This window comes from Meriones unguiculatus, chromosome 7 (genome assembly GCF_030254825.1).
Source record: "Meriones unguiculatus strain TT.TT164.6M chromosome 7, Bangor_MerUng_6.1, whole genome shotgun sequence".
Classification (NCBI taxonomy): Eukaryota; Metazoa; Chordata; class Mammalia; order Rodentia; family Muridae; genus Meriones; species Meriones unguiculatus.
This window is the reverse complement of record NC_083355.1, coordinates 91,233,963-91,355,858: the sequence shown is the minus strand read 5'-3', so window position 1 is coordinate 91,355,858 and position 121,896 is coordinate 91,233,963. Positions and strand designations below refer to the sequence as shown.

Sequence of the window (121,896 nt, the reverse complement as noted above, 5' to 3'; positions counted from 1 at the left end):
TGGGACCAGAGAAATGGCTCAATTCTTAAGAACATTGTCTGCTCTTTCAGAGGACCCAGGTTCAATTCCCCACACCAACATGACAGCCCACAACTGTCTGTAACTCTAGTTCCAGGTGGTCTGACACCTTCACACCAATGCACATAAAATAAAATTAAATAAATATAGAAAAAGAGAGTTAAGCTCAACCATATAGAAGCAGGGTAGAAGACAGCCTTTGAGTATGTGAAAACCACCCTACAGTGCAAAACAAAGTGTGGGAAAAACATTTTAAATCTTCCTGAAATCAAATACTCTTCAGAAGAGGGGCCTGAGAACCTGTGTTGGCCTGGTTTAGCTTGTTATGCTGGTTATTAGAGAAGGAACACCGTGGGGACGGGTAGGATTTCCATAAAAAGTTTTCATTGGTTTCTATGTTTAAAATAGGTTATCCATAGAAGCCAGTCAACACACCTGTGTATCTTTGTCCCCGCAGCCCCCACAGGCGTGTGAGCAGCACTGCTTCATCGACGAAGCCCCGGGTCCACAGCTGGGAAGAATATGGCCACTTCCTGGGGCGCTGTCTTCTTCATGCTGATGGTAGCCCGAGTTGGCAGCACTGTCTTCCACAGAGAACGGCAGACTTGGTTCGAGGGTGTCTTCTTGTCTTCCATGTGCCCCATCAATGTCAGTGCCAGCACCTTTTATGGAATCATGTTTGATGCAGGCAGCACTGGAACTCGAATTCATGTCTACACCTTTGTGCAGAAAACAGCAGGTGAGCATGGCTGGGCCCTTCACAGTCTGCGTGAGTCTACACTTAGCATCTTCTCCCAGAGACAGATGTGCTGAGTGTACGGTGTGGGTTAGGGAACCTTCCAGCGTTTGGAGGTAGTTCTTCAGAGGTGTAATTGAACACATAGTTTATTTTAATGCGGAATTAAGAGAGACAGTATGGGACAGACTGGGGACATAGCTCAGCGGGTGGAGAATTTGCCTAACATTCATGAAGCCCTAGGTTTGATCCACAGGATCACGTGAACTGGACACAGAAACCCTCGGAAGGTGAGAGCAGGAGGGTCAGGAAGGAGTTCAAGGTCACCCTCTGCTACATAGGGTATTTGAGACCAGTGACAATACAACAACACTGTCTCAACAAGAAGAGAGACGGAGAAGTTTTGGCCCAGGTAGAGCTGTAATTTGTCCTTCGTCTTCTCCAAAGGTTAATACCCCAAAGGTCCAGAATATCAAGAATGTTGGCAGTGACTCGGAGAGAAGTGTCTGTACAAGTTTTCACTGCCATCCTTGGAAATGGTACTGGAGAGACCTTGAAGACAAACTTTTTCTGAATTATCTGAAGGAGCTAGGACAGGAGGACCACAATTCAAAACTGAGGTTATATAGGCAGTTCAAGGTTAGCCCGGTCTACATAGTGAAACCCTGTCTCAAAGTTTTATTAACAGTTTGAAAAAAAAAGGAGTTGAGGTAAAGGAGTGAGAGCTAGAGTCCCACCAGAGAGACAGAAAAGCAGCTCTCTAGGGTTGCAGAAGAACTTGTATTCTCCCTTCCTAACTCTTCTGCAGAGCATTTCTCAGAGGTGTGATGGTGTGCAATAGCTTTGCAGGGAGACTCATTAGTCTATTAAACCATAGAGCAATGCCTAGAGATTAGCATCTGAAGCACCTAAAGTCTGGTAATTCTCTCTCTCTCTCTTTCTTTCCTTCTTTCCTTTTTTTCTTCCATGAACAAAAATAGGAGAGCTCCCCTTTCTAGAAGGTGAAATTTTTGACTCTGTGAAGCCAGGACTTTCTGCTTTTGTAGATCAGCCCAAACAGGTGAGTTTTATGAGTTAATGGGGTTTGTTTCCATTTCATGTATGTTAGGGAGCAAACGCAGAGTGAGTGCTCTGTGGTTGAGCTGTGTCTAAGAACCCTTTTTATGTTCGTTTGAGACAGCATCTCACTAAGTTGGCATGGTCTTGAACTCACTCAGTGGCATAGGAAGGCCTTAAAATTGTGATCCTAATGTCTCAGCTTCTTGAATAGCTGTGATTAGGCCTACAAAACTAGGCCTGGCTTAACTTGATGTTTAGGGTCTCAGTGTCTTGATAAGTACGCAATACCCCTGTCATTAAACATCTCATGCTGTTCAGTAATAATACTGATGTCATCTGAGATCATTTTTCCTTCCTTAGTGAGTCTCCTGAGTAATCATAACTGTATACCCCAGACTTACAAGGAGTAGGTAGAAGGCTAGAAGTAGATTTTTGGGAGCTGGATAGATGTCTCACTGAGTCGGAGGACTTGCTGTACACATGTGAGGAGCTGAGCTCAGAACTCAGCACCCACATCAAAAACTGGAGATGGCATTGCTTGAGTGCTTGCAGCCACAGCACCTTGGGAAGCTGAGCCGGGAAAATTGCTGGGGCTTGCTCATATGTGGTGGCTCATACCTGGAATCCCCGCACTTAGGAGGCTGGGGCAGGAAAATTACCAAGAGTCTGAGCCCATCTTTGGCTATATAACATGAAATGTTTTGCCTTTGTTTTGTTTTGACATCCTGGGCTACAAAGAAACCTTGTCTCAAACAAACAAAGGAAAAAACAAAACACTGTGAGCTTAAAGAACTGAGACGCACTTTCTAGTTCAACAGGTGAAATGGCGAAAGTGCTAGGGGCTGAAAGCAGCTACATTCGCAGGAGAGGATTTGACATCTAGAAAGGAGGATTGTATTGTGTTTACTAAAGGGTGTGGTCTCACCTGTCATCTCCACATGTGGGAGGCTGAAGCAGAACGATCAGTAGTTCAAGGTTAGCTCTAGCTACATGGTGATACTTTGTCTCAAAAGATTGGGGGCCGCTTGTTACAAGGACAAAGTTTTCACTTTAGAAAGCAGTAGGTTTAAATTCTTTTCATCTTATTTTCTGTGTATTGATGTTCTTCCCGTGTATCTGCCTGCACATCACATGCACACAGTGCCTGTGGTGAGCAGAAGAGGGTGTCAGGTACCTCCAGGACTAGAGTTGCAGACGGTAGTGAGTTGCCATGTGAATGCTGGGAACCAAATCTTACAAGAGCAGCCAGTGCTCTTAACCACTGAGCTATCTCTCCAGCTCCAAAATATTGGGCTTAAATCATAGTTTTAAACAGTCATAGGTTAATGATGTACTCTGTGCCCTGCTTGTCGGTACTAGTGATATAAAAAAAAAAAGAACCTATCACATTCCGATCTAGAGATTGCATAACAGCTATGACTTGCGTTTTTGTGATCACTGTGCACACAGCAGTTTAGTGGCAATATGAGACATACCTGCCAACCCCTACCCTAGAAAACCAAGCCCCAGGAAAGCCGAGTAACCTGCTTTAGGTCATGGCTAGCAAACAAGCAAGTTCCCTGACTGCAACTCTTGAGTTGTCTAACTTTCTGGCCTAAATCTAATTTACAGAAACATAAAATAACAATCATTCAGAATGACAGCTCTGTAACAGAGACGGTGAATTCCACTGTATGGGAATGCTGCTTCTCTAGGTTTCCTTCTGCAGAGAGGAGGGGTTGGAGCACTCTACCAGATTGCTTCTGTTGCTCTCTCCCACCCTCCCACCCAAGGAACAGACCCATGCTGCTAAATGGCCTGCCACTGGGTGACTGTGCTTTCTCTTTTGACAGGGTGCAGAGACTGTTCAAGGACTCTTAGAAGTGGCCAAAGACTCCATCCCTAGAAGTCACTGGAAAAGGACCCCGGTGGTTCTGAAAGCAACAGCCGGACTGCGTTTACTGCCAGAGCAGAAAGCCCAGGCTCTGCTCTCGGAGGTGATTTTTGAATCTGAATCTTGAATAATGCTGGGTTTTTCCTCTATGAAGCCTCATGGAGTGACCTCTGTTTTCAGTACCCCATCACTGCTCAGTTGCCCTGGCGACTGGGAGAGTAGCCACCTGCATTTTAAACTATCACTCTTGAATTGAAAGAGCTTTTCCTTAAAAAGCTGAAAGCACTTCTTCCATGATATTTTTATTGCATTTGTTTGTTTATTTATTTTGTATGTATTTGTGTGTATACACTCACATGTGCCATAGTACAGCATGCAGGTCAGAGGGCCACTTACAGTTCACTCACTCCTTCCACCGAGTGGATCCTAGGGCTTAAACTCGTGCACCAGGCTTAGCACCAAGTGCCCTTACCCTTAAGCCATCTCGTCTGCCCCCAAGGGCTGGGATTACAGGCGTGCCACCACACCCAGTGGATAGTCCTCATTTGAAAATTTTCAAGGCATATAATATAGAAATGGATCTAAACAAACTCTATTGAAAAAAATGTATGTACACTGAAGTACATCTATTTACAGGGCTGGAGAGACGGCTCTGTCAGTAAAGTTCTTGCCATACAATCTTGAGCACCTGAATTTGATCCCCAGTACATAGGTGGAAAATACCAGGCATGGGGGCACAAACTTGAAATTGCAGTGCTAGGGAGATGGAGACAGGCGGGTCCCTGGGGCCTGGTGGCCAAGCAACATAGCTTAATTAGTGAACCCCAAGTCCCAGTGAGAGGTCCTATTTCAGAAACGAAGGTGACAGATCTTGAGAAAGTAAACTCAAAGTTTCTTATGTTTCATACAAATGGAATTATACAGTTTATAGTCTCTGGTTTTCTAAGTTTTTTTTTTCTCTTGGCATAAAATGTTTGAAACATTTTTACAACAATTTTTCAAATGAAAAAATTAAGTGTGGTTTCCTTTTTCTTTTTTTTAATTTATTTATTTTATTATGTATACAATATTCTGCCTTGCATGTACACCTGAATGCCAGAAGAGGATACCAGATCTCATTATAGGTGGTTGTGAGCCACCATGTGGTTCCTGGGAATTGAACTCAGGACTTCTAGAAGACCAAACAGTACTCTGAACCTCTGAGCCATCTCTCCAGCCCCCTCTTTGTCTTTTTTTTCAAGACAGGGCTTCTCTGTGTAATAGCCCTAGCTGTCCTGGACTTAGTTTGTAGACCAGGCTGGCCTTGAACTCACAGAGGTCTGCCTGCCTCTGTCTCCCAAGTACTGGGATTAAATACATGTACCACCATGCCCAGCCTAGTATAGTTTTATTAACCTTAATATTTTATATTTTATTGTACATACTTATACAATAAATATATTATGAGACATAATAAACATTAAATTTCATGTTATAAAGAACATTTATAGGCAGAATCTCATTATAATAAAAAACCAATCAGGTCAAAGTGGGATTTGCCCTGTGGAAAGACATAAGCAAGGCGAAGCATGTAGAGAGTGCTGGGTGGGACCATTACTATCTTAAGTAGAGTAAAGATCTCTCTGAGGAAGATGTGTTCCTAACTATTGAGCTATCGCTCTAGCCAAATCTCTTTGATGTAATTAATTTGATCAGAGACCTGACAAGACATTTGGTAAGAAGACTCTTTCAGTCTAAAGAAACAGCAGACACAAAGCCTGAGGTCAGGAACAGCTTCCAGGATGTCCCATGGCTGGCTTGCTGAGAGGAAGCCATCAGGAGGCTGGGCAACAGAGACTTCGTCTTATCAGTATTCAAAGATAAACAGAAAGGCTTTGGCTTTTTTTTTTTTTTTTTTTTTTTTTTCTTTTTTTTTTCTTTTAAAGGTAGATGCCAGGATATTTTGACTAAGGAGGAATAATTTGTTGTCCATTTTAGAAACACTGTTGTGGAAACAGTACAAGCATGAGCGCCTCAGTTCCAGTTCCTAGCATCCACAGTGGGACAGGCATGGCAGTATGCACCTGTGGTCCCCGCACTGGGAAGACGGAGCAGGAAGGTCTCTAGGGCTTGCAGGCCAGCTGGTCTATCCAGTCACTGACTTCCAGTTCAACAAGAAACACAGTCTCATTTAATAAGGTGGAGAGTGACTGTGGAAGATGCCTGAGGTCGACCTTTGGCCTCCACACACATGTGCTCACACACAAATACATATCAATAAGTAAATACCATGCTGGGTGCTCTGTTGAAATAAGCTTGGGGCAGAAGATGGGAGGGGAGAAGGCTAGAACAGAATCTGCTTACTTCTGTTTGCTTGTCTATCTTCTGTAAGTTTGTCTGCCGCTCACCTGACTGGCCCTTTTTGTTGGCTAAAACAGGGTTCCTCGGTCACTCCTTGATATGTTTCTTCCCGTCAGACCTGAGAACAGCAAACTGAGTCCTTCTTATTTATATTTGTAGAGTCCCCACCTATAATAGTAATGTAAAAATAAGCTATAAGCCAGTGGGATGACTCAGCATTAGGGGTGCTTTGCCACCTTGCTTGATAGCCTGAGTTTTATCTGCAGGACCCACATGGTAGAAGGGTCCAACTGACACCTGGAAGTTGTTTCTAACCTCCAAATATGTTGTGGCATTCACAGGCCCACCATGAATACACACAAATCCATAACTGTAAAAACATTTAAGGCCATAATGCATGTCTCAGTGGCCTATATTTGTAGAGAATCAGAAGCATTTGTGTAAGGTCTTCATCCACACCTCCTAAAATAGGACTCCATAGACCAGGTCTGTGGTCTCCCTAGGTCTCTACAGGCCCCAGCCATGCACCAAAATCCAGCAGAGGTAGAGTGCCTCAGCTCCTTTACTGTGCAAGCTCATCGCTTATCTAAGGAATGGAATGGGAATTGGCCCTCCCAGTATTCACTGCATGTCCAGGGAGCTAACAACACATTTTTTATTTTAGTTAGTAGACACAAATATATGTTTTTCTCTAGGTCTAGTTGATAATAAATTTAGACGGGTTTCTTAAGGAATCCCTATGCTTGTGTTTTTGCAAGAAAATGACAGTTCCATGTCTAGAATTGTCCTGCAAGAAATGACAGTTCCTTCTCTGGTTTCACAGGGAAAAGGAATGAGTGTTGCTATTGTTTTATCTAGGGAAATGAACTAGAGCATTTCCTAAGACCTACAGAACATAGCAAAATGTGACCATTTGTTTAACTTCCTCACAGAATTTTTATATCTTTTCCCTAGGTAGAGGAGATCTTCAAGAAGTCACCTTTCCTGGTCCCAGATGACAGTGTTACCATCATGGATGGGTCCTATGAAGGTGGGGTAAATGATGACATAGATACTTTAGGAGAAAGGGAAGGAGTCAATGAAAGATCCAATTAAAGGAACTGGGAATAGCATAAAAGAAAGAGGAACTAAGTAAATAAGCAGGGAGGAATGGTTCAGGGAGACAATGTTATAGACATGAAATATAGAGAGAAATAGAACAGAGGGAGAAATTATCTAGAATATAATCTTTCTTTTTCTCTCGTTTAGGCATATTAGCCTGGGTTACTGTGAACTTTCTAACAGGTAAAAATAAATAAATCTTTAAGTTTTTTGTTTTGTTTTGTTGTTGTTTTTAGAGACAGGGTTTCCCTATGTAGCCTTGGCTGTCCTGGACTCACTTTGTTGCCCAGGCTGGCCTGGAACTCACAGAGATCTGCCTGCCTCTGCCTCCCTGAGTGCTGAGATTACAAGTGTGTATCATTGCACCTGTTTCCTTATTTTATAACCCTAACTGGCTTTTACAGGCAGACAAGGAGGATAAAAATCCACCTCTCTTCCTGTACTGTCCTTTCTTTAAAAGAAACGGCTGGGGTTAAAGAAATGCATCAGCACTTAAAACCACTTGTTCTTTCAGAAGAGCTCAGGTCAGTTCCCAGCACCCACACTGGGAATTACAACGGCCTATAATTCTAGCTCCAGTACTTTAGCCTTGGGGCAGCACACTCATGTGTACATACCCACACACATACACATACTTAAAATTGAACATAATATTCTTTTTAAAAAAGAAGAGGGCAGAGAGGACAAGATAAGTTTATAATTGCTTTCAAGGCATCAGAGGCCATCTGAGTTTGCATTAGCCTGAAGCCTTTGGGCTTAGGGAACAGTGAATCAACATAAAATACCTTTAGTGTACAATAAAAGTAAGGGAGGACCTACAGACAGTCTGGATGGCCTTTGTACTCATGCCTTGCTATCATTAACAGGTCAACTTCATGGCCATGGCCAGGAGACTGTGGGGACCCTTGATCTGGGTGGTGCCTCCACCCAAATCACATTTCTCCCCCAGTTTGAGGTGAGTCGTTTTTATGAAGGTCTTACTGGCAACGCACTTAGAAAGTGTCAAGGTGCTAAGACAGTGGCTTTGAGACATCAGCCCTACAGTGACTAGGTTAAGCAGTTGATTAATGACTGGAGAAAGTCCCTCTGGCTCCTCCAGTCTTGGGAGACTTGAAGTTTAATTTTCCCCATGTCTGATTTTGGGGAGGGTTGTGGAGGGCTGTGCTAAAATCTCCCTATAATTGCCGGTGCTGAATGGTCTTTTTGCTTTTTCTGGTCTACAGGAAACCCTGGAACAAACACCTAGGGGCTACCTCACTTCCTTTGCGATGTTTAACAGCACCTTTAAGCTCTATACACATAGGTGAGGAGGGGGCAGGGGAAATGACAGTTCACACTGTATTACTCTTCCTAACTTCTCAAAGCATTTTCACATTTGTTACTGTGTCTTATAAGCCTCGGAAAGTCTCTGCCAGTCCCCTGAGCCCTGTCTACTGAAACCCAAGCCATACACCAAAGCTGAGAAACTTAGAAGGTATCCCCATTTTTGGCCTCAAAAATCTGTGATATAAGAATCCATTTTTCTTCCTTTAGATGGGAGCCTGTGAAAAAGGCCCAGACATCAGCCAGAGTTCAGTACCAACTCTTTCGAGCTGGGCTGCAGGTGTTCAGAGACCAGTCTAAAGCTGATCAGAGATTTTCTGGGGATGGCTCTCAGGCTGGGACACCAGAATGACTCTGTTCCTTGGTACCACACCTGTGAGCAATTCTCGCTGCAGACCCTTGACCCAGACTATAGAAGTCTTCCTCTATTGGCCATGTGACTAACTACAGCGCACAGGCAGGCCAGAGCTTCCATCTTTCCAAAGGGAGTCAGAGAAATCATGACACATTCGAAAAAGGCAGCTGTGGACTGAAAACATCCAGGACAGTCTGAAATCAGTCAATCTGTATTTTGCAGTTACTTGGGATTTGGATTGAAAGCTGCAAGACTAGCAACTCTGGGAGCCCTGGAAACAGAAGGTTTGTCTGAGTACCAGTTCCTGGTGAGAGACAGCCAAAATGCAGCTCCCCTCTGCCTTTCCTTGGCGTTCATTCTGTGGAGCAAAGGGCTATGTTGACTTGGGAGGCGTGTGTTGCATAATAGACATGAAACCTGCTGGTGCTGGGGTATGTGTTCATCACCTTTAGAGTGAAGGTTACTTATACAAGGTAGGAACCTGCAGCTACAAGGCTGGAGCCTCCAGTATTTGGTGGGAACTTGCACAACCTTTGCAGGAAACAGTCTGTTCTGTTTGCCAAGTGGAATGACTGAGCAATTCCTTTTCTGTCTTCACAGTTGGGCACAGGCAGAACTGGCTGCAATCCCAGATTTGTAACTGAGGACAAATCATTGACCTTTCTGTGTCCTGTTCTTCACCTTAAACATGATTTTGTATCTAATGCACCACAGACAGTGCCTTGCTCACAGTAAGCTAGTACTAGGATGAAAAGCACATAACATTTCAATTTACCAAGTATCTTCAAGTGTGTTTCATTTAACATCTCAACTACCATTAAAAAAAGGAACTTACTTTACTATGTTTTTCTGTTTCTTTGGTATGTGACAACAGTTAAAAACCCTCTGGCAAATGTGCATGTGCATAAAAATTTGTCTCTGGCTTTAGAGAGTTCACCATTACCACAAAGCCTGTGAAGAAGCCATGTCACAGGATGCAGCCTTCACAAGATAAAGCCCAGCCCCCTTGATTCAGTTCAGTGTTTCTTGTGTATGTTCTACCCTCTGGCTCTCACAGACTTGCCTCGTGTTGTGCTTCTTTCAGGGACTGATGGACGTACTTTTCGAAGTGCCTGTTTACCAAGATGGTTGGAAGCAGAGTGGATCTTCGGGGGTGTGAAATACCAGTATGGTGGCAACCAAGGAGGTGAATGGTGTTTTCTCACTGGTTAAAATTACCTTCATAGTTCATGTTCTGGAAAACTCCTATAGGAAGGGTCCAGAGCCGGAGAGAGACTTGCCATTTTGAAAGCACTTATTCTAGAGGTCTTGGTATGTCCAAGGGACAGCGCACAAGGCAGTGGCTACTCTGCATCCTGTTGTGAGTTTTATGGTCATGCTAAAAATGTGTTGTAACCTGTCTAGTACAGCATGCAGCTCTCTGTTTCAGGTCCTGTGTATGTTTAACGATTTTAGTTACAGTAAACTCAAGAGTTGAGGTAAGAATCATTCAGTAGATATTATAAAAGGCACAGACATTAAAGTAGGGGAAATTTTGTTATTTCAGAGAAGGAAACCAGGAAGCTTTCTAAATAATTGCTCACAAACACCATGAAGCATAATGGCAGGCAGGAGCAGGTGGGCTGTGGCTGTGGCTTTATTTGGTGAACAAAAGTTAAGGAGAGGAGCTGCCACGGACAAACGATGAGGTTAAAGAAAGTTACAGATCTGTTTTTTTTAAATATATATTTATTATTTATATAATATTCTGCCTGCACACTAGATCTTACTATAGATGGTTATGAGCCACCATGTGGTTGCTGGGAATTGAACTCAGGACCTATGGAAGAACAGCAAGTGTTCTTAACCTCTGATCCATCTCTCCAGCCCACAGATCTGTTTTTAAGACTTCTGAGACTTGGCTGCCTTTTTTATTTTCATTTTGTCTAGTTTTATGTTTTTAAGATTTTAAAAATTTTATTTGCATATATGTATGTATTTTATGTGTTTTGCCTGCATGTTTGTATGTACACCATGTATGCATCTAGTACCCATGGAGGTCAGAAGTAGTCAGATCCCCTGGGACTAGAGGTACAGGCAGTTGTGAGCCTTCACATGGTTCCTGGGACCTGAACCCATATCCTTTATAAGAGCAGGAAGTGGGAATGAAGAGATGGCTCAGGGCCAAGAACACTTGCTACTCTTTCAGAGGACTCAGGTTCAATTCCCAGCACATGGTGGCTCACAACTCTCTGAAACAACAGTTCCAGGGGATTCTGGACTCTGAAGGCACCAGATACATATGTAGTGCACAGATATACATGCACCAAACACTCACACACATAAAATAATAACATTTTTAAACAAGCAGCCAGTGCTCTTCACTGGGGCATGTCTTCAGCCCCCAGGTTTTGTTTTGGTGTTGAGGAGACTCCAAGCCTTATCTGCATATGTGCACAGAAGGTACAGCTGTTTCTGCCGGTGCTACTTGTCTTCAGTTGCTCAGACTTGGTGGGCCAGAGTTACCTGGCTCTAGTCTTCCTGGGGTGCAGGTCTGGGCCTTTTACTTCTTGCTCTCATGGAACTTCTGAGGTTTTCTCTCTGAATGTAATGATGGAGAGGTCAGTCATGTGTTTGTGGACCACTCATATCTTGAATAGCTTAGACCCTGCTCCACCTGTCACTTTAACAGTTGGGTCAGCTCCACCTTCAAAGTGTCCCGCTGTTTCAGGAGCTCCTCCTTCTCCTCGTCCTCTTTCTTCTCATCCTCTTCACACTGTGAAGGGATCAAACTAAACCTCAACCATAGCTATGCTGCTCCCACTACTGCTGCTCAAAGGCCAAGATTCAGCTTCCTTGATTTTCTTGCTCTTCTCTCATTGACTCTAGTAGTTTGCCACATCATTATTCTCAAATGATATATACTTTTTCCCTGACAGGGGAGGTGGGCTTTGAGCCCTGCTATGCAGAAGTGCTGAGGGTAGTACAAGGAAAACTTCACCAGCCAGAAGAGGTTCGGGGAAGCTCCTTTTATGCTTTCTCCTACTATTATGATCGAGCTGCCGAAACACACTTGATTGGTGAGTTCACGTCTGGGGTCAGGCCATGGGGAAAGAGATGGGGCTATGCTGGGGAAAGTCAAGAGCATTGGAGGCTATGTGGGTCAGAGTGATTTACCAACTCTTTTCCCGTAGTGTTAACACTAGCCACTAAAACTGAAAGGTGAATATACTCATGGTCTTTGGAAGGTGGAAAATGACCTAACTATACATAAAGCCCGAAGTGGGTTTTTACTATGTATCCTTGGCTGGCAATGAACTCACTATGTAGCCCAGGTTGGCCCCAATTTTGTAGCCATCCTTCTGCCCTAGGCTTCTGAGTGCTAAGGTTATGCAAATGTGCCACCGTGTCTGACTTTGTAGATGAAGCCTCCTCCCCCCCTCCCCCCCATACTGGGATTAAATCCAGAACCTCTGCACATGCTAGGCGGGTGCTCTACCACCAGATTACATTTTAAGCCTCCTTTTCAGCTTTTCATTTTGAGACAGTTCTGACTTGCCCAAGATGACTTTGAGACTATGTCATATGTGTAGGGCCTGTACTTGTGATCCCTCTGCCTCAGCTTCCTGAGTAGCTGGGATCACAGGCCTGCGCTACTAGTCCCAGCTTGCTTGTATCTTTACTGAGTTGTAACCGAGTGAATCAGCGCTTCTGTGATTGTGACTAGACCCTGAGAGAAGCGTTAGAGGAGTGAGGATTTCTTCTGGATCGTTGTTGAAAAGGTTTCAGCCTATGGCCAGCAACTTCCTTGTTTCTGCCATGGTGAGGCAGAACATGATGGTGGAAGGGCTTGGAGGAGCAAAGCTGCTTACGTCATGGCAGCCAGGAAGCAGGGAGAGGCAGAGGGCAGGCTCCAGAACAAGATAGAGCCCTCAGCAGCACACTCCTGTTGACCCACTCCCCCACCTAAGCCCCAGGTGCAGAAGTTCCCACTGCCTCCTTGTTATACTATCAAGTTATGAACACATGTGAACTTACCTCACTGAGGTCTAGACACCTCACAGTGACTGCAGACTCCACTGTCTGGAGACCAAGCCTTCAACACATGAGCCCATAGGAGACATTTCCTATTCAAACCACAAGTTGATATACAGTAAATGCACATGTTTTCATGCAGTTTGCCAAACCTTGCCATGGATGTACCTGTGAGACCTCACCACACACAAGCTATTTTACCCCTTGCCCAATTCTTTTATGACTTTTCTTTTTTCTTTCTTTTCAGAAACTGTGTTTTTGTTTAGATGTGAGTGCACACATGACCTATCATGACCTGAGAGATGATTTGCTGCCCTGTTTACTGTATTTTTAAATTTATATGTATGCACCTGCATGAGTTTATAAGGACCATGTGTGTGTGGTGCAGAGGCCAGAGGGCATCAAATCCTCAGAGTTACAGGTGGTTAAGGGCCACCAGATGTGGATTCTTAAACCAAGCCTTAGTCCTCTGCAGGAGCAATAAGTGCACTTGACCACCAAGCCATCTCTTCAGCCCATTTACTACACTTTCTAATGGACCTACATTTTTATTTTGTTTAAATACATAATACAAAAAGGGTAACATGCATTAATTGTAAATGAATAAAATAAGCAGCATGGATTTGTGATATAGAGATGTCATGTTTCTGTATCAGTCTCTTATGTTGGAAATGCTGTATATTTCTAGTTTTTATTGCTGTATATCACTAGGATAAATGTCCTTGTTTCCTTGAAGCTTTTGATATTATCTATCATTCTGTTTCATTTTAGATTATGAAAAGGGGGGTGTTTTAAAAGTTGAAGATTTTGAAAGAAAAGCCAGGGAAGGTAAGTGTCTGGAAATTCTTGAAGTTGGGTATGAGATGTGGCTGTGAGTACAGAGCCTTTGGGGACTGGCTCCCTTGTGAGCCTTCCAGCTTGCTCTACGAGCCTTTAGATGCTGTCAAATAAGAATATGGGGATATGAGACACTTTAGGGAAATGGTTCAAACAAACAAACTTCCCATCTTTCCATATTTTTCTCATATTATTATTAGTGCAATACTATTGTTTGTGGGCTTTTTGTTGTTACTGTTGTTTTTGAGACAAGGTCTTATGTAGCCCAGGGCAGCTTCACGTTTGCAGTGTAGCTGAGGATAACCTTGAGTTCTGATGCACCTCTCAAGTGCTAGGATTACAGGCATGAGTCACCCTGACTGATTTATGTGATAGTAGGGATGGAATCCAGCCTCATGGACACTATACAGTCATTCTGACTCCTGAGCTCTGTCTACACTCAGCCTGGCACGATCTCTCCCTTTCTCTCTTTAAATTGAAATAGGGTTATCAGCGGTAGTAAGAAACTGAGCACCAGAATGCATGGGAAATGGCCACGTGGACATCCTTGAGAATAAATCTGAAATACAAATGATCTTTTACAGTGGCCACAAGAGAGGGTTAAATGATATTTCTATGTTCTCTGGGCCTTCACTGGGGACTTGGTACTAAGTGGCCGCACTGGTAAAGAAACTTAAAAAGCAGGGTGCTGCTAGAGTACAGCGCAGGTGCTGAGAGCTTGCCTAGGGTGTGCAAGGCCCAAGGCCTGTGCTGGCAGTGCCTTTCCCCTGCTCCCCCATCACTCATAACTGGCAAATATGCTTAGAGGCATGTAAATAGGAATAGATGGCTTCATACTGGAAATTACAGATTCTAAAGAAGCTGTGGCTTCCAGAAGCCCAGGTGCCAACTAACTGCAGAGATTTTGCTTACTCAAGCCCTATCTCTCTTTAGAGAACCCCATCCATCTTAGTTGCAAATGTGAATGTTGTCTGTCTCTCTTTCAGTGTGTGATAACTTGGAGAGCTTCTCCTCGGGCAGTCCTTTCCTATGCATGGATCTCAGTTACATCACAGCCTTATTAAAAGATGGCTTTGGCTTTGCAGACAGCACCCTCTTACAGGTAAGATGCGGAGTGCTGCAGTCTCACAGCTGCTTTGGTCGGCTCGGGAGACTTGTTTACTAATCAGAGCAGCTGTTCTTGTTTGGGCTACAGTCAAGGGCACCCTGCTAGGTCCCACAAGAACACAAAACACTCATATGCAGTACTATAACCTCTGAATATAGCACCAGGCATGGTGTCCCACCGGACACAGCCCAGAAGGACTTGGAGCCCAGTGAAGATGTTCAAGTCACATAGTTTATGAAGTCAGTTTAGAACTCAGTGAGAAGCACTGAGAAAGAGACGGGAGAAATAAGCATGCAGATACAGTGCAAGCAGGTTGGAAGAGCCATGCTTCCTGGATCCTAGGTGCCTCATCTAAAGCTGGCACTCCCTCACCTGCCACTGATCATGTGGCTGTGAGAGAGCGCAAGATAACAAGAACCTGGGGCCATCACACAGACCTAATTCAGAGAGGCCCCGAGGCAGGTACATCTGGCCAGTAACCTTGGCTTACCTCTTGTCCCATTGTGCACAATGGTTAGCACTGAGTTAGCATGGACTGCAGCAGTGTCTCAGGCATATGCAGTCTATGCTATATGGTCTAAGTCTGTTGGACAGTTGAATTTTCTAATAGACTGTATGCTGCTTGAGGGCAAGGATCACATTTTGACCATCACTGTAAATATAATTTGTAATCATTCAATAGTAGTATAGAAAGTAAAAAAATGAATGGTATGAAATTCATAAGATATATTTTAGACCACCTGGTGGGATGGCTCAGTGGTAAAAAGCACTTGCTGCTCTTGCAGAGGACCCAGGTTTGGTTCCCAACACACACATATTGGCTCACAACCATCTGTGACTCCAGTTCTAGGGGATCTGACACTGCCTTCTGATCTCCGTGGGCACTAGGCACACACACAGTACACATACATAGCTGTAGTCAAAATACACATAAAATATAAAAATATTTTTAATATTATGTTTCAGGGGGCTGGAGAGATGGTTCAGAGTTAATGCTTGTTGCTCTTCCAGAGGACAAGTGTTCAATTCCTAGCACTACCTCAGGTGGCTCCGCAAAGAACTCCGACACCTCTGGCCTGCACTGGCACCTGCACTCTTGGGCACATCCCACAGGCAGACACTTAGATACACACATAATTTTCAAAGATAGTAAAACTGAAAAAGCTTTTTTAAAAGATCTGTTTTTACAACCAATAGCTTATCATAGATGAAGCAGAGCGTACTTGTGCTGAAATCAGTGAGGAATAAGAAAAAGTCTAAAGAAAACAATCTGAACAGGCGCTGTGGCCCACGCCGTTAATCCCAGCACTCAGGAGGCAGAGGCAGGTGGATCTCTGTAAGTTTGAGGCCAGCCTGGTCTACAAAGTGAGTCCAGAACAGTCAAGGCTACACAGAGAAACCCTGTCTCAGAGAGAAAGAGAAGAAAACAACTGGATAAACACTAATCTAACACCCTTTTCAGTAACTGAGGAATCAGCTCTAAAGTTTTGTCCAAAGCAATGAAGGCACTGAGCTACCAAGACGATCTGGTGCAGAATGCCTCAGTTGATTGTTATTAGTGCTCAAGGGACAGTTGCTTACATAGAGTCTGAAAGCTGAGAATGTGCTTTTCCACCCTAAATACATTCCCAGCCCACGCCAATTCCACTCCTATCACACATCCATGATTTGCCTTATCAGAAATTGGTGATTCAGAAGATGAAGCAAGGGGTGCTGTGTTTTGTTATTGTTGTTGAGATTAAGGAACATTCACAAGCCCATCTGACAGACTCTGAAAATGCATGGCTAGACCACTTCTGAGCATGCTGGCTATAGGGGCACTGGGGCTTGGCTATAGCAGAGCTCTTCATAGGTGTTAGCTGTCCAACAGCCATGCTTGCTCATGTTCAGAACTGGATGGAAATGTGAAAACTCTTTTTCTCCTTCCGCAGCTCACAAAGAAAGTGAACAACATAGAGACGGGCTGGGCCCTGGGAGCCACCTTTCACCTACTGCAGTCTCTGGGCATCACCAGCTGAGGCCAAGTACTTGCTTTGAAGCCCGCATTCTCAACAGCTTCCTCACAGGAAGAAGAGGACTCAGGCGTCTTCTGAAAGACTCTGGAGAAAGCCTGCACTGAAACCCATTAGCTGGCCTTATAATGAGGGAGGGGGCTATAGACGAGTCTTGCCCTTGAGCCTAGTGATTTGGGCTTCAGTAATTTCGCACTTCTAATGTGAATGGCTCCCGAGCCACTTGGCAGGTGTGTGGCTGGCACCAGAGTGCATATCTTTTGAGATTTTTTTGTATGTCAGTGTCCTGTGAAGAAGAATCAAAAAAGTTTGGATCTCTACGTTAGTTAGACTAAAAGTTCAGAGACAGGTCCCTGGGAACCAAAGAAAAAAATCTCATTTCAACCCTTGCAGTGCCTCATTTTTTAAAATGTTTCTTTTTTGCTTACAAGCTAAATTAAGCTGACTCCTTGAAGTCCCATAACCTATCAATAGTGGTATTTTTTTTCTTCCTCCTACCCTTATTACATTCCCCACCCTAAAAAACAGGGGGGGAATCTCTGGTTTTTTTGTAACTCAGAGGGGGAGTGGAGATACTGCATAAGAATATTCGTGATCCTGTGGCGCAATGTAGAGCTTCGAGTTGTCCTAAGGATTATTATTTTCAGATAAGGGTCTTGTCGCTCAGGCTGGCCTGGAACTCACTGTGTAGCCCAGGTTGCCTTGAATTAACAATTTTCTTGCCTCAGCCTCCTGAATCTTGGGATTACAGCTGTGAGCTAGCAAGATCAAGAGAGTAGTTCTTAACTGTGCCGAGGTTTAGAGCTGTAAGAAAGGAGCCGCCGTCTCAAGGGGCAGCTGTCACAGAACATGGCTGCTGCTCACATGCCACCTTCACTCAGTTCACTCCAGTGCCAGCACTGCCTCCCACGACAGTGTTTACAGAATTAAACATGGCCGTAACCTTAGTATCTTTGTATGTCTGTGAAATACCTAGTTTTTGGTCTGTGGTTAGAAGCTAGTGTATGTGCTATTTGAGTCTAAAGATTGCCAATGCTTTCAGTTTGACCTTATGGGGGCTGGGGTATGGAGAGTGCCAGGACCTCTTGCTTGTTAGGCACAATGTGCTACCACAAAGCTTCTTTTATAGTAGTGCTTTCCTGTTTGGGCCCTTGCTGATTTTAGTTACTATTTTCTCAATTTATTACCCAGCTCAGGATTTCAGATCCCCTTTCCAATGATACCCAACATTTGATTTGATTGGCTATTTTGGTCCGTGCTGGTCCATGTCAGCACAAGGACTAGCATTTCTAGAGAACCATATTTTCTCTCTCAGGACATTCTCTGTGTTGAGGTTGAACACAGGTCGACATGCATGCTAGGCATGGGTGCTCTACTACATATTTAGCCCGTTGAAGACCATTATTGTAAACATTTTAAACTTCTGTCATCTTGTCCTGTCTTGTCTGATCATCATTGGCTGGCCTCCTTGCAAAGTTGTTCTGGGTGTGAAAGGTCTGTTGCTCAGCTCCTGGCATAGCACTTTACCTCTTCCTCTTCTCTTTCCAGGAAAGTTTTCTTCTCCCCTAACTTGTCAGTCAACCCCTTTTCCTTCCACTCTTCACAAAGGATGTGACTATGCCTGGCCCCATGGCAGTCCCTGGGAAACCTTATTTTTGAAGCCATTACATTGAGCCAATAAGTATTACCATCTACTGTGTGCAAAAAGCAGGCAAATGAGTATATCCTTACCTCCCCAGTGTTAGGGGGTTGTGTTGATTAAAGGTGGAATTTCTTCAGACCCTTCACACCGAGAGTGGCTTGAGACTGGGTCTCACTGTTGCTCAGGTAGCCTGGAGCTTCGTGGACTCAAGTGATCCTCTCACCTCAAACCACCGAGTAGCAGAGACTACAGACAGGCCCTGCTGAGCCCCGCCTAGGCCTCTGTTACTAAGCACACCTTCACCGCTTATATTCATTGTCCTCTTCAAAACTGGGCTCACACGCAGTAGCACAGACTTTCTGCACTGCAAACAGCTCCCTTCCGCTTAGGCTGTCACTGATGTTTATAGCTCCAGTAGCTGAGGTCTACTTTTTTCTTCAGTCATCTTAGTTCTGCCGTCTCCTACTCCAAATCCTTTCAGACTCTCTGAAGATAATTGAATTTTTATGGCTTTTTAAAAACAGGCAACATAGACTGTTTACTATGTCAAAAAAAAAAAAAAAGGTATTAGACCAGTTGTAATCCACTAAATGTTTTCACAGTTGAAAAACCCAAGCTGTTTTCCTAAGAGTAAGCTATGTTCATTAAAGGTTCCTATACAACAGGCATTGCTGCATAGGCCTATAATTGTAGCTACACTGGAGTTGAGGCAGGAGGATTACAATTTGTGGGCTTGCTACATAGCCACTCTGAGCAACTCAGTACAACACTCAAAGTTTTTAAGGGGAGAGGAGTTAGAAAATAGATTTCAACGGCAAAATGTATTTAGCATGTCACACCCTAGATTTTATTCCCAGCACTAAAAAGACAAAGAGCACAACTCGAGCTGAAGAGTGAGTCTACCACATCTGGCCTCTGATCCCTCAGACAGGGGCCGTGGCTATAAAGTGCATGTTGTCCCAGACCTTATGGTTGCCTTGGATAATGCCAGAACTCTTAAATAGATGTACTTTCAAGTCAGAAACTTATCTGCAGATACCATGTTAATATTCCTCAAGCCCTTTTTTTTTTTTTTTTTTTTTTTGAGACAGGGTTTCTTGGTGTAGTCTTGGCTGTTCTGGAACTCACTCTCAAACTCAAGAGATCCACCTGCCTCTGCCTCCCAAGTGCTGGAAGTAAAGGTGCGCACCATCACCATCTGGCAAAATGGGCCTTATTTTTTTCCCCCCTCTAAGGGGGTCTTTTGTGTTCTGATGTTGCTGGCAAGTTCCATCTCTTTGAAAACATTAATGTATGTTGAATACCAGGCATGTGTGTATGTTATCACTATTATATGAAGAACACCTTAGTCACAGATGTCCTTGCAAAGTGTGCCTTAAAGTCTCATCTTTTTAACTTTTTTTTTTTTTTCATACAATGGAGCCAGGAATCTTAACAGGGTTCCTCTTTTGCAAAAGGTGACCTTGCCCTGATTGTCTCTGGCCATCACTTTCCTCAGCAGCTGCCATCTTTTATTCTGGGGACATTTTCTAGGTTTACTGATATTCTTTGTACTAAGTTTTCCACATTGTTTAAAAAGCTGTCCTGTAGCAACAGCTGTCTCATCCCTTCAAAGCTATTCCAAAACAGTTTAGCTTTCTTCATCTTTTCAAAACAGATTTCTAGGCAAGACGTTCAGGAGCGCTCTTGTCTAACACGCCTAAAGGCCTCTTCGGGAGGCCTCTCCAGTGCTGTGCAGTACGCACTTCAAAACCCAAGTAATGAGCCACTCCTGCCACCACACATGGAGGACCTGTGCAGCTGACTGGCTCCCTTCAGACTGGTTCCTGAGACTTCTGCAGCTGTGTGCAATGAGATTATTTATTGTTTTATTACTGAACAGAGAACAACATCCCAGAGAGGAGCTGTAAACAAATGTGGTACTGTAATAGCAAGTAGAAAAGCACATTAATAAGATCTGGCTGTTACTTGTCTTCACTTCCCCCTTAAATACAGTGTACTGTAACAAAGCAATTTAATTGGCATGCCAGTGTTAGTCTTAAAACAACAATCTAACAAAATGTATCAGGTATTTCTTATAATTCTTACTCTGTCAAGATAATTATAAATTTATGACCAGCATTAAAGTATTCTATTTAAAAAGGATTGTTACCAAGTGAAATGAGGGCGAGAATATCTTTGTGATTTGTTTAGTAATAAAAAGCTCCTTTCAATAAAATAGTTTTGAGTTTTTCCTTAGCTGTCACTCACTGTTTTGGCTCCCCAGGCCTGTTAATCAGAAGAGGAAAAGAGATACAAGTTCTAGTGTAAATTTATTAAACCATAAGGTAAAGGCATGTGACATCACAGGACTAGATGTTCCCTGTCATCACCACGATCCCAGAAGAGGAGTGCTCATTTGCTGGCAAAGGCCATAATCTGTTTCTAGAGAAAAAGAAAGGAAGTGAGTGGTACTTGGTTACTGGAGGTCAGAGGATAGTGACTTTATACTTAAATATCCAAGATGACTATGGGAGAAACATGGCAGAGGTCCCATAGAGACTCCTCCCAGAAGTCCCTGCTTTATTTCAGCTGTAAGATCAGGGCTAACAAGAGGGCTCAGCACTTGCCACACAAGCCTGACAACCTGTGAATCACTGTGGAGGGAGAGATTAACTCTTGAAGGTTGTCTTCTGACCCGCACATGTTGGCTGTGGCATGTATACACATGAACACAGAAGCCTGAGGAGGCCAGAAGACGGTCTCAATACCTGTGGTGAGCCGTCCAGCATGGCCTGAGCTGTGGGAAAATAGCAGGCACTGCTCAGCCTCCTCTCCGGGACTGTTTTTCTCTTCGTTGTTGTTTTGTTTTAAAATTATTTATATCTGGTTTGCTTATGTGTATGTCTGTGCACAACACACATGCCTAGCATACTTAGGCCATAAGAGGGCATTGGATCCCCTAGGACTGGAGCGATGGATGGGTGCAAGCCACTATGTAGGTGCTGGGGATTGAACCAAGGTCCCTCTGGAAGAACAGCCAGTGTTTTTAACCACTGAGCCATCTCTCCAACCCAGCCCTGTATTCTTAAGCTCTTCCTGCATATTTCAAGTTACTGCTTAGATGTGGACACCCACAAATCCAGCAGGTTCTCTTAGTCATACTCATCGGGGAAGGCAGACTGGGTATGGTGGCTGTGGATGGCAGCACTTGCTTTTAATGCCAAGACATTTAGAACTTCTGCAGTCCTTCCTCAGGTAAGAAAAATCCCGGAGAGCCGTACATGAGCACTTACTTTGAGAGGAGATACCGCATTAGTTGCCTGCAGGCCCCATGTCCTGAGCAACACCAGCGGAGTGGCCCTGGTAGAATAGAGCCTTTTCAGTAAGTCAGTAGCAGCCAGAAGAGCAGTATTATGCCGCTGTCTGTCTGTTTCATAAACTGTGAGGTGGCTCATGGAGCCTGCAGTTAAAAAGCAAGAGGAAAGATTAAACCCTTACTCCCATGGTAAAGATCTCCTCCCCCCCCCTTCCCAGCAGGGTCTACTGCATCATGCTGCCCAGGGCCGTGTCAGGGTATCTGAAAGCTTACCTAAGTCCTTCCCATTGAAGGCTGCTGTGCTGAGATGACGAACCAAGCTGGAAATATCCCCGAAGCCCATGTTGACACCTTGTCCTGCAAGTGGGTGGACTCTGTGGGCTGCGTCACTAAGAATAAAGCAACATTCAGATGTGGCCTCCAGCAGCCCAGAAAGGAGTGGCCTATTCCATTATGTGCTTACCCAATGAGTGCCACACGAGGCCGGACGTACTCAGCAGCATGTCCCAGCCCCAGAGGAAAGAGGGCTCTGCTTTTAGCATCCACCTTGGCTACACTTGGGGGCAATTGACGAGCTGAGACCCTAGTGGGCTTCAGCAAGGAGACAGCATAGCGCAACATGGTGCTAGCCGAGTCGATGAAGTCTGTGTGGTTAGCATCACTCCACTGCATGCCATCGGCCCAAAAAAAAGTGAAATGTGATTAGTACCAGTAAACAATAACAAAGAATCCTTTTTTATAACCAGAGTTAAGGGTAATGCGATATAACATGCCTAAACTGATCTTGCTCATGAGTGACAACTCCACTGAAATAATGGGAAACTCCATTTCCCAGAATTCCCTGAAGGTTTTAGTTAGGAGCATGCCAAGTATTTCTGGGTTAGCCCTTGACTAAAAACTGAACTTTACCTTTCATTGGTCCCTAGCAATAACCATCAACTAGCTTAAGTGAAGCTCAGCCTGTGCTCTCCTTCTGCCTCTTTAAGTTTAGGTGAAGCACAGAATAACCTTCTAACTCTGTTTCACCAGAACACCTCGAAACCCTCTCTGTTCCCACGGCATCCTTTGCACACATCTGTTACTATACTTAGCTGTCCTTTGCTTTCTCTTGACTGTGTACTTCCTGAAGGCAGGGGCTCTCAGCAGTCTGTCCAGAGCCTGTTACACAGAGGGCGCTACTCCAAAGCTGCTGCACTGCATAGGAACATACACTAAGTGACCCACGTACCTTGGCAGGCCTTTCTATCAGCACAGCAGCCCACAGCTTCCATGGTTTTGCATTTCCCTGTGTGCTACCACAGATCTGCACTTGCTAAGGGGAAGCTGCACGCTTACTTTTTCCCTAGCATACCAGTAGCTGGACAAGGTGATACTCACAAAGGCAGAGTTGATGGCATCCACAAACTCTTCCTCATCCATGCTGACCAGCTCTGCTGCATGGTCATGTGATGTGGACCAAACCAAGGAACTCAAGGTATCTGACAGCTGTATCAAAAGAAGAGCATCAGTCCTGTGTGGTGGCGCATGTCTGCAATCACAGCATTTCGCAGAAGTGAATGTCAGGCCAGCCTAGGGTATTGTTCTAAAAAACAAGAGCAACAAAAACCTGCTCTTCTGAACTTGTGCATTTTCAAGCATAAAGGAAACTGCGATAAAGCAGCAATGTATGCCTGGAACATAGTCCCTTTAAACCAGGCTCAAAGAAAGTACTATTCTGAAGACTAAGGCCGGCTACCTTTGCGCTACCTGGCCAGGGGCTCTCTTACCGGGAGCAGGGCAATAGGCCCAGAGGGAAGAAATCTCTGCCAGGCTACATTGTTTTCTGTGGCCTAGAATTAAAGAAAAGTTCTTGTAAGAGGTACTGAGTGCTCAGAACAAGGTCCCAGGGTGGACAGCTCAAGAGCTTACCTCTGATAAATGGAGAGTGGCCACCACAGCAGACTGGTCATAGTTCCAGCTGACATTCTGGATCCCAGCAGCTTGCCTTACTCCTGAGTTGTGCCCATCAGCTCCAATCTGCATGGAAACAAGAGCCTGCTAAGTCTTATAACCACGTCATAAGTCAAGCTGCTCCAGAAATTGTTTTGTCCTTTTGTTTAGTCCCAACTATAAGTGCTGACCATGGTGGGAAACTATCAAGCCTGTCCCACTCACAGCCCCTACAGGGAAGTGCTACAAAATTGGACCCCAGCCTGAGCTAATGGGACTAAAGTAACTGAACCAAGAGGTGCCAGCAACAGCCATATTCAACCAGAGTCTTTTGATATACGAACTACAGAGAAAAGTTAGACACAGAACAGGCACTGGGGTTTAAAAGACAAAACAGAAACAGAGAAAAATGGGAAAATGAGAGCTGCAAGCAGATGAATGACACTGGGACTTCTGTGACAGAAAAAGAACAGTCCTGAGGTCCCAACACTCTTATACTGTCTTGCCTAGAAGTCTGGCTATCCTACCCTAAGCTGGCCCATGAGGCTGCTCCCAGTCCAGAAGGTGTACGAGCATCTTAGCTCCGGCTGCCTTGAATAGGGACTGGTCATTCTAGAAACAATAACGTAAAGTAAACCCACTGCTTCCATCTGAAACTACAGGCCCTAGAGTGTAAGATGAGGACATGCAAGACCCCTGACAAAGCAAGAATCTTCAACTACCAACAGTTTGGTCTGGAGGGTACTGCCATCACCTAGGGTAATATGGACCCAAGGGCTGGAGTCTGCCATGGAAAATGGAAGAGGCCAGGCATAGTCAACAGCTTTGCTCCTGTAGAGAACCCTCACGCGGTCTAGAGGAGTCAAAAGAAAAAGAAGCAAAACATCAGAAAGGTGGGTCAAAAAACTGACCCTAAAAGTAAGTAACCTAAAAGCAAGGTCTCTGGTTAGCCCTGTCCTGTCATTTACTGACAAGCAAGAAAAGCAAGACCCTAAAAGTAACTCAGATGACTAATGCTCTGGCCCAGGAGCTGCTGGTAAAGAACGAAAGCCAGGGAAGGACTTGATGTCAGAAAGTTAAAGAAAGGGAGCACAGCTGGGCACAGGAGAGCACACCTTTAATTCTAGCAGATACAGGCGCATCTCTATGAGTTTTTGAGGCCTGGTCTACTTACAGAGTTCTAGGCTAGCCAGGGCTACACAGTGAAACTCTATCTCAACAACACCCCAACACACATATTGGGAATTGAAGGAGAGCTCTTCTCCTAGTTTCATTCTGCATCTGAGCAAGGAGGAGGGACACCACAAGCTGAAATATGTTTTACACTTCAAAAGATTTTTTTATTCTTTTTGTTTTTTTGAGACAAGATTTCATTGTGTAGCCTCGGCTGTCCTGAAAACTCATTCTATAGACCAGGCTGGCCTCAAATTCACAAAGATTTGCCTGCATCTGCCTCCCGAGTGCTGGGATTAAAGGTGTACACTACCACAGCCCGGCCAAAGACCTCTTCTTACTCAAAATAAAAAAGACAAACGACATAATTTTTAAATGTTTAAACGGACATTTCTCTAAAGCAAATATACAATTAGACATTAAGCAAACTGGGTAAATAGAGTCAAAATGACAGTGGGCCATAGCAGGGTGGCTGTAATTTAAAAGAAAATAAGTAATGAAAAGGATGTGGAGAACTGAAATACTGAAACTAGGGGGAAGGTGAAACGATGCAACCTGTGGAAAACAATTTTGCAATTTCTGAGAGTGTTAACTACAGAAATACTATATGACTTCGATATTCCACTTCCAAGTGTCCAACCAGGACAAGTGAAAATGCATGTTGCTAGGCCAGCTGGAACAAGCTACTTGTGAGGTTGAGACTGGAGTTTAAAACTTAGGGCTTGCTTAGACTAGAGAGTGATTTGAAGTACAGGCTGGGCAATGTTGTGAAACCCCGTTCAAAGCAAAAGGTAAATAAGAGCTGGGAAAATGGCTGCGGGGCGGAGCTACTACCTAGCTGTCTCAAGACCCTGCATCAATCCTGAGTACCAGAAAAAACACAAAACAATAAACCATCCATCCACACAAAATCTAGACACAAAATACAACACTATTTACCAACTACCAAAAAGTGGCAACAACTCAAATTTTGTTAATTGTTGAATACATACAATTTGATATATCTATACAATGAGACATTATTCATCAACAAAATGGAGTGTACTAGTACATGCTGGAATGTGACTAAATCTCAAAACCATGCTGAGAGGAGTCTAACACATTAATACAATGGTATGATCCACACCCCTGAGCTGCTGAGAACAGACAACTCCAGAAAGATAAAAGGAATTGCTAGGGGTGGGAGGGGGCACATGCCTTTAGGCTCAATACTTGGGAGGCAGAGGCAGGCAGATCTCTGAGTTTGAGGCCAGGCTGGTCTACAGACAGAGTTTCAGAACAGCCAGGGCCACACAGAGAAACCTGTCTCCAAAAGGAAAAGAAGAAAGAGGAAGAAAAAAAGAAAAGAAAGATAAAGCCAAAGTTCAGGTAAGAGTAAGAAATGAGTAGGAATAAGTAGTGTGAGGTGTGCAGTTTCCTTCTGAGGTGATGGAACACTCTAAAGGATACTGTGGCAATAGTTGCACATGTAAATACAAGAATTTTATGATATGCAAGTTTTCTAAATAAACTGATAGAAAGAAAGGTAAGTCCTGAAAGGATTTCATCTCTCCTTTTCCTGGCTGGCTTCAGACTCACAGAGATTTGCTTGTCTCTGCCTCCCAAGTGCTGGCATTAAAGTTTGCCACCATGCCAGGCTATCAGAGGCTATTTAGCATCTATGGATGAGTCTTTTCCTCTGGCAAATACAAAGGCACTCACTTCCCAGAGGAAATGAGATGGTAGCTCACCTGCCACAGCCTCCAGCTGTTTAGTCAGGGCGTGCATGATAACGTCATTTTCCACTATATAGCCCATGTCATCTAAGTCATCCTTATCGAACATTATCAAGGCCTCTGAGCAGGAGTCCCACACCTGCAAACACAAAGGAAAATGCATCAACAGCACAGAAAATAAAAGACAGTTCCATCAGGAGGCTGGGTGTCGCTTTCCAGACTGAGAGGCAGCGAATTACAAACAGTCAGGATATAAAGTGACAAGACTCAGGGTGAGGCACAGCTGTGACCCCAACTCCTGGCAAGTGGGGTCACAGGTGTCAGGCAAGCTTCAGCTACATCCCTTATCTCAAAAGACCAAATTAATTAATTAAAAAGTAAGCTTTCTCAAGAAAGCCCCACCTCCACACTGCATTTAAATTTTGATTCATAAAAAGCCTAGAGAAAGTGGACTCTAACAAGCTAACAAGAGACAGATAAGACATCCCAACAACGTTAAGGGGAAGGAGGCACCTGCATCCGACGGAAGGCTTTGCACCGCATATTGCAGATGTGGTCCCATGCACCAAAACCTGCAAAAGACACACAGGAATCCCATGATCTGTGCTCCTGAGCCCCCTTTTGTCTCTCCATCCTGTTAAGAAGGTTGTTTTCACTGTTCTCCATCATGGAAGGTTAAAACTTTGTGAGCTGTTAAGGACAAAGCCCTTCCACTCTCAGATCCAGATTATATAACATGAAAAAAGACCCAAGGGCCAGATCACAGTAAAGCAGAGAAAATAAGAAAGGAAAACTAAACCAATACTCTTTTCCTTACTTGGCTATTAGCTGTAATGGTCAAAAGATTTTTTTTTTTTTCTTCTCAACTGTCCATGGCACTGAGTAGATTCATTCTTTGATTAAATATTTACTGGGTAGCTACCAAGTACCAGTTATAATTTTAGGTCCAGAGCAGACCAAACTTGTGCAACTGATATTTTAGCTGGAGAGACAGACAACGTGAACATGTGTATAATCTACTGTCAGGTAGTTGTTCTAGAAAGAAAAAGCTGTAGGAACTGAGGACGTAGCTCCATTATCAATCGAAATCCCTAGTACCACATAAAATTGTGAGTGGTGATGCCTCATAGACTCCAAGAAGTTGGGACATAGTAGCAGAGGGATCAGCATTTAAATTAAGTTCAAGGCCAGATCCTATCTTTTAAAAAAGAAAAGAAAAAAAAAAAAGCGAGAGAGCTATAAAGCTATATAAAATGACTGAGGAATTTAATTCTAGACAGAATGATTTCAGACAGGGCAGCCTGAGGGAGTACTACCTAGCACAAACATAAAAACAATTCCATCTACCCCCCCCAAGAGGGCTCTTAAAATGCAGACTCCCCAGCCCATTTGAGGACTGACTTGGAACTTGGAATAGAATGTTCACCATCAGGTCACAGAGATGCAGTAGACCAAATAACAAGGGCCTAATGCATAAATGAGGGTCCATGTGCCCCAAGGATGTCCTCCCTAGACCAGGACTTGCCACATGATCAAATTCAGCAGTCTTCACCTTCAACCAAAGCCATTATCAAGTCCACTTGCTCACTCCCCACTGTGAGCTTTCGCTCCCAACTTTGGTGACTGTCCTAGAGAACCCACTGGAAAGCTCAAGAAAGGAGGTAGGACCCAGGAGACAGGCTACTCACTACTGAGAAGGGTGGCAGAGCCAGGGGAAATGGAGCTGACTCTGTTGCTGTATGTGTCTGACAAGTTCCCCAGGACTTTCTTTGAACCCGCTTCCAGCAACAGGATTTTCTTGTCATGAAAGTGAATATCATGCCCTAAAAAAGAAAAAAAAAAAAAATTAACATTTGAAATCATTTTAGGGAAGCCAAGGATTTAATTACAGTACGGCCTCCATAACTAATAATGATGTGCTGTACACTTCTAAAAGCTACAAGAATTCTGAAAGTCTTCCTCATAAAAAAATAATAAATGGAGGCGGGCATGGCGGCCCTTACCTGTAATCCCAGCACTCAGGAGGCAGAGGTAGGCGAGTCACTGTTAGTTCAAGGCCAGCCTGGTTTCAAGTTCAGGACAGCCAAGGCTACAGAGAGAAACCCTATCTTGAAAAAAAAAAAAAAAATAGATGTTTAAGAAAAAAATGTTTAAGTAGATTTAAACTTACACAATGTATGTATTATCAAAATATTATAAAGTACATCATTAATCTGTAATTTTAGGTTTTTGGGTTTTTTAGGTTTTATTGTTTTGGTTTGGTTTTTGTTGTTGTTGTTTTGGTTTGGTTTTTCAAGAAAGGGTTTCACTGTGTTGCCCTGGCTGTCCTGGAACTCACTCTGTAGAAAAGGCTGGCCTCGAACTCAGAGAGATCCACCTGCCTCTGCCTCGCAAGTGACGTGATTAAGGTGTGCGCCACCATACCTGGCTTCAATATGTGTAGTTTTTATGTTTTAAGTCTTCAATTAGAAACAAGTATAAACCAGCTATGGGGGCTCAAACCTGGAAGCTAGGGCAGAAGGATTGCCATGGTTTCAGTCATGTCTCTAAAACAAACAAAACACAAAGGAAAAAAGAAGACAAGCTAGTCCCTCAGCCTTGGAAATTAAATTTCTAGGCTGGGGACATAGCTCAGTGGTGGTGTGCCTGCCTTTCAAGTGTGAGGTCCTAGTTCAATCCTCAGTACTGCAAAAATAACAATTCAAATTTCCTAGGAAGGAGACAAACACCACCCTAAGCAGTACCGGCATTCCACCATTTCATCCGAGACAGCCACTCCACACAACTGTAAGGCCTTTCCAGACAGGGTTCACTACATACCACACACGAAGATGCAAATACAGAAAAATTTATCGCCCAGTGAGTAGAATTCATTAGGAAGGATAAAAATACAATACAAAACAAAACTGTAACCATCTATTTCTTAGCCTTATGAGAATAACTGTCACTAAAACTGACAGTTCATTATCTGGGATGCATACTGCTCAACAGCACTAGCCTCACACGCGCAAGGCCTTGGGTTTCATCTCTCGGCTATGGCTGCATGGGAATGCACACACACAGGAGAAAACAAGGAGTGGGGGAAATCTGAACAGAAACATACAACAGTGGAGTATTTTAAAAAAGCAAAATTCACTGCAGTCTCAAGATAAAATAATTTATTTTTAAAAAATACACTACAAACCTGATCCTAAAACATCTGTAATGAAAAAATAAAAATGAAAAATGGAACTTGGAACCTTCACAGGGAGAAGGCCTGCAGCACAGTCTCCCAGTATCTGAGAAAGCTCCAGAGACTGCATAACAATTAGAGTGAAATTTGCTATTAGCAATAAAGTTAAAAAGAAATAGCATGGCATCACCAGAAAAACACAACACTAGGGGCTTTACTTTTCGATGTGTGTGTGTGGGAGCACTAGAGAGACACTTGCTATTTAGGAGCACATACTGCTCTTGCAGAGAGACTCCAGCACTCATACCCAGTGGCTCACAACTCTGCAACTTCAGCCAGGGCACCCATGCCCTTTTCTGACTTCCTTGGACACTGCACTCATGTGCACACAACATACACACACTTACAAAGAAAATTAAGCTAGCCATGGAGGTGCATGCTTTAAAAAAAAAAATACACACACTTTATTTAACAGTTGCATCCCATGGGCCAAGTGGTGGATATCCAGGACCCAGCAGCAAGTCAGCGCAACCTCCGAGCCTCTCTTTCTGGCTCCAACAGGGTGAGCACATCACCCTCCAGAACAAGGGTTTGATGTTTCAGATGACAGAGTGGCTGACATCATCCATAAGTTCCACACCTGCATGCACTGTCCCTGCGCACCAGCTCTGCCCAGCACTTTGCTTATCCTAACCAGCCTGATGGACTACACGTGACTTGTGTCCATACGGCGGCATTCTGGCAGAGAGGCGGTGGTGCATGCTTTTACTCCTAGCACTCTGGAGGCAGAGGTAGGCAGATCTCTGAGTTCAAGGCTGGCCTGATCTACATAGTTGGTTCCAGGCCAGCCACGGCTACAATGTAAGACCCTGTCGCAAAAATGAATAAATAGCAAAATCTTAAAGAAAAATAAAAACATATACCTTTACCCTCCTTTAAAAAATTGTTTGGAATCCAAATGAGAAAAGGCCTGATGCATTGGTGCAAACCTACACTCCTGGCTACCCAGGCAGGAGGATTATTTGACCCCAGGAGTAGGAAGACTTAAAATAAAACTAAAAGAATAGATTTAAGGATGGAGAAATTAGCCACAGCTGTAATTCCAGCACTTGGGGAGGCAGAAGCAGGTGGATCTCTGTGAGTTTGGTGCCAGCCTAGTCTACAAAACAAATCCAGGATAGCAAAGGCTACACAGAGAAACCCTGTCTCAAAACAAACGGGGCCTGGAGAGATGGCTCGGTGGTTAAGAGCATTGGCTGCTCTTCCAAAGGTCCCAGGTTCAATCTTCAGCACCCACAAGGCAGCTCACAACTGTAACTCCAGTTCCAGGGATCTGACACCTTCACACACACATACAAACAGGAAGAACACCAATGTACATAAAATATATAAAATGAAAATAAATCACTAAAAATGTGAACACTAACGTTTCAAAGAGGCCAGGAATGGTAGCACATAATGCCAACCCTTGGTAAATTTATTCAACACCATTGGTCATTAGGGAAATATAAACACAAACCACTACCAACTAAAAGGACAAACAAATAAACAGACAAAGAACCCAGAAATTCCACTGCTAATAACAGACTCAAGATAATCAACACTATGTCCGCACCAAACCTTGCACACAAAATGTTCCTGGTAGTATTATTTGTTATAGACCAAAAGGGAACACAACCGTTCATCAGTTGATAAATGAGCCAACTAGCCGGTCAATGGTGGTGCATGTCTTTAATCCCAGCGCTCAGGAGGCAGAGGCAGGCAGATCTCTGTGAGTTCGAGGCCAGCTAGGTCTACAGATCAAACTTCAGCACTGCCAAAGCTACACAGTGAAACCGTGTCTCAAAACAAACAGAAAACAAAAAGATAAACGACTCAACTAAATGTGGAACATACACACAATTGAATATTGCCTCGGCCTTCAAAGAGAATGCTGTTCTGATACATGCTGCAACGTGGATTAACCTTGAGAACACTAAGTACCTTCCCAGCTACATATAACTATCCATAAAAGGTAATCTACAGACAGAAAATAGGAGAGCCGCTGTCTACGGCTGAAAGGATGAGTTCCAAGACTTTCTGCTTTTTGGTTTTGGAGTAAGGAAAATGTACTAAAGCTTTTTTTTGTAGTGGCTGTACAGCTCTGCGAACGTACTAAAAATTCATTGGACTGTACGCCTTATGCGGGAGGACTTACAACTATGTGAACTGTATCCTCACGAAGCAGCTGTAGGGCCAGAAGTACTGGCGCAGGCCCTTAACGCTAGCACTCAGGAGAAAGAGGCAAGGGAGTGTTGAGGCCAAGCTGGTCTCCTAAAAAAAAAAAAAAAAAAAAAAAAAACAATACCGCAGAAACAAACAACACGGGCCGTTCCCAAGGGTCTGGTAAGTTCCCGAGGGATTGACTTGTAAGGCCCACAAGGCCGAAGCACCGTGTCCATTCCTGCAAGCCAGAGCGAGGGTAGTGAGCAAACCACCAGGTCAGGCACGCTTGGTCTTCGGGCAGCACCGCGACTCCCACTGGGAGGACTGTCCCTCCCCTGCCCGCTACCCCTCCACAGTCAAGATGCACCTACCCAAGGCGCAAGCCATGGCAGCGCCCACCAGGCCTCCTCCTGAGACCACCACATCGTACACAGTGTCCGTCGAGGAGCCCGCCCATCGCCGACAGGCAACTAGCGGGTCCCGTCCGGCCGCAAGCGGCACGGCACCGGACCACCGAACGCTCCGCAAGGAGGTCACAGCGCCAAAGCGAGCCGCCATAGTAAGTCAGGCCCGCGCAAGCGCCCTTGACTGTCCCCCGACCCGCCCTCAATAGTGCTTCCGGGGCAGAGTCCTCCAACCCCGGGCCGCCGCGGCCCTGTCAGAACCGGAAGTAAAGTGCGCGGAGAAAATGAGCCAATCGGAAAGCGCCTCCTGCCTCGTCGGCAGCCAATCCGAGCCTAACACTACAAAAGGGGAGTGGCCAGCAGTGCCTCGCCTCCCGCGTCTCTGTCGCCGTCGCTGTCACGTCTGCTTCTGCCTCTGGTTAGGAAGATGACTGTGGGGAGGTCTGCGGAAGCCCCCGAGTGCGGCGAGTGTAGCCGTGAGGTGAGCGGAGAAACGAGGAAGCAGGGTACCTCAGAAAGGAATCCCTGAGGGAGGAAACTGTTTGTAGTTGCCGTGGAGACAGAGCCAGGGGCGTGTCACCGAAGGGCGTGGAATGAAAATGGTCAGCGCTTAGGCATTGAGAGAGTCTGTCTTGGGGACGTGGACCATTTGTGTCTTACACCAGGCTCTCACATCGGGGAAATGCAGCAATAACAAACCATGAGTTAGCTTTGAAAATATTAAAGTGGTCTCCATCTACATATGATGACCCGGGAAAGGCAAATCTAGAGGGCGAGCCATTGCTTGGGGCTGAGGAGGGGAGAAACGGGGAGAGGCCTCTACAAGGCTTCAAGGTTTTTGTTGCTGTTTTAGAGGAAGGAAAGTGTACCAAAACTAATATAGTTGTGAACTCGCAGCGCTTCGAATATACTAAAACTCATTAAACTGTATGTGTGTATCCTCTCGACTCCATTTTCTAGTAGAGAAAACAGATAGATTAAGCAATTTTCCCCCAAAGCTATAAGGATGGAAAGTAGAGCAGCGGTTGCTGACCGGGCGGGAGGACAATGTGGGAAATAAATGACTACCAAAGCTATAGTGGTTTTGTAGGCAGCAGTGCTCAACCTGTTCATTGAAACCCCTTAGCGGTCGCCTAAGCCCATCCTGCACATCAAAACTTTGCATTACCATTTATAACAGTAGCATAATTACAGTTATGAAGTAGCAACGAAAATAACTATGGTTGGGGGTCCTGGCAGCCTGAGGAAGTATATTAAGGGGTAGCAGCATTAGGAAGGTTGAGAACCAGTGACTTAGGGGAATGATGAAAATGTTCTGAATTATACTGTGAGAGTATATTAGACTCTGACTATATTAGAAACCAGTGAATTATTCACTTTGAACAGTTGGGCTGTAACTCTGGATATTTGTGCTTCAATAAAGTTGTTTCTGTTTCGTTTTGTTTTTGTTTTGTTTTGTTTTGTTTTGTTTTTTTAAAGAAAGAGCCAGCATTATGGCTCAGACCTGTAATCCCAACAGCTAGATAGTAAAACAGAGGATCAAGAGTTCAAGGTCACCCTTTGACACTGTCACAACAGCAGGGGAGAAAAGGAGGGAAGGGGGAATTTTGCTCTGTAGCACATACTCTTCAGCAACAGAGCTAGGGTCACAGTACATACATACTTTAATTCAGAAGGGCTGCTCCAGTTGCAACTACTATTCTGCATCCCCCTCCTGGCCTGCACCTGCCACTCTAATGACATTTCAGACTACTGTCCTCCAGCCACACCAGCCCAATTTATCATTACAAGATTCAATTAAGAAAATAGATATCAGCCGAGTACAGTGACACACTCCAATAATCCCAGCACTCAGAAGGCAGAGGCAGGCAGATCTATGTGTGTTCGAGGCCAGCCTGGTCTACAAAGCGAGCCCAGGATAGCCAAGGCTAAACAGAAACCCTGTCTTGAAAAACCGAAATAAAATAAAATAAAATATAAAAATAAAAATCTGCCTAAAGACAGGAAACTAGACATTCCTGACATCAGTGGTTCAGTTCACCTTTCAATTTTACAGTGGTAGAAATGCAATATGCATTCAGTAGAAAAAAAATACCTTAAACTTATGTTTTCTATTTTTGTGTTCCTGGGGACCAAGCCCAGGACCACGTGCTTGCTAGGTAAGCATTCTATTATGGAACTAAATCCCAAGCCCCAGATTTCAGCCTTTCTCTGAATGGCAATAAAATACTGTGTTGGTGACACAATGAGAGTAACTTGCACCTTCTAGTGAGTCACACAATCAGGAGAGTGAACAATATTCTCTAAGTGCCCTCTGTTGGTAAGCTAGATGTTCATTAGATTAATGTATTAGTGCAATCTAACTTAAAATACTTTAACTTAGAACAGGTTTGTCTGGACATTACCTGTCAGGAGTGAAAGAGCATTTGCAGTCAGCCTAACAGACACAGCCACAGCCCAAAGCAAGAGCACCAAAACAAACAAAAAACAACAACAAAAAAACTGTTTTTCTTGGGTCCATAACACAGTTATGGAATTACTAGCACTCCTTTCTTCCAAGTGATCGTGCTTGCTTCTCACCGGTTACCTCCTCACTAAAAAATTGATCAGTTATCCACTCATCATGTTCCTCCACTCAGGGTCAGAACATGCTGATCCTAAAATCTGTCCCTGCACGTTTACTATGGTGCTCCATGATGTTGTGCAACAAACTAGTAGATTTAATCATGGTGCATTCCTGGTGACCTCTGATGCCTATTAGCAGAAAAGCCTTCTGACGGCATATTTCTGCTGTCCTATGTTTTCCACCTGCTCTCACTGGAATACAGGCTTCATGACATACTAGGCACCCAATCCACATTTTCTTGTGTGTATGAATGGATGAATGTAGTCTTGGCACCATTGCTTTACAGTGCTGGGATTAAGGCCAGCCTTTGATCCCCTTGAGCATGCTAGGCAAGAGCTCAACCACTGAGATTCACTGCTAGCCCTTTAAGTATTTAAAAGCTGGTTGGGAATTCCACTTTCTGTGTTGCTCATTCATTCCTGGGAGATTATCAGAAATTGGTTAGGATATGAGGAGAGTGTGTCAACAGGAAAGGAAGAGAAGGAAGATTGGTAACAATTATGTAAATTTCCAAGGGAACCTGGGAGCAGCAGGTAGCCAAGGTCATGGGCAAGATTCCTGGAGCACAGAGAACAGAATGTGGAGCTCCATTAGGTCCTCAGTGCTTTCTGTACTGAATGGAGAAGAGAACTGGTATTGCTCTTCTGCCACCCTTGCTGCGCACAGGCAGGCGTATACCTACTCCGTCTCCTGAAATGTAGTCTGAGGGAAGAACACATCTTATTTTCCGTTGCTCCACCTAGTCCCTGATAGACTGAGGTATTCGATGTGAAGTCAAAGCCGTGTTTTGACAACCTTTGCATTAGAGTTTTACTCACAACTGATCTCTGTTTCGTTTTAGATATTTTCCCCCAAGTCCTCCTCGTCAGACCGTGAGCCAGAAGATGAGCGGTCTGGAGAAGGGCTGGTTTTCCTTAGAGCTGGCCAACTCCATGAGTTCTTCAGCCTAGATGAGGAGACAGATTCTACTTCTGACACCACTGGAAACTTTTACAGGACCCTGCAGCCTCCAAAGCAGAAAGGCAGGTGGTCTCTGTTGCCATCTCTCTTTCAGTCTGATCTAGACAAGGATCAGGATGGCTATGAAGAGGAGGACGTCTTTGAGGATTTCTTCCCAGACAAGAAGAGAAGCGGGAAGCTGCAGGTCCAGGACCCGCCATCTCTTAGGTAAGACATTACAGTCAGTGACTGCCACACTCCAGCATTCCGGCTAGTTACACCACATCTCAAGGCCTTGCCTTTCCTCCTGTAAGACCACTTCTGCAAGTTGTCTCTTATCTAAGATCCAGCCCAGTTGGTTCTTGGATCCAACTGCACGTTGTGCTTTTTTAAAAGAATATTTTATGTCTCTGGGTGTTTCGCTTGCTTATCTGTGCACCAAGTTCATGCCTAGTGACCACGGAGAACAGAAGAACGTTGGATTCCGTGGAGCTGGAGTTACAGACAGTTCTGAACTGTGATGTGGGTGCTGTGACTCAAACCCAGATCCTCTGGGAGAGCAGCAAATGTTCTTGACTGCTGAGCCATTTCTTCAGCCCATATGTTTTGATTCTTACCTAGAGATCCCATATAACTCTGAGCAACACTTACCTAGTTCATGAAGCAGTGGAACTGACCAAAGGGAAGCCTTTCCCAAGCATCTTTTCCTCCAAGAATGACAAGGTTCATTGTCTGTGGCCAAGTCTGTCAATGTTTATATATTATATGCTTTTATCTTTTTTTTTTTTTTCCAAGATAGAGTTTCATGTAGTCCAGCCTAGCCTGAAACTCCTGAACTTCCCAGTTACACCTTTCAAGGCTTGGAAAACGGACATGTCATACCACACTGGCCTTTATTAAATTTACTATGTACTCTCTTCCCTATAACCTTCTAAGTGGATATTATTCTTGCCACTCTACATGGGAAATCCAAAAACCTCAAAGTTTGGATTTCATCCTTCTGACTCTGTGGCCTTGTGCTACCCCACTATACTGTATGCAGTTATCAGAACGCAAAGTGGCAATTTCTGCATGAATTCTTAGAAAATAGTTCCCTTTGAGCTGTTAAGATTGCCTGCGCCAAGAAGGGAAGCCCAGCTGGTAAGGTTAGGAACTTAGAGGCCCTCAGGGCTTTGGGATCTAGGCTAGGTTATCTCCTGGTCGGGGGTGGGCATGCCTTCTCACTGCTGGATGCACACACAGAGCTGCTTTCTCCCCCAGGCCTGGCTCCATGTGGCGCTGCAGCTCCTTGATCAGCCTTCCCTCTGACATTACCAAGGCTCGGGTCCGGCCAACCTCAGACTCTGGGCCTCCTTCCCAGCACAGAAGTGTTTGCTCCTGGGCATCCTCCATCACTATCCCTAAGCCCTTCCGCATGACACTGCGTGAAGCCCGGAAGAAGGCCCAATGGCTAGCCTCACCTGCCTCTTTTGAGCAGGAGAGGCTGCGGGCCCAGAGGCAGGGCCGGGAGGAGGCTGAGTGCCATCGACGGTTCCGGGCCCAGCCTGTGCCCGCACATGTCTACCTGCCCCTCTACCAGGAGATCATGGAGTGCAGAGAGGCGCGGAGGCGTATGGGTATCCAGAAGAGGAAGGAGTTTCTTCTCTCCTCCATGAAGCCCTTCAGCTTCCAGGAAAAGAAAGAGAAGCAAGAGGTAGTTGCTTCACAGAGAGAGTTGGCTGCCATGGCTCAGACCAACGTCCCCCCAAAGAAAGCCATTAGAAGGATCCCCAAGTCCATTCTGGAACCAGCCCTTGGCGAGAAACTCCAGGGTAAGGATACTCTTGGCACCTCTGGCTACCTCTCGCCTGGGGTCCCCAGAGGCACTACAGGGATTTAGGATCAAGATTCAGGCATTACACTGGTGTGGAGATTACGCATATTCTGTGCAGGCCAGACAGGTTGGTTCTGTCCTGCAGCGGTTCTCAACCTCCCTAATGCTGTGACCCTTTAATATAGTTCCTTCTGTTATGGTGACCCCCCCCAACCGTAAAATTGTTTTTGTTGCTACTTCATAACTATAATTTTGCTACTGTTATGAAGCATAATGTAAATATCTGATATGCAGGATATCTGATGTGTGATCCCCAAGGAGGTCGAGACCCACAGGTTGAGAACCACTGGTCTATAGGGAGGTCCTACAGCATCCCTTTCCCACCTGGCTCAACCTGGTGACCTTTCTCAGTAAGCGCACATGAAAGCTTCTGGACTAGCAGAGGTATGGAAGCAAAAGCCACGAGAAATAAAGGATCTCCATCAGCCAGTGCCATCTCCAGCCTGCTGCTTCTGGGAAGACCACTACCTCGTCCCTCATCTTGGAGAGAAGCTAGTTTGGGGGGGTGTATGATTGTGAACTTTGTTTGACATTGTTTACCACTGGCTTTAGCACACTCCTGTTAGTGTTTAAAGGAGGGAAAGCTTGGACCTGTGGTTGCCTGTGCCTGTAATCTAACCTACTCAGGAGGTCAAGGCAGGAGGGTTTAGATAAGTCAGAGACCAATCTGCGCTACATAGTGAGTCTGTCTCAAAAGGCCGTGGGTGTGCTCCAGACCTGCTGCCTCTCCTCTTCTCTCCCTGCCCTCTTCATAGAAGCGGAGCTCCTCAGGAAGATTCGAATCCAGATGAGGGCGGCGGACATGCTTCAGATGGCTTCATCTCCTATCAGCACCCAGAGGCCCCGGGCTTCCCGCACTGCTACCCGCACCCAGGAGGAAAAGCTCAGCTTTCTACAGACCGACTTCAGATTCCAGCCTCGGGTGAACGCTGTGGTCCCCGACTATGAGGGCCTTTACAAGGCTTTCCAGAAAAGAGCTGCTGAGAGAAGGGAGACCCAGGAGGCAACTCGCAACAAACCCTTCTTGCTAAGGACTGCCAACCTGTGTCACGCTCCACGGTCCTGTGATGCCGCCCCTGCAGGAGGAGGGAGGCTGAGAGTCCAGGCAAGTATCAGGGTCAGGCCAGAGGTACAGCAGGGGAAGCCCAGTTCTCAAAGGAAGGCACTTGTCTTGACACTTTCCCGTCTTAATTTTTATTTTCGAACATCTGTTCCATTGCACACAGATCTACATTCTATAAATTGAAACAAGAATATTCCCTTTCGCACCTCCCGAGAGGGGTTTTACAAATGTTAAGTCCAAGAAGGTCTGAGAGCCCAGTCTGTCTTAGCTTTGCTTTCTGTTGCTATGATAAAACACCTGGAGCAAAGCAGCTGGAGGGAGAGATGGCTTATTTTAGGGCACGTGCCCAGGCCGCAGTCTGTTATGGCTGGGAAGTGGCAGGAGCTCATAGTTACAGAGCAAAGAGCTAGTGAATGCACACTCGTGCTCTGCCCTTTTCTCCAGCCTTACAGTCTAGATGGAAAGCCACCTTGATATAATCAAGACAGCTCCAATGGACATGCCCCGAGGCCTGCCTGATCTGGACAGTTCCACACTGACGTTCTCTTCCCAAGTAATTCTAGAGTGTGTTAAATTGACAAAAGCAGTCACACAGTTCCAAGAAGTCTTCTCACTTGATTAAAAACGTTAAGCCTGATATGCGAGTGTGGGCCTTGTAACTAAAGAAGATCCTGTTCACCTTATCCCCAGGGGTAGGGGAAACAGTCGTATTGCTAGTCCTTCAGTGAAGCCGAATCTTAATGAAGATAGAAACTAATCACATATTGCCATCCATGCCCACCCTCCACCCTTGCAGAAGGCCCCTCAGCCAGGAGCCACACCCTTGCCACCGAGTCGGTCTCTGAATGGTCTTACTTCGTTTTCCACCAACACCCTCCCCGTGCACATCTCAGATGCGACCAGGAAGAGGCAGTCTACAGTCCGGTGAGTAAGGAGGCCACAGCAGGCTCCTGAGTGAGTGGTTCTGGTGCTGCTGGTCATCAGAAACACCTCCAGGGGGTGAAGAAATTCTCTGATGGGACAGGGGTATGCGCTATCGTCCAGTAAATCCCTTTAATCTGTACAAGACACTGCTAAGCTGGAGGTGCCCTGGAGAACTTTGTGTTATGTGCAGTCTGAAACGTGGCACTATCTCAGGGTGATTACCCTGTTTTATGAGCAGTGAAAGTACAGAGGATTATGACAGCATAGGGAAGCCTAGGGTAGTGGCCTCACATGTTTTGGAACAGGTTTCTAAGATAAAACATGAAGAGTAAGAATAAGGAGGAAGGGACTGGAGAGGTGACTCAGACGGAAAAGCCTTTGCCGTGGAAGCGTGACGACCTGAGTTCAAATCCCCAGCCCCCAAGGAAAATGTCAGTGTGCTGGCAAGTCTTGCAATTCCAGGTGAGCAGTGGATGGAAAGAGGCAAGTCCTCTAGCTTGTTAGACATCCAGTCTAGTCAATAAGGGGTTTCCAGATTCAGTGGGGCCAGCCAGATGGCTGAGTGGACAAATGTACTTGCTGACAAGCCTGCTGACCTCAGTTCAGTCTCAGAACCCACCTTGCAGATTGTGAGAACTGACAAATTATCCCTGACTTCCACATGCATACTGGGAGAACTGCCCCTTCAAAGGATAAAGAGGAATTAGTCACACAAAGGCTGGAGAGAAATTAGTTTCCAGAAAAAGAACGTGTTAAGCCTGCATATGAGACCATAAGTAGTACTGTTTGTGATTGTTGAGCCTGCTGGCCCTTGTGGTGTGCCCAATGACCTTTTCCTTCTAAAGAAAAACAAAAGGCTGTGTATGAAAGGGAAAGGTAGCCATGGAGAATACAAATTCAGGCTCAAGCATAGTAGTGGTAGCAGGACCCACCATAGACCAGACACAACGCCCATTGCCCAGATTCCAAGTTCTGAGGTTCATCATGGGGAATGTCAGAGTCTGCTGGGAAGAAGAATCCTATTTTCCTTTTCTACTCTTCTCTTTCCTTCCTCCCCCCTTCTTTTCTTTTCTCTCTCCCTTTGGTTCAGTACAGAGATAAAACTCAGGGCCTCGTGCTATCAATCACTCCAAGTCTGCGGATTTTTTGACAGTTCAGCTGGCCTGTGGTATGTTCTCATTTAGTCAGCAGGAAGTCCTCTGCCAGGACTCTGAAGTGAGCAGGAGTTGCCGTGATCTAGCATGAAGCGAGGCATGGGAGAGGACTGACACCTCAGTGCCGCTGTGAGGCTTGCAGGGTATAGAAGGACCCTGCCTGGCCCCTTCAGACCTTGTAAGAATATATTTAGGATGCAGAGATACTCTCTCCCTCATATTTCATAGCTAGTAACCCTAGGCCAAGCGCATGAGTGTCACAAGGCCCAGGAAAAGGTCGTACAAACAAGAGGCAGCCTACCTACAGAGAATATCATACCTACTTGCCAAAAACAGGGAGCTGGATGTTTTGGCAGAATAAGCTTTTGTGCCCTTCTTCCCGATCTGTTGAATGTATTTCTAAGAGCAGAGACTTCCTTATTTTGTCTTCTGGTGGAACCCACCACAGAACTCTAGAATAATTACGCAAATTGAGTGCTGTAGGTTGAACCCAAATGGTCTACGTTAAAGGAGGCCTGTTTCCAGGTCTTCATAGAAATGAAGATTTGTACTCTCAGAGAACTGTGAACCAGTCACAGCACAGCAGTCAAGAGCAAACTGGGGAATCTGCCATCCTGGTTCTAGTTTTGGCTTTTCCTTTGCATGCTGAGTAGCTGTGAAGAAGATGCTTTCTGACTGTCCTATGTGAGAAGGGGGCCTACTGTGTCTGCCTTATCAGGGACATGTGAGAATTACATAAGATGTAAAGGCCTTTGGTTCCCAGTAGGCAGCTTGGTAAATGGTAGCTATTGGTACTGCTCCAGACAAGGGAAACAAATCTACTATTGCTGGCCATGTGAGGCCATTTTACCCTGTCTGTTCTGCTCAACCAATGAATTTCTCTTGTGTGGGAAATCACAAGACCCATAGTACAGGAAAAGCATCATTTGACATTGCTTTCCACCCTAAAATAGTTGTTTGTTTGTTGAGATGGGGTTCCATGGAGGCCAGGCTGACATAAAACTCACTATGTAGCTCGGATGTCTTGAACATCTGTGCTGAGATTACAAGGTGTGTGCCACCATGCCTATCCCCAGAATCATTCTTTCTGAAAATGTAGCTATGGCAAGTTTATAGGAAATCTTATTCATTGAACCACCAACGAGAGGCTGGAGAGATGGCTCAGTAGTTAGGAGCCTGTACTGCAAAGGACTTGAATAAGGGTCGCAGTGTCCACACTTACTCAGTGGTTCACAACTGTCTGTAACTCCAGCCCCAGCAGACCTGATGCCTTCTTCTGGACCCTGGGGACCCCTGCACTCACACCTGAATATACCATCCACCTCCCACCATACACATAAACAAACACTGACATTCCAGAGATGTTCCTAAGACTGCTTATGCACCCAGGTCATCTGCTATTCTTGCTCTCTCCTTTAGAATGTCACTTGAGAAAAGAGACAAACAAGACAAGAGCATTCAGTGGCTGGAGATGCACAAGAAGAACTGTCAAGCCATGTCTAAATTAGTGGCCTTGCGGGCAAAAGCCATGGACCCCCATAAAAGCCTGAAAGAGGTGTTCAAAGTGAAGCTTAAAGAGAACCGGTCAGTATCCTCCATTTTCAGAGGGATGCCTGTTTTAGGTCCCAGACATCACTGGTTTTGAAATGGCAAAATGGAGTCATTAGGGTTATCTATGTCATCAGAGTAAACCACAGATTTTGTTGGGGCTGTAGGAATTTACAGTGTACATGGGAATGACTCTGCATAACTTGAATGAAGGGTTCTCTGATTGAAAAAGATTGGTTGCTTCCAGAAACCTTGTTAATTCCAGGAACAATGACCGTAAAAGAGCAAAGGAATACAAAAAAGAACTGGAGGAAATGAAGAAAAGAATACAAGCAAGGCCTTTTCTCTTTGAACAAGTTACCAAGGTAAAGACTGTTGTGAAAAGATTTTACTATGTGAGTATTAAACATTTTTTTAAGACTCAGACATTCTCTATTGAACTCCATGATGGCTAATCTTTTCAGTTTGATTGTACTGAATGACTGAAGTGAATACAATACACTTCTGGGTGTCTGTGAGGGGGTTTTCCAAAAGAATTAGCTAAGGAAACAAGACCCACTCTGAATTTGGACAGCATGACCTCATAGGCTGGGGGCCCAGGTGGACTAAAAGGCACAGACACACAGACATTCTCTTCGATTCCTGAAAGCCACCATGACATGCAAGGCCTCTGCCATATGCTACCACATCTATAATATTCAGCCTTGCCAGAAGTCCAAAGTGACAGGGCCAAGGGACAATGAACTTGAACTTCTGATATTTGAGAAGTCCAAGCTGACCTAACTGAATCCAGGCTGGACTTGACCCTACCATCCTTCTACTTTAATCTCCCCTGTGGTGGGATTGTACCATGCACCCCCCCCCCAACTTTTACATTGCTTATAATGATAACTTGCTTTATTAATGCCATTTTACCCAAACATAAGTCCTTAAAGGTCAGTGTGTTTAGAAGCATGCCACAAGGCTCTTTCCAAATTGCATGGCTTTTAGGCTAAAACAATCCTTTGAAAACATTCTCTGGACTTTAAGAGAAGGTAAATTCAATTGAGCTCTCCTTAAGGAAGCTCTGGGGCCTTTGAACACCCAGAAAGACCTTCCCCAGGCAGTTAAGTGCTGTGTCTGGCTTGCGGTTCCTTGTGGGCATAAGCTCCACCATAGAGCACGTGTGATAGCCTAGGTATTGGTGGGTCTCCTCCTCCTACAGTGCCCTTCCCCCCACTAGAGCATCTAGAATTGATGTAGGCTGAGCTCTTTAGGTTCATTTTGTAGAGTAAGCTTGCTTTTCTTTTCCTCACAGATCTTTCAACATTCTAGAACAGAATAGAAAGTAGCCTGTGGTTTTGTTCTTGGATATGTAAATCAAGATAGCCTTCTAGCTATATGCTGACCATCCTCCTCCTGCTAAGTATCTTTAATGTTAGTCTACCTGAAGGTTTGGATGCTTTTCAAAGGTATGGCTCACAAATTAAAGAGCTGACACCTCCTAGGAGTGTTAGAAGTATGGAATTGTAAACCCCATAAATAAATGGAGACCTAATAAATGAAAACCTGCATTTGAACAAGATCCCCATGGTACTCATTTTACAAACTATGGCTAAAAATATAAGGCTCTAAAATATGCCCACTTTGGTCTAGCACTAAAGATGGGGATGGTGGATGGGCAGTGTTATAAAGATTGATTACCCAGCTAAACTCAGAATCGTAAGTCATGAGACTGCCACAGTCAGCCAGCTTCCACTCCACAGGCGCTGGCCAGGAAAGAAGCAGAACAGCGGTTTCGGGACACCCTGAAGCAGGCTGGCGTGGAGGAAGAGTTTGTGAATACCAAGAGTCAAGAAACATAGGCTGTGCCCTGCAAGGAAAAAGGCAAAGTCAGGGATTCTCCTAGGTAAGAGGTGCTGGTGTCACCACAATGATGCCACTTGGAGGAAACTGCCAGAAGTTACTTATTTGGGATTATAGTCCTGTACTTGGATAACAACTCGCCACACAGCCCTGAGTGACGCTGATGAAACTGCTTGCCTGACACTCCTCCTCATCCTTATAGCTAACTCCCAGGCATCACCTCTTTCATAGCTGATGTATAAGGCAAAAAGAGAAAAGCAGAGTAAAGTTTTATTAAGTAATTCATTTTTCTCTTTAAAATTCCATTTCTACCAAATATGTTGAGAATATTCTTAAACCTTACACATCCTTTCAATTTAAAATATTTGTTTTTTCAGCGCCCATGAAGATACAAAACTCAGAATCCAAGATTCATGGCAGGATTTAGAAGACTCTAGAACAAACAGCTTGCTGACCCAGGAGGAGCTGGAAGAGTAACTGCTTGTTGAAGCAGTTTACTGTCATCATTGCATCAGATCAAGCTGCCAGGAGTTTAGAAGCCATTGTTAGGGAATGGGAGAACAGAACAGAAATGGCTTGTTGAGGGTGAAGGTGTATATTAAAGAATCTTGTTTTGTGCTTGACACTTAGAAGTAAATAGAAAATATAAAATAAGGCAGACCACATCTGTCAGAGTTGGTATCAGAGGAGCACTGTTGGTGTACTTCTTAACTCTATTTTATTTTTATGCTTCTTCCTCCCTTCTCCACCCCAATCCTTTCCAGCACTCCAAAACCCAGTTGGAGAGAAAGGAGGTTAACATGGGACAGGGGCTGAAGTAATCTATCTACTTCCTGTTGCGTAGGGTCGTCAGGTTTCTTGTGGAAGGTCCAATCTTCATTTCAGGATATCTCCAACTTCTCTTCATCCAATTGTATCAACAGCAACCAGGAACCGTAGGGGCAAAGCACCAGCAGCCTTCTTTCTCAGAAACCCCTTCTCTCTCCAAGCCCTAGCATTTATTCCTTTTCCAGAGTCCTCAGATTTAAACTATCTGCAGCTGGCAAAGGGCCCCTCTCAGAGCCCGCCCCAGGCAAATAGTTTGCTGCTGTGAACAATCTGAATCAGTACCATATCCTACACCTGGGATCAAAGCAAAACCAAGTTTACATCCATAACAGAGCAGAGGTAGGCAAATGGGTAGCAATAAGGAAACAGGACAGCCAGACCAACAATCTCATCAGCAGCCACTAACCTGGTGTCTTGGTAACCCTTAGGAACACTGTGTGTTTCTCAGTCCACATCTGCAACCTTAAGCACAGGCTTTAGCATTAGCATCTGATACACTGGGACAAGTGCATTTTTATTGTTTGTAGGATGTTTTTTCCACCCCTTGCCTCTACCTGCTGTCACTGCTGTAGAAAGAAAAGACTGGCAATTTTGTAAAGACAATTGCTAGGCACTTAGTCTCCATTCTAAAGGATAACTATGCATGCCAATAAAAAAAACTCACAACAGTAGTGCTTTTCTTTTTCTTGGGTTTTTGGAGACAGGGTTTCTCTGTGTAGCCTTGGTTGTGTCGGAACTCACTCTGCAGACCAGGCTGGCCTCCAACTTAGACATCCACTTGCGTCTGCCTCCCAAGTGCCAACATTAAAGGCCTGTGCCACCACGCCTGGCTCGGCAGTCCTTTTCTACGATTCCTTGAGAACACAACACGTGTCAGCACAAAACTCATTTTAAATAAAACTCTGACCTGTAAGATTTTGTACTAATAGGTGATCTTTGGGATGTTTTTCTTGTCAATAATTGTGTCATAGGCAGATGATAACGGGCTAATAGAAGCCCACTTCTCAGGTTTAACCATTTCTGGAAAAAAATCCAAACCTTTATTACTATCCTTTTCTTAGACTTAAGACATTGTATTTTAGTGATGGGTCTGATACTCTGATAACAGACATTTAGATTTACCAATTCTTTCATTTGCTTGCTTTTTACTTTTACAGGGTTTCTCCATGTAACCCTCGCTGTCCTGGAACTCTATGTAGACCAGGCTGGCCTGAAACTCAAGAGATCTGCCTGCCTCTGCCTCCTGATAGCTGGGATTACAGGCATGCACCACCACCTGGCCATACCCAACTATTATCCACATTTTTAGTGCTAAGATTAAAGGTGTGTGCCACCACCGACAGCTTAGGTTTGCCAGTTCTAAACAGAAACCATCAGTCTTGCGCTTTCTAAGGCTCCTCAGTTCAGTTTTACCTATATGGTATCCTAAAAGTAAATTAGCAGCCTATCTTTTAAAATTATGTGTATGTGTGTGTGTATGTCACGGGAGTATGTGCATAAACACAGGTACCCAGAGGGTACCCAGAAGAGATTGTATCCCTTGAAGCTGATGTTACAGGGTGCTGTGAGCTGAACGGGAACCCCCTGGAAGAGCAGCAAGTGCTCTTAACTAAGCTATCTCTAACCCAAAGAGTATGTTTTTCCTTTCTTTCTTTTTGTATGTAGCCTTGCCTGGTCTAGAACTCCCTATGTAAATCAGACTGGCATCAAATGTTTCCAGATATCTGTCCTCTGAATGCTGGAGTATCACCACACCTGACTCATCAGTGTCCTCTTTATTTTAAGCCAGTGTCTCACTGTGTAACCCTGGCTACCCTAGAACAAACTTCTAAGTGCTCTGCCTGCCTCTGCCTCTGAGTGCTGACATTAAAGGCATGAGCTACTATCCTATTCCCAACCCCCTTTCTCTTTCCTTTTCAGTACTCTATCCCAAAGAGAAAGACTGGATTATTTTTTTGACCTCTTCTCTAAGAACCCATCTGTCACCAAGCGGTGCATGCCTTTAATCCCAGCACTCAGGAGGCAGGGGTCAGCCTGGTCTAGCAGAGTTCCAGGACAGCCAAGGCTACACAGGGAAACCAAACAAAATAATAAAACAAAAACCCCGTATCTGTCTAAACCAGCAGTTCTCAACCAGAGAGTCACACATCAAATATTCTGCACATCAGATATTTATATTCTGATTTGTAACAGTAACAAACTTACAGCTATGAAGTAGCAATGAAAATAAGTTTATAGATAGGGTAAGTTTATAAATAGGGGTCAGCACAACAGGGAGAACTATTTTGAAGGGTCACAGCATTAGGAAGGTTGAGAACCACTGCTCTAAAACAAGAAACAAAGAGCTGATTGGATTGTTTTATTTATTTAAAAGGAAAACTGAAACTCTAGATCGTGTGGATTTTAACTTAAAAAAAAAAAACAAATAAACAAAAACCCCTTATAACATGCTATTTTAAGTCCCATAAACAAAACAAAAATGACCATGTACAGATGTACAGGATAAGTTGGTACCTCAGCCTGGGCCAAGGGGAGATTCAAGTAATTTAATTTTTACAGCCCAATGGCTGAGAGTCTTACTCAGGTTGCTAAAGGGAGAATGCAATGCCACAGTGTAATTGGCATCCCTCCCTTCTTCAAAGCAACAAGGCATCTTGAAAACTCAATGTCCTGGTGAAGTTCTGTGGTTGGAAGTAGGACATCATTCAACCATATGAAAAGACAGCTGGGTCTAAGATGAAAACTCTTCAAAGGAAAACCTCAACAGTCACAATGAAAATCTTCAGCCAACACATAATTAAACTTGCTTCTGGGAAAAGTCTACCCCAAAATGTTGCACTGAAAAGAGGCAGCTACAGGTGTCCAGCCTATAGTCACTGCCTCATTCTCTGTCTGGATCAGATGGAGATTGATGAGAAGCTCTCAGGCATCCCTCTTCTCTACCAGGGAAGATGAACAGGGGTGAAGCAAGGTTGTCCTTCAGATTCATTTCAGGTCTGGCAGAATATGAGCCTTTTGGATGTGTTCCCATCACGCACTCTGGGATCCTCCAGGATTTAGCACACTCAGGTTTGTCTTCCAGTTAAGTCTCCTTCGTTTAGTAACTATAGAATAAAAAACATACAGACTAGGTTATGGATCAATTACAAAAGCAAACCAGCTAACACTAAATGAAAAGGTTAAGAGAGGAGTCTGAGGAATGCACTGAGAAATTCAGCAAAGGATATCTGGTTAAAAGTCATGAGTAACTGATAAACAGAATTTATGTCTAATCGGGTTTTTGAGGGGGTTGGTTTCTGGTTTTATTTTTTGTTTTTTTTTTTTTTGGGGGGGGCTTTATTTTGTTTTTGAGACAGGGTTTCTCTGTGTAGCCTTAGCTGTCTTGGACTCTCTTCATAGTCCAGGCTGGCCTTGAATTTACAGAGATCCTGCTTTTCCTCCCGAGTGCTGGGATTAAAGGTGTGGGCCACCATGCCTGGCTCCCACATTAACTATAGCAATAAAATGACCTGAATCCATAGTCATAACAATTGTGTTCATACATACCAGCCAATGACAGAAGAATCAACACAGAGGGAAATCAGTAGTAGTAGAACCAAAAGTCAATGTCAATCCCAAGCACAGATAAGCAGGGAAAGGAGCTGTTTCTATTACAAGTCCTGAAGCAGGAACCCACTAATTAGAGCTCCAGGGTTTCCCTGGGCCCTTTCCTTCAGTGAAGGATGGGTCTGAAGGACTTCTAGAGTGCTGCAGCAAACACTGATATTCCACTCTATACTGTTGAAAGGTTTTGAATAGTAATTGATGAAATCCGTTTCCATCTTGTGTGTATGAATATATGAGATCCAGATGTTTTTGAGACAAGGGCTTTTGCTGGACTGAAACTCAGATTTTGTTGATGTTAGCTTGTTGATGTTAGCTGGCCAACGTGTATCACATATTACCCATCTCTACCTCCCTAGCCCAGGATTACAAGGCACGTACTGCCAAACCCAGAATTTTCTTACCACTCACAAATGCTGGGATTTGTGTCACCATGCCTGCATTTTTGACAAGGGTTCTGGGGAGCCAACTCAAGTCCTCATGCTTGTATGACAAGCACTTAAGCAAATGAGTTCTCTCTCCAGTCCCACTAGAAAGCAGGCAGAGCATGCCAGTAAGCAACATTCCTCCCGGGTCTCTGCTTCAGTTTCTGATTCTAGGTTCCTGCCCTGGTTTTCCTCCATGACGGACCTATAAGTTGTAATAAATCTTCCCTTCCCTAAGTTGCTTTTGGTCACAGCAACAGAGAAACAAACTAATGTGTTAACCAAATGCAATAATACATGGGCCTTGTTTCAATTCTGGGTCAACTTAGACAACCAAAAACATTTTTGAGGAGCCAAAAATACTAAATATTAGAGGATAACAAATTACTACTAAATTTGTCAGGTATAGCAATAGTTATTTCTTACATCCTTATCTTTTAAGAGGTTTACTCTAAAAAATTACACATAAGTCTATAGTGCCTTAAAATATTCTGGTACAAACAGTAAGAGAAAAGACATAAAAAAAAAACCAAAAACAAACAAACAAACAAACAAACAGTGTAACATTAAGTTACTGAGGGACTGGAAAAATGACTCAGCAGTTAAGAACACTTGCTGCTCTTGCAGAAAACCTGAATTTGGTTCCCAGCAACTACACAGTGGTTCACAGCCACCAATAACTCCAGTTCCAAGCGGCCTAAAGCCCTCTCTAGCCTTCTGGAGAACCAGGCATGCATGGGGTACACATACATATATGCAGTCAAAAACAGAGATGTAAAATAAAAATTGTTCAAGTTGCGTGAAAGGTACATGGGTTTTCATACTAATGCCCCCTCAACAGACTCTCTAAAAGCTATTTCCATAAGATGAATTTTAAAAACAGAAAAATGAACAAAAGCAAAAAATAGAGGGGGCAGTTGCATTAGTGAGACAGAAATGACTGGTTCCAAAACAAACTACAAAAGTAACTTGGAACCAATGATCCCAACAGTCGATTGTTCAATACAAAATAAAAAAGTCACAACAAATATATTTAACATAGAAGGTAGAGCCATTTGGATGATATAAATAACTTACTGAGGCATAATGATTATACTGAAAGGAAAGAGGCAAAGGGAGAGATTGTAAAACAAACAAAGCCAGCAGGGCACACACCTTTGATTCTGGCACTAGGGGGCAGAGGCAGGATTATCTCTGTGTCTTTTAGGCCAGCCTGAGTTCCAGGACAGCCAGGGCTACATAGAGAAACCTTATCTTGAAAAGCAAAACCAAAACAGAACAACAACAACAACAAAAACTGGAGGAATCTTTGCAGAAAGCTTATCCATATGCAATGAACTCATGAAAGTCATGTAGTCCCAAGACACAAGACCAAGGCCTGACTGTTTTTCCTTACGTTTTCTGGGTGAGAGCCAAGATCAGTTGGAAATAGGCAACAAGCAATTGAACACAGTCCTTTAGCTCTGATCGTTCTGCCTGTCAGCTCATGACTATAGCAGAATAAATGACACCTTTTCTTTTTCTGTTTTTTTGAACAGGGCAAGTTTCAGATAAAAATATTTGACCCTTTTTTTTTCCTTAGGTGTTTCTGTTGTTGTTTAAGACAGGGTCTCATTATGTAGCCTTGGCTGGCCTGGCACTCATCATGTAGACTAGGCTGGACTCAAACTCAGAGATCTGCCTGTCTCTGCCTTCCAAATGCTGGTATGAAAGGTGTATGCTATCACAACTGGCCCAATTTGACTTTTTTTGTAGGGAAAGGCTCACTTTGTAGTCCAGGCTATCCCAGAACTCACTCTGTAGTACTAAGCTGGCCTCCAACACAGAACTCTTCAGGTCTCAGTGGTGAGATTACAGGCTCGTATCAACATGCCTGGCTCAAAGAATTGTTTTTGTTTGTAGACTTTTGTGGTTTTTTTTTTCCAGCAGGGTTTTTCTGTGTAGCCTTGGCTGCCTTGGATTAGATTTGTAGACCAGGCTGGCCTTGAACTCACAGAAATCTACCTGCTTTTACATTCCTGAGTGCTGGGATTAAAGGCTTGCATAACCACGCTTTCATGGGAGTAGGCGTTGGGACAGGATTTCTCTGGGTATACTAGAACTGGCTCTGTAGATCAGGTTGGCCTCACAAAGATGTGCCTGCCTCTAGGATTAGAGGTATGGCCCACCACTTCCTAGCAAGAACCATTTTGTTTGTTTGTTTGTTTGAATGGATTATGAGCATGTAAATAATATATTCCACTCAACTGATATAACATAACCCTGACTGACCTTTTTGTTGTATGAAACCTAACCCCTCTTCTTTCCAAATATACTGTACACTTCTGCTTCTATGGATGTTCTTTTCTTATTTTCTTATTTATCCGTTTATGTATCACCTATTTATTTTTTGAAACAGGATCTAGCTCTGTAACCTAGGCTGGCCCTGAATGTGTAATCCCCTTATTTCAACTAGGAACACTGAGACTACAGGCTCAAACCAGGACACCAGCCTAATTTCTCCATTTTTAGGGTATCTTTTACCATCTATCTCATTAAAAAAAAAAAAAAAAAAAAAAAAAAAAAAAAAAAAAAAAAAAGGCCTGTTTGTACAGGAACATGTTTATGAATGTGGAGGCCTAAAGTTGATGTCAGATATCTTACTTGATCACTCTCTAATTTATTTATTGAGACAGTATCTCAATAAACCCAGAGCTTCGCAATTCTAGTTAGTCTAGTTAGCCAGATTGCTAACCAGCAAATGCTGGGACTGACAAGTGCCTGACACAACTACCCAGTATTTCCACTGGTGCTTGAGATCTAAATGATGACCTTCAGGTCTGCCTGGCAATAGCCTGGTCCACTGAGCCATCTCTCCATCTCCTCAAAACTTTTTATGTTTTCTTGTGTGTAGGTGTATATAATATATATGAATATTTGTTATGTGTGTGCACATGTATGTACAAACGTGGAGACCAGAAGTTAATGTTGGGTGTCTTTCTCTACCATTTTGTTTTGTTAGATATTTTTGAAACACTTTCTACACTATTTTGTGTGTATGGCATGAGAGTTATTTAGCTCTCTCTTCTCTAGGTCCCAGGAACCCCGCTCAGATTACCAGGCACAGTGGCAAGCAGCCTTACAAGCTCAGTTATCTTGCTGGCATTCCCCACATTGCTTGAGACAGGGTCTCTCACTGAACTTGGAGCTCAGAATTTCATCTCCTAGAACGGCTGGCCAGTGAGTTCTTGGGATCTACCTGTTTCTACCTCCCAAGCACAAGGGTTGCAAGTCTCTGTTACCCACCACGTCTCTCTCTACCACAGGTGCTGGGGCTCTGCTCTACAGTCCTCCAGTCTGCATCATAGTTCCCACCAACCATGTTGCTCCAGCTCCAGGGGATCTGATATCCTCTCTACTGGCCTTTCCCGAATACCTGCAGTCATGAGCATGTACACTTATACTCACATACAGTACACATAGTTAAAAATAAAAATGAACTTTAAACAATGATGTGTAAGAATGCTCAGAATCCTCAGTGTCAGATCAATCTCCCGACTTACAGGAGAATATTTAGACTCCTGTGACAATGGGCTAATGCTTAACTTAAAGGAAAACAAGTTACAGAAAAATGGGGCTGGCAAACTTTTAGACACACTGAACTAGATTCTCGGTTACATTTAAGTCGCCACAGAAACAAAGTGAGGGCAGGAAGCAGCTTTACCTCCTGCGGATTTACCGAAGTTAAGACGGAAACTTCGTAGGACTGCCTCCCTGACTGCATGGTCACCAAGTGGTGTGTCACATCAGGCACTGAAGACAGGGGACGTGAGGATCCTTCGGGAAGCACCTCTGTGAAACAACAGAATGACCTTCAGTGAACAGAGAACCCACGTGGACACCCACTGCTTCATCAAGCCAATCACTGAAGATGCTAAACTCTGTTCCCTGAAAAACTCAACCCATGTTCTTTAACATTTTTCACACAGTGTGTGAAAAATGGCAAACACAGCACAGGGAGGCAGGCCAGAGATCCAGAACCAGCCCTTGAGGTTGTCAATACTGATGTTCTGAATAATATGTACATGTTAAGAACCTGAGCTAATGCTGGCTTCAAAATTCATACTCAGTGTCCCTTTCTCCCTTGATTTGATCTTTAAGACCAGCAAAGTTCTCCATGCAACTTCTCTGTCTTCTCATGTGGTTTGCAGTAGTACTGCTCAGTTCATGTGGACCTGGATAGCACATTTTGGGCCTTGTAAGCTCCACACAGAAGTTGTAAAAATATGATCATTTTTACCTTAAACTGTGAAGGGCAGGAGTGACTAACACACAGGTTCTTACGCTCAGCAGACATTCATCAGTGGGCTTACCATGAAAATCTTTTGGAAATAGTTTTACAGATAAATCAGTTTGTCCTCAAGCAAATCAAAAGTTTTTCTACAGGCTTTGTCACTAGGTCTTCTCTTCCAGACTGTACTGTACCGTATAGTTGGTGTTCAATGTGATTTCATCTGTTTACTCAACCATGTTTCATACATTTGTGCCAGGTTTTAACTTCTTCACTAGACCTTACGGTCCCTCTTGCCTACTTTTGTCTTTCCCATGGTGCTAGGCACACAGTAGGCACTGAACACATGCATACTGACCTCACCTGGTAAGTTTTTCAGAGAAGAGGGCCTGGCCTGTGTAAGCTGGGTGAAATTTCTATACCAGAGGAGCAACTGTTTCCTAGAGAGCCCTTTCTTTTCTCCAGAAGATATGGCTTTTGAAGTATGGAGAAACTGCTTTGTATCTCCTCTGTAAAACCTGGTTATGCTCTGTTTAAATGTTTTAAAAGTTAAGCTCTTCCACAACTGCAACAGGAAAGACAGACACAATTGGGCTAGGATGCTAAGGATTACAAATAATTTTATCTTTAATTTTTCTTATTCTTGTGTTAACATCATATTTAATCATTAGGAAAAATATTCATTTATACACCCCAGATAGTAAATGTAAATACTATTCAATTACATCATCATACAAGAGATAATATTAAAATCTCCATTTCTCTACTCCTTAGCCCCTACTTACAACATGTTTCCCACCAAATAAAGGAGAATGAAAAGTCGTACCATCATCAACTCCAAGGATAGAACTGCTATTTGGTAGATTCAAGGACTCTCCACCAAGGCTGGACTGGGAATTCATAGACACCAAGTTTTTACTGGGAACCGAAGCTTCTTCGAGCAAACTGCTGCCCATTAGTGACTCGGCTGCAAAGAACAGGATACAGAGATACAGCAGTCAAGGCAGGGTCTGGTCCTCATCCCCCTACACAAGGAAGCTGGACACGTCTTTCAGAACTATAAGTTTTTGTCTTGGATATCACCTCCTCCTCCACTCACTTTTAGATAACAAGAATAAATCGAGAAGGGAAGAACCAGTCCTTAGGGTAACTCTATGTGCATGTGACCACCATTGAAGATTAGAGATGAAATGAGAATATTAAGGCATGAAAAAGAAAAAGCGGTTTTATCAATTTTGAAGTAGGGAAAAGGCTCTCAAAACTGTTAAATAAAAAATTAAATCTTTAGTTATAAAGAAATCTTTTATGTCCATGTCCCTTAAAAGCTGAACCACAGATCAGCACTAGTTTGACTTCCAACTCATTAGGGGAACATTTACTTACTTAATAGTTTTGTTTTCTGAGACAGGGTCTCATGTACTTGTTATGTAGCTGAGGCTGGCCTTGAACTGTTCACCTCCCCCCTCTACCTTTCATGGGCTAAGACTAAAGGCCTGTGCCAACACACCTGGCTTTTTTGTCTGTTTCCTAAGATGGGGTGGTGGGCTCTTACTGTGTTGCCTCTCACCTCAGCCTTGCAAGTGGTGTTTAAACCCAGAGTCTTTACATGTTAAGCAAGCAACCTAACCCTGAGCTGCATGCAAAGCCCTTAGTGAAATTATCAATACTAAGTGCTCCGGGATTTACAACTCCTCTCATTTATCAAGTTCCTTTATTGTGAGGGGAGGAATGTGAGCAACAAGAAAATATGTTTTGAAAGTTTGCAGATGACTGCATGTATAGCACTGTTACTATGAGTCCATCAAACAAAACTAAGTCTCTCTACCCAAAACCTAACCAGAAGATTTCCAAAAAGCCCAGGCAAGCCAATGACTTGGCTGCTGAACACAGATCCTCACTACAACCACCCTCCTCACCAGTTTGTTCCTGTTCTTGACTCCCAGGTGTTCCCAGCTGCAAATGATGCTTTCTCATATGCACATTTCTGCTCCCACTCTGAGAGAAGGTCTTCCCACAGACTTGGCACTGATGAGGTTTCTCTCCTGCAAAAGGGACTATGTTAAGAAACAGCAGCCCATACACAATGGAATACCATCAGCAACTAAAAACAAAGAAATCATGAAATTTGCAGGCAAATGGTGGGAACTAGAAAAGATTATCCTGAGTGAGATATCCCAGAAGCAGAGAGACACACATGGTATATACTCACTTATAAGTGGATATTGGACATATAATATAGGATAATCATACTAAAATCTGCACACCTAAGGAAGCTAATCAAGAAGGAGGACCCTGGGTAAGATGTTCAGTCCTCACTCTGAAAGGCAAACAAGACAGATGTTGGAAGAGGGAGAAAACAGGGGATAGGACAGGAGCCAATCACAGAGGACTTCTGAAAGACTATACCCAGTAGGATATCAAAACATATCCTGAGCCTCATAGCCAAACTTTGGGCAGTGTGCAGGGAATCTTATGAAAGAAAGGGGAGATAGAAAGACTTGGAGGGAATAGGAGCTTCACAAGAAGAGCAACAAAACCAAAAAATCTGGGTACAGGGGTCTTTTCTGAGACTGATACTCCAAACAAGGACCATGCATGGAGATAACTTAGAACCCCTTCACAGAAGTAGCCCATGGCAGCTCAGTGTCCAAGAGGTTCCCCAATAATAGGAACAGGGACCTCTCTGACATGAACTCAGGGTTGGCTCTTCGATCACTTCCACCTGAGGAGGGAGCAACCTTACCAGTCCACAGAGGAAGACAAAGAAGCCAGTCCTGATGAGACCTGATAAGCTAGGGCCAGATGGAAAGGGAGGAAGACCTTCCCTATCAGTGGACTGAGGGAGAGGCATTGGAGAAGAGGAGGGAGGGAGGATGGGATTGGGAGGAGGTGGGGGTAGGGGCTATAGCTGGGATACAAAGTGAATAAACTATAAATAAAAATAAAATTAAAAATTAAAAAAAAAAAAGCAAAAACAACAACAAAAAAACCCTGAAAAAAAAGGCAGCCCAGAAGACAGTACACAGTTCTGATGACTAAGAGAAAGCTACTCTTTGGACACAGCCTTCTGTACACGGGGAAGGCAAGAGGTTACCCCAGGAGAACTTAGCACATGCGCTGGCTCCCGGCACTTCTTTCTAGACCAAAGTCCTGCTGGCCTTGCAAAACAGCCTCTTCAATATGATATTATGGCATCTGCAGAAAATATTTACTTTTCCAATAGTGTTCTATCAACCAACAGAATTTATACCTATCTCAAGGATTCATTACAACCCTGGGTTCATAATATCCTACATCCTATTTCTTGTCAAGATTCAAGGTCTTCAACATTCACAAATGATTTTTAACATAAATGATCTGAACTATAATGTCTGTAAGTCCCAAACAGTCACTCACTTACCCAAACACCCACCCTCAGAACAAAGATTAAAACTAATTTGCACAGGCCAACATTCATGCTCACAGGGTAAGAAGCATAAAGGAATGAAATACAGAGTACTTCCCCAGTGAAAGAGCAGCTATTATTCAGTTCTGGCTAGTGTTGCCATGGGTAGATGGAAGCCTTGTTCTACCAGATTTTTTGTTTTTGTTTTTCTAGACAGGGCTTCTTTGTATAATAGCCTTGCCTGGATGTCCTGAACTCCCTTTGTAGACCAGGCTGGCCTCAAACTCACAGGGATCCACCTGCCTCTGTATCCCAAGTGCTGGGATTAAAGGCGTGTGTCACCATGCTCAGCAGATTTTTTTCCCCCCAAGACAGGGTACTCTGTGTAGCTTTAGCTGTCCTGGACTTTGTAGACCAGGCTGGTTGTTTTTTGGTTTTTTTTGTTTGTTTGTTTGGTTGGTTTGTTTTTGTTTTTTCTAAACAGAAGCCAGAACAGGAACTTAAAAATTTCCCAACTTGTAAATACTGGGAGGCAATTTACATCTGGTAAAAGCATTACACAGCAATTTTCATTTTCATTACTGATGAGAATGCAAAAAAAACCCATTACATCCATGGTGGGGAATCTGATGTTACCTAGAAGAACATTACAGATATTTCTGTCCTTCATCTAGGAGTCCCAACTCTCAAAATCTGCCTATAAGTAAAAACAGAAAAATAACCTACACATAGATTATTTATAGCAGGACAATTTAAAATGGCTAATGATTAGAAAAACCCAAATAACTGTTGCACAGAATGACAGAATAAAGTTATGCCTACATTCCTTAGGAAACTAGGGTCAGGAAGGTTAAAAAAATGTTGAAGGCCAACCTGAGCTAAAATAGTGAGTTCTAGGCCACTCTGAACTACAAACTAAAACCTCCATTTCTATTCTTTTATTTACAGACATTTTACTCTATAGGGCCAGCTATCCTGGAACTCAATGTATAGCTCAGGGTAGCTTTCAATTAATGGCAATCCTCCTATATTACCTTCTTTAGTGCTAGACAATAAACAATCTGGCCTCGCCAAAGCCTTATTTTAAAAAAGTCAGTAATAGTCAACGGGCACAGTGGTGCACATCTGTAATTCCAGTACCCAAGGAGGGAGAGTCAGCTGGATCTCTATAAGTTCAAGTCCAGCCCAGTCTACAAAGTAATCCCAGGACAGACAAGGTTACACAGAGAAACCTTGTCTCGAAAAACAAAAACAAAACAAAACAAACAAGCAAAAGAAAAAAAAAAAAAAGAAGAAAGGAAGCATTTTTTTTTAATTTGCTATTTACTTGTGTAAATATCAAATAGCTCCACTTCCTGGAGGAGAGTCCAACATACAGAAAAATTCTAGTTAATGTGAAACAACAGAGCTAAGAAATACTACCAATTAACTATCAGGGGCAAAAACATGGGGGAAAGGTTAAAAGAGAACTTAAAGGTTCATAGCACCTGAACCCACTGATCAAGCCTGACAACCAAACCTTGTGTGGGTCTGGATGGGCCATAAACAAAGCTCACAGTGTGTGTGGTGACTTTTAGAGCTTAGTGCTGTCTTTGGTATCACAGGAAAACAAGCAAGTGCTGGGGAACCACACAGTGTAGAGTTCATGCCGAGCATGTGTGAAGCCCCAGGGTCACTCTCCAGCTCTGGGGGAGAAAGGCAAGAGGAAGCTAACAAACTCAGAGGATGGCACTTCTACAAGACCCCAGTAACTCAGTTCTACAACAAATGTACCAAACAACAGTATAAAAAGATTTAAGTTCAAAAAAGACCCAACAGCCAAAAGCAGGCACTATTAGGCCCAAAGGGACCCCTTATTTAAAAAAACCAACTTCTGGGTTGAGGTTGTAGCTCTCCAATTAAATGCTTGCCTATTATGCAAGAGGCTCTGGGTTCAATTCCCAGCAACACAAAATACATAAAAGACATTTAAATAAATCAACTGAAACCATTTTGGTGATAACTGGATGGAACAGAACATGGACTGAATATAAGATAAAAGCAATAAGTTATTTTTAAATTTAATTAGCATAAGATAATGTCTATTTTTTCTATTCTTGTGTATATTTCACTGTATGTGACACAGTTTTACATAACAAGTACAACACAGCACTCTAGAGCCCAGTAATATACAAGTGGAGTCCACGGCTGCCCCACAGCGACCAGTTCCCACATCTACTTGGAAATTGTCATCATATAAAAACTGGGGCTGCAGAGAGATGGCTCAGAGGTCAAGAGCACTGGCTGCTCTTCCTAAAAGTCCTGAGTTCAATTCCCAGCAGCCACATGGTGGCTCACAACCATCTAGAATGAGATCTGATGCCCTCTTCTGCTGTGCAGGTGTACATGCAGGCAGAACATTGTATACATCATAAATAAATCTTAAAAAAAAAATGCTGGCCATCATATAAAAACTGCTTAGGAACTGGAGCAAAGCTAAATTGGTAGGACACTTGCCTAGCATATAAAAGCCCCCATTTGTAATCCCAACACCTGAGAGATGGCAGCAAGATGATCAGGGGTTCAAGATCATCCTGTGCTACATAAAACCTGTATCAACAAAACAAAAGACAAAATAGCTCCAATACCAAGATCTCAACTATGAAATTCCCAACCCTGACTGACCACACATCACATCTAACTCTCACTGATGGGCTTGCTGTCTTCAGCAAAGGTCTTCTTGCCTCCACCTCCTCAGTGCTCATTTCTCTTTGGGAAGATGGTAAAGTAGGGAAGGGAGACAAATAACACTTTAGATTTTTCTATTAAGCTTACAAAGTCTGGCTGCTGTAGAGTATTTTCAGAAAATTCAAAAGACATTTTTTCAGGGAAGACTGAGTTACCTGCATAGAATGAGCAAATTGACAGAATTTGTAGGGTATTTAAGAATACAAAGCAAAAAGCGGATCACTAGGTCTGTCTTCTACACTGCTGACTACCACGAAGTCCTAATGAGCAAAGGCAGTTTATGCTAGAATGGTACCTGAAGGAGGACTACCAATCCCTTCTCAGAAGGCAGGCATATCACAAGTCTTGATGCCACTGACATTAGCCTTTCCACTTTGCCCTGGATTTTTAAATCATCTCCCAGAAGAATGAAAATGTCAATACAGGATCCACATCATATATAACATATAAAGAGATCCAGGTATCTAAGGTCTCTGTTACTAAGTTCCTCATAAGCATGAAGAGAACAGTAGAACCTAAATGATGAGAAGACCTTTTGAATACAGTTATTAAGGGCCTTTACCTCAAAGTCTTGAGCTTTATTACCCGATTAACAGACAATGGACAGTGCTTCTTTTTACTATACTGCACACCGCCTCCTGCCTCCCAACTCTTGTCTCTTACTGTATTTGAAGTTTACGAATGGCACAGGTACCTGAGTGAACTACCAGATGTTTTCGGAGGCTTGAATACTCAGCAAAGGAACGGCCACATCCCTGGGCTTCACAGAGAAAAGGCTTCTCTCCTGGAGACAGAAAGACAAAAGCTTAGCCTTCTGAAAACTGACCACCTCATGTTTTCATCACTCATCATTTCAACGACTTACTCATTCTGGTTTCCTTAACGTATGCTATATAATTTCAACTGGCTACCCAGCAAATGTTGATGCTCCATATTTTGACATACAGCCCACTAGTGAGCCTTCCTATTTTTCATTCGCATTCCTTTCTTGAGATAAGCACCATTTACTATTTCATTTTTATTTGTTTGGTTGGTTTTTGGTTTTTAGAGCCAGGGTTTCTTTGTGTAGCACTGCCTGTCCTAGATCTAGCTCTGTAGACTAGGCTGCCCTCCAACTCAGAGATCCAGCAGCCTCTGTCTCCCAAGTGCTGGTATTAAAGGTGTGTGCCACCATCGCCAAGTCCATTTACTATTTCAAGAAAGCCGAAAAGAAAACTATTCCATCCCCAACACATTGAAAGGTTATGCCAATTTGGAGAGCATCGAGTCTATAACTACTGTGATTTGAGCATGGGTTTCACTTTCTAACTGCCTATAAAGTGTACTTCCTGTCATTTTAGCAAAGACTCAGAGAGTGGCATGGAAACAGGGGAGAGGTGTACATTCTGACTGGTGATCTGAGTTTAGTGATTAAGTTTTGCAAAAACACATATCTAACAACGGCTCCAAAAACACCCATAGGATCTCAGACTAAGAAGCAAGGAATCTTCATTTTGCTTCTTTCACTTCTTATTCTATTTCTCATGTTATGAGCTCTAACAAGAATGCAAGCACTTAAAGTTCAGGAGTTGTATCTTATCATCTCCTATTTAATGCTCTATACCATTTGTATGACTGAATAAATACAATTATGCAGTGTTCAGAGACTCTGGACAACAGGTGGACTCATCTCTTATCTCTAAGTATCACTAAGGTTATCTAGGACAACCTTACATTTCTTCCTATAATGCTTCTGGAGACGGACATCAATACTGTCTGTTCCTCACATACAAACTGAGATGGATAAATATTACTGATAAGGAATAAACAGAATGCACAAGACAATGAAATTAATAAAATATTTCTTCCGAGTCTATCAACAACACTGCACCTTCACTTCCATTCTCACTGTGCCTTTCCTAAGCATAGGCAAGCAGCAAGCAAGAGCAGAGCAAGGAGACTGCCCAGGGAACACAGAGCTGCACACCTGTGTGGATGCGACGGTGGTTCTTCAGGTTTCCAGCCGTGGTGAACTGCTTACCACACCCAGACTCATGGCACATAAAGGGTTTCTCCCCATTGTGTGTCCTCATGTGCACCTTCAGCCTCTGCAGCACATAAAAGCTTTTCCCACAACCTTCTGCAGGGCAGATGAAGGAGCGTTCATTTCTGTAAAGACAATCACAAGCAACAATACCTGAAAACACTTGGTGCTGGTGGTGACAAGTCAATATTTCTACTTACTCTGAAGGCAGACAATAAATTCCAAACTGGGATATATCAAAATAACCCAGTTTGTTACAATTATAAAAGCACAAGCCCAGCTGCAACAGCAATTTCACATTAAGGTAATGGCCGAGGCAAAGATGTCATTATTACAGTTGGATTTGTTTTGTTGTTCTTGCTTTGGTTCTTTGGGATGTTTTCGTTGTTTTGTTTTGTTTTTCCAGGACAATGTTTCTTTGTGTAGCCCTCTGTCCTAGAACCAGGCTGACCTCAAACTCAAGAGATCCACCTGCCTCTGCCTCCCAAATGCTGTAATTAAAGGCAAGGCCACCACCACCTGGTTATTTTTATTTACTTTCACATGCATGGGTGTTTTGCCTGCATTGTCTGTGCACTGCATGCACGCCTGATGCCTGCGGTGGCCAAAAAAGGGCATCAGATCCCTGAAACTGAAGTTACAGGTGGCTGTGAAACACTTTGTGGTTGCCGGGAATCAAACCTGGGTCCTCTGCAAGAACATCCAATGCTCTTAACAGCTAATCCATCTCTCTAGTCCTTACATATTATATTAAGTTCTCAGGTTATTTTGTAATGAGATGATAATTTTTGCTCTTTAAGATATTTAGGGGCTGGAGAGATGGCACAGTTGTTAAGAGTCTGCTCTTCTGAAGGACCTGGGTTCAATTCCCAGCACCCACATGGCAGCTCACAACCATCTGTAATACCATTTGCAAGGGATATGACACTCTCACACTAATGCACTTAAAATAAAACTAAACAAAATTAAAAAAAAAAAGATATTTAGGTGCCAAATGTCTTATTAAATATTTATCAGGAATAAGGTAATGAGAGGTAGAGGCAAGAGAATCAGGAATTCAAAGACATCCTTTTTTTATACAGAAAGTCTGAAGCTTTCCCAGGGTCATATGCCTCAAATAAAATAACAGGACAACACAATTCTTTCTATTAACATGCATGAGCCTTGAACCAGGTATGGTGATGCACACTTATCTTAGTTCATGGGAAGCTAAGGAAAGGATCCCGAGTTTGCCAGCTAGAGCAAACAATAAGAACTTGCCATTAAAAAACAAATAAACAACAACAAACAGGTGTTGGGGATATAGCTCAAGAAAAAGCATATTTTAAGCATGCTAAAAAGGCCTGGTTTAGATGCCAGAACAACACATACAAGAGCCTTCGAATTAGGTGTCATGCCTATAAACCCAACACTTGGAAGGCTGAAACAGAAAGATCATTTAAGCTTAAAGAATTTGAAGCAACTTGGCAGCACAAGATTCCATCCAAAACCAAATGAATAAAAACCAGATGTCTGGGGACTGGAGAGATGGCTCAGTGGTAAAGGGCACTGGCTGCTCTTCCAAAGGACCTGGTTCAAATGTCAGCACCCACATGGTAGTTCACAATTGTCTGTAATTCCAGTTCCAGGGGATCTGACACCCTCACATAGACATACATGGAGGCAGAATACCAACGTAAATAAAATAAAACAATTTTTTTAAGTTTAAAAAATAAGAGAGAGACAGATGGACCGACAATAAGAGATCTTGGCTTTCTGAGACATGGTCTCTCTCTATAGTCCAAGCCGATCTCAAATTTGCCAGCCTTCTAAAAGCTAAGATTACAGGTGTATATGTATATATATATATATATATATATATATATATATATATATATCATCACACCTGACTGAAAAAGACATTTCAGCCAGCACAACCGGAGTCCCTGCATTCCTGTAGTTTGTCTATTCGAGGACAAGTTTCTCTTTAGGATTTGCTCACCGGTGAGTCTTAAGGTGGTACTTGAAATGAGCTGGCCACACAAACGTCCGGTCACAGCCTTCAACTGTGCACTTGAGCTTCTTTTCCACTTGAGGAAGGGGCCCAGAATCTTTGGGTTGCCCATCACTAGAACCAAGGTGGACATTTTCTCCTGTAACAAATGACATATTTATAATTCAGAGAATAAACCTGCTCAGATACTCAGATTCAAACAAACTCCTACATTTCATTCCTAGTGATCATTAATCAGGTATCTGCTCACATTTACTTTGTATAGGCATGAGAATACTCTACAGCCCCATCCAGAGAACTAATCACAGTTATCATGTTCCCAAGACTAGGTTTTGACAAATATAGATATATCAAATAAGGCTCCCTTCCACATATTTCACAAAGAATTAAAACTACTCTATAGATACCAGGCATGATGGTACACACCTGTAATCTCAGCTTTGTTGGAGGAGTGGGAGAAGTAGCAGGATCAAAATTCAAGGTCATCCTTGACTGAGTAGTCTCAAAAAAGAACCCACTTTAAAACAAACACCCCACCCATTTTGTTACAGATAGGTTGGCTGGTAGAGAAGTGACACCCAGAGTGAAGGCTACAGAGGTAACTTGAAATTCTAGGTAATAAAACCTTGATTTTTAGGGAAAAAACATTACTCTGGCCGAGTGAGTTAATTGCAGATTTTTATCAAAGATGACCATTCAAAAGACTTCTATTTTTTGAACCAACCTGTTCATTTTCTACCATCTGAAGGATAAGAACAACCTTCTAATTTCCTATCCCACCCCTTTTTGGTTATCCAATGATTAAAAATGTAAAACCTCAGATGAATTTTAAGGTTTTAATCAAACTTTTATAAAAGAGAGAATATCTACAGGTATGTTGTTACATAAATCAAGGGAGGCAAGCAGAGTAAACCACGCCTCCATTAAATGTACATAAGATCGGTTAATGAAAAAATGTATGCAAGCTCCATACCAGCAGGCAGTGTTCCTTCTCTTTCACTGACTTCAGAATATTTCGGGACAACAAAGGAGAGCACTCCTAGTTTCTCCCTCTGCCATGAGCATGCTGAGTTTCTCTGTATTACATACAATTTAGAAATGGCATTTATGCCGGGCCTGGTGGTTCACGCCTTTAACCGCAGCACTCTGGGAGGCAAAGGCAGGCAGATCTTTGTAAGTTCGAGGGCAGCCTGGTCTATAAAGTAAGTCCAGGACAGCCAGGGCTATTACACAGAGGAAACCCTGTCTCAAAAAACAAAAAAACAAAGGGGCATAGGAAAAGAAGAGTGAGGGAAGGTGGGATTGGGAGAGAATGAGGGAGGAGGCTACAGCTAGGATACAAAGTGAATAAACTGTAATTAATCAAAATAAAATAAAATTTAAAAAAAGAATGTGATTTGTATTTCCAATTTTCACTCTGTAAAGGATATAATGTGCTATATTTTTCATAGTCCCTATAAACAGTTGCTCAAAGGCAGTTTCTGTCCCCCTAGCAATCTTTCTATCACTACATTCTCCTTTACAATTGATTTTATCAAGTTAACTGTTATGAAATAATTGTCTTAGGTCAGGACATAATTTCAGATGTTTCCTGCTGGCTAACATTAACATTTTCTTTCATAATATTGTTATCCATTTTTAAAAACATATTTAATCAACAAAGTTAAGTTTTAACCAGGACAAAAGTATATATAACATAAAAATTTCTCATTAATCTGAGATTCAACTAATCAGTTTCTAATGAAAGGTTGATGGTTGATAGAAGCACTGTGCTAATCTAGAGATTGACATCAGTAAACAACTGGAGCTTTGTAAATTCAATTTTGTACATAAATTAAGAATACAGAGAGCAACAGAACCAAAAAATTTGAACAAAGGGGTCTTTCCAGAGATTCATATTCCAACCAAGTACCATGCATGGAGATAACCTAGAACCCCTGCACAGATGTAGCCATGGCAGTTCAGTGTCCAAGTGGGTTCCATAGTAATGAGAACAGGGACTGCCTCTGACATGAACTGATTGGCCTGCTCTTTGATCACCTCCCCCTGAAGGGGGAGCAGCCTTACCAGGCCACAGAAGATGACAATGCAGCCACTCCTGATGAGATCTGATAGACTAGGATCAGAAGGAAGGAGAGGAAGACCTCCCCTATCAGCGGACTTGGGGAGGGGAATGCATGGAGACAGGGGAGGGAAGGTGGGATTAGAAGGGGAGGAGGGAGAGGTTTATGTGGGAATACAAAATGAATAAAATATAATTAATAAAAATTAAAATTAAAAAAAAAAAGAATACCAAGGGCCAGCAAAATGACTCAATGGGTAAAGGTTCTTGTTGCTAAGCTTTAAGAACTTCATTTAATCTCTAGGACTCACAAGGGAGAAGGAGATCCAACTTTCACAAAGTTGTCCTCTAATCCCTACAGGTATGTAAGCAGGCATACACATACAAAAAAAAAAAAGAAAAGAAAACAAAAATAATGTTGAGTTGGACAAAGTTGCATATGCATATAATAGCAGGGGCTGAGACAAGGAAATAGAGAATTTGAGGTGGCCTATGTCACAGAGAAAAAGAAAATGTTAAAAAAAAAAAAACAACAAAAAAACCCTCACCAACCAAAGAGAATACATGGACAGGACCTAGGTGGCCTACACATACGTAACCTATGGGAAGTTTGACCTTGTTGAGCGGGTGCTGTCTATGACATGCACTGTGTTACCTGCTTTTGGTCACTTCCCCCTATTGGGGCTGCCTTGCCTGGCCTCAGTGGATGAGGATGAGCTCAGTCATGATGCAACTTGATGTGCTGGGGTGGGTTGGTGGGGAGAGGGGCTCCCCTTTTCTGAGGAGAAGGGGAAAGGGGAGGGGGAAGAGGGTGGGAAGGAAGGGCCAGGGAGAAAGGAGGGAGGGGGCTATGATTGGGTTATAAAGTAAATATATAAATTAAAAAATCTCACTAGTATAATTTTAATAAAACAAATACATAATGGATAAACTAGGGATGTAGCTCAGATGAAAGGCCTGAATTTGATTCCCAAACTCACATCAACCATGCATGATAGCATACACTTCTAACTCCAGTACTCTTGAGGTAGAGGCAAGAGAATCAAAAGTTCAAGGCCATCCCTAGCTTAGCTACATAGTAAGTTTCATAGTAATCTGGGAAAGATAAGATAATGTAAAAAGGAAAGAAGGAAGGAAGGAAGTTAGGAAAGTAGGAAGGAAAGAGAGAAAAAGAAAGACAGCCAGGCAGGCATGCAGACAGACAAAGACATACATACATACTTATAAACAATAAAGCAAGGCTAAGAAATCAATAGAACCCATCCTCTTTAACATTAAAGATTACCAATACACGATCAAATATAGGGCTGATTTTTTCACACACATACACAAAGCAGACAGGATGGTATATGCCTGTAAGCCTAGCTACACAAGAGGTAAAACAGGAGGATAAGCCTGCACGGTGGCATGCACTGAGGACAGCCCGGTCTACAGAGCGAGTTCCAGGATAGCCAGGGCTACACAGAGAAACCCTGTCTTGAAAAACCAAAAGAGCCCACCACCACCACTACCACAAAAAACAAAACAAAAGGCAGGAAGATAACATTTCAGGCCAGCTTGGGAACTTAGTAAGACCTTGCCCCAGAACATGGTAAGAAAGGGCTGCAGATAGAACCGGCTGGGTTCGGTAGAACACCTGCCTAGCAGGCAGGAGATCTTACATGACCCAATACTGAGAGGAAATCAAGGAATAGCATGTGTGCTAAGACGCATTAAAGTACTGAAGCAGAGGCAGGCAGATCCCTGTGAATTCAAGGCTACCCTGATCTACATAGTGCATTCTAGGACAGCCAGAGCTACAGAGATCTTGCCTCAAAAAACAAAAACAAACAAACAAACAAAAAAAAACTGAGTAAAATCACCTCATTATATGGTAATTAACAAAACTGCCATGAATATCAACATAGCTTTAGCAGAATAAGTCAGACTCAGCATTAAGTTTATAATTCTATTTTTATTAACTGATAAAGCTACTTTAATTTCTTTGAGCTCTAAATATAAGACATTTATATAATTTTTATCTTTACATATTTAAGTACAATTACAATAAAAAACATTCAAGATAACCTCAGAATCTGTACTATTTTCCCATTTTTGGAGACATGGGCTATGTAGCCCATGCTGGCCTTGAAACTGCAATCCTCCTGCTTCAGCCTCATGGATGCTGTGACTAAGGCTTTGTGCCACCGTTACCAGGCCCCTAGTTGTTCTCTAAAAGACACTCTGAACATTTCTTAAAAGTTAGAAATTCAAAACATAAGTTTAGTTGATTTGGTAGACAAAGCCCAAGTTGTTTTATAAAATAGGACAATTCTATTTTTAGGTCACCATCGTAATCAACAAAATAATTTGTTACACACAATTCAAAGAACAGCTATTGCATTACCCAACGTCTGTATGAAAATGGCATAGGAGCCTCACCGCTGCTGCTGGTTTTTGCATTCTTTGCTAGTTGTGCACGGGTGGCAGCAATCAAACTGTCATGGGCCAGTTCCTGAACCCGGAGGAACCATGGGATACCACTGTCTGTGTTCTCCCCAGACAGAAAGTCATTCCCTGAGTCCTCTGTCTCATCCTGTACAAGCACGAAGTGCTCAGCTGAAGAGCCCAGACCTGGGAGAAAGAAGAGCAAGAAGATCAACCAACACCCTTTCATTAGTCCTGGCCCAGAGACTTTATGTCCTGAATCAATCATTCTAGATCTTTCCCTCTCCAAGTTTCTCTTCTCATAAATTATTAAGATATCATTTTCCCATTCAGCCCACAGTCTAATTGTTAACTCTGCCTCCTCTTGTTTCAGAGGCAAAATGCTCCTTCCAGGCAACCAGGCCACCTCCCACTTGAAAATTTCCAAACTCAGTCATTCTCTCTTGCATGTTTCAGTTAAGATCTCTCTCATTGAAGCTGGAAAGGTGGCTCAGCCCTTAAGAACTGGGATTAAAGGTGAACCCCCCCAGACCAACAAGGTTTTTTGTTTGTTTTAGCTCCTCACCTTTCTTCTTCTTTCTTTTTTCAGAGTTCAGAACTTTTAGTCTGCCCTATAAGGTCATTGAAGTAAAAATGTGATGAATATTTTTAGTTTTTCAAGACAAGGCTTCTTTGTGTAGCCTTGGTTGTCCTGGAGTCATTTTCTAGACCTGCCTGCCTCTGCCTCCTTGAGTGCTGGGGTTACAGGTGTGTACCACTGTGCTCAGCTCCAATGTTGTTTTTTAAAATGTATTATTATTATTGGTTTTGTGTGAAACAGGCCCTGACTATGTTGCCTAGGATAGTCTCGAACTTGTTGCTCTCCTGCTTCAGCATCATGGGCACTGGGTTTCCAGGTATATACTAAGTTTCAAAAATAACTCTACCTGCTAACTTGTATTTCCATTCAGTCACACTCACTTCTCTCCACACATCTACCTTCCAATAACTTATTTTTGCAAAGGCCACCAGATAGATATTTAATCACAGTAGTCCATCCTAGAATACTTGGAATCTTTTAGTATCTTTTTTTCTTAAAACATTTTCTTCCCTTGGTTTCCCAAGCACCATTCTCTTCCAGTTCTACTGGTGGTGCTGCTGCCCTCTTAAATGTCCTCTTTCCCAGGTTCCTAGGCTTACCCCTTTCACACCTATGCTTCAAACTTCCCTGGAATCAATGACTGTATGACCCATGCTTTACATTTCCTGGGTGTGATGAGCAGCCCAACTGCCTACTTTGTACCATATTTCTCCAGAACACTGGATCCCTCTTTTTAACTCTCTAAAGGATACTCTCTCCTTGATATGCCTCCAAAATCAAAACATCAACAGACATAATTGGAACTAAGAATCCTCTCCCAAGCCTCTTCTTGCTCTCACTCTCCTGGTCAAGGGCAGCACATTAATTTCCCAAACAAGAAATGTTCCTCTTGCAAGGTGTAGTGACACACTTCGCCCCTGCACTCAGCAGCAAGAGGCAGAGGGTCCCATATTCAAGGCAGTCAAGGCTACATGGAGAAACCACACTACACAAGGAGTTCACCCTTTGATATACAGCACCTAACACTCAACACTCCTTCCAGGAGTGGGCAGGGTCCTCATTTTGCAAACAAATTGTGCTGAGGAGAAGAACAGGAGTGATAAAAGCCAAAGTAAAGAGCAGACCTTTCTTACATTTGGCAAAATTAATAACCAACTATCTCACAAACTTAAACAAGAGGAAATGCAGAGTCATCATACAATCTTCCTGCTTCCTTTATATATTCAACTGGTCACAAGGTCACACAAGATTCTTTGCATCTTATGTACATTAAATATTTGTCCCACCTTTACCTTTTTCCCCTTAAAAAAATGAGTCGAGTTCAGAAAAGACTAAAACCTACCTGCTCTTGTTAGGTTAAGGAGAATAAAAGAAGTGCTGTCACTTGGCTGTAGGTCTTGCAACAAGCTAGGAGAGTCTGGAGTGGACAAAAACTCTGGGGACTTCTGCACAGTCTGAGCCCTTGTCTCTTCTCCGTCTGGGCCCACATTCACCTGAAGACTCCTCAAAACAGCTGAAGAAGGGACCTCCTTGGAGGAATTAGTATGATTTGCAGTATCATCTAGTGGAGGAAATAGCAAAGCTTTATGCAGTACTAACCTCCAGGGAGCTCACCTTTTCAATACATAGCACCTAAGAACAAAACTTAAATTCGTTTCTAGCACCCTTACAAGAACAGGCTGCAGTCTCATTTTTGTAAATACAAAACCTACCATAGAATCATCATAGGGGGAAAACAGCATGGGAAACCACTGACATTTTGTAGAATAATCAGTATTCGTCATTACAGTTTTTGGGTTTATTTTGAATGTACATAAATAATTTAAAGACTTGCTCTAAAGAAGTAGATTTCTGTGAGTTAGAAGCCAACCTGATCTACAGAGCAAATTCCAGAATAGCCAGGACTATATAGAGACCCAGTCTCAAAATTCCAAAAGAGAAGCTTGTTCTAAGGGTGGCTACATGGAGATTCTGAAACTCTGCCCCCACCCTGCCAAGACAAGAGTTTCTCTGTGTAGCCTTGGCCATAGTGGACTCACTTTGTAGACCAGGCTGGCCTCGAACTCACAAGAAATCCACTTGCCTCTGCCTCCCAGAGGGCTGGGATTATGTGTGTGGGCCACCACGACCAGCTCACCTTCTTTTTTTTTTTTTTTTTTTTTAATATATAGTCATTATAACAGAGTAAGGACTTTTTTGCTTCTATTTTAATTCCCTCTGCTATTCTTACTCAACAATTTAAAATTGAGACAAAAAAGTCAGGAGGTCAGAAAACTTAACTAAAAAAACCTAGCTATTTGTATAGCTTGAAGGAGAGATTTGGAGAATATGACTCACAATATGTTAGCAGAAACATAAGAACAGATGTGAAAGAGCTAGGATTACCAAGGGAAACTTTTAAAGGACTCATTTTATTCCATGTGTATGTATGTGCAAGCACATCTGTATGGGTGTTCATGTCTATTCATGAGGGAAGCCAAAATAGAGTATCAATCCATGAACATTGGCTCCTCCCTTTAATCCCAGCATTGAGGAGGCTGAAACAGATGAATCTCAGTTCAAGGTCAGCCTGGTCTACACAGCAAGTCCTCCTTTCAAACAAAACAGTGTGTCAGATCTTTACAGTTGTTTTTTAAATTTGCTACATTTACTTAGAGTGTGTGCCTGTGCATTCATGCTGCTCTGCATATGTGGAAGTTTGAGGGCAACTTCCAGAAGTCAGTTCTCTTTTTCACCATGTAAGTTCCAGGGATCAAACTAGGGTCACCAGGCTTCATGACAAGCTCCTTTTTGTTCTGTGGAGTCAAACTCCAGTCCTCATGACTGCATAGCAAGTGCTCTCAGCCAGTGAACCATCTCTCCAGCCCAAGACAGGAAAGTTTTATCGTTTTTATCGTTGGTTGAATATGTTTTTCTTGAATCTTAAAAAGACTCAGTCTTTACAGAACATATTAGAAGGTAGTAATCAGAATTTAAAACAAACAACTGTCATCAACAAGCTAACACTGACCTCCCCCTGATTAGAATTAACATTTCAAATAGTCCTCAAATAGGTTAGATTTAAAAGAAAGAAAGGAAGAAAAACAGAAAAAAGAAAAGAAAAAAAAAGAAGAGAAGAGAAGAGAAGAGAAGAGAAAAGAAAAGAAAAGAAAAGAAAAGAAAAGAAAAGAAAAGAAAAGGCCTTTAAAAATATTGTATAGGGCCAGTGGTAGCACACAGCCTTTAATTCCAGCAAAAGCAGAGGCAGGTAGATTACTATGAGTTCCAGGCCCATCCGGGCTACATAGCCAGGACCTCGTGTCAAAAACAAACAAACAAAAAACTATAAAATCATTTCCTCAACTACACTAGATTTTATACCATTACATCCATCGCTACAGCCTGGCTTCTTACCTTTCTCTACCAATACTAATGATCTCCTCCTTTCCATCTTTGTGTCCTTGGCCTCTTAGGGGCCTTTGACACAGATTTTTCTTGGGTCACATGACTCTTAGCTGTGCTGACATTCATTTCAATACTCTATTCTACTTTATTCTTCCCTCTTTTTCAGGTTCTCTTGCCTGATACTGTCAAAAGGGAGTCCCACAGTGCTGCAGTAGTCTTCCTGTCTCACATTCAGATAATCAATCCTATGGCTCACACTACTTAGACCCTCATGACTTCCATGGCTGCTTTTTTCCATGATTTCTAAATTTTAGTTCTATCAATCAAAATCAAATATCCATTCGACTCTTGCCACAGAGTAGGCTAACCTCTTAAGTCTTCTTTGTCCTCTCTGCAGTAAACATATTTTACCTGGTAACATTAGCCGACTGCATTCTGAGGCCTCTGTCACTGGAAGGAGGGATAAGCAAGTAATGTCTTTAGCTTCTGATTCTACTAGCCCTTGTCCCAGGGGGATGGAGGTATTCTGAACAAACTGAACCAGGAGCTGAGGAGGGGAAAAGAGGGAACACTGAGAAACAGGGTTGTTAGGAATGAATCTCAACTTTTAAATTTATCAACAAATGATAATATAATTACATCTTATTCCTGGTCTCAGTCATATACACAGAAAAACTAAATTAAGTACATTTATTAAGGTGTTTGTTCTACAGAACAGTTATTTATAAAATTAAGTTAATCTGTCATTTTCTATCAAAGAAAAACTTTAAAAGTGTACTTTGAAATGATGAGCTGGTTTTTTAAAAAAAAAAATCAACTGCACAGTACTGGTTACTTCTTACAAAGCATTTTCCTGGCTAGAGGTTCAATTAATCTTCCTATTAAATTCCCAAATGAACATGTATTTTTTTACAAATGAGGAATCAATCTGAAAACACTGACTTGCCTAAGATGACATAACTAGTTAGAGTTCCAGTCTTCAAAATTAAGTAGTGATTTCAAATTTGGTGACTTTTGTATTTAGTACTTTATATTATGGAACCCAAACTTATAAAAATTAAGGTACAAAAAGTGATTGAAATTGTAAAAGGATTAACTCTCCCAATAATGTTCAGAAAGAAAATAATTTTCAATTATATATAAAATTAACAATTTGTATAAATATATACACACATATATAGCATAATTACATAGTATAAAAATACTTTAGGAATATAAGATATTTTATTAATTTAAGCACTTTAAGTATTTCATTAACTACTTAAATAGTAAATGTAAAAAACTCACAAAAGATAGAAACAGAATAATGAAGTCTTTGAGAAAACATTAAGTAACATAAAAATCATAAACTGAGAGTTGTAGTAAAAATCATTTGGCTCACACAGTCAAAACTGTTTACTATTAAGCCACTACAGAAGTTGTTTCCTGACCAACGGACTAAGAATAAACAGCTGAAGAGGCTCACCTCTGGTTTGGACTCTAACTCATCTGATAACATTGATTCAGCTTCTGAAATCCTGTAGCTGTTCGGGGGACAGGTTCAAATCTAATTCAGAGTCTAAGACACCTTCCTTTCACAGTCATATCCCTTTAAGAAACATTATGCTTTTCCTTAGGATGCTGAACTAGGTTGGTAATCAATTTAACCTAAAATAAGGGTAAAAAGAGAAAGACACAGCATTAAGAGCAGCAGGAAAATGTAGCCAAATAAACAAAAGCATCCTTTTATATCTAAAAATCACAAGTAGATAAAGAATTCAGCCCATAACATTTGTTTAAACTAGAACAAACCAATAAATATCAAACCTTATAAAAGTATTGCTTTGGTAAACTATTTCTACTTACTTTAAAAAATTTATTTTTAGCCAGGCTGTGGAGGCACATGCCTTTGATGCCAGCATTTGGGAGGCAGAGGCAGGCAGATCTGTGTGTTTGAAACCAGCCTGGTCTACAGAGTGAGTTCAGGACAGCCAGGGCTACACAGAGAAACCCTGTCTTGAAAAAAATATATATATTTCATGCATGTGTAATGCCCTGTGTGTCCAAGTGTCCACAGAGTTCAACAGAAGGTATCAGACTCTCCTGGAGCCCCAAGGAGTCCCAGGTGGTTGTAAGCTGCCCTGTGTGGATGCTGGGAACCAAATTCTGGTTCTCTGCAAGAACAGCAAGTTCTCTTAAGCACTACTTCTAATGAAGCTCTGACTGGCTTGAAATTCACACATAGACAGCTGGCCTCCTGTGCTCTCCTACCCTTCCCTCCTGAGTGCTGGCAGGGAGTGCAGGTATCATCACACCTGCCTATGAAAAGGCCTTAAATATGGAAAAGCTACATTTCCAAAGATGTTCATCAAAAATATAAGACAAGGGCTGGAGAGATGAGCACTATCTGCTCTTCCAAAGGTCCCAAGTTCAATTCCCAGCAACTATATGGTGGCTCATAACCATCTATACTGGGATTTGATGCCCTCTTCTGGCATGCAGGTGTACATGCTGATAGAGCACTCACCTACATTAAATAAATAAATCTTTAAAAAAATATATAAGACAAAAAACTGGAAGCAACATACAATTGCTTTTTAGAAAACTTGAGCACATACACACATACACACAATATAGGGCACAGCTATATGGCATTGTCACTTCAAAATACAATTATGTGCGGGGATGTAGTTCAGTGGCAGAACATTTGCATAGCATGTACAAGTACCTGGGTTTGATTCACAACACCACAAATATGCACACACACACATGATTATTAACACCATACAACAACAAAGAAAACTGATTACAAATCTATTTCCCATTTTAACATTAATTATAACATGCATTAAAAAAGAAGAAATTCACTCAGATAGTAACAAGAGCTATACTGTGTAATAGGACAGCATGACTTTCTTTTCTTGGTTCTAAAAGGTAATTATGCTGTTTTGATAATTTAAAAATAAGCCTAGCAGGGGCATGGTGGTACACACCTATGATCTCAGCCTGGGCTCTAACAGCAAATTCAAGGCCTGTCTGGGCTACTCTATCTGTGATATTCTATCTCAGAAAGCCAAAAACTAATACTAATCAAGTCTAGAGGTGTTAACTCAATGGTAAAGCATGTGACAGGGCTCTGAGTGCAAGCATGTCTCTAAAAGATTGAGTCCAGCCTGGTCTATATAGTGAGTACCAGACCAGCCAAGGTCTCAAAAATGAAGTTTCACTGAGACAGTTTACCTAACACAAAATTTGCCCATTTTACTAAAAATGTATTGTGCATGGTTTACACCACATGTATGCAGTACCCATGGAGGCAGAGGGCAATAGACCCTCTGAAACTGGAGTTACAGATGGTTGTAAATCACCATGTGAGGTGCTGACAACTAAACCAGCTCCTTTACAAGAGCAGCGAGCCATCTCTCCAGATCCCAAACTCACACATTTTGAAAAGCACAGTTAAACTGACTTTAAGTGTATTCATAGTTCCAGATTCACAGGCACTAGTGGTTTTGTTTGTTTGACTGTTTTGGGGGGAGGGGTAGCTGAAGGCAAACAGACAGGCTCTTGCATAGCTCAGGCTGACCTACAATTCTACATGTATCTGGGACTGGCCTTAAACTTCGGCTCTCTCCTGCTTACACCTACCAGTACTGAGATTAAGGTATTTACCACCATGCGTGGCTAATTTTACATTTTCCCAAAAGACCCCCTGAAATCACTACCCACTTCTAATGTAGTCATTACTGTGCATTTAAAGGACTTCCATAAAAGCTTCCCTGTGAGCACATAAAAAGCACTAAATAAATATTCAGCTAAAGGGTAATATAACAAATGATATCCAATTCCCAACCCCTTTTACTCCTGACTTCTCAATTCCAAACCTTCATTATTATTTGCTGAGTAATTTTGCATACCTATCCATCAGCATTTCAAACCAAACCATGTCAAACCCAGATTATCATCTCCCCTGCCAAACCTGTTCTTCTTGAGTTATCCCTTTTGTTGCTCAATCCTCTTCCCACTCGCCTGCAAAGGCTACCAAGCAGTGCCTCTCATGCTATACACTTAAATAATCCCAGCCATTACTAACTTCCTCAAATTTATTCCTCCTATGATGTTGTTTAGATTTCTCAGTATCTTTCAACACTTTTTTTTTTCAGTCAACTACACTATTAACACAGGCTCTAACTGGGCTTTAAGTTACCTTCCCTATCTTTCTTGTACCCAAACACTGATTATTTTTCCAAATACAAAAATGTTTGTCACTTCTTGAACACAAAGTTTGGTCTCAGAATAATGGTCAAATCCCTGAGAATAAATCTCTTCACTGTCATACTCAATGCCACCATTACCCGCCCCCCCCCAAAAAAAAAACCCTAGAAATTGTAGAAAATACCCAAAATTCGACACCTACTCGGATGCAAAGCTTAGACTCCAAAACTTCTGATGTTTGTTTGTCCTGTATTATGCCATACTCTACTATAACAGGACGTAATTTCTCAATGCCAAACACCCAGAGTTGCCCGTCTTTACTTCAAAATGCTTTACTCTCTTCGCATGTGTTACACTGACCCTGTGTCAAAGACTAATGTAAAAGTATGACCTCTTAATCCCAAACCAGTAATATTTAAATCCCAAATGGTATCCAAGTACATCTCTGAGCCTCATGCGCAAGTGGGATAAAGTTTAATAAACTAATTGGATCCTCTTCTCGAGAAACCAGAGGACAAGTTCAATGCACAAAGCACATCCTGGCTGCAAACACTCGCTGCCCACACACGGGCCTGAAGTGACAGGCAAAGGACACATCACAGGTCCCGGCCCTGGTCCGCAGACGGCTCCATTCCCGACCAAGGAATGAGTGGACGCAGGAAAGGAACCGGCAGCTCTGGGTGAAACGCTAGCAGGGCACCGCTGCCAACCCTTCCCGCCAGCACAAAGGCCTCAGTCAAAGGCCCGGAGGTCCGCCGGCAGGCCCAGCTGCGGGTGTAGTCCGGAGCCTCCGCCCCAGGGACTCGCTAACTCCGGCTTTCTGGGGGACAGTCTGGCTTCCAAGCACCCTCCCGCAAAAAACAAGCAAAGAAGACGCAACAGCGCGGCCCCAAAACCTGAAAGGGGAAGTGCCGAAGGCGCCGGGCTTCGGACTGGTCGCTCCCGGCCCGCTAGACGCCAGACGCCGGGGGAGTCCAGGGGGGCGGCTTCCTTGTGCCCTTCGGGGGCGAACTCGACTCTAGATCCCCCAACTCCGCAGTGGCTTCCTTTCTGTCCGGGACCACCAAGCCGAGCGGGTGTGGCCGGCCACGGCCCGAAGCTCACCTTTCAGTCCAGGGCAGCTGGCTGTCCGTCAGTCAGTCCCGAATTCCGTCCACACACGGCGTCTTCCGGCCCCAGCCGGAAGCAGCTCCAGAGCGGGACAGGAAGTTTGGCCACCCCACACGAGCATCCCCGCTCGCTTTCTTCTCCGCCCAGAGGGTGTCACTCAGGTCGAGGTGTCGACCCTCCGGCAGCGGCTGGGACGGGTCCCCCGCTCCTCCACCCGCAGGGGTCCGGAATGAGGACCCACAGCGCCCCGCCCCCGCCTCTCTGCCCTGCAGGTATGTCGGGGCCGCGAAGTCTGAAACCAGGTCAGTTCGTTCTAGCCGTGACGTAACCGCCTTCCCGCTGATGTGGATGTGTGCGGTGGCAGTGGCCGAGGTGGATGGGGAGGAGGGGGTTAGCGTTCTCCGGAGCAGAGGGCTTAAGACAGCTAACAACGCTCCCGAAACACCAAAACCTCCATAAAGAGGACCCGAAGTCTTCATGGCCCAAGGAGGAGCCCAGAAATCAAGCCTTCCATCGCCCATAGGACTGGGTGTGAATTTAGGCACGTGCGCTGCTTTGGAAACATTTAAGAATTCCTGAGATCTTGGATAGCCTAACTGAAGGCTCAGATACCCGAGTTCCAAGCTGAATAATAGTTCTTGCTGTAACTTTGAGTTTGGCTGACTGCATAAAATGTGAAGACCTGGCTGGCGTGGTGGCACACGCCTGTAACCTAGCACTTACAGCACTTGGGAGTTCCAGGCGAGCTAGGGCTACATAGTGAGACCCTGTCAAAAAAACAGAAACCCATGGTGTGGTTTGGTGATTAAAGATAATGTCCGTGAGAATTAATGTTCTCTCAAGGCGCTTATTTTCAAGTTTTAGAGATAAGCCAGGAGTCTAACTGAGCTAGGGAGTAGTAGTTTGGGTACAAGACGTTCTGGGAGAAAACCTTTCCTCGATACTTGATGCTGGGCACCGAGAAGCGTGGCTGCAATGCCACTTGAGGATTGCCGTGACAAGGACAACTGGTTACACAGTATCTGGAAAAAACCTTGGATGGCAAGGAAATGTTTACTGAAAGTTAAAATCCTCAAGTTTAAGAATTAAAAAACAAAGTTAAATTTGGCAATTACTACTATATGAAGAAATGAAGAACCTTCCAGACAGACAAAGTGGTCCAGAGAAAGTATATAAAAGAAGGTTAGCCCACTGCAAAACTGGATTGAGTGATTACTAATACAATTTTAATACACTTGTTGTAAGTTTTGCCTATAAAGTACATTGGCTATATACATTGGCCATAAGTCAGTCAGAAAACAGCTCCAGTTTGGCTATTCTAAAGGTTGAGTTACAACTAATAAAACAAATGCAATACATCAATACATCTGGAATATTTGTGTCTATAACCACCGGCTATTTACTCAGTCCTATCATTTTCTGAAGCTTGCTCACTTGGGGCTCGATGGGGATTGGGTGTGATTGCTGATTAGCCCCTAGAATACCGATTAGTGTTCTGGCTTGACCACTCCCCCTACCCACTTCAATCACTGAAATTCTGAATGATGTTTATATCTACTTGCCCTCCAAAGTAGAGGCCCAGCATAGTGGTACAGGGCCTTTAACTTAAGCACTCTGTAGGCAGACAGGCAAGTGGATCTTTTGAGTTCCAAGACAGCCTGGATTACATAGCAAGCTACATAACAGACTCTGTCTCAAAAAAAGAAAAAAAAAATTCCTAAAGTAAACACAAGCTTTTATCAATATATAATAAGTTCTTAGGCTTGCAACACAGCCACAAAAAGATCATCTTCTGGATATCAATCTGGTCTTTTGAGCTTCCCATCAATTCGACTGAACTCATTTCTCTTCTCATACCACTCCCAACTCAAAACCTGTGCCCTTCTACCCCAAAACTGTTCCACAATCTATAAATTCTCCCACTGCTGCCCCCAACCCTGTATACTTATACATTAGAAGCCTCTCATTGGGCAGGCTGGAGAGATGACTCAGAACTTTAGAGTACCTGCTGCTCTACCAGAGGATCTGCATTAAAGAACCCAGCACCCACATGGTGGTTCAAAACTCTCCACTTCCAAGGGATCCAATGTCCTCTTCCAGCCCCAGCAGGAAGCAGGCATGAACATGGTGTACAGACAGACATGCAGGTACTTAAAATAAAGATTTTTAAAGCCATTAAAAATCTGGAAAGGCCACCTCAATTCTAATAAGTTTAAGAATAATGTTAAAAAAAATTTCCCAGTTCAACAGATGTTTACTGCCTCTCAGCTAGGATTAGCAGTATGTTTACTCAGTTTTTAAACTAATTTAAAGATATATTATGTATGATCCATTAACAGCTGTGTTAACTCTCCAGGGATTTTTAAATATTTGATACAAATATATGTAATATTAGTTTTTACAAACAAATTAGCTAGGTAGTGAGTGACACCTGCCTGGAATCCCAGCAGTCTCAGCAGTGGGGAACCTGAGGAGTCAGCACAGCCTGAGCTACATTAACACAACCATATCCAATATAGTTATTACTAGTATTATTGTAAGAAAAATAAATCAGGCATAGTGGTACATGCCTATGATCCCAGCACTTAGGAGGTGAGGCCACAAGGATCACCAATTTGAGGCCAGTGTGTACTATTGAGATCCTGTGTCAAAAATAAAAAGGAAAGAAAAACAAATGATACTAACTTTAATTTATTGTGGCAGTGGTTCTCAAGCTTCCTACTGCTGTGACCCTTTAATACAGTTCCTCATGTTTCGGTGACTACAACCATAAAATTATCTTGTTACTTCATAACTGTAATTTTGTTAGTTATGAATAATAGTCATGTAAATATCCAAAATACAACCCCCCCCAAGGGGCCATGACCCACAGGTTGAGAACCATTGTATTATGGTAAGCAGTCATGTTAGATGTATAGAGAATATGATATTGAAGATAAAGATTATGTAATTAAGAAACTATTATCACATTTAAACCAATGATTGTCTATATCGTAAGATTACTTTTTAAATGTGTCTTAATAGTCTTCGTGTAAAGTAGGAAATGTAGGGTTTCTCTGATGAAGATGCATCGACTACAGAGAAGAATCTTCTGAAATGCAGACGATCTGCTTCCCTATGTTGCCTCCGGTCATCATGGACTGGAATGCAACTGAAAAAAAAAAAAAAAACAGGTTGGTTATCTGAAAAGAGAAATGTTACTATATGTTTGTTAGATCTTTTAATCTGAATAATTTCAGTGATTTTTCTTTTTAAATTTATTTTTTGCTGGGTGGTGATGGTATACACCTTTAATCTTTTAGAGGTCTAGGTTCAGTTCCTAGCACCTACGTGACAGTTCACAACCAGTTCCAGGTCATCCAGAGCCCTCTTCAGGTCCTGTCAGACATATATGCGTACATGCATACATGCAGGCAAAACGCTCTTTGTGTGTCTTGTCTATGTGTATGTATGTACACCACATGCATGCCTGCTGCTCATGGAGTTCAGAAGAGAGTGTTGGATTCCCTAGAGCTGGTGCTAGGAATAGGAATGGCTGTGAGCCACCATGTGGGTGTTGGGAACGGAACCCATGTCCTCTGCAAGAAAAACAAGCACTCTCAACCACTAAGCCAACTCTCCAGCTCCAGATAAAAATTAATTACCCCCCAAGACAGTATTTCTCTGTGTAGCCCTGGCTGCCCTGGAACTTGCTGTGAAGACTAGGCTGGCCTTGAACTCACAGAGATCCTCCTGCCTCTGCCTTTGGAGTGTGCTGGGATTAAAGGTGTGTGTGTGCCACCAGTATTCAGCTTCTGTGTGTGTGTTTAATATTACACACAGAAGGAGACTCATAGTGTATACATGTAATCCCAGCACTCTGGAGCCAAGGCTAGAGGATTATGTTGTTTAAGGCCAGTCTGGGCTATACAGCAAGACTCTAAAACAACCAAAAAGAATTGGGCAGGAGAGAGAGCACATTGCCTCCCTCAGATATGCATTATTTTAGAAACCTGGGGAGACATTCCATCTAAACACTGAGCTTGTAAATTGGGGATCTGCCCCTGCTTGGCCTCAAGAAAAAGTTAATGCATTCTAGAATGTGAGGAAAAGAAGAAGAAAAGGGAAAGAGATCTTATTTCAAACAGGTACAAGTAGGATACAACAGAATCCAAATACCATTCTGAATCACTGCTGTTGGGCTGGGGACATAGCCCGGCTGGGAAAGCACCTGCCTCCCCAGCATATGAGAGGCTCTGGGTTAAACCCCAGCACCACAAATAGGAAGACTGTGGCTTTTGCTTGAAGTTGTTGGGACAGGAATATCAGATTTCAGAATAATCCTAAGCCTCGACTCATGAATCCCAGTCTCAAAAAGACTGAAAGACAACAACCCTACTGCTATTTAAGCTGGAAATACCTAGTTGGTATCTATATAGAGGGACAAAATCTGAAGAATAAAGGCAAGTAAATATGGGGCAAAAATATCAGCAAAAACAATTTTAAATAATTCAAAATTTTAGAAGCTTACGTTTTATTTATTTATGATGAAATACAAATGCTGGTTTGGAAATATACTTTTTTTAAAAAAGAAAAAAAATCAGTTTGTCTTAAGCCTTTTCACTTGAAATTAATAAAAGAATATATTAGGCAAAAAAAAAAAAAAAAGGATTTTAGAAATCTGATTTAATCTGATGTCTGAGAAACATTTAATCTAAAAAGTTACCTAAGGCCTATAAAGTTTTCATACTACTTATATTTTTATAAGCTGTCTGAGAAACCAAAGATATATATGTAATATCTGAAATATGAAAACTGCCTCTTGATATAATTTGCATATGGAATATCATGCTGTAAGTGCTCGATCCTCAGCTAGTGGTACTATTTTAGAAGGTTCTGGAAACTTTAGTAAGTGGGACTTCGCTGGAGAAAGACTGTCACTAGAGCTGGGTCCTCCCTGCTTCTGTTTTCTGTCCACCATGATGTGAACACTGCCTTCATGTGCTCCACTATCATGGTGATCTGCCCTACCCAAGTGCATGGGGCCAAGTGACCCATGTGAACTGAACCCTCTAAAATCATGAGCGAAATAATTCCTCCCTAGAATTGTTTCACTTACTTTGTCACAATGATGAAAAAGTAACGAGTACACATTAAATATCACTAGAGTAAACTCTCATGGTGTTGGATTGCAATATTTAAGAAACCTACATATATAGGACAGTTCATAGGGAGGAGATTATTTTTCATTATTTTCATTTTAATTTATTTTTGAGACAGAATCTCACAGAGCTGAGAATGGCTGCGTTGATTATGCTGCCTAGACCACCTGAATTTGGGATTACATAGTAGTGGTTACTACTATGCGTGATTTGTATGGGCTCCATTTATGGTAGACAAGCACTCTATACCAACTAGCCTACATCCTCAGTTCCAACAATAAATTATTAACAAGAAGATGGGTGTGGTGGCAAATGCCTGTAATTCCAGCACTTGGGAGGTGAGAGCCGAGAAAAAGGAATTTAAGGTCAGCCTCAGCTACCTATCAAATTGAAAGCCAACCAGGGCTACACAAGATCTAGTCTCAGAAAAGCTCTGCTCCACCTTTCCCTTCCCCCTCCAAGAAAAGAGAAAAGTAAAATAAAGGAGAGAAGACAGAGCTCAGTCTTAGAGGCCTTGCCTAATGTACATAATGTCCCAAGTTCCATTCTCCTTCACTGTATAAAACAAATGCAGTCTTTCAGTTAACACTGACCCTCAGTGCCTCCAAGAGGGGCAGGGTAGTGGCTAGGGTTTAGCACATTGGTGAAGTGTGTGCTGAACATGAAAGAGGCCACCGGTTCGTTCTCTAGAATAAAAGAAAGTAACACCTGAAAGGTAACATTAAAAGAAAAATCATGAAATAAATCTGCATTCATCTTACCTCCCATGTTTTCCAGTCCATTTATCACAGTCTCCTTGATCTGTAAATCAAAACAGCTAGATTTAGGATTAATGGTTTTCATAAAAGGAAGCAATATAATTTAGAATAGAAAAGATTCTTTATTTCAGATAGGTCACCCAGAAAAGTTTGTTGATTGATTTTTTTTCCAATAAAATCCTATATTTATTGTCTAATTAAAGAAAAAAAACTTTATTTTTTTTTTAATTTATTTGTTTTATAGTTAAGTGCACACATTTTGTAGCATGAATGTGGAGGTCAGAGGACAACTTGCAGATGTTGGTTCTTTTTTTTTCTTTTTCTTTTTGTGACAGGTTTCTCTTTATAGACCAGTCTGGTCTCAAAGGCAGAAAGTAGACTGCCTCTGCCTCCTGAGTGCTGGGTTTAAAGACATGAACCCTGGTCCTCTCTGCAAGAGAAGTCAGTGCCTTTAATCGCTGGGCCATCTCTTCAGCCCCAATTTGTTAAATTAATAAACATCATTTTAGATTTCAGAAGAAATACCTATTGATTTTGTAAATAATTCATGAAAGTAAAGCTTAATAACTGTTTAAAAGATTTTATTTTTATTTTATGTGTATGAGTGTTTTACATGCATGCATGTATGTATGTAAGTACATGTGTGAACCACTTGTGCCTGGTGCCCTGGGAGCACCAGAAAAGATTAATGAATCCCCTGGAACTGGAGTTATAAACAGCTGGTAACAGCCATGTGGGAACTAGGAACCAAACCCAGGTCCTCTACAAAAGCAGCAAGTGCTCTTAAGCACTGAGCAGCTTCTGCAGTCCTGAAATTAATAAAATATTGCATAAAAGTTAAAAAGGGGGGGGGGTTCAATCAGGAGATTATAGTCATCTGGGAGGAAATTTACTCAGAGATTAACTTTTTTGTTTGGTGTAGTTTGGTTTTCAAGACACGGTTTCTCTATATAACAATCTTGTCTGTCCTGGAACTCCAGAACTCTAGGCTGGCTTCAAACTCACAGAGATAGGCCTGCCTGCTTCTGCTGGGATTAGGGGTATGCGTCACCACGCCTGGCTTGAGATTAAATTTTTAAACCGTGGGGGAGGGGGTGCATGTCCGTGTGTATGTGCATATGAGTGCAGCTGCTTGGGGTTCCACAAAGGGTCACAGTCCCCGGAACTGTAGTTACAGTCACTTGTGGGCAGCCTGACATAAGTGCTCGAAAACAAACTTGGGTGCTCCGCAAAAGCAGTATGTGCTCCTAACCACTGAGCCATCTTTCTTGCCCATCTTCTGTATGAATTTTTCATAATGAAACAGATGTTGGCCATAGTAAAGTCGAATAAAGCAAAAGAATGCCAAGTGGCAGGAAAAATACGTTTATAGTTAATAAATTGTAGAAGTTTGGGCTGGGGATTTGCCTCAGTTGGTATAGTACTTGGCTAGCCCTGCATTCAAGCCCCAGAACCACAGAAACTGGGCACGGTAGCACATGCCTATAATCCCCACACTAGTGAGCTAGAGTTCAAGGTCATTTCCAGCTACATGTCAAGTTTCATGCCAGTCTGGGCTACATGAGACCTTGTTTCAAAAGCAAAAAGAAGTGTTACCTTTAGCTTTCCTTCTTTAAACCACTGACTCAGCTGAAGAATTCCAGGCTCAAATTTATCTTTGTAATTTAATACCATAAACCTCTCTCTGAAAGTAGAGAATAAAAGAATAACAATTAGAGAATATTTCAAGATTGAGAACCCAAAATCAAATCTTTCAAAATGGCAATACCTGTGTTAGTCTTTAAATTTGCATATAACTATACTAGTCTGGTTGGTTAATGTTGTAGGTGTAGTTAAGGGTAAGCACACTAAACTCTTGACTGTTTATGTCTGCTTATCTACAACCTATTTGTCAACAGCACTGTGAATTTTCCTTTGTGGATAACACTCTTTTCCCATCCTCACATGATTTCATCCAGTCAAAACCAGAAATATTAGTTTTCTGGGAACCAGTTCACCAAAATTTTAATATTGGGGGGCCTCCCTAAGTATATACTTTTCAGTTTTATTTAATAAGAAAAAATATAAATGAATACACTTCACATCTATAAAAATTTTAACTCCCCATCAAAGCCCCTGTAAAACTGGCAGTAAGGGCAGAGGTACAGAACACACCTTTTGATGTTTCTTTCCTTCAGGATTGCTTCCACAGCAGGGGGCAGTGGAGGAGGATAAGGCACATCTTTATTGTACTGAGAAATCTGGCCACACAGAATGATGTGGCTGTTCTGATTCATCTGTATAGAGAAACACTGATGATTACATCCTTAGACTCCTTTCCTATTGATGAATGTATGACCACATCAGTGAAAGCCTACATAACAACCACACTTAAACCTTTATTACCAACTAGTTGTATTTATTTTGAAGATTTACCTATTTAAAAGCGTTTTAACTTTTCTTATTTGTGTGTGTACCTGCGTGAATTTTATGTTCATACATACAAGTGCCTGTGGAGGCCAGACGAAGGCCTTGGATCCCCCTAGAATTGGAGTAATAGATTCCGAGCTGCCTGATGTGCATGTCAAGAACCAAACCCAGTCCTCGACAAGAGCAGTAAGTACTCTTAACTGCTAAGCCATCTCTCCAGCCCCTACAAGTTGCTGTTTTGGTTTTTTGGAGACAGGGTTTCTCTGTGTAGCCTTGGCTGTCCTGGAACTCATTCTGTAGACCAAGCTTGTCTTGAACTCACAGAGATCCGCCTGCCTCTGCCTCCCAAGTGCTAGGATTAAAAGCAAAAGTGTGCACAACCATACCCGGTTTATTTTGTTACTTTTAATTATGTGTATATGTGAGTCTGTGTAGGAATTGTACCATGGTCCCAAACTCCATGATATAAGTACCATTCGGGCTGTAAAACTCAGCACTTTGACAGAATCACCTGTCAACACTAAAACAAAGGCCTAATCCATCAAAGTCCATAGTTCTGGGAAAGTCTCTAAATGTACTACCCTTGCTTTTTGGCTTCTACAGTTCCGCTTCTAACTAACTGTTCTTGTTAACTGAAGTATGTCAACCTAGGATATTGTTTTTGTGCTTAAAAGCTCATCCCAAGAAAGACTCAGTATGGACTGTAGTCACTGGCCAGCTAATAAAGACTTTCTATTGGCTTAAACCCCAGTCCCAGTAGTCTTCTCTGGAGGATACTCCGTAACAGATACAAGTAAGTGCAGGTGCCTGAGGAGGCCCGAGGTGTCAGCTCTCCCTGGAGCTTGAGTTACAGGTAGTTTGAGCTGCCTCACATAGATGCTGGGAATCAAACTTAGGACCTCTACAAGAGGAGCACACATTCTGAACCATCTCTCTAGCCCAGTAATGTATTTCTTTAGATTTAAATAATTTAATCTCAACTGCAAGTAATTTTACATATAGTAAAGATCTATTTATGCTTATTATCAACTATTGATATTTTACTACATTATCAATAAAAATACATAACACCTATAATCTGAAAACCATTTCCTTACCAACTCAAGATACACGGTGATTGATTGATAGTGAGTTACAGGTCAGCCTCACCATTTCAAAAGTGCAGTTCTTAATTTTTCATGAAAGTAAATTGAAGGTGAAAATATTACATTGCTAGGCAGGAACTGAAATTCAGAATACAAGTGTGCACTCAAATGAAAGAATAAGATCTTTTGTAGAATTTAAATACATTAGTGATCATGCTATTTGTCAAAATGGACTCTGATTTTATAGCTCCCCTCAGGATCAAGCAAAAATATACAATATAGTACAGTATACAGTATACATAGTATAGATTTGTAACAGAAATAAGTCAGCAAACAACCTGACTTATCACTGTATCGCTGATGTCGCCTCCGACATTGTCAAAGTAAACATCCACTCCAGCTGGGCAGGATTCTTGCAGCTGTTCTGCCACACTCCCTTTTTTATAATTAACTGCGGCATCAAACCCCAGTTCTGAAGTCAAAAAGAGGCATTTCTCCTGGGTTCCACAAATTCCCACCACTCTGGAACAGCCAAGCAGTCGGCCAATCTAGGGAGGAAGTTTTTACAAATTAAATGATTTTATATTCACACAAACGTTAAAATGTCAAAGTACACAAGATACTGAAAGTAGAAGAGAGTATTTGTCCTGGCTAACTTTTATGTCAACCTGACACAAGCTGGCATCATCTGAGAGAAGGGATTTTTTTTTTTTTTTTTTTTTTTTTTTTGACACAGGATTCCTCTGTAGCTTTCACTGTCCTGGAACTCAATTTGTAGATGAGGCTAGCCTCAAACTCACAGAGATCTGCCTGCCTCTACCTTCCCAAGTCCTGGGATTACAGGCATGTGCCACCACTGCCCAGCTAAGAGAAGGGAACCTGAATTGAGAAAAAGGCCTCCATAAAATCTAAGTATAGGCAGGCGTGTAAGGGCATTTTCTTGATTAGTGATTGAAGTGGGAGGGCCCAGCCCCAAGCCCATAGTTCGTGGTGCCACCCCTGAGCTGGTGGTCCTGGGTTCTGTGAAAGAGCCAGTAAATAGCACTCTTCCATGGCCTCTGCGTCAGTTCCTGTCTCTCAGTTCGGATCCAGTTTGAGTTCCTGCCCTGACTTCTCTCAATGAGAGACTGATACTGGAACTGTAAGTAGAAGAGACTTTACTTCTATCAAAATAATTTCATCACAATATTAACCTTAAGGCAATATTGATCACAATTTAGGTTTGATTATAGTGCTTTTAACTAAAAACTAAAAAAAAAGAAAAGAAACTTTTTGGTTTTTAGAAACAGGATTTCTCTGTGTGGCCCAGGCTAGCCTCAAACTCAGAGATCCACTACCTTGCCTGCCTGCCTGCCTCTGCCTCCCAAGTGCTGGGATTAAAAGTATGCATCACCACTGCCAGGCTTAACAAAGCTTTACGGTACATGCCTTTGATCCCAGCACTTGAGAAGCAGAGACAGGCGGATCTCTGAGCTCAAAGCCAGCTCTGGTCTGCAGTGTGAGTTTCAGGACAGCCAGGACTACACAAAGAAACCCTATCTCAAAAAAACAAGACAAAACAAAAATGAGGACTGTTTCTGACATTAACTCAATGGCTGGCTCTTTGACATCCCTCCCCTCCCCGAGGGAGAAGCAGCCTTGCTAGGCCACAGAAGAGGACAGTGCAGCCAGTCCTGAAGAGACCTGATAAACTAGGGTCAGATAGAAGGTGAGGAGGACCTCCCCTATCAATGGACTTAGAGGGGCAGGGAGGAGATGATGGGGGATGGGTGAGATTGGGAGGGAATGAGGGAAGGGGCTACAGCTGGGATACAAAGTAAATAAACTGTAATTAATATAAAAACAAAAATTTGGGGGCTGGAGAGTTGGCTCAGCAGTTAAGAGCACTGTCTGCTCTTCCAAAGGTCATGAGTTCAATTCCCAGCAACCACATGGTGGCTCACAACCATCTGTAATGTGAACTGATTCCCTCTTCTGGCAGATGTAAATGCAGACTGAACACTCATATACATGAAATAAATAAATCTTTAAAAAAAAAATAAAAATAAAAATAAAAACAAAAATTTAATTAAAAAAACAAAAATGAGAGCTACAATACAGTATTATGTTTCCCATACTATAAAAGCTACTGTATCTTTTATGTTATGTTCTGTTGCTATGATAAAACACCAGAACCAAAAGCAGCTTAAGGAAAAGAGAGAGTATTTGAGCTTATAGTCCCAGAGGGATAAGAGTCCTTCATGACATGGAAACATGGCAGCAGGAGGGATGAGCCCATCCTGTCAGGGAGGCATGGCAGCAAGCAGCTGGCAAGGTGGCAGCAGGAAATAGATTTTCAGCCACAAGAAGAAAGAAGAAAAAAGCAAACTGGAAGTAGGATGAGGCTATGACATCTCCAAGTCTGCCCCCAGTGGTACACTTCCTCTAGCAATGCTACACCACCTCCCCAGACAGCATCACCAACTGGACCAACTGGGCAACAAGTGTTCAATAACAGGTTATTTCTCATTCAAACCACCACAGCTACTCTGATGGCTCATCCTGACTGTCAACTTGACAGGATCTAGAACTACCACTGAAGCAAATCTGGGCATATCTGTGACTTAGCTACAGTAGGTTAACTAAAAAGGGGAAATCCACCACAAATGTGGGTGGTGCCATTGCAGAGTCTGCGGTCCCACTCTGAACCAACAACAGAAAGCAAGGTGAGTACAAGCATCCATTGCTTTCCATTTCTTAAGTATTGATGCAATTTGATGAGCTGCCTTGAGCTCCTACTATCATGACTTCCCTGCCACAATAGACCACATCCTGGAACTTTGTACCAAATAAAAACCTCCTTCCTTGGGTTGCCTTTGTCAGGCACTTTATCACAGCAGAGATAACTAATATAGCAAAGGTAACTACTTATAAAACATTGAACTTTTTACAGGTTTTTCAAAACATTTATTATATAACCTAAATTCAATAAATGCTTTTTCCTCTATTGTACCTCAACACATGAAAGGTGGAAGTAGGAGGAATAGGAATTCAAGGCCTGCCTAAACTAGATAGTAAGTTTGAGGCCAGCCAGGGAGACAAGCGACTCTGTCTCAAAATATAAATAACCTCAAGGAAGAAGAATTCTACTAAGATTTTTTTAAAAGTGAGTGTGATTTTGTATTGTTTTTGGTGCTGGTAACTGAACCTCTTATATGCTTAGCAAGAGCTCTAACCACTGAACTACAATTCAAGACGCCTGTGGTGGTTTGAATGTAATTGGCCCCCATAGGCCTACAGGGAGTGACACTATTAGGAGGTGTGCCCTTGCTGGAGGAAGTGTATCACTGTTGGAGTGGGCTTTGAGGTTTTATATGCTCAAACTATACCCATGATAGCTCACAGTCTCCTTCTGCATCTTCCTGTGATCAGTTTGTAGAACTTCTCCAGCACCATGCCTGCCTGCAGCTGCCATGTTTCCTGCCATAACAATAATGAACTAGCCAGCCCCAATTAAATGTTTTCCTTTATGAGTGTTGCCATGGTCCCATGGCCCTGATGTATCTTCACAGCAGTAAAATCCTAGACAACTCCTTTTTGTCTTTTTTTGTTTTGTTTTCAAGACAGGGTTTCTGTATGTAGCTTTGTCTGTTCTGGACTCCCTTTGTAGACCAGGCTGGCCTCAAACTCACAAGAGATCTGCCTTCGTCTGCCTCCCTGAGTGCTGGAATTTCAGACATGTGCCTGCCACCAAACCGGGCTCCTCCTTTGTCGCTTTTATAAAGATGTATTTGTGTGTTTTGGCTGCATGTATGTGTATTCTATGTATGTCTGGTGCCTGAGAAGCCAGAAGGCAGCACTGGGTCCCCTGAACTGGAGGTACAGAGGGTTCTAACCACTCTGTGGTACGAGAACTGAACCTAGGTTCTCTCAAAAACAGCAAGTAGTCTTAACCACTACTTAAGCCACCGCCAACCCCTGCTTGTTTGTCTTTTAATTCAAGGGATTACAGACAGATTATGATTTTCATTTTACCTATCTGGATGACAGAACTACTCTAACACGTGCCACATCCATTTTAGTTAACAAGAGAACGAGATACCTGTATTTTTATATTATTAACAGAAGCTAAATACATAATAACATCATTTCTGCCAACAATGTGAAATAATGACATCATAAAATTTTAAAAATTGAGAGGGCTGGATAGATGGCTCAGTGGTTAGGAGCACTTACTGCTCTCACTGGGTTCAGTCCCAAACACCAGCATCAGGGGGCTCACAACCACTTGTAACTCCAGTTCCAAGAGATCTGACACACATACAGCAGACATTCACACATGCACATCAAACAATAGCAAATTTTGTTTTAAGCAAAATAATTTTTATCTTTCATATATGTGTGTCCTATAGTCAGCCACACTCCCATTTCTTACCCCTCTCCCATTCCCTCTGCAATTCCTTCTTTATCTTAACATACCCCACTCCTACTTTTTTTATAGATTTATTTATTATGTATACAGTATTCTGTCTGCATGTACACCTGTATGCCAGAAGAGGGCACCAGATCTCTTTATAGATGGTTGTAAGCCACCATGTGGTTGCTGGGAATTGAACTCAGGACCTCTGGAGGAGCAGCCAGTGCTCTTAACCTCTAAGCCATCTCTCCAGCCTCCCACTCCTACTTTCATGTCTTTAAAAAAAAAAAAAAACAATTAAGTTTAGTGTTGCCTGCATGTACATGGGTGTGAGGTTATTTGCTGGATCATGAGCAACTTACAAATTGCTAAACCCTAGAATTAATTACTTTTTGTGACAAAGTTTTATGAGTCCAGGCTGGTCTTGAACTCACTAAGTAGCAGAGCATAACCTTGAACTTCTGATCTTCCTGCCTCTCCACATGTGTGCATCACCACACCCAATTTATGTGGTACTAGGTATCAAACCCAGAACTTCACGCATGTGAGGCAAACACTGTACCAACTGAGCTATGTCACCAGCCCTCAATTTTTATTTTAAATTATATGCATGTATTCTGTGATCTACTTATGCCTTATATTTTAGAAAGTCAAGTAACTTTTGGAAACTTTACCTGCCCAGCCAAAGATCCGCAGGCACCTGCTGCTCCACTGACAACCATTGTCTGATTAGAGCCAGCAGATATGTGACCTTTTTCCTGTACTCCAATCAAGGAAGTCAAACCAGGCATACCTATAGCTCCAAGAAAATAGGAAAGATGTCCATCCACAAGTTGTGGGTCTACCTAAAATAAAAGATGTACATGTTAAACAATACCAAAATTACAGTTTTATGCCATGAAACTAGAAGGTTACAGACTGAATAGTGTTTCCCACCCAACTTCACATGTTAAATGTCTATATCCCTTAAGTATTCTGGATCAAGACCTTTAAGGTGATATTTGAGGGTAAATGAGGTCATAAAGTTGGGAACCCAATCCAGTACATGCACACCATTAGAAGAAGGAACAGATATAACACTCCTCACTGCCTGGAAAGAGCATTTGATGACACAGTAAGAAGGCATTTTCCTGCAAGCTAAGAGAGAGCTTATCAGACACTGAATATTCTAGAACCTCAATCTTGGGTTTTCAACCTTTAGAAAAGGAAGTGAGTCTGTGTGGTGTTTTTAGTAGTCCACAACAGGGGCTGGAGAGATGGCTCAGTGGTTAAGAGCACTGTCTGCTCTTCCAAATGGACCTGGGTTCAATTCCTAGCACCTACATGACAGCTCACAACTGTCTTTAATTCTAACAGATCTGACACCTTCACACTAACATGCATAAAACAAAATTAAATAAACTATTTAAAAAAAAGAATTTTGGGGGCTGGAGATGCTTCAGCAGTTAAGAGCAGTGTCTGCTCTTCCAAAGGTCCTGAGTTCAATTCCCAGCAGCCACACGGTGGCTCACAACCATCTATAGTAAGATCTGATGCCCTCTGATGCCCTGAGGCACACATGCAGGCAGACTACTGTATAAATAATAAATAAATCTTTAGTAGTCCACAGTAAACCATTTTTTGATCTCGTTTAAATTCTACCATAATTGTAAACAGTAGAAGCAAGTGAGTGCGAAGGGGATGGCTCAGTCAGTAAAGCACTTGCCTTGCAGTCATGAGTTCTGTGACTTCCAGAACGCTTATAAAAATGCCAGGCATACTATTGCACTCCCAGTGGGAGAGAAGAGAAATGATTCCCCGGGCTCACTGGCCATCTAACCTGGCTCACTCTCAGGCACTGTGAGAGGAGGAGGACAGCACTCCTGAAGACGAGAGGAGGTAGAAGCGCACCCCAGGTTGTCCTCCAGCCTCCTGTGCACACACACCCAGGAGCACCCAAATCATCACAGTACATACACATGAAAAGAAAGACTCGCTTCACAAAACAAAACAACTTTAACAATTCCTACAATAAATTTTTTTAGTGAATTCCCGATGTATGTATCAGTAGAAGGAAAAAATGCTTAATAGGAAAACATAAGGCAAGGTCATAGTTTTTAAATCCCTAATCAAATCCCAATTCCAAAATAAACATTTTGTGAAAGTAACTTTTATTTACCTTTCTTTTTTTAATGTCTTGAAGGCTTACTGCTAACTAAGGCCTAGTCCAGGAAGCTTCTAGCCTCCATATAATTTAATTTAGGCCTAGAATACTTTTAGCCTCTGAGATTTACTTCTGAACAAGCTTACCCTCTCTAGCTCTTTTTGAACTCTGGCTAGCTTGTTCAACTCAGCTGTTCTGGCTCAAACTCCTCTTCAAGCTGACTGATTCAAACTGGCTTCTGTCAGCTTCTGACTAAATTGTTCTGCTGGTCTCAAACTAACTCAAGCAATCAGTTCTAATCTTCCAGCTCCTTCTCATTCTCTGGTTCATTTTGTCTTCACCTGTGTCTAACTTGTTCTCTGTTCAACCTGTCTCTGTAAAACTGTCCCTATAAAACCGCCTCTAAATTCCACAGACTGAACTGCCACAAAGTCAGCTCCACAGCACTGCCTCTCAGCTCACTGAGGCAGCACACTGACTGACTGAACAGAATTGACTAGAACTCAGAGATCTGCATGTCTCAGTCTCCTGAGTGTTTGGAATTAAAGGCATGTACCACCATGGTGGACCTAAGCTTTTCTTTTCCTGAAACTTGCTCTATACCAGGCTGGCCTTGAACGCAAGAGATCTACTTGCCTCTGTCTCCTGGAATTAAATGTGGATCTGTATTCCAGCTGGATCATACAGACCTAGAAGGTTTTTGGATCTAATCTCTTGCCAGAACACCAATGTTCTGAATTAAAATTCCTCTACAACACTTATCTAAATTTCCAACTCATTTGAACAGAGACACTACACAGGTAAATAAGCTGCTCCCAGAAGCCATAGATTATGAAATTAAATTCCCAGGCCAGGGTTGGGCTACTTCCCTTCAAGTTGTTGGTAACAAAGGCCCCAGAATAATAAAGGCAATTGCCATGGATGTTGGTTGTCCACCAGAACTAGATAGTGAGATCCTAACTGCCTGCTCGGGTGGCCAGCCATAGACAAATCTAGCTGTAACTTAGCTAGAGGCTCCCTCTACTGGCTAGTCGTAACAGTGTTGGAAGGTGCTATGCAAACTGCTGGGCTAAGAAATGGCATCAGTATTCTTACCCGGTTGTGGACACTGTATGCAACAGTATCAATCTGCTAGGCAAAATGTGCAGTAAGTAGCAAGTGTGTCACAGACAACCAACTACTTTCTGTGTGGATGTGAGAACCAGTTCTCGAAGAAGAAATTCACATCTGGAACTATAAACCTGGTCAGAAGCCTGTGGCCAGGGAGATCACAGCCCTAATGGAGAAGCTACTGAATTTGCTTTGCTAAGTGGACAAGATGTGCCTGTCAGATTGCCTTCAAAGTAATGTTTTTGCCCACAGACTAATGTTGCTGTCAGTTTTGGTCAGTTTCTTTTTGCAGTAAGTAGTAGTAACTGCATAGACTCATAGCTGAGCAAAGTGCCAAGAATAAGTGGCTGTTGAAAGCCAAGCCACAACTGAGACCTCAGCATCACCCACTCTAATGAAAGAACAGGAAAGGAGAGGGAACAGAAAGAATGGGAGAGCCATATGAAGGGATAACATTGTGGAGTCGTGTCTTCAAGGCATGGCATGGCCATTACAGTCCAACTCAGACCAGCCATGATTATCTGCCTAAAACCTGCACAAGGTTGAGAACATCATCTCCTGGGAGGTAGGGCCTCACAAGAACCATTTCCTGAGAATTTGTACACAGTCACATGTATTTTTAGGCACACATATATAATGTAAAGCCTAAAACAGAGGGCTGGGGATGAGGCTCAGTTGGTAGAATGCTTGCCTAGCATGTATATTATATAAAGCCCTGGCGCCAAGCCCCAATATCACATTTAAAAAAAGAGATATATGCTTATATACATATGTAATTCTAGCACACAGGAAATTGAGGCAGGAAGACCAGAAGTTCAAGGTCATCCTCTGCTATACAGTGAGTTCAAGGCCAGCCTAGACTACATGAAACCTTGTCTCAAAAAGATGGACCATGGGGGGCTGGAGAGATAGCTTAGCAATTAGGAGCCCTGTCTGCTTGGATTTGATTCTCAGTGCCCACATGGTGACTTACAACCATCTGTAACTCCAGTTCCAGGGGATCTGACAGCATTTCTGGCCTCCTCCAGTGTCAAGCATACAAGTGGTGCACAAACGTACCATGCAGCAAAGCATCCAAATACAAAAAGCTTTCAATAGTTCTTTCAGGTTGGACGTGGTGGTACGTGTCTTTAATCTTAGCACTCAGAGCACAGGATAGCAGATCTTTGAGTTCAAGGACAGCCTGGTCTGCACAGCAAGTTCTACCATAGCCAGGTAGAAATTGTCTCAAAAAACAAAAACAATATGTATTTTTTTTAATTTTTTGAGACAGGGTTTCTCTGTGTAACATTTCTGGTGTCCTGGAACTCTCTCTGTAGACCAGGCTGGCCTCAAACTCACAAAGATCCACCTGCCTCTGCCTTCCAAGTGCTGGGATTAAAGGCATGCACTGTCTGGCTTAAATAATATTTTAAAGATGAGGACCATGATGACATTCAGGGAGATAACAAAAGGCAAGGTTTTTATCATTTTGTTTTGCGTTTTACAGTACTGGTAATTAGACCCAGAACCAGAAAACTGGGTCTGAACTACAATAGCCTTGAGGCAAGAGTCATTTAAAGGCAAAGTGAGGGAAAATCGTTTTCAGAATTATTCTTGTCTGCAAGGATCAATACCTAGGGTGCTATGAGCCCAGCAACTGACAGGCATCTTCCCTAAGGTGACCTTTGTGTAAGGTTTTTCAAAATCATTACGTAGTTCCTTTTTCTTTTTAAGACAGGACGTTACTATGCGGCCCTGGCTGGCCTGGGGCTCACTAAGGTAGAGCAGGCTGGCCTGGGACTTAAGAGATCCAGCTGCTTTACCTTCCCAAGTACTAGAATTAAAGGCATACGCCACGCCATCCAGCTCTATGAGTTCTTATAACAGTCACAGTTCTCTGGGAGCCCTTCCTTCACGGCTGCCCAAGCCATTTTGTTAAGTTTGAAACATACAAGTGATAACACTTACGCATCAGCAGCTCTCACAAGCTGGTTAAGGATCTGTAATTATTAAAAATACAGCTGGGCGGTGGTGGCACACGCCTTTGATCCCAGCGCTTGAGAGGCAGGGACAGGCAGATCTGTGGCTGCAATGCCAGTCTGGTCTACAAAGTGAGTTCCAGGACAGCCAGGACTAAGTAGGGGGACCCTGTCTCAAAAAAACAAAAATATAGTATTAAAAACGGTATTTTCCCTGATGATCATTTACGTCACATTATACGAAGTTGCCCGTGTCTGTAAGTCACAACAAGCCATTTTACATGGCTCAATGACTAAAATCTGGATTTCTGACTGAGATGAATTTCAATCAAGAAGTAAATATATTCCTCGTATATTTAAGTTCTCAGGAACTTAAGCATATATAATTATAGGGGGATTTCTAGGGTTTTTTGTTGTCATTTGGTTTTTCAAGACAGAATTTCTCTATGTAGCTTTGGCTGTCCTAGAGGAATTTTTAGTTCTTGGCATTAGATATTTTTTAAATTTTATTTTATTTTAATTAATTACAGTTTATTCACTTTGTATCCCAGCTGTAGCCCCTCCCATCCCAATTCCAACATCCCTCCCTCTTCTTCTCCTATGTCCCCCCAGCTTTATGTTATATATTATATTTGAGATGATAATGGTCTCTGGTGGGATGTGACAGCCAACAGTAAAAACACAAAGGTTTTCCTCACTTTGGCATTATTTTTATTGTTGGCATTGTATTTTTACACTTGGCATTATTCACATTTTCTAAAAGTAAATTTCTAACAAAATAATATGAGTGCAGAAATAATAATAAAGGGAGAAAAAAATCAGAAAGGCTTATATTATATATTACCTTTTCAAGGCCATTCCCATCTAGAATTGCCTTAGTTTGCCAGGGCCAAAAAAAAGAAGTCACAAAATCGCCTTTAGCCAAATTTATGTGCTTGCTCTCTTCTATAATTCCAATACCTCCACCATCAACCACCTGAGACAGCTGCCAGGGTGCTAAATAGTCGGTGCCAGTGTCTTCATTCATCTTACAACGCTGGGAAAAGAAAGCATTCGTTAAGGTACGTTTAACTTACCAAACTAAAAACTTAAGACTCTCTTTTTCTAGCCCTTTCATTTTTTAAACTTTACTTTTGTTTCATGGGCATTGGGTCCCCTGGAAGCTACAGACAGTGGTGAGCTGCCATATGGGTGCTGGGAATTTAAACGTGGTCCTCTGGAAGAACAGTGAGGCCTCTTAACCAGAGCCATCTCTCCATCCATCCATCCATCCATCCATCCATCCATCCATCTGTCTTTGGTTTTTTGAGACAGGTTTCTATGCATACCCTTGGCTATACTAGATTTGCTTTGTAGACGAGGCTGGCCTTGAACTCACAGGGATCCACTTGCTTCTGTCTCCCCGAGTGCTGGGATTACAGATGTGTGTCATTGCCCAGATTTTTCTTTTCTCTCTTTTTTTTTTTAATTCTGCAAAATTTGGCAAAAAACAAAACAAAACAAAACAAAAAAAAAAACAAAAACAAGTACCTGCCTCTTACCAGTGAAGAAATACAACTGAAAAGAAATTACGATCTGTTCTAAATGAGAGTATAGTAATGAAAACAGTATGGTAAAAATGACACATAAATAAGGCCACTGAGATGGTTCAGCAGGTAAAGGCACTTGAAACCAACTTACCAGACAATATGAGTTCAATCCCTGAGACACATGATGGAAAAAAAAAGAAGCAACTCTCAGAAGTTATCCTCTGACCTCCGCATGTGCACCATAACACTCATGTGTGAGCACATACAAATATACAAACACATGTACATAAATGTAATTTTAAAAAAAAAATTTAAATGAGTGGGGCTCATGAAGGAAATTATCTAAAACCCAGCTTTCCCTTTTGGAAGTTTTTTTTTTTTTTTTTTTAATTTTTTGTTTTGTTTTAGTGTGATGGTGTCAGATCCCTTGGAATTGGCTTTACAGACAGTTGCGAGCTGCCATATGGGTGCTGGGAATTGCCAGGTTCTTTGGAAGAGCAGATAGTGCTCGTAAGTACTGAGCCGTCTCTCCAGTCTCCCATCCTTTAGGAAGTTTTAAAAACATCAACGTTGCATGGAGCAGTGCATGTGTCTGGAACCTCAGTGCTGGTGAGGCCAGGGATGGAGCCAAGCAGATCCTGGAGGCTTGCTCACAAGCCAGTCTGTCTGAGTCAGAATCTCCAGGTTCAGTGAGAGACCCTGTCTCAAAAGAGTAAAGCGAGCCAGAGAGGAGTCTGAGCCTTGAATGTACATGAAGCTGGAAGGACAGAACTGACTCCACAGAGCTGTCCTCTCATCTTCACATGTATGCCCTAGCACATGCATGCCTGCCCACAGATCACACATATGCATGTGCACACACAAACTGATTTTAAAAATAAAGTGGGGCTGAAAGATGGCTTAGTGGTTATAGTTAACACAAATTGCTTAGACAAAAGGAAAACACTCCAATTTATTTTATCAGTCCAAGGAGATGGCTCAGCAGATAAAGGTGATTGCTGCCAAGCCTGATCCCCAGAACTCAAATGGTAGAAGGACAGAATAGACTCCTTCCTGCGAGTTGGCCTCCATACATGTACTGTGGCTTATGCACATTCGTGCATGCACGCGTGCACACATACACACACACTCAAACATTTTAAACAGAAAAAGAGAACTGGAAGACTCATACTTGCTACTTTCCAAACTTAGTGCAGTCATAATAATCAAGATAGCAAGGCACATTAGGTAGACACACACATTAATGGAATAAGATTTGAGTCTAGAAGTAAATTCTCACATAAGGTCAACTTATTATTTATGCATTTACTTATTTCCCTATTTATTTTTGAGGCAAGGTCTCACTGTAACTTAAGCAAGCCTCCGATTTGCAGTGGCCCTCCTGCCTCAGATGCAGTGCTGGGCTGCAGGATGAGCCACCAGGACCACTCAGGGTCAGCCGATTTTTAACAAAGGTACTCTGAGCAAAGTAGTCATTTCATCCTTTCAACAAGTGATGTTGACACAGCTGCATATCCATCTGCAAAGACTGAAGTTGGACCCTGTGATGATCCACCTGGGCTGTCAGTGGGGTTGTAGTTCAACGGTAGAGTACTTGTCTAACATCCCCCCCGCAAAAGAAAAAAAAAAAGAGGAAGGAAAAGAAGAAAGCAAAGAAAGGGGAAAGGAGGAAGCCTTTTAATTTTAGGTGTCTATCTGATTAGAGAGATGCTTACTTGATTCATAAAATGTTTCTGGCCAAGCAGTGGTGGTACACACCATCATTCCCAGCACTTGGGGGGCAGAGGCAGGCAGATCTCTGTGAGTTCAAGACCAGCCTGGTCTACAGAGCGAGTTCCAGGACAGCTGAGGCAACACAGAGAAATCCTCCTGAAAAACCAAAAAAAGAAAAGTTTCTGAGTACATCTGAGGGCTTTTTCTGAGGAATCTGCTTATAAACTGGTGGGCTCAGTTAGATTTGCCTGCAAGGCACCACCTAGTCAGGTAGTCAGGGGCTGGATGAAAAAAACAAAACCACCTGGAATATGGATGCATCTGTTCCTCCTTTGGAAGGGACACCTTTCTGGGACATGCATTTCTAAGGGACAAGAGCAGCAGCCTCACAGGCCCTCAGGCCTTCCATCATCTGCTTTCCTGCTTCGCAAGTCGTCCTCCGACTCAGACTGTGCCAGGCTACAGGCTTCTTTGGTTTTCTGGTTTACAGATGGATTTTTTCAGTTTCCGTAACTGTATAAGCCGACTGCCCTAACAAATACCCTCATCTACCTGTCTATAACTGTATCCATGTCCTACCGTTTCTATCTCCTTGGAACTGTACTACAGATCCTTTTCTCATATCACACACAAGTATTAACCCAAAATGGGTCACAAATGTAATTTTAGGGCTAAAACTATAAACCTCTTTGAAGAAAAGTTAGGGTTAAATTTTCATAATGTTGGGTGAGGCAAAGCCTTAGATATAAGACCAAAATCATATAACAAGAGAAAAAGTAAAAAACTAGACTTTATTAAATGAACAACTTTTGTGCTTCAGCAAGAAATATACTGTCATTGCAATAGAGCGTAAAGACAATCCATAAAACAGGAGATAATTCTTACAGAACAGTATGTGGTGGGGTTATATCTAGAAAACAAAGAATGTAACTCAATAATATAGATAATTTATATATATTTTTTTTTCTTTTTTGAAACAGGGTTTCTCTGTGCAGCCTTGGTTGTCGTGGACTTACTTTGTAGACCAGGCTGGTCTCGAACTTACAAAGATCTACCTGCCTCTGTGTCCTTGAGTGCTAGGATCATAGGTGTGTGCCACCACGCCTGGCTAACTTGTATCTTTTTAATTTTCCTGAAATTTGAGACATTTCTGATCTTTTTCAGATTTACTATTTTTTTTTCTGTGAACTGATGTTTTGCCTGCATGTGTGTACATATATCATGTGTGTACCTCGTGCCTAACAAGTTTAGAAGAGGACATTAGACCCTTGTATCTGTGGGCTACCTACCATATGGGTGCTGGGAATAAAATGTGGGTTCTGTGCAACAGCAATAATTGCTCTCAACTGCTGAGCCGTCTCTTCAGCCCCAAGTAATTAAATTTTAAGATGCTCAAGTACTCTGGGTAGATAGTTCTTCAAAGGAGACATACAAATGGCCTATAATCACATGGAAATATGCTCAAAATTACCATGAAAACAAACAAACAAACAAAACCGGGGCTGAAGAGATGGCTCAGAGGTTAGGAACACTGTCTCCTCTTACAGAGGTCCTGAGTTCAATTCCCAGTAACCACAAGGTGGCTCACAACTATCTATAATGGGATCTGGTGTCCTCTTCTCATGTGCAGGTGTACATGCAGACAGAACATTGTATACATAATAAATAAATAAATCTAAAAATCCACACTGAGATACTTCTTCACACCAAGTAGAATGTCTATAATAAAAAAGACAAATGTTAGTGCGATTGTGGAAAGGTTAAAGATCTTTGCTCCCGATAGTACTGTAATACATTGTGATCACTTCAGAAAACTATCTAGAAGCAAACAATTTTATCTCTAGGTACATACCAAGAGAAATGAAAGCAGTCTACAGAAGAATTTGTACCCAAACGCTCATAGCATTATCGTGACTGCCACATTATGGAATCAACCGAGGCTTATGTGACAGTGTCACAGTGTAAGCATGGAGGTCAGAGGATAATGTACAGGAGGTGGTCTCTCCTTCCACCTGTGGGTTCTGGGGATCAAACTCAGGCTGTGCTAGCTCCAATTTTTCATACTATTTTACTACCTTAATTTAAAGCTCACTTACGACTGAGAAGTAACCTGGCCATTTGGAGAACCTCATTAACCATGTGAACTACTGTAAGTTCATTTTTCTACAGGTTTTTGTGGGGTTTCTTTGTTGTTGTTGATGTTGTTGGGGTGTTTTGGGTTTCTTGTTTGTTTGCTTTTGTTTTTGAGGAAGGGTCTCACTCTATCGCCTTGGCTGTCCTGGAACTATGTAGACCAGGCTGATCTTCAACTCACAGAGATTCTCCTGCCTCGGCCTTCCAATGCTGAATCAAAGGTACGCACCACCACACCCAGCTTGTAATATTCTTTAATAGCACCAGTGAATGAAAAAGAAAGGTCACTTATGATTCACAGACATAAAGGCATGATTTCTCATTTATTAGTCATACAGAAAGCACAATAAAATTCTGATGCAACAACATTAAAATAAAAAAACATCATTATTTTTCATCAACTTACAAGATCTTGCTTCTTACCATGTAAGGATCCACAGAGAGATAAAGAGTTCTAACTTGAACCTGTCCTTCATTGATAGTATCTGGTAAACTGACTTCTTCCAACCTGAAATTCTCAGCCACTGGATTTCCATTTTTCCCTAAATTTTCAGGCAAAAATGTGAAATTAAAAAGTTTTTTTTTTTTCTTTCAATCTTACTGACTTCTCTAAATCTAGACCAGGCTGGCATCCAACTCTGATCCACCTGCCTCTTCCTCCCATGCTAGGACTAAAGGTGTATACCACCGTGCCTAGGGAAAGAAAGTTACTTTCTCATATCTTTATTATTTTCTAAATGTCACCTTAATATTTAAAGTATCCCTTTTAATTGAAACATAGTAAATTTTCAAATAGTTCCCATCACTCTTGATTTTAAGTTCTGAAATACTCTTTAAAACTTCTAATTAAAATAAATATTTTAAATAACATTCTGTTTCAAAATGACAGGATTCTGAGAGTGAAAAACCCCACTCTTGTGTGGTCAATAGGGTTGGTACACACTCTTTTAACCCCAGCACTTGGGAGGCAGGGGCAGGGGACTCTGACTTTGAAGCCATCCTAATCTGCAGAGTGAGACCTCTTAAAAAATGGGAGACAGGAGGACAGGAGGCTGGGGGAGGTGGGGTGTGTGACACAGGATGACTGGAGAGATGGCTCAGTGGTTAGAGTGCCCACTGATCTTCCCGGGGCCTGGGCTTTGATTCTGAGCACCTAAGTGGCTGCTAACAACCACTGTAACTCCAGTCCCAGGGGATCTAATGACCTCGTCTGGCCTCCATGGGCACTGCATGCACACGGTGTACAGATACACATGTTGGCAAAACCCTGTACACATAAAATAAGTCACCCCCCCAAAAAAAAATTGAACCCAACATTTTCTTTTAATTATGGAATTAAAACTTACAAAATAACAGAAAAGCCAAAGTAAAAGTTAGGTAAGTTTTCCATCCTCATTTTAAGAAACAAGCAGAGGCTTATGTGAACATTTTTTTAAAAAAAATACATTTACACACACACACACACATATATATATATAAAACATGTAGGGTGCCTTGCCTACATGTATAATTGCACTCCACAGAGGGCATCAAATCCCTTTACAGATGGCTGCAAGCCACCATGTGGTTGTAGGAATTGAATTCATGACCTCTGGAAAAGCAGAAGGTGCTCTTAATTACAGGGCCATCTCACCAGTCCTTCTTGTGTTTTAAACTCTCAAAAATAAGGTAACTAGAAATTTTAACGTATGAGAAAAATGTTTAAGCAGAAGCTATTATCACTACAATGTACTCATATTGAATTATGTTTAACACAAGCAAACGTCCTTTCAAGAACCATCTATCTGATTCCCAAGGTAGGATCCAATGTAAGGTTTCAAACTAACTGTTCGCAACTCTAAAACTGCGGGCAGAAAACATGGTAGGCAAGCAACAAAAGAGAGTCATGGGACAGTGAGCCAATACTGCTTGGGTTACTTCCACACCCACGTTTCTGTGATCCAGGTACACATCATCATTGACCTAAGAATTTACATATAAAATAAGGAGCAAATTTTAAGTATCAGTTACATCTACCACAAGAAAAAAAAAATCTACAATTATACACCTTCAATCTAACCTCTCAAATATTATGATTCAAAAGAGTTAACATCTAAAATGTTTCCTCTAATATATTTACTAGTCTTTTTTTTTTTTTAAGACTAGGTTCTCTGTGTAGCCCTGGATGTCTGAACTTGCTCTGTAGACCAGACTGGCCTCAAACTTAGAGATCCAAGATTTACTAGTCTTAATTTACTTTACTCCCTTAGTTTAGTACACTTACATCATGTTAGTTTTTATTCTTCCATGTGCAGTTATAATTACCAGAGAGCAATTGTAATAAATACATAGTAATACATACCAGGTCGGGAATTCAATACCACTCTTTGTACAATCATCACTCTATTTGTGCAAATAGTTTCACAAGACTTCTATATAAAATAATTCCTACAATTAGAAAAAAATCATTAGAAAGATACGAAGTATTTAGTTTTTAAAAAATTAAAAATCCAAGCTGAGCACAGGACAAATGCCTGCCAGTGATACCAGCACTCAAGGAAGCAGAGGCAGGCAGACCTCTTTGAGTTTGAGGCCAGCCTGATCTATAAAGCGAGTCCAGGACAGCCAGGGCTACATACAGAAACCTCGTTTAGAAAAAAACAACCAAACAACAACAACAACAAAACCACCTCCATTTGTGTTTCTCAATGGAGAGGAAAAAAGACTTTTAGAAGCTTAAAAAAGGGCTAGAGAGATTGCTCAGTGGTGAAGAGCACTGGCTGATCTTCCAAGGAACCAAGTTTAGTTCCCAGCACTCACATGGCAGCTCACAGCTCCAGGACTGGGGATCTGAGACCCTCTGCTGTTCTCCTCAGGCACTACATACATGTGGTATTCAGACACACTTGCAGGCAAAACACCAATACATGAACTAAAAACAGCAGAATCTGAAAGAATTACATAATAGCCTTCTGTCAGTTTCCCTCCTAAAGTAAACATGGAGATTTTAAGTTTACAGGAAGACATGTTTAAGGAATCTGGATATTCTGCAAATTTTGATATCCATTGATACCGACAGGATCCTGAAACTTTCCTGAGTAGATCTGGAGAAATTATGTCCATTATTAAAATAATTTCATTGTACAAGGAAATTTAGTATAGTGTGTGCCCATGAAGCACAGGCAAAGGAATTGGGACTGAAAGACAATACCTCCTTATCCCAGCTCTCACAGCTAACCATACTTCCCACTATTTCCCCACTATCTCCCCTAAAGGACGTTTTCATAGACCGCCATTTTGCTACCCCAACTTTCCTGCAGGTGCTCAACTCTACAGGAGAACAATTCTGCTTTTTGTTTGCTTGTTTTGTTTTTAGTCAGGGTCTCATATGTAGACCAGGCTGGCCTCAAACTCAAGAGATCTGCCTGCCTCTGCCTCTAGAGTACTGGGTTTACAGGCTTACACCACCACACCCAGCCCCAGTTCTGTTCTTCATCAAGAATTAAGAATGAAGTGTCAGGACTGGAGAGCACTTGCTGCTCTTGCAGAGGACATGGGTTCAGTTCCTAACACCCACGTGGTGGCTCACCACTATCTGTAACTTCAGTTCCAGATGACCCAGTCTTCTGGCCTCCTCAGGCACTAGGCTGCGCCTGATGCACAAACATGAAGCTCAACACTCATACACATAATAATTTTTAAAATGTGTTTAGGATTGGAGCCACGGCTTAATGGGACAGCACTTGCCTGGCTTGTATGAGGTCCTAGGCTCGAAACCTAGGACCCACAGAGGTAAAAGCACTAAAGGTCGGATGTTGGCAACATTTAGTAAAACGGGATGAAGACTACAGAAGCACATCTTACTCCTTTGATTTCTCTAATGTACATAGATAATCTCATGGGTGGTGGCAGAAACGGCTAGTTGCTCTTAAATTCACTCTTTCCTTTGGGACACAATTCAAGATAAAACATTTTCCCGATTTCTCTTAAAGCAATCCCACTTTCATGCTGTTTCATTCAAAAATCTTTCAGTTACGTTTCCCTAGCAACATAAATACTATGCCATTACTAACAGCAACAGCAGCACAGGTTAACTCCTTCCCCTCTAACTTCTAGTGCTGAGTCTGACGGCCCAAATGCCTGGTGGATGTTTTCAGTTGATGACCAGAAACAGGATGCAGGGTTCAGACACTGTACTGTAGTCTCTCACTCCTTTCTATTTCATAGTCTTTGCTCTGTCCCTTCACTCTTGTGTGGAATGTCCTGATTGGCTCCCTAGTGCTCTCTGCCGTGTTCTTCTATTTTCTTCTCTTATTTGAAAATGATAGGTAGATTTGGAGGCCTGATGAGATTCAATTTTCCCTTTCCCCCAGTATCAGGGACTGTACCCAGATCCTGGCATACTGGAGGCCAGTGCTTCAATTCTTGGGGGGTAGGGAAGGAGTAAGAATCTTTAAAGGTGGTGCTGTTCTAAATCTTGTTTCATCACATCATTTTGTTTATAGAGTTTGTATGTGTGTATTGGTATTTTTGTTGTTGTTTTTCGAGATAGGGTTTCTCTGTGTAGCCTTGGCTGTCCTGGACTCACTTTGTGGACCAGGCTGGCCCTGGACTCACAGAGAGATCTATCTGCCTCTGCCTCCCAGAGTGCTGGGACAACTGGCATATGCCACCACGCCTGGCTAAAAGACATTTTCTATGGAATTACCATGTATAAAAATTATATAAAAATTAAAAAGCAAGTTTACTCAGCTACTCAGCCTGTCCTGGAGTACCTAATCAATTATACTATGATGACTAAATTTTCAGTGTTTCCAAGTTGCCTGAGTTTCTCTTCCTGCTACTGTGATAAAATGCCCTGAGGAGAGCAACTTAAGGGAGAAGAGGTTTATTTTGGCTCACAGTTGAAGGTTATGCAGTCTGTCATGGAGAAGTCCTAGCAGGTGCTTGAGGCAACTGGTCACCCACACCCAGTCAACAACAGAAAACAATGAATTCTGGTGTTCCTAGCTTTGTCCTTTTTATTCAGTCCAGGACCCCAACTTAGAAAATGGCGACAGCCGTAGTTAACCTAAAATCAAGCTAATCCCGCACAGGTATGCCTGGGGCCTGTCTGTTGAGGGCTTCCGGACCCTGCCAATTGGACAGTCACTGTTCACCCTCACACAGCAAAGTTTCCTATGCTCTACTTTCAACTTTAGGGTTTATTTCTCTAAAATATGCATAAGAGAGACAAGCGTGATGTCTCCCACCTATAATCCCAGCACTTGGGCGGTAGAGGCAAGAGGACTGAGTTGAAAGCCAGCCTGGAGTACAAGAGACTTTGTCTCAAAAACCAAAACATAACACAGTATAATAACCACATGGTGATATATGCCTGTAACTCCAGCATTCCAGAGGCTGAGGCCTGAGGATCTCAAGTTGAAGGCCAGCCTGAAAGATCCTATCTACAAAAGAGAAAAATCTAAGGCTTAGGATGTAGCTCAGTGGTGAAGCATGCAAAGCATTCTGCTAACTGCACCACAAAACAAAATGAGTATGACAGGGCAGGTCGCCTAGGCACTGCTTGTCATCAGGAAAAGGTGCTATTATAGTTCCCTCTTTCTGTTTTAAATCAATAATCTTCACATGCCAAACATAATAACTGCAGCATAACAATCAACACACTCAAATTATGCAGACTTTCCCCTGGATTGGAACCCCATCATGACCAAACAAACAAACAAAAAAAAAAATCAAAAAACAAAAACTTTGATTTACTCACAAACTTTCCATCTATAATAAGACAGATCAAATTCAAGATCAGAAGGGCAGTGGGTTAAGAGTCATAACAAGTGAGGTGGGGTAAACAGCAGCAAATCATTAAATTTGCCTATTAAATTTAGTGGTTTTCTAATTGGTGCAACTATTCCGAAAGATATGGTTCACTAACAGTCATAAAAAAATGTCTTGAGTGTCTGTGTAGCAGCCTAAAGGGAAAAGCTCATTGAATTCACGACAGCAGAGAACAAGTTCTGCCTCAAGCCAGGTGGGACCTTGGAAAAGTCTTATCACCTTACTTCCTGAATGTGTTTGGGTGTAATCCCAGTTACTGCACAGTACAGTGTAGGGATGGCAAGTTCAAGGCCAGCATGGGCAAATTATTTGTGAGAACCTGTCTCAAAATAAAAAAGAAAAGAGACGGCAATACAGGACAGTGGTTTAAAAAAAAAAAAAAAAACTTGCCTAGCAGTACACTGGGGTGGGAGGGTGAAGAGATGACCTTTGTTCAATTCCCAGCACAGAAAAAAAGAAAGACATTAATTAGTTGCTGAAATAGAACCCCCTCCTCCAACACCACCATCATGAAGCTGCAGAAATCCTCGCCTTTCCTCAGGAAGATAAAAGGTTGAATGACTTGTCCAAGGTCGCACAACCTGCACGCACACTCGAACCCATCCTAACACACCATTTTACAACATCAGCTTCCTAATAAGATGCTGTGGGGTCGAATCCAAGCCCCGGAAACCTTCTAATATAACACGCTTTGTGTTTACCCGTATTTTGTTCAACCACTCTGCCACCACGGGCTCCACCGACCTTTCCTGTGCCCTCTCTGCCATCACGTGAGAACTCCCTTCCTCCGAAACCCGACCTTCCCCGACGGCTCCTACTACCAATCATTTTCACAGAAACTACTAGAATTTCAAACCGACTCCCTACATCGCCAGCACCAAGAGGATAAAGCTGCGTGTCAGCTTCTGCACACCCCTTCCGCGCAGCACACAGCAGGTGCTCAACAGATGTTCAAACCTGAAGCACCTCCAACACGATCGTGCCCACACGTCACGCTGTTTCCCCTAAGAGCTCTTAAAAACGAAGAACACCTGTTATCGGGCACGCTCTAGTCTAGTGTCCCAGGCTAGACCGCAGCCGCGGCCAGGAGCTCGGCGAAGACGCCCACGGGTCGCCCCGGCTCGGACTTTCCTCCTTTCCCGCGGGCTTCATCCAGCTTCCGGGGCCCGGATGCCTGCTCTTCTGGGCGCTTGGCATCTCGCGGGATTTGAGGAACAGCGAGGGGCCGGCCGGCTGCACGACCTTAGCCCTAGGACCACACTGCGCAAGCGCAGGACTAAACCGGGCTCGGTGCCCCGTCCCAGGGCCGGGGTTTTGAAGTTGGTCTCCGTGGTTGGTGAGGGCAAAGACGTACAGGACACGTTGGTAGTCAAGGCAAGGAGCAAGCATAAATTAACCCTCACTGGTGGCCCCGTGGCCGCCCCCGCCGTCTGGACTCCGAGAGCAAGCTGTTTAACCTTGACCTGCAAGATCACATCCAGTGATTTCACGTCAAATCCCGTGTGTCGTCGTCTGCTCTCCCACGGGTTGAAAACAGGTCTTGGCATGGTCTAGACAGGCGCACTGACACTGACCGACAAGCCCAAACTCTAGAAGAAAGCTCATTCATGCTGGATTCACTGAGGCTTGGGTTGGGAAATAGCAGTGAGAGGTCCCGTCAAGCCTGACCCTTGTTTTGCAGGTGACGTACTGAGGGCTGGAGCAGTTGCTCTCAGCCTTCCTAATGCTGGGAACTTTTAACACAGTTCCCCCTGTTGTGCTGACCACCGACCGTAAAATTATTTTCCTCTCTACTTCTAACTAATTCTGCTACTGTTATGAGTCGTAATGTAAACACCTGTGTTTTCCGATAGTCATGGGGGACCCTAAGGGGTTTGAGACCCACAGAACTAGTCACTAGAGGATGTGGTTGGACCATCCACCTTTAGCGAGTTAAGGATGGTGCTGGAGTTACAAGATCTCCCTGGACTGCTGGTCCAGGGCCATTTAGTCTTACACACACACACACACACACACACACACACACACACACACACACTTTAGATTCCTTGAAAATGTTTTACAGAATGTGTATTAGTTTCTCAGTTTAATCATTAAACTCCCTTTCACAAACTGGACTGGATTGAGCAAGGCCTGTTTCTAGAAATTTCTGGGATTTCCAGGAGTTGCAAACCCTAACAGACTGTTGTGAATAACACGGCTGTGGGATTGCAGCAAGAGCTGGTACAAAGAGTAGCTGAAAAATGACCAGCAAATGGGCAGCCCCTGAGAGCAGCACATGGGAATATTTTCACCTCATTTGGAAAACTTCAGAAATGGGCTAAAAGAATGTTTCCACTTTACAGATACCTTCCATCAAGACCTGATCTCTTGGTGGTCACATGAGTGAACCAGAGAAAAAGGAAACACTCCAATAGAATAAAAGCAATAGTAAAAAAAAAAAAGTAGCCTGTAGATTATGTCTAAAACTCAAAGAGAAGAAACTTAATTGGGCTCTTTTTAGTGTGAATCCCTTTTCTCCCTAGAATGGGTTCCAGGTCCCAGAAGGTCAAAAAAAATGAATAAAAAGTTTGGGTATATCTTCATTTGTTTTCCTCCCTTCTAAATTTTTTTCTCAACCCTAAGGATTACTGTCATTTGTGGGATGCTTAACTGCAGTTGTACCCTGTATTATATGATTTTTTTTTCCCTTTCATGATTCTGTTTTCATGCTGTTTGGTTTGGTTTGCATCAGAATACTGCTACATAGAACTGGTTGTCTTGGAACTCATTACATAGACTAGGCTGGCCTGGAACTCACAGAGCTCCACCTGCCTCTTCCTTCTGAGTGCTGAGATCAAAGGTGTGTGCCACCACCACTGGCTTTGATTTTATTTTCCAGGTTACTGTGTTTTCCATTTCACTAATATGGAAGTAGAGGTTAAGCACCTAAGCACTATGAGACTATGATTAAGTAACTAGTAAGTAAAGGCAGAAGTCCCCAAATGAGACCAAATACCTAATTGTATTTCTGCATTTGCTCTAAGTTTGGAATTACCTTTTCTTCCTTCTCTGTAGATCTTTGCACTGCCTCTCTCACCACTTAATCAGCTCCAGAGATAAATGTCTTCCAGACCTAACTAGAGGGAGGTCCAGCCTCAGCCAAATACAAAATAACTGTGGTTTATATTGTGTCACTCAAGCATTACAACTGAATATAAACATTTAATCTAATATGTTTATATAGTCATTCAGTAAATGACTTTTAAAATTAAAATGACTTCATTTGACTTCCTGTGTAATCATCTCTTTCAGATTGCAAGTTACTCAGGAGAAAGAATTGAAGTGTGTCCAACCTACTTAATACATAGCACTCCTTGCAGCAGGGATAATTTGATGCTAAATAAGTAAATTTTCATGGAAGTGATAATTGCTCATAATGACACAAATGCAAACCCAAACGTATGTTCTAAAGAAATAACACAATCAAATAGGAGATAAAGACCACACCTGTCTCTCCATTAGTATGAAATACAGTCAAGGTCCATGTATTCTTACTGGCTTTGTTTTTTTCTCTACCTCCTAGCACCTTTTGATTCGATCTGTCTTAGAATGTACTTGATAGGTGTCAGTGGTATGATATTCATAGATACTACGTCAAAATTAGTCTATGCTGCTAGCTGGGAGGAGATGACTCAGTAGTTAGAGCACTTGCCGCGGAAGTGTGAGGGCCAGAGTTCAGATCCTCAGAACTGACATAAATGCCAGGTGGGCCCAGCAGGTGACGACAGAGGATCCCCAGAGCAAGCTGGCTACGGAGACTGTATAGGTGAACTTTGAGTTTGGTGGAGAGACCCTTCCTCAATAAATAAGGTAAAAGAACAATTCCTTACATCAGCCTTGGGCCACCACCACACATATGTGGACACACACAAAAAGAAGAATAGAAAAAAAGAAAAAATATGTGTTGGAGAGCCAAGCATAGTGGCTGCGATGTTAGCATTCTGGAAGCTGAAGCAGGATGATTGCAAGTTTGAGGCAACTGTGTGCTATAAAATGAGACCCTGTCTCTAAGAAGAGAAAATACTTGAGAAAATGTGTTTAATTGTTTTGTTTCGTTTTGTTTTTCAGTGGAGCTATAATTCACATGAGAAAACCCAACATTTCTCTATTTTATATGTTTGAATGTCTTGCCTGCATGTATGTATGTTCACCACCTGGATATCTGGTGTGCTCATAGGTCAGAAGAGGACAGCAGATCCCCAGAACTAGAGTTATGGATGGTTGTGAACCGCCATGTAGACGCTGGAAAACAAACCCAAATCCTCTGTTAGAGAAACAAGCGCCTTTTACTGCTGAGCCATTTCTCTAGCACAAAGTCAACATATTATACAATTTAGCAATTTTTAAAATATTCAAATGTGTCACTATCCACATTTTTAAATTGCATAATTTTTTTTTTAAAGCACTCTCTATTAGCAAGTACCTTTTCTAGTTTCTAGCAGACCACTAATCTATGTTCTGTCAATGGGACTGTACACTATCTTCAGGTCACTTTCATTGTTACATGAATTTAAAACCGTAGTTGAAAATGTGCTGTAACACAATTCTGAACTCATGTTTAAGTTAAGTACATTCTTGGCCAAACTGAGCATTTAGGAAAAAATAATTCTTTTGCGTTTTGTTTTAAAACTTTTTTTTATTATTTTTATTCTTATGTATTGGATCCTCTGGAAATGGAGTTACAGATGGCTGTGTGCCATGTGGTTGCTCGGAACCAAACTGTAGTCCTTCAAAAGAGCAGCAAGTGCTAACTACTGCCATCTCTGCAGCTCCCCCAAAAATAAGTGTTTTTATTTGTTTGTTGTATTTTCTTTAATTTTTTATTTAACTTTTATTAATTACACTTAATTCCTTTTGTATCCCCCCATAAGCCCCTCCCTCCTCCCCTCCCAGTCCCACCCTCCCCCACTTTCTGCATGCATGCCTCTCCCCAAGTCCACTGATAGGGGAGGTCCTCCTCTCCTTCTTTCTGATGGTTTTTTTTTTTTTTTTTTTTTTTTTGTTCTTCTCAATGCAGTTTATTCAGGAACCTTGAACAATCCTCGGACCCTGGGGAAAGCCAGCCCACAGCTTAAAATAGCCTCTGGGTAGCCAAACCCAGCGTGCCTCGTGGGCAATGCAGATAGGTCAACATACACGGAAGCAAGCCAGATCCTCAGCCTTAGCCAAATATGGAGTTGTTTGTGACAGAGAGCACTCACCATCGGGAAGGTAGAAGGCGGAAACCAGCTCCATCTTTAAGGTGCGGCATTACGCAGCTCTCTACAGTTCCCCCTTTTTGTTTTAGACACATCAGGCAAGAGTAGAGGTCTGATCTCTGATATTAGAAATAAATTGGGACTTTGTACCAATGTTCATTTAGGTGTCATCCACCCAAAGAGCATCAGACCCGTCCGATACCTTTTTCTCAGAGGCGGGACCTGGGGCATCAACCCGCATGCAACAGACATGCTCTTCTCTGGGTCCAAAGCGGCTGACCCTGAGTGCAGTGCTTAGCCTCGCATCCTGAGCGTAACATTTTAGCTTTTTATGGTAGCCAACCATGCTTGGGGAGACTGTCCTGCTTCAATGGCTGTAAAGGCCTGAATGATCATGGCTGCATTACGCTGTTGTGAGACTCTCATCTTGCATATATACCACAGGCAAACCAAGGTGACCAACACCAGAAGGCCTGCTAACGCTCCCATGCCCGCCCATTCCTTCAGATTATTCATGGCTGCAGCAATCCATGATGATAATCCTGTGGCTAGTCCTGTGTCCACTCTGGTAGAATTTGCCATAACAATGGCCACTCTCAGCTGCTCCATCATAGTATTGAATTCTTCAGTCCAATTACCTGGGAAACACGACCGCTGTGGTTTCAGGGCCCAGAGTTCAGTCTCCTGGTCGCTGCACGGAAAGTGCTGTCCTGCTTCTCAGACACAGTGCTCTCCCGGCGCCGCCATCTTGGCTCCCCTGTTGTATTTTTTTTATTTTGTTTTTAAAAGCAGGGTCTTACTGTGTAATAATGGCTGTCCTGGAACTCACTATGTAGACCAGGCTGGCCTCAAATCACAGAGATCGGTCTGCCTATGGAAATCTGGAAAAACAATTTCTGGCACAAGGCGCCTTCCCTGAAAAGCATGCACTCAGCAGAAGTTTAATGTGCTGGCTGTTTATTAGCGAATGCCTTCAAGATCCAGTCCCATGGAAGAAAGGAAAAGGAAGGACTGGGTAAAAGTAGCCGTTAACATTCACAGGATGCCAGCTCCATAGGAGCTTACAGCTAAAGTGTGCAGGGTTGCCATATGCTGGACCTGAAATCTGCCTGGCTGCTTTCAGTGAAAGTCATCGTACGTAATGAATCTGACCATTTCATACTGTAATTTTCTCTCCTGTACCTTTCTATTTTACTATGATTCCATAGTGTCATAATTCATACTTTGATATCTACATCCTTGGCTACACTCTGGCTGCACCCTTTTTATCTACGCACCTGGCTACACTTTGGACGTACTCTAAAAGACCCTAAACCCTGCCTTGCTTACCTCACTTAGGACCAATCAGCTTAAAGCTTAGCTGATAGCACTTTGTCTAGTTAGCCAAAATGTCTGACTGCCCTCCGCATGTCTTTTGCATTTGGTTCCTTCTATAAAAACCTTGCTGTGAGAACAAGTCAATGTCACAGTTAGGTTCCCGAGTCCTGATTGCAACCAGCTTGGAAAAGGCATTCAATAAACCATCCATATCTGAGACCAGAGGCTGTGTGGTTTGTGCGACTATTCTTGGACTAAAACAGTGCTTTGTCTTTATGTACATCTGCACACCAGAAGAGGGACTCGGATCCCATCACAGATGGTTGTGAGCCACCATGTGGTTGCTGGGAATTGAACTCAGGACCTCTGGAAGAGCAGCCAGTGCTCTTAACAGCTTGATTCTCTCTCTCTCTTTCCTTCTATGATAGGGTTTCTCAATATAGCCCTGGTTGTCCTGGAACTCACTTTGTAGACTAGACTGTCCTGGAGCTCACAGAGATCTGCCTCTGCCTCTGCCTCTGCCTCTGCCTCTGCCTCTGCCTCTGCCTCTGCCTCTGCCTCTGCCTCTGCCTCTGCCTCTGCCTCTGCCTCTGCCTCTGCCTCTGCCTCTGCCTCTGCCTCTGCCTCTGCCTCTGCCTCTGCCTCTGCCTCTGCCTCTGCCTCTGCCTCTGCCTCTGCCTCTGCCTCTGCCTCTGCCTCTGCCTCTGCCTCTGCCTCTGCCTCTGCCTCTGCCTCTGCCTCTGCCTCTGCCTCTGCCTCTGCCTCTGCCTCTGCCTCTGCCTCTGCCTCTGCCTCTGCCTCTGCCTCTGCCTCTGCCTCTGCCTCTGCCTCTGCCTCTGCCTCTGCCTCTGCCTCTGCCTCTGCCTCTGCCTCTGCCTCTGCCTCTGCCTCTGCCTCTGCCTCTGCCTCTGCCTCTGCCTCTGCCTCTGCCTCTGCCTCTGCCTCTGCCTCTGCCTCTGCCTCTGCCTCTGCCTCTGCCTCTGCCTCTGCCTCTGCCTCTGCCTCTGCCTCTGCCTCTGCCTCTGCCTCTGCCTCTGCCTCTGCCTCTGCCTCTGCCTCTGCCTCTGCCTCTGCCTCTGCCTCTGCCTCTGCCTCTGCCTCTGCCTCTGCCTCTGCCTCTGCCTCTGCCTCTGCCTCTGCCTCTGCCTCTGCCTCTGCCTCTGCCTCTGCCTCTGCCTCTGCCTCTGCCTCTGCCTCTGCCTCTGCCTCTGCCTCTGCCTCTGCCTCTGCCTCTGCCTCTGCCTCTGCCTCTGCCTCTGCCTCTGCCTCTGCCTCTGCCTCTGCCTCTGCCTCTGCCTCTGCCTCTGCCTCTGCCTCTGCCTCTGCCTCTGCCTCTGCCTCTGCCTCTGCCTCTGCCTCTGCCTCTGCCTCTGCCTCTGCCTCTGCCTCTGCCTCTGCCTCTGCCTCTGCCTCTGCCTCTGCCTCTGCCTCTGCCTCTGCCTCTGCCTCTGCCTCTGCCTCTGCCTCTGCCTCTGCCTCTGCCTCTGCCTCTGCCTCTGCCTCTGCCTCTGCCTCTGCCTCTGCCTCTGCCTCTGCCTCTGCCTCTGCCTCTGCCTCTGCCTCTGCCTCTGCCTCTGCCTCTGCCTCTGCCTCTGCCTCTGCCTCTGCCTCTGCCTCTGCCTCTGCCTCTGCCTCTGCCTCTGCCTCTGCCTCTGCCTCTGCCTCTGCCTCTGCCTCTGCCTCTGCCTCTGCCTCTGCCTCTGCCTCTGCCTCTGCCTCTGCCTCTGCCTCTGCCTCTGCCTCTGCCTCTGCCTCTGCCTCTGCCTCTGCCTCTGCCTCTGCCTCTGCCTCTGCCTCTGCCTCTGCCTCTGCCTCTGCCTCTGCCTCTGCCTCTGCCTCTGCCTCTGCCTCTGCCTCTGCCTCTGCCTCTGCCTCTGCCTCTGCCTCTGCCTCTGCCTCTGCCTCTGCCTCTGCCTCTGCCTCTGCCTCTGCCTCTGCCTCTGCCTCTGCCTCTGCCTCTGCCTCTGCCTCTGCCTCTGCCTCTGCCTCTGCCTCTGCCTCTGCCTCTGCCTCTGCCTCTGCCTCGTGTTGAAATTAAAAGCACATGTCCCTCCCCCCACCCACTGTGTTATTTCTATTGCTGCATATAAATCACCCTCAAACCTGGTGTCAGAGCTGCTACTGTTGCAGGGTATGTGAACACACTGTGAACCCAGAGATTCTGTTACTTACCAAAATAACCTGTTTTTAGTTGTAGTGCAGCTGAGCCTCAGCACATATCTTCAATCTAAAAGCTTTCTGCTTGAATGTTGTAAACAGGATTAAATAAAGTCAAACATAGGTCAAGAGGTGGAGCAAGCAATCAATTGACAGGAAGTGAACATAGGATTATTAAGGAAAAACATAGAAACATAGAAAGGAAGAGGAGGACAGACAGAGAGATATACAGGAAGTACAAGGGAGGGACATTCAGTTTGAAGGACACTGTTTTGAGATGGCATGGAAGAGGGGGAGGCCTTCTGGGACATCCTCTGAAGAAGAAGGTCAGTGTAGTACTTTCTCTGCCTCTCTGAGCTAGCAGGCTTTCAGCCCAGTATCTGGCTCCCGAGTCTTTATTTGTAAATATTGAATGGTTGTGATTGTGTTAAAACCAACATTTGGCACTCCAACACGTAACACAACCTCATGGACAGAGAAATCGTGCCAGCACCCCCAAGGTTATGAAGAAGTTAAATACACCCCTATAGAAGTATTAGTTTTGAGGAAACTTAAGGAAATGAACATTTCATACAGTATTTATTCCACTCCATGTGAAACAGATGTTAAATTCATGAGCAATTCAGAACAGAATTATTTCCGAAGACAGGAAAGATTTGGCAACAGCAATATTGGAAACTGTTCCAATGGTGAAAAGAGGGAGCTTAGGCCATAGAACAATGAAATAGGCCTAGAGGTATTAATCTTTCCCAAGATCAGTTGCTGGGTGAAGGTGAATGTGCCGATTTACAAAGGCAGCTTGAGTTTGATAATCACACCTTGGTGCCTTGTTGTTTATCGGCTCTAAATGCTTGGGACAAGGCTGAAGAATCAGCAAAGAGGTCTGAGTCATTTACTAAAATTATACAAGTTCCAAAAGAAGACTTCACTGATTTTTTTTTTTTTTTTGCAAAGATTGACTTCAGCTGTAAATAGAATGGTGCCAGAATAATAGGTCAGATAAATATTAATTGAATCTTTGGTTTTTGAAAATACTAATTCAGAATGCAAAAGGGTGAAAAGGCCTTTAAAGGCAAGATCAGCACCAATAGATGAATGGATTAGAAATATAGCTGGTGTTGGATCTCACATTTATAGTGCTACTCTGATAGGAGAAGTAATTTCTAAAAGTTTTAAGAAAAAATTAAAATATCAGATATTTTAATTGTGCTAAACAAGGTCATTTAAAAAGGAACTGTAAGCAAGGCATTCTGAGAAATGATTTTTTCTACAGATAATAATAATAATGAAAAAAAAAGGAGGCCCCAGCCTTACGGAGTATACAGAAGATATGTCAAAGGGTGGCACTGGGCTAATGAATGCAGATCAACAGTGGACAGGTAAGGGAACCCTTTGCCATCAGGAAATGCCATAGGGGGCCTCCTGCAGGCCCCAATATAATTTTTTGTTGTTGTTGTTGTTTTGGTTTTTCAGAACAGGGTTTCTCTGTGTAGAGCTGGCTGTCCTGGACTTGCTTTGTAGACCAGCTTGGCCTCAAACTCACAGAGACCTGCCTGCTTCTGCCTCCTGAGTGCTGGGATTAAAGCACTCAGTGTGACACTACCACCCCACACCCGATATCAAATTTAATTCAGTTGTTCTCTGTCAGAATTAGAGAAACAGAGCAATTAAAAGATTTAATGCCTGTTGTTAAAAACAACCCTGCTGTGGATGGAATCAAGGACAGAACAGCTTCAGCAGATAAAACAAAAAATTCAAGAGAGACTAGAAAACAAGTGTTTCGGCAAACTGCTATAAATGATCAGAGACCAAAGCTAAAAATAAAAATAATTGGCATTGAACTCTTGGCACCCAGATTGGCCTCTTTAGGAAGTAAATATTCAGCTTCTAGGATTGGAACTTTATCTCAGGTAAAACAAAGTGCAAAATGGGTCAAGTGTATAGGGCCAGAAGAACAAATGGGAAAATTAAAGCTATATGTGGCTAATACAGCCATGAATTTATGGGGATGTGATTTGTTACAGCAATGGAACATTCCTTTAATCTCAGAAACAAACCATAAAATAAATAATACTTTTGAGAAAAATATTAAAAATTATTTTTAAGGACAGTCACAGGTGAGTGGGCAGTAGTGGTGCATGCCTGTAATCCCAGCACTTGGGAAGCAGAGGCAGAGGCAGGTGGATCTCTGTGAGTTTGAGGCCGGCCTGGTCAATACAGGGAGTTCTAGGACAACCGAGGCTACACAGAGAAACCCTGTCTTGGGGAAAAAAAAAAAAGAACAGTCACAGAGTCACAGACCGTTCAGGTTGTACAAAGAGCTGTTGGTCCTTCAACAGTACCTAGCACACTCTGCCATTAAAATGCTTAACTAACAAACCTCTGTGGGTGGATCAGTAGCCTTTCACGTCAGAAAAGTCATAGGCATTAGGACAGCTAGTATAAGAGCAGCTAAATGCTCAACATATTGAAGAACTGATCAGTCCTTGGAATTCTATATTTGTCATTAAAAGGAAATCTGGAAAATGGAGAATGTTAACAGATTTAAGAGTCATAAATAAGATGATTCAACCAATGGGCTCCTTACAGCCTGGAATTCCATTGTCTTCTTTATTATCTAAAGGGTGGTCAATTATATATGCTTTTTGTTTGTTTGTTTTTCTGACACAGAGTTTCTCTGTGCAGCCTTGACTGTCTTAGACTCACTTTGTAGACCAGGCTATCCTGGAACTCACAACGATCCACCTGCCTCTGCCTCCCAGAGTGCTGGGATTACAGGCATGTACCACTGTGCCCGGCTAAAAAAACTGCTTTTTTACTATATCTTTATAAGAACAGGATAAAGAAAACATTGTCTTCACATTGCCTACTTAGAGTAATGTTCAACCTGTTAAACGGTATCAGCGGAAAGTTCTTCCACAAGGAATGTTAAACAGTTCCACCTTGTGTCAATATTTTGTACAACACCATTAGAATTAGTTCATAAACAGTTTCCTCAATCTAAAGTTTATCATTATATGTATGATATCTTACTGGTTGATTCAGACACAAATACCTTAGAAAAAAATGTTTGATGAAGATAAGAGAATTTTGCCTTATTGGGGATTACAAATTGCTCCTGAAAAAAAAAAAAAAAACAAAGAGGGATATAAGATAGGTTTACAAAAAATTCAACCCCAGAAAGTACAAATGAGGAGAGATCTGTCACAAACTCTTAATGGTTCTCAAAAGTTGCTAGGAGGTATTAGCTAGCTATGGCCCACAGTTGGATTAACTACACAAGAGCTGAGTAATTCATTTCAAACCTTACAAGGTGATAAGGACTTAAATAGCCCAAGAAAATTGTTGGCTGAGGTTCAGAGAGAATTAGCTCTTGTAGAAAAGAAATTACAGGATGCTCATGTGGATCCATTGGATCCAAAGCTGCATTGTGCCTTCTATGCATTCTCCCACAGGAATTATTTATGTATCCGTCTACCTCTGTATCTATCTGTCTGTCTGCCTATCTATCTGTCTGTCTATTTATCTCTCTGTCTGTCTGTCTGTCTGTCCCCCGGTCCATCCATCCATCCATCCATTTATTGGTTCTTTAAGACAGGGTTATCTCTGTGTAACAGCCCTGGCTGTTCTGGAACTCAATTTGTACACCAGGCTGGCTCTGAATTTACTGATATCCACCTGCCTCTGGAGTCTGGGATTAACAGGAGTTAATCTGGGAGTCCGGACCCACAGGAATTCTTATACAGAGAGAGGATAATATCTTAGCATGGATATTTTTAGCCCATAAACAGGTTACATAGAGAAAACCTGTCTCAAAACAAAACAAAACAAAACGTGTTTGAGAAAGTGTGTGTTAATTCAATCCCAGCATTACAGAAAAAGAGAGAAGAGCTGGATGTGGCGGCACAAGGGTGGAAAGACAGGCTTTCCAGACTCTTGAACTCTTTTTTTTTTTTTTTAAACAGGTTTTTATTCTAGATGGTTGTGAGCCACCATGTGGTTGCTGGGAATTGACCTCAGGACCCTGGGAAGAGCAGTCAGTGCTCTTAGCCTCTGAGCCATCTCTACAGCCCCAGACTCTTGAACTCTTAGTCTAGGAACTGAAATTAAACCCACACCAATTGCCAAGTAGCGTGGAAATTCTTTAAAGCAACACACATACACACACACACACACAAAATCAGAAGATACTACAAGGGAACAATGGAAGATACTTGAGGGTATTCCTTTCCTTTATAAAAAATCAAGGGGAAGAGGAGTTCAGTTGCTAATGAGTGTGGTGAGGGTGAGTCTCTGCTTTGATCGATAGGTTAGGCCTTGCAATCATTTTCCTATTGTGCGTGGCCTTAACCATTTTATGCATAGATGTAAGTAAATGAACAGAAGATTCTCCCCTAAAAGTTTACACTGAGGATGTAGTTTTGTCTTACTGCACAGCACCCTGAGCCAGATCAGGCTGGGTCACTCCCCTGACACATGTCACGTTCCAGGATGTACTGGGAATATATTTGAATAGAAATAGTCTACATTTGATTGTCATTAAGGTCAGAGAAACTTTTGTTCAGGAAGGTATAGTCTGATGCAGGTAGGTGTTTGAGATCCTAGGTGCAGTGTTCAAAGAGGTGTGTGTGTGTGTGTGTGTGTGTGTGTGTGTGTGTGTGTGTAGTATGAGCAGGTAAAGGAGCAAGATTACCAAGTACATTATTAGAAGAGGAGGTTGTATGTACCCTAATCCAAGTATAGTATCAGATTGCTGAATTTATGCTTTTCTGCCTCACTTATAATCTTAAGCTCTTGGGGGGCAAAAGGATTATGAGTTTGAGGGTAGCCTAGACTACATAATCAGATCCTGTGTCTTGGCTGGTTGGCTTGGGCTGTTTTGTTTTGTTGTGTTTCAACATGGTATCACTGTATCACCCTGCCTGGCCTGTAATCAGTGTATCCCAGGCTAGCCTCAAACTGTCAGTGTAGCTGATGATGACTTCATTTTCCAATTGCCACAAATGATCCTTCTGTTTATTTAAATGAAATTCCCTTTCCTAGGAGTCTTTTTCTAAATTATTAAATTTGCTGCCAGGTGTTGGTCGCCTGTGACCTTGACTTTGCGTGTGACTTCTATGGTGATTAATAATGGATCATACTCATGCAACTGATTCCTAATCTTGTTACCAACCAAACACTTATTCCCTGTCCTTTCTTCTCCTCCTTCCCTCCATCCCCTCCTTATTTCCTCTCTTCTTCTACATTGATGCGTTTTTTATTTGAATGCCTGTTTTACATTCCTAAATCCCAGGATCCCTTCTTGTGTCTTTTCTTTCTTGTTTCTTCATGGTCCGCAATGCCAACTGAGTGTCAATACAACACAGCCAAACTGATGCACGGGAATGGGTCCTTCTGCCATTTTCCCAGGAATCTGAGCTGCACGTTAAATCCAGGGTGAGTCACTCCACATTTGTTTGGCACTGCTGTGAGGTCCACAGCAATTTGCCCAAGTCGGTGAGCATTGATGATCTCAGATCCACCCGTGTGACTGTGTCTCATCAGTGCAGTCTCTAATGTGACTCTGGCATGTAGCCCAATACATCTGACATTTGCCTTTCTATTTGGCATTGTTGATGCTCTTGAGAGCCTGACAGCATCAGCTAGGACATTCATGGGCACCATTACAGGACAGAGAAAGATGAAGCAAAGAG

General features: G+C 42.8%; 5 protein-coding genes across 16 annotated transcripts; 2 read left to right on the top strand and 3 right to left on the bottom strand.

The window, feature by feature from the left end:
* The first annotated feature begins 475 nt into the window (after nucleotides 1-475).
* On the top strand, nucleotides 476-20,636 carry Entpd5 (ectonucleoside triphosphate diphosphohydrolase 5 (inactive)). Its single transcript, XM_021634189.2, has 13 exons — nucleotides 476-757; nucleotides 1,735-1,814; nucleotides 3,646-3,789; nucleotides 6,981-7,056; nucleotides 7,275-7,310; nucleotides 7,994-8,082; nucleotides 8,351-8,430; nucleotides 9,028-9,089; nucleotides 9,890-9,991; nucleotides 11,724-11,864; nucleotides 13,591-13,647; nucleotides 14,643-14,758; nucleotides 16,696-20,636. The coding sequence occupies exons 1-13, from the start codon at nucleotides 541-543 to the stop codon at nucleotides 16,780-16,782; spliced, it is 1,287 nt and encodes a 428-aa protein (XP_021489864.1). The 5' UTR covers nucleotides 476-540; the 3' UTR covers nucleotides 16,783-20,636.
* Nucleotides 10,420-32,541, bottom strand: Coq6 (coenzyme Q6, monooxygenase). 3 transcript variants are annotated; one of them, XM_021634185.2, is made up of 13 exons: nucleotides 32,282-32,508; nucleotides 28,222-28,356; nucleotides 27,047-27,105; nucleotides 26,549-26,672; nucleotides 24,368-24,498; nucleotides 23,625-23,732; nucleotides 23,483-23,545; nucleotides 23,094-23,201; nucleotides 22,180-22,382; nucleotides 21,990-22,105; nucleotides 21,694-21,860; nucleotides 12,823-12,911; nucleotides 10,420-11,385 (listed from the first exon to the last, which is right to left on the bottom strand). In XM_021634185.2, exons 1-12 carry the CDS (start codon nucleotides 32,466-32,468, stop codon nucleotides 12,843-12,845), a joined length of 1,470 nt encoding a protein of 489 aa, XP_021489860.1. In that variant the 5' UTR covers nucleotides 32,469-32,508; the 3' UTR covers nucleotides 10,420-11,385; nucleotides 12,823-12,842. The 3 variants fall into 3 exon arrangements, with proteins under 3 accessions (XP_021489860.1, XP_021489862.1, XP_021489861.2); XM_021634187.2 differs by lacking the exons at nucleotides 10,420-11,385; nucleotides 12,823-12,911 and adding an exon at nucleotides 20,712-20,842 and having other exon boundaries at nucleotides 32,282-32,541; XM_021634186.2 differs by lacking the exons at nucleotides 10,420-11,385; nucleotides 12,823-12,911 and adding an exon at nucleotides 20,862-21,197.
* Nucleotides 32,542-32,680: 139 nt separating this feature from the next.
* Nucleotides 32,681-44,906, top strand: Fam161b (FAM161 centrosomal protein B). Its single transcript, XM_021634165.2, has 9 exons — nucleotides 32,681-32,795; nucleotides 35,782-36,107; nucleotides 37,140-37,690; nucleotides 38,508-38,857; nucleotides 39,612-39,739; nucleotides 42,313-42,477; nucleotides 42,689-42,806; nucleotides 44,187-44,329; nucleotides 44,664-44,906. The coding sequence occupies exons 1-8, from the start codon at nucleotides 32,742-32,744 to the stop codon at nucleotides 44,283-44,285; spliced, it is 1,791 nt and encodes a 596-aa protein (XP_021489840.1). The 5' UTR covers nucleotides 32,681-32,741; the 3' UTR covers nucleotides 44,286-44,329; nucleotides 44,664-44,906.
* Nucleotides 44,907-47,458: 2,552 nt separating this feature from the next.
* Nucleotides 47,459-77,423, bottom strand: Znf410 (zinc finger protein 410). 4 transcript variants are annotated; one of them, XM_021634153.2, is made up of 12 exons: nucleotides 77,292-77,423; nucleotides 73,459-73,640; nucleotides 72,405-72,540; nucleotides 69,952-70,170; nucleotides 68,024-68,215; nucleotides 63,529-63,679; nucleotides 61,491-61,672; nucleotides 60,219-60,308; nucleotides 55,329-55,454; nucleotides 54,239-54,379; nucleotides 52,846-52,973; nucleotides 47,459-48,218 (listed from the first exon to the last, which is right to left on the bottom strand). In XM_021634153.2, exons 2-12 carry the CDS (start codon nucleotides 73,489-73,491, stop codon nucleotides 48,180-48,182), a joined length of 1,437 nt encoding a protein of 478 aa, XP_021489828.1. In that variant the 5' UTR covers nucleotides 73,492-73,640; nucleotides 77,292-77,423; the 3' UTR covers nucleotides 47,459-48,179. The 4 variants fall into 4 exon arrangements, 3 of the variants coding, with proteins under 3 accessions (XP_021489828.1, XP_021489829.1, XP_060243832.1); XM_021634154.2 differs by having other exon boundaries at nucleotides 52,861-52,973; XM_060387849.1 differs by lacking the exon at nucleotides 77,292-77,423 and adding an exon at nucleotides 77,084-77,218.
* A 1,078-nt stretch (nucleotides 77,424-78,501) lies between these two features.
* Nucleotides 78,502-108,690, bottom strand: Ptgr2 (prostaglandin reductase 2). 7 transcript variants are annotated; one of them, XM_021634146.2, is made up of 11 exons: nucleotides 108,521-108,687; nucleotides 104,475-104,602; nucleotides 104,017-104,102; nucleotides 102,099-102,217; nucleotides 97,145-97,336; nucleotides 91,761-91,931; nucleotides 87,029-87,238; nucleotides 85,351-85,472; nucleotides 84,793-84,880; nucleotides 83,200-83,239; nucleotides 78,502-80,448 (listed from the first exon to the last, which is right to left on the bottom strand). In XM_021634146.2, exons 3-11 carry the CDS (start codon nucleotides 104,051-104,053, stop codon nucleotides 80,372-80,374), a joined length of 1,056 nt encoding a protein of 351 aa, XP_021489821.1. In that variant the 5' UTR covers nucleotides 104,054-104,102; nucleotides 104,475-104,602; nucleotides 108,521-108,687; the 3' UTR covers nucleotides 78,502-80,371. The 7 variants fall into 7 exon arrangements, with proteins under 7 accessions (XP_021489821.1, XP_021489820.1, XP_060243833.1 ...); XM_021634145.2 differs by lacking the exon at nucleotides 104,475-104,602; XM_060387850.1 differs by lacking the exons at nucleotides 104,475-104,602; nucleotides 108,521-108,687 and adding an exon at nucleotides 108,447-108,466.
* Between the last annotated feature and the right edge of the window lie 13,206 nt (nucleotides 108,691-121,896).

What these genes read in the sequence shown, in the direction of transcription:
- Entpd5 (XM_021634189.2), top strand. Translation starts at nt 541, where the DNA reads ATGGCCACTTCCTGGGGCGCTGTCTTCTTCATGCTGATGGTAGCCCGA. An exon ending in CCCAGGCTCTGCTCTCGGAG is followed by an intron (nt 3,790 to 6,980) that starts GTGATTTTTGAA and finishes TCTTTTCCCTAG; the next exon opens with GTAGAGGAGATCTTCAAGAA. An exon ending in GTATGGTGGCAACCAAGGAG is followed by an intron (nt 9,992 to 11,723) that starts GTGAATGGTGTT and finishes TTTCCCTGACAG; the next exon opens with GGGAGGTGGGCTTTGAGCCC.
- Coq6 (XM_021634185.2), bottom strand. Translation starts at nt 32,468, where the DNA reads ATGGCGGCTCGCTTTGGCGCTGTGACCTCCTTGCGGAGCGTTCGGTGG. An exon ending in AAGCCTTCCGTCGGATGCAG is followed by an intron (nt 26,673 to 27,046) that starts GTGCCTCCTTCC and finishes TTGTGTTTGCAG; the next exon opens with GTGTGGGACTCCTGCTCAGA. An exon ending in CCACTCTCCATTTATCAGAG is followed by an intron (nt 23,546 to 23,624) that starts GTAAGCTCTTGA and finishes CTTTAATTCTAG; the next exon opens with GCCACAGAAAACAATGTAGC.
- Fam161b (XM_021634165.2), top strand. Translation starts at nt 32,742, where the DNA reads ATGACTGTGGGGAGGTCTGCGGAAGCCCCCGAGTGCGGCGAGTGTAGC. An exon ending in CAGGACCCGCCATCTCTTAG is followed by an intron (nt 36,108 to 37,139) that starts GTAAGACATTAC and finishes TTTCTCCCCCAG; the next exon opens with GCCTGGCTCCATGTGGCGCT. An exon ending in TCTTTGAACAAGTTACCAAG is followed by an intron (nt 42,807 to 44,186) that starts GTAAAGACTGTT and finishes TCCACTCCACAG; the next exon opens with GCGCTGGCCAGGAAAGAAGC.
- Znf410 (XM_021634153.2), bottom strand. Translation starts at nt 73,491, where the DNA reads ATGTTATCAGATGAGTTAGAGTCCAAACCAGAG. An exon ending in TCAAGAACAGGAACAAACTG is followed by an intron (nt 54,380 to 55,328) that starts GTGAGGAGGGTG and finishes TGTTCTTTGCAG; the next exon opens with CCGAGTCACTAATGGGCAGC. An exon ending in CTTCGGTAAATCCGCAGGAG is followed by an intron (nt 48,219 to 52,845) that starts GTAAAGCTGCTT and finishes TTTATTCTATAG; the next exon opens with TTACTAAACGAAGGAGACTT.
- Ptgr2 (XM_021634146.2), bottom strand. Translation starts at nt 104,053, where the DNA reads ATGATTGTACAAAGAGTGGTATTGAATTCCCGACCTG. An exon ending in ATGGGAATGGCCTTGAAAAG is followed by an intron (nt 91,932 to 97,144) that starts GTAATATATAAT and finishes CTTTTATTTTAG; the next exon opens with GTAGACCCACAACTTGTGGA. An exon ending in TGGACTGGAAAACATGGGAG is followed by an intron (nt 80,449 to 83,199) that starts GTAAGATGAATG and finishes TTTTTTTTTCAG; the next exon opens with TTGCATTCCAGTCCATGATG.